Below are 144,179 nucleotides of genomic sequence, written 5' to 3'. Positions count from 1 at the left end.
TACGTTGGTGTATGCTGCATAGCCCGACCAGCCCTAAAAACAATAGCAAATGGATTTGGAAAAAGTAGGCTAGGCTATTTTGAGAATGTATTGCAGTATACGGATGTTGAGCCACTGGACACAGGGGCATCTTGAGCATGTTTGGGCATTGGTTGCCTGATAGCACATACTGCGTCACTCATAACGAATGAGAAATCGTATCTCAAATCGTAATAGCATACAATCAATCTTACTGTGCAGCCGAGCAATAATGTAAAACAATCGGCTAAACACAACAGGTATTCACCAATTCATGGAAATGCAGCAAAATATCAAGGCAACACAAATGGCAAATCTAAATCTCTTGACTAATATTTTCTAATTTTTGACATATGTGTGGTCCTGTATATCCTTTCTTTTTCATGTTCTGTGACTGCAGACCTGCAATTTGATTGATCCATTGAGGCAATTGCGTTATTGTCTTTGCCTTAAATGTTATCAGTTTTCAACGGACATTTCGTCAATTAAATATCTGTGGACTATTTCATCATGGTTTTCTTGTTGCTTTAAATATTAGGCTACTGATCCAGTACACACAAGTCAGTAATGGCACAGTGCCACAATTAGGGATATTTCACATTTCAACAGCCAGCCAGTTGCATCAGTATATTGACGTAAACAATCACAGAATAACTAGTAAAGTACTCTATTTTATAATACAAACCATTATCATAAAAGATAGTTAAATGACCGTCATCCAAAGTTAGGGTACACCATAGGCTAGTACCCTGAAAAATAACAAAATCCTAAGAGATAGTCATTAGAATAGATTGAGTGAAATCATTATGCTGCAGCAGTAGTAAGTGAACCTAGAATATTATGGGGCAGAGGGGGAAAGCATCCATGTTTCCATGACCTATTTTTCACACCACCTCTCTGTATGCCTTGGAGTGGCAGTTCTGGAAAAATGAAAGTACTGTAGTTGCTCATAGGGAGCAATGGAAACTCCCCAGTGAGCCCTTCTGACTCACAGCAGGATTACACGAAAGAACAGAAAGTGATGAAGCAAATACATGCATATATCAAGGACTAGGACTACTGAATATGAAAAGTTGTGGATGGTGTCAGATCATGCATTTCAATAGTTATTCAGTTTAATCTATTTTTCAAGTCATTGTTGAGAAGAATTGTGATTCTCTTGAGAATGTGAGGGTGAGACGCTTGTAGCTCATTATCACCTCATTCAATAGTTGCATGTCTTCACTAAAACCCTTGTCTGTGTTGCAAATGGCACTCTATTTCCTATATAGTGCACTACTTTTGACCAGAGGCCTATGGTCCCTGGTCAAAAGTAGCACACTACATAGAGAATAGGGTGCTATTTAGGACGCAGCCTTGGTTTCTTTTTTTTGTTGCCTCAATCCATCTGATTTGGAAGGCAACCCCAGATTTCTGACTTTCTCATTAACATTCGACTCAAAACATAGCTTTCTTACTTTCCTCTCTCATACCCCGTCTTCTTGCATGAATAATACATTCTCTAATCATATTAATGTATATGACTCTATCTGTAGTGGCTCTGCTCAATTTGCACAGGCATTGTACATCATACACTTTGAGCTGGTATACTTGCAACATATAGTCTTCAGTAAGTTTCCACAGACAGGCTTGCTTGAAGAGGACTCATATAATGAGTTTCTCTATTAGTGGCATGCAGGCAGTAACGTTACTCCACAACAACAGAGTGAATAGATGAATAGATTAATTCTTGCCCTGTGGTCGAAACAAAAAGTTCTCATCAATCAACTTCCAATTGAAAACAACTGTTATTATAGACTTAATTTGTAGCCTAGACTAAATCATGGCATCTGGAATAATTTTATTGGTCTCCCTGGAGATATTATGTACAAATTAAATTGCATGTATACTGGCAAACCAGGCTTAATTTATTTTTGGGTTTGCTGATGGCAAACAGGTTACCTGATTAAAACTGTAATATTGTGCACACTATGATCTATGATAAGTATGTTGACAGTTACATACTGTATCTGCTTTTACAGAAAAAGCCAGAGAATACCTGCACAAAACAGGGAAGTTCATTGTGATTGGGGGTATCATTTCACCTGTACATGACTCCTATGGCAAACCGGTAAGAACTTCTTTAACAGTATATTCCCAGACGGCTTTGTTTGGTATCTATGAAGTTCGAGTAACTAACAAAGAATCCCCTAATCTTATATGACTGACATGAGTATAATTACAGTAATGACGCACAGTAGTGATAGCTTGTGGTTATTTTTATGAATGTGACCTTTTTGTGTGACCTTTTTGTGTGGTCCTCCTGTGTAAGTGTTCATGTTGCATTCAGATTACATAAACCACCTCTAATACTATCGTCATCTATTCTCCCGAGCCGTTTCTGGAATGAATGAAAAGCTTTTCCCAGTTTCTCTCTCTATAAGAAACAGAAAACATGAATAATAAATGTAGGAGAAATGCCGTTTCAGTCAGATCATGAATTTTATGTGCATTTTATATTCCTCACAAATAAAACATGTCAAACCAGTGGATTACCATGCAGAGACATACAATAAATTGAATAAACACAATGTATGAGTTGTAAATGGCACCCTATTCCCAACATAGTGCACTACTTTTTACCAGATATAGTGTGCTATATAGGGAATAGGGTGCACACAATGTGACACACACAATGAACACAATGACTGGTTGAAAGCTTTATCAATCCCACCATGTGTTCACAGGGCCTCGTCCCCAGCAGACATCGTCTCACCATGTGTCAACTGGCAGTCCAGTCTTCCGACTGGATCAGGTGAGTCAGTGGCTATCTGCCCAGAACAACTTGGCTGAGTCCCAAATGGCACCCTATTCCCTACATTCTGCACTGCTTTTGTACAAATCAAATCAAACTTTATTTGTCACATGCGCCGAATACAACAAGTGTAGACTTTACCGTGAAATGCTTACTTACAAGCCCTTAAGCAACAGTGCAGTTCAAGAAGAGTTAAGAAAATATTTACCAAGTAGACTAAAATAAAAAGTAATAATAAAAAAGTAACACAATAAGAATAACAATAATGAGGTTATATACAGGGGCACTGGTACTGAGTCAGTGTGCAGGGGTACAGGTTAGTTGAGGTACTTTGAACATGTAGGTGGGGGTGAAGTGTCTATGCATAGATAATAGACAGCGAGTAGCAGAGTGTACACAAGGAACGGGGGGGGGGGGGGGTCAATGTAAATTGTCTGGTGGCGATTTTTATATTGTTTAGCAGTCTTATGGCTTGGGGGTATAAGCTGTTGAGGAGCCTCTTGGTCCTAGACTTGGCGCTCCGGTACCACTTGCCATGATAGTTCGTTGGTGATGTGGACACCAAGGAACTTGAAACTCTTGACCCCTCCACTACAGCCCATCAATGTTAATAGGGGCCTGTTCGGCCCGCCTTTTCCTGTAGTCCACAATCAGCTCCTTAGTCTTATCACATTGAGGGGGAGGTTTTTGTCCTGGCACCACACTGCCAGTTCTCTGACCTCTTCCCTATAGATCGTCTCATCGTTGTTGGTGATCAGGCCTACCACTGTTGTGTCGTCAGCAAACTTAATGATGGTGTTGGAGTCGTGTTTGGCCACGCAGTCGTGGGTGAACAGTGAATACAGGAGGGGACTAAGTACACACCCTGAGGGGCCCCAGTGTTAAGGATCAGCGTGGCAGACGTTGTTGCCTACTCTTACCACGTGGGGGCGGACAGTCAGAAAGTCTAGAATCCAGTTGCAAGAGGAGGTGTTTAGTCCCAGAGTCCTTAGCTTAGTGATGAGCTTTGTGGGCACTATGGTGTTGAACACCGAGCTGAAGTCAAAGAACAGCATTCTCACATAGGTGTTTCTTTTGTCCAGGTGGGAAAGGGCAGTGTGGAGTGCGATTGAGATTGCATCATCTTGTGGATCTGTTGGGGCGGTATGCGAATTGGAGTGGGTCTAGGATGTCCGGGAGGATGCTGTTGATGTGAGCCATGACCAGCCTTTGAAAGCACTTCCTGGCTACCGATGTGAGTGCCACGGGGCAGTAATCATTTAGACAGGTTACCTTCGCTTCCTTGGGCACAGGGACTATGGTGGTCTGCTTGAAACATGTAGGTATTACAGACTTTGTCAGGAATAGGTTGAAAATGTCAGTGAAGACACTTGACAGTTGGTCCGCGCATGCTTTGAGTACACGTCCTGGTAAACTGTCTGCCCAGCGGTTTTGTGAATGTTGACCTGTTCAAAAGTTTTGTTCACATCGGCTACCGAGAGCGTTATCACACAGTCATCCACAACAGCTGGTGCTCTCATGCATGCTTCAGTGTTGCTTGCCTCAAAGCGTGCATAAAAGGCATTTAGCTCATCTGGTAAGCTCATGTCACTGGGCAGCTCGCATCTGGATTTCCCTTTGTAGTCCGTAATAGTTTTCAAGCCCTGCCACATCCGACGAGCGTCAGAGTTGGTGTAGTAGGATTCAATATTAATCCTGTATTGACACTTTGCCTGGTTGATGGTTTGTAGCAGGACATAGCGGGATTTCTTATAAGTGCCCGGATTAGTCTCCCACTCCTTGAAAGCGGCAGCTCTAGCCTTTATCTCGATGCGGATGTTGCCTGTAATCCATGGCTTCTGGTTGGGATATGTACGTGTAGTCACTGTGGGGACGACGTCGTCAATGCACTTATTGATGAAGCCGATGACTGAGGTGGTGTACTCCTCAATGCCATTGGATGAATCCTGGAACACATTCCAGTCTGTGCTAGCAAAACAGTCCTGTAGTGTAGTATCCGTGTCATCTGACCACTTCCATTGTGCACTATATAGGGAATAGGGTGCCATTTGGGACATAGACCAGGTTAATATAGGTATCATTGTCAGTAGACAGGATGATATCACTTTCTCTATTTGTCCTTTGAGACAGGATGTTTTTCTGGCAATGTTTTTATCAAGACATGATGTGTGAGGTATTTAGCAGATGTGCATTTTCATCAGTTCTATTACCCTACTAATGAAAAGGATAGAGATCAGGGCACGTATTCATAAAGCGTGAGTAGGAGTGCTGTTCTAGGATCAGTTTTGCCGTTTAGGTTATGATGAATCTACAGGAGGGACCTGATCCTAGATCAGTACTCCTACTCAGAGATGCTTTATGAATAGGGGCCCAGAAATGCACAGCTGTTCATCTATCATGTGTTATTTTCCTGCAGAGTGGATCCCTGGGAGTGCTACCAGGACACATGGCAGACTACATGCAGCGTGCTGGAGCATCATCGTGACCTCATGAAGGTAAGCCGGGGTTGTGCGGCGTGGGGGGTTCAGGCTGGGGAGTATTTTTCTCCACTAATACAGGACTAATGAAGGCCTAGTTCACTCATTTTGTGACCGGGAAAAAGTATGTATATCATTTTTTAAATTTTATATACAGTACCAGTCAAAAGTTTGGACACACCTATTCATTCAAGGGTTTTTCTTTATTTGTACTATTTTCTACATTGTAGAATAATAGTGAAGACATCAAAACTATGAAATAACACATATGGAATCATGTATTAACCAAAAAAGTGTAAAACAAAATTGTATATTTGAGAAAGTAGCCACCCTTTGTTTTGATGACAGCTTTGCACACTCTTGGCATTCTCTCAACCAGTTTCATGAGGTTGTCACCTGGAGTGCATTTCAATTAACAGGTGTGCCTTGTTAAAAGTACATTTGTGGAATTTCTTTCCTTAATGTGTTTGAGCCAATCAGTTGTGTTGTGACTGTCACATGTGCTCCCTCTCCGGCCTCAAGGTCACCAGGCTGCTCGTGATGGCGCACACCTGTCACCATTGTTACACGCACCTGCGTGTCATCACTCACCTGGACTCCATCACTTCCTCGATTACCTGCCCTATATATGTCACTCCCTTTGGTTCCTTCCCCAGGCGTCATTGTTTCTGTTTCATGTCTGTGCGTTGTTTGTGTTCCTTGTTTTGTATTATGTTGCATTTATTTATTAAAACACTCACTCCCTGAACTTGCTTCCCGACTCTCAGCGCACATCGTTACAGTGACAAGGTATGGGTGGTATACAGAAGATAGCCCTATTTGGTAAAATACCAAATCCATATTATTGCAAGAACAGCTCAGATAAGCAAAGACAAACGACAGTCCATCATTACTTTTAGACATGAAGGTCAGTCAAACCGGAAAATTTCAAGAACTTTGAAAGTTTCTTTGAGTACAGCCGCAAAAACCATCAAGCACTATGATGAAACTGGCTCTCATGAGGACCGCCACAGGAAAGGAACACCCAGAGTTACCTCTGCTGCAGAGAATAAGTTCATTAGAGCTGCCAGCCTCAGAAATTGCAGCCCAAATGCTTCATAGAGTTCAAGTAACAGACACATCTCAACATCAAATGTTCAGAGGAGACTGCCTGAATCAGGCCGTCATTGTCGAATTGCTGCAAAGAAACCACTACTAAAGGACACCAATAAGAAGAAGAGACTTGCTTGGTCCAAGAAACACAAGCAATGGACATTAGACTGGTGGAAGTCTGTCCTTTGGTCTGATGAGTCCAAATTTGATGAGTCCAAATTTGTCTTTGTGAGACGCAGAGTAGGTGAACAGATTATCTCCGCATGTGTGTTTCCCACCGTGAAGCATGGAGGTGTGATGGTGTGGGGGTGCTTTGCTGGTGACGCTGTCAGTGATTTATTTAGAATTCAAGGCACACTTAACCAGCATGGATACCACAGCATTTTGCAGCGATATGCCATCCCATCTGGTTTGCGCTTAGTGGGACAATCATTTGTTTTTCAACAAGACAATGACCCAACACACCTCCAGGCTGTGTAAGGGCTATTTGACCAAAAAGGAGAGTGATGGAGTGCTGCATCAGCTGACCTGGCCTCCACAATCACCTGACTTCAACCCAATTGAGATGGTTTGAGATGAATTGGACCGCAGAGTGAAGGAAAAGCAGCCAACAAGAGCTACGCATATGTGGGAAATCCTTCAAGACTGTTGGCAAAGCATTCCAGGTGAAGCTGGTTGAGATAATACCAAGAGTGTGCAAAGCTGGCAAAGGGTGGCTACTTTGAAGAATATAAACTCTAAAATATATTTTGATTTGTTTAACACTTTTTTGGTTACTACATGATTCCATGTGTGTTATTTCGTAGTTTGATGTGTTCACTATTATCCACTATTATTAAAAAGTAAAAATAAAGAAAAGCCCTTGAATGAGTAGGTGGGTCCAAACTTTTGACTGGTACTGTATATTTTTTTGATTTATCAGGGGCACCCTCAGCACCTCTTCTCCTGCGGCTTTGTGTATTGCATGAGCTGTACATTTAGCAGTGAAGGATAATATCAAGATAAAATTGTGGTAGTTCAGAGAGGAGAGTTCAAGGTAGCCTACATTGGATGCAACAGAATTAGCTACTGTGTATGGAACTTATTCATAGATGATACATTCATGCACGGCCCACTAGCTAGTTGAAGTGTGTGGTGGAAATATGAATAAAGACTGAGGGCAATTTGAACTGTTTTTAGAAATAGCCTATAACATTACTGTATGCTGCAATCGTTTCCATGGCAACAAAACATTACCGTATTTAGAACACTACAGTATATCAAACCACTGCTGTAATATGTGACAAATCCTTCCATCAGAATGTGGGCAATCTATTTGTGGTGCTGACCTAAGCTGGATCAAATGCCATTTAACGGGACGGAAGGTGTCAATCATGGTATTTTGCCTAGTTAAATAAAGGTTATATGTATTTTTTAAATGTAATATTTTTTTTCCTGTCCACAGAGAGTCACAGGGTGCATTCTGTCCAATGTGAACACACCGTCCACAACTCCAGTGATCGGCCAACCACAGAATGAGACTCAGACTGCCATCTATCAGAACCACAACACAATGAACAACAAGCCCTCTGCCAGTGAGGGATCATGTACATATATACTACACAAATGTCTTTCAGATCTCATTCGTGCCATTTTCATTAGGTTAACAATAAAGAGCTCAGAAAGTGAAATATAAATTATGATTGATGAGAAGGAGGAAAGGTTGTTGTAATGTACTAAGAAATGGATTGTTTGCTTTCTATAACTTCTTCAATGGATGTAATTTGCTACTAGAAAATGTCTGATGTTTGCTTCCTCATACATAAACAGTTAAGCTTTGGGGGAAGATGAGCGAGAGCTTGGGCAAAATTTGCTGTGTTCGCCCCCACATTGATCGTTTTACCTTTGTGGGTAAGTAGTATGCTACACAAGCAACTTCCTGACAATCATACATTTGTAATTGTATGGTACAGTAAGTTCACAATGATTGATTAATAACCCTTTATTTTATCTTTATTTATTTTATATCAAAAGATGAAAATGCCAACCTTGGTACTGCAATGCGATATGAGGAAATTGGTGAGTTAACACTCTTTTGTATGTCTCCATAAGATTGATGTATTACCAATATTGCATACCGACTGTATATTGTCAGAATACAAAAGCTTTTAACTTGGGTCATTATATTTTCTCTTCACAAACCAAAATAACTTTCATTATTGAATAATTGAACAGGAAGTTATCTTATCCATGTACTTTTTGTTTATTGGGTGTCTAATTTCTGTCTTCATGTCTATTGTCCAGAGTTGCGCATCTTGCTTCTGTGTGGCAGTGATCTTCTGGAGTCATTCTGCATCCCTGGCTTATGGAAAGACAGTGATGTAAGTATGCCCTCTCGCTCTTTCACTTCCCTGTCTTCTTAAATCTGTTGTAAGACTGTCATTCTCACAGAAAATAATAACACTTTTAGTTTTTTTCCCTAGTTATTTTCATACTTTACATAGTATACTTGTCCTAGTGGCATGCCCTGAAGTTCTAAGCAGACATAGTAAGGCCTCTAAAGAGGCCGAAGGGGACACTGGAAGACTAATATTTTTGAATAATGTTGACATTTTAATCTATCCAGTCTCCACATAGGGACATGAATGATAATTATTTAATACCCTAATATGCATAATGTTGCATCCGAGACACTTTACCATAACTATTACAGTGACCCATTTAATCAGCATTATAAGGCAATACTGCAATGTGTCATACAAATGGTTTGCAGATGGAGGTGATTGTGGGAGACTTTGGGATTGTTGTTGTGCCTCGGGATGGAGTTGATACAGAGAGGATAATGAACCATTCCTCTGTGCTGCGCAAGAACAAGGTAGTATCTACATTATGAGCCTATATGAGTCATGAGCTTGGTCAAAAGTGGAAACCCAATAAGCTTGATAATGTAATCTGTTAAAGCTTATTATGTTCATGTCTTAACATGGTACCAACTCTGTACCATAGAAAATTATAAATATCCATTGATACATTTTATAACATGTAAAACTTTCTCTCTGTTTGTTTTTTTCCAGGATAACATCACAGTAGTAAAAGACGATGCCAACCACCCTATGTCCATTGTCAGCTCAACCAAGAGCAGGTAAATGTGAATTATAAGTTAGCAACCATCCTATTTTGGGCCTCCGTTAGGCCTATTTAATAAATAATAATACATAATTATAGAATCTACTGTCTTTTATTCACTGTGCACTCTGGTAAAGTTTGGTTCTTTTTCACAAATATGTATCTCTCAAAGGGAAAATCCACTCAAAAACCATCTTTAGCTATTTTTTTCAATAGTCCAATGTTGATACAATTCCAAAATGTTTTGCATGTCAAAGCTCAAGATTTCAAGATATTGGACTTTCAAGAAGCCAAGTGTCACTTGCCACATCATCATGATGATGCAAAATACCAAAAGATAGTTTTTGAGTGGATTTTCCCTTTAATGTACCACTTCAGTAGCTGTTTAGTGGCGCTTAGGTATAACCAAAACATTTGCTAAACATTAGGAGGCTGTTTCCCGGAAACAGATTAAGCATATGGTACTAGACTAAAAAGCTTTTTCAATGGATATTCTCCATTAAGCTTACTGTTTTGTCCAGGACTAGGCTTAGTCTACTCCTGGGAAACCGCCTCTAGTTGAACTAAGCTGTTCCCATATCACATTCGAATTCTATGACCCTTCTATCAGACTGGCCCTGCAGCACGGGGACGGCCATGTGGTGGACTACCTGAACCAGACAGTCATCGACTACATCCTGCAGAGTCAGCTCTACATCAATGCCTCTGGATAGGAACTACTGCTCCGGCCTACTGTCATATTGTCCCCGTCTGTCTCTCATGTAAAATGTATACTCCTCTTGAGCTACTGCTTTTCCATTCGAAGGAGCATTAGATATGCATTTCCCTTCTTACTGTATCATAGTGACTCATCGGACCTGTGGATGTACTGTACAGCGAGGTGCTTAAGAGCTGTGTGTACGGTGGACCACCTTCACAACTGACTTTGTGTAGGCTGCGCCGGCCGCATGGGATAGTGTTTTTATCTGTCCCAAATGGCACCCTATTCCCTATATAGTGCACTACTTTTGACCAGGTCCTATAGGCTTCTGGTAAAAAATGGTGCACTTTTTATTCAATACGGTGCCATTTGGGATGCAACCTTGGTGTCATGAAGAGAGGGTGCAGAGATTGTTACCGAATGAATGTTGGCCTTTGCTGTTTGATTTAAATCTGTCGGTTCTTAGACTGCATGCTTAGAACGTTGTTTTTGTTTTGCCATGAGTACTTACTCACTTCGTAGATATATGTTGTGAAAGTGTTTGCAAAAAGACAAACATATAGTGGGTACCCATCTCTCACTTCATTTTCTATTCACTATAATTCTACTGTATGTACAGAAGTATCTGTATTGATGTATTTGCGATTGCATATCAATGCCTAAATGTTTTGTCTTCAGTGGGCATTCGTGCAAAATGTAGATTTGTTTGCACATAAGACAATGATTTGTACATTGATTTATTTTTGTGTGCAAAGGATTTTGTGCAAAGGATTTTGCACATTTCTCCTGCTTGCCACTAAGCAAATTACCACGACTCCCAAAGCAAATGCAATGAACCTGTTTCTTACTATGTGCTATGTAGCTAGTTACTCGAGATTCTTAAAAAAATGTGTCTAGTGGAAAAAACAACAGCACAAACTACAGAAGTGCATTCCATGTGCCTGGGGATGAATTCACAGATATAACAGTCTCCCGCTCCCTTGCACTCAACACTCTGTCATAATATCATCTACCTGATATAAAATGTGCTCTAATGTTGTTCTGCAAAGGAAGTGGGGACATAGCCTTTGATCAATAGTTTCTTACTGAAGCTTCTCATGTTCAGTGCCAGGACACTTTAGACAGTTCAGTTTAATGGGCATTGAGTGTAACCATTGATTTGTGCAGTAATGATTTCACAGGGTAATAGGGTGTATACAGTATGTGCACATCACAGGACATTGGTGGCACCTTAGTTGGAGAGTACAGGCTCTTGGTAATGGCCGGAGCGGAATAAGTGGAATGGTATTAAATACATCAAACCCATGGTTTCCATGCTATTCCTTTCGCTCCGTTCCTGCAATTATAATGAGCTGTCGTCCCCTCAGCAGCCTCCTGTGGTGCACATTGTGCCCAATTGGTCAATGCAAAATAATGACGATTATTTGGTTTAATTAGTGTCTCTAATTGTTACCAAAGCATCTTGCATTCATATCTATCCATTTGGATAAGAATATTAGGTTATTCAATCTTAATATCAGATGAAGCAAAAGCAAAATACATTCCACTGCTTCCTGCAATCTCACGGTTCATCATTTATAAGAAATGGACACACAAGTGCTACTAGTTGTCAATATTGTAGCGTTGTATAAGCCTGGCATGATGCAAGACTATCAATAGTACACTGTGTGTAAGATGTTCTAGACAAACAATATTTCTTCTTTCTGTGTCATCCGAGTGTAATGAACAAACTGAACTGGGTCCAATATCCCTTCAAGCAGATGGTCTTTATACATGCATCCCTTGAGTCTTTCTATCAAACATCTCAGCAGGGTACTCCTTACATACACAACATCAGTTATTTGGTATTCTTCAAAGACTGGTTTAGATAAACAAGATGTGGAAAATCTGATATGAAAAATAAGCATCGTCGTGGTCCTAGTAATAGGGCAATGTTTAGTATAATAGTCTCAGCCCACTGGGCACAGACATTTCAACATCTAGTTTGGATTTAAATTTGGTTGAGTTGTCAACTAATGTGAATTCAACAAAAAATAAAAAATAAAATCTCCATGTCATTAAATTTAGGTGAAAAGTTGGGTGGAAAAAAATTACAAAATTCCAGTACGTTGATGACTTTCTGCAAATCCAATCAGTTTTCACGTTGATTCAACGTCATCACATTGATTTTGTGTTGTTGAACTGATGTGGAAACAACGTTGATTAAACCAGTGTTTGCCCAGTGGGAGCGAAGGTCTCATAGAACCTGAGGAAATTGTATGAGTAGAGGATTTATAGATATAATATGAAGAGATGTTTGATTTATATTTTATTCTGTTCATTGATTTATTTGGTGGAGTCCTGAAAACATAAATTTTTTGGAATCCTATGTAAAATGAGCTACAATTCCACTTTCAGATCTGGGTWTGTGTTGTTAAGGAATAAATATTGAAGTTTATTTGACAGAATACAACAGAAAAAACATTGTTTTTAACACTAGATCACTGAAAATATTGCATTACCATTGACAAAATATTGCTCCTCGTGTTTGAACATTTCACAGATTTCTTTGTTGTTGCAGGCAGTTATACATACATGTAGTTCCTTTTCTCGTACATGTTACATTCAGACACTAAATTTGTGTCCCAAATGGCACCTTATTCCCTATATATTTGAGTCCCAAATGGAACCCTATTCCCTTTATAGTGCACTATTTTTTGACTAGTCTTATGGGCCCTGGTCAAAAGTTGTGCATTATATAGGGAATAGGGTGCCATTTGGGACGTAAACTTTAGATCTCTCAATAGGTGGGGATTAAGGTCTCTCAATAGGTGGGGAGTTGAAGCAGCCCTTAGGGATTTTCGCGTGTATGTCCTCTAAGTTCCTGATGTCGTCCAGGATCATATCGATATCTAGGTTTAGGCCAGTCAACCTGGTCCTCTGGCTGGCCTCCTTCTCTTCCAGGTCCTGCAGTCGAGGCTGGAGCTGTAGGTTGACCTGGCCACGAGCGCTGGTGATGGACTGCTCCAACTCCCCTAGCCTCTCCTCGTCCACACTGCCAGGTTTACCTTTTAGGAGAGTACCAATTGTCAGCACCAACAAACATCATAATAATGTCATAAAACAGTGGTCATATGAAGATGGGATGGTGCGGCAATAAGACAAAAACACAAGTGATTTTGTTTGGTGCGAGTTAGCTGTTTGTAGTTGTTAGTGGAACATACCGATCATGCTCAGAAGGTTATTGATGACCAGGAGTGTTTCTCCCACAGCGTCTCTGGTGTGCTTGGCATTGTTGTAAGCGACAGTTGCTCCCATTGAAGCCTTAAGACGAAAGTACATTACAAAGCATTACAGACCTTTAATTGGGAAAAATATATTTATTTTAAGAACCATTTGTGTGTGCTGAAGTGGTGTACTGGAGTGTTTCACGTCAATCCTTTACATTGACCCAGGTTTGTTTAGGTTTAACATGTCATGTCTGAGAGCATCGCACTGAAACGGACCTCTGCAGCTCTGTCTTTCTGTATCTCAGCGTTAGCCCTCTCTGCTGCCACTTCGGCCACAGTGGCCACTGCCTGCTTCTGCAGACCCTGCACGTCCTCTTTCAGCTTGGTGGCGTCCTTCAACAGACCAGCAGGAGGAACTGGTAAAGAGCCGGACATTCTCTGTTGAGATCAACAAACAGTCAAATGAGCTCATCTCGAAGTTTCCATGCATGCTTGGTAAAATACATTTGGAATCACGCCTGGTAGCCTAAAATGTTAGTATTTTGGTTGTGAATAGGCCATGTCTGGAATCAAATCGACTCATAAGCATAAGTGACTCGAGACGTTAAACTCATTGTTTTGCCCAACTTACATTCTCCTTCTAGAGCTTCTAGCTAAAGGCACAAGCTGTGGATTAGCATATGAACCCCAGTTGGATATTTCTATTGAAAGGAAGGGGTCTGTTAAGGTACCTCCAGTCGAGAGACCACAGCTTCCAGGCTGCTGACAGTGCCCAGTGCATCATTGTAGTCTCCAGACACATTGCCTATGATGAATAGAGTCTCTGAGTTGTTGCCAACAGCTTGATGAATGGTGGCGTTGATGCCAGGGAGTTTCTTTATGGCCTCGTCGGCCAATGCCTTGTTCTTGTTGATCTGGCCATCAAACCCTGCAGAATACAAGAGACTCAGACATAAGCATCAGTGATTTCTGGCATGTGTGTCTATTCAAGGGTTGCATGTTTCGTCACAATATTGTTTTGAACGCTCGTTTTGGACTGATGCCTAACTGACAATTCTACTCAATGCATTGTCAATGAGTGCTGATGGAGACTTCAGCAAAAGTGTATTACAGTGCCTTGGAAATACAATGCCATTCAAAAGGAGGCAAATAATTAGAACGACAACCTTTTGATGTCACCAGATTGACTTTAGACACAGTATAGATGCAGCTAGTTAGCTAAGATTGAGGGGAGGATTTTAGCTAACTAACGTTAGCATTACTAGCTTTTTTTTTTTATACAAACTTTGCTAGTTAATAACAACATTGCCATCTGTCTAAAGTAAATTTGACAACATGATATTGCTGGCAATGTTGTTTCCTAATAAACATTTGACTACTTTAGCAATGTCATCGTATTTCCAGGCAATTGTAATAGTAATTTTGACTAAACAGTCGTTAGCTTACGTCCAGAATGACTGGGCTTATCACGACTTTAGGGCGCCACTATTGCATCGCCGGTAGAGCGCAGCTTGGAGAACATTCATAGCAATGAAATGATGTGACGGAGGTGCAACCTATGAATAGTGTATTATTATTTACAATGATTTTTTTGAGTAATACAGTTTTAAATATATTTACCCTGCTATGTCGCAGATATTATGTAATAAATATGTTAAACGCTTTCTAGACGAGAGAATCATTGTATTTGGTGAAAAGTAAAACAACATTTGAATGATTAATTTTCACCTACTGTAACTGCCGGTAGTGCTGTAGTAAAACATTATTAATTAAACTGAGAAATACAGTGAGTGCACAAAAAATAAAGGACACCTTCCTAATATTGAGGTGCACCCCCTTTTGCCCTCAGAACAGCCTCAATATGTCAGGGCATGGACTCTACAAGGTGTCAAAAGCGCTCCACAGGGATGCTGGCCCATGTTGACTCCAATGCTTCCCACAGTTGTGTCAAATTGGCTGGATGTCGTTTGGGTGGTGGACCATTCTTAATACACTTGGGAAAGTGTTGAGTGTGAAAAACCCCAGCAATGTTGTAGTTTTTGACACAAACTAGTGCACTTGACCTGGCACCTACTACAGTAACCAGTTCAAAGGCACTTAAATCTTTTGTCTTGCCCATTCACTCTTTGAATGGCACACATGCACAATCCATGTCTCAATCGTCTCAAGGCATAAAAATATTTTTTTAACCTGTCTACTCCCCTTCATCTACACTGGTTGAAGTGGATTTAACAAGTGACATCCATAATGGATCATAGCTTTCAAATGGATTCACCTGGTCAGTCTATATCATGGAAAGAGCAGGTGTCCTTAATGTTTTGTACACTCAAGAGTAAAAGCTCTGAGATATAATTACAGTTGCTGTGTGACTGTGCTTTTCTAATATGTGGGCCAGCCTTGTCAGATATAATGCTGATAGTTTATTCATATTTATACTGTGCTGTAGTGGGAATGAGCCCTATAGAAATATGAAAGGCTTTTCATACCTCTTAGCATCTCCAGTACATTATCCACCCCATCAATATTATCTGTGATATCCTTCAGGGCCAGTTCTGTGTCAGCCTTCGCATCATTTGCTCTGTCAAGAAGCTGGTCATATTTCTGTAGGAGAGAAACACCAACAATCAACATTGTGTCAGTTATTACCATTCATAAGGTTTAGTGAAGTCATTAGCGACACTTTTGAAATAGTTCAGTTGGATAATCTAACAGTGAATTTCAGAGGTTGCATGAAAACAGTTCTCAGAAACCTTTGAAGTTGGAATATAAGTAATACTATTTTATATACTACCAATCCTACACAGAAAGATGTCTAAATGATGACAAGTGAATAGTGAAAGGTCTCTAGTGTACCTGTTGAGCTGCCTTCCCCTGGGCCAGAAGATCCTCTACTGCGGCCTTGTCCTCCTGTGTGTCCTCTTGCAGTGCTTGGTACACTGTTAGGTTCTTCTCCACCCGTTCTCTCAGGCCATCCAATTTAGCCAACACACGGTCAATGTCCTTCTGCCAGAAAAAGAAGCTCAGTCAGACTCAGTGTGTTGTGCAAGTGTAATTACATATGCTCACAAATCTGTGGAGAACTGCCCTAGTTTCCTCACCAGCCAGGTTTTAATTAGGACGTCCCCCCATGCATTTTTTGCTGACTCATGTTCTTGATCATTAATTGCTTTGTTGTGTTTAAATGTAGCTTAGCAAGGAAACGATTTAGAGATCTAGCTTTACAGACATGCCTTGAGACAGGTTCAGCTGCCAATAGTTGTTCATAGTGAAAGGTGTTGAATGTCTTTATCTCCTTCATTTCCAGGACACATACTATCAATGTATGTTTGTTTATTATGATTAAGGTATCTCAGAAGACTTGACCTGAAAGTAGTCCCCAAATAGAGACCAGAGAGAAATGAGCCTGATGAGAGGCCTGTTCTGCTCAGTACCTTGAGAGGACGAGGGATTCCCGGCTCCAGGGAGGCTATCTGCTCCAGAGTATCAGTTGCCATCCTGCTCTCATCTCGGGCAGAGCTGCTCAGGCGAGTAGCCAGGCTCTCCATGGCCTTCACCTGGGCTGAGTTCTCATCATACCTGACCAGAGAAAAATGAAAGGGTTAATCTCATCAATCTAACAACAACGGTTCATCAACTATGTTATTATGCAGATCATTACATGGCTGTTAGTAGAGGATATATCGTCTACTGTATTTTCACAAGAGATCATGGGTATTGTATTGTATGAAGACATGAGTTTCTTACTTGGTTTTGAGATCACTGACAAGCTCCTTGATCTTGTTTTCCCCTGTCATGACCGATCTCATGAGTGCCAGGGACTTCTCTGACTTTGCAAGGGCACCGTTTGCCGTCTTCTCCACTGTCCCTGATTTGCTCTGATGTCTAATAAACAGTCACAACATAGAGTCATTCATAGCACCACAAGTCATTTTCTAACATGGGATTTTCCAGTCTGTATGAATGTGACATGGAGGGGTGCAGTACTAACTTTTCAGCCAGGTCTGTTGCTCTCTGAACCAGAGAAGAGAGGGTGTCCGTGCCCGCCTCTGCATCACCTAAGGGGAATTCCTAAAATGGGGGTGGAAGGTAAACACTAATGAAATGGATTATTAACAAGCATACATTTGGATATATTCATCTGTCCTTTACTCTCTCCTTATTTGATGACAATGACATCAGTGACAAAAGTAGAATACTACGGAGTGGAATACTACTGTACTACTGTATTACTCACAGCTTGTTTGATGTTGAATCTTGCCTCTTCAAGTTTGCGCCGCACATCGCTGATGAGTGTCTGGACATCAGATACCTGTCGTTGGTACTTCTGGTCCTGCAGCTTGATGTTGTCAACGGTGTTGGAGATCGCCTGGATGTCTCTGCCTTCACTCAGCTGGGTTGCACTGATGTCTGAGAGCCGAGCCTGTAAGTCTTTCTCTGATTCTATTCAATAGAGCAAAACAAACCACCAACATGAGATCTGCCTCGCACTTTCTAAACCAATTGCTTCACAAACTGAGTGTGATACATTGGGGTATGACAGAGATACAGTGCATGGACATTGCTTCACCATGTTTCAGATGCCTGATAACCATCCTGAATTGTTTTAATATATGTTGATTCATTAGCAAATGAGTGATCCTCTGACACTATCTAGTATCTACATTGTATAACCAGTTATGAATGACTTACCAGAGAGAGTGTGTGCATTTCTCTGCAGGTCTGTGACTATGTCCTCTGCTGTTCTGATGGCTTTCTCCATCTGGGCGTCATTAACTGGCAGACTGCCACTCTCCATGCCTGTAAACAGAGTTTCTATCTCCCGTAGTTTACGACTATACCCCTCCATCTGCAACACATGAACCAACGGGATAGGAAAGCTTTAAAAAGAGCTTATGAAAGGTTAATCTCTGGTGATAGACAAAAATATGATATTCCCTAATAACATGCCACTTTGATACAGCTACGACCGGAAGTGACTTTTTCGTTAGGATAACTTACGCAGCAGGTTAGGATAATTAACTTAGCAGGTTAGGATAATTAGGTTAAGGTTAGAAAAAGGGCTAGGGTTAGCAAAAATGCTTTCCTAACCTGCTACGAAAAGTCACTTCCGGTCATAGCTGTATTGAAGTGGCGTGTTTTTAGGGAGTCCTCAAAAAGTTAGCTGGCTGGAGGCCAGCATTCACAAAAGATTTGGGTCTGGGTTAGCGACATTAAAGGTTGACAATTTTTTTTAATAATAATAATAATTATATATATATATATATATATATACACACACACACACACACAGACACACCTCTGCATTACTAATACTGTAGGACAATATAGTACATTCAGAATGTGCAATTAGAAGCAAGAGTGAGATGGAGCAGTACATTCAAACCCTGCAAGGTATTCGTTTTGATAATGAAATAACTTCATAGGTTAACTGTTGTGTTTCAATGCTTCACATAGTGCTCCTTGTATTTCCTCCTCCCTCACAACATCCTGAAGATAGGGGGCATCCCAAATGTCACCCTATTCCCTATTTAGTAGGGTTCTGGTCGAAAGTAGTGTACTATATATGGAATAGGGTGCCATTTGGGACGCAGGGCCAGCAGCTCCAGATTACGTTGCATTTGCACACCAACACAACTCTTTCATTTATCTGGCAAGTACTTTCCCCTCCCAGGTGGTAGAGGCTACATTTACTGAGAGGAATTTTGTAAGAAATACTGATGCAAGACCACAACTCTGTAAACCTCCTCCTTTCGTAACAAAATTCCAACTATTCCTTCGTTAAGCCACTAAGCTACTGTATAAGGATGTTGAATCAGCGACAGGGTGAGCCAGTACAAATATTACAGCCTGTAGCCTAATTTCTGGTCCAGTTATTGTGTCTGCGTCTCAAATGGCATCCTATTCCCAAGGCCTGTATATAGGGAATAGGGTGCCATTAGGGATGAACTCTGTGCTGCCATTTAATCAATGGAGAGAACACTGTGACATGTTTGACCTCAATGGAAAGATGAGGCATTGATCAAATAATCCCAGTGGGTTTTACCTCAGTCTTGACAAGGTTGAAGCAGGAGGGACACTCGGAACGCTGGCACTTCAGACCCTCAAAGCCTTCTCTGCAAGAACACTGGCCCTGGTCACTGCATTTGTTGTACAGAGAGCCCTGAGAATTGCAGCCACAAGCTAGAACGCAAAATGAAAAATTGTTAAAATGTATATAAAATTGTAGACAATATTTAACTGTTGGAAGCTAAAGGAGGAGATATGTGTCACGTGTCTAAGTGTGAAAGAGCTGGATTTGGGGAGCAAACAAGGTGTTGTCCTTACGTTTGCATGCCTCTGATGGTATGCTGTGGTGATAGCCCTCCAGACAGCTCTCACAGAAGAAGCCAGTGGTATGCTTTAGGCATTTCAGGCACTCCCCTGTCTGTGGGTGACAGCTACGGACGGTGTTCGGATCCATGTGCCCGTTGCACTGGCAGCGCCGACAAGGCCTCTGGATGCCATCTTCACCCAAGGGATCGCCATAGAAACCATCCTGGCAGGTGTGGCAACGTGAGCCTGTTGAGAGTGAGGAGGGAGGAAGAGGTAGGTACAATATGAGAAAAAAAGAAGAAGATTTATATATATATATATATATACATACACACACAGTGCCAGTCAAAAGTTTGGACACACCCACTCATTCAAGGGTTTTTCTTTATTTTGACTATTTTCTACATTATTTTCTAGAATAATAGTGACGACATCAAAACTATGAAATAACACATATGGAATCATGTAGTATCCAAAAAAGTGTTAAACAAATGAAAATATATTTTATATTTGAGATTCTTCTAAGTAGCCACCCTTTGCCTTGATGACAGCTTTGCACACTCTTGAATTATCTCAAACAGGAATATGATGCCATTTGTGACTGTGACTCACCAGTGGTGCCAGGTAGACAGAGGTCACACTTGATCTCCAGGGAACCTGGGCTCACGGAGCAGGCACCTCCATTGGGACAGGGACACTTCAGACAAGACTGTGGCTGGGCAGGATCATTATAATACCCTGGCGGGCAGGTCTGGCGACCAGGGGTCTCATCTGCAGAGTAACAGTCTCCTGTGGAACAACAACACAAAATCACATTTCACTTTTGGGCATGTTCAAATTCATTTTCACAACAAATGAACATTATATTTCAATAATTGATTTGAACATGTCTATAACTATAATTTATCCAGGGATGTGCATATTGCAAAAGGAGGTTTGTCCCAAATCTCATCATTAACAACAAAATAACAAAATCTGTGAAGACAAACATACAGTAAGACTTGGACAAAGTTCAAATGTCACCGACCTGTTTCAGAGTCACAGATTCCTCCTCTACAGCTGCAGGGCTCACAGGAGCTATATGGACCTTTGCTTGGGGAACTTCTTTTATACCCTGCAGCACACTTCTCACAGAACTGGCCCTCATATCCCACTGGGCAGCTACATTTCTGTATCCATGCAGCCGGGGAACCGGCACCTCGACGGGCAGACTGCATGTGCACGTCGTCAAGGTAACCACGCCCTAGAGGACAGTAAGGCATTGCTTTTTATTGAGTGACTGACAAAAGATGAAGACAAGGCAATGTGATGAGGATGTGTACTACTGTCATTTTTGATAACTTATTTAGAAAGATTATATAAAAGAAAATACTTTAATAAACTAGATTTAAAACTGTTCCAAAGTACTTATTTACAACATATTCAGGAGAAGGTGTAACATCAAGGATCTGTTGATGTACACGGTAACCAATCTTATAGTCTGAGTGATACAAAAATAAGTACCTACCATTTTCTCCAAATGTCCCACGGATTTTAATGTCAGTCAGATTGTGGAGGAGTGTTTGAAACTGGAAAGATGAAAGGTGGGGCCTCCATTCACTGCCCTGTTGCTCATTCAGTCTGAGAATGAAAGACACAGCATGTTTACCTAAGATGTGCACAGATTTATAAAGCCTGAGGAAACATGAGTATTATAATTATGTATTTCACAGTCACATTTTACACCATCTTGTCCTTGTTACTGTGTAATTATTCCTGRAATTATTATGTAGATAATGAATATGAGAATAAATATGGAAACAAAACAAAAAAACAGTGTGTATTAGGTGTATGGCCAATGACTTCTCAATAAACTGAGGAGTATAAACTATTTATTTAAAACATTTTTCAATTTTTTGTTTAATTGAAATCACTTCCGGAAATGACTGCCTTCAACTCGAATTGACCCGAGTCATGGTATGGTACAGTTTGTTGTATTAGACAGGATTGGATTTGACCATTTAAAGATAAGCTGCTTGGCAACTAGCCATTTTCCAATTAATTGTAATTAATTTGAATCAGAGAAGCAGATGACCCTCTGGCTTACTAACTGTTAGTAAGCTTTTACATTCAGTTGTGTGAGAAACAGTGACCCCTTCACATCCATGATGTGAAATCGTCTCATGTTTCTCAATTATGTCTTTGGCATCCATCTCACTATCCCCCACACCTGCATACTTATTTCCCGCAGATGAAATTATGTTTGTACCTGCCCTGAGACTGTCAGTACACTTGGTACAACCCATAGCTACGGGGATACACAACTACGGGGATACACAACTACGGGGATACACAGCTACGGGGATACACAGCTACGGGGATACACAACTACGGGGATACACAACTACGGGGATACACAGCTACGGGGATACACAGCTACGGGGTTACACAACTACGGGGTTACACAGCTACGGGGATTACACAGCTTACTGGTTACACAACTACGGGTTACACAGCTACGGGGTTACACAACTTACGCGGGGTTACACAGCGACCGGGGATACACAGCTACGGGATACAACAACTACGGGGTTACACAGCTACGGGGATACACAGCTACGGGGATACACAATACGGGGTTACACAGCTACGGATACACACTACGGGTGTACACAGCTACGGGGTTACACAACTACGGGGATTACACAACTACGGGGATACACAAACTACGGGGTTACACAACTACGGGGTTACACAAACTACGGGTTACACAGCTACGGGGATACACAACTACGGGGGTTACACAACTACGGGGGTTACACAACACGGCGGATACACAGCTACCGGGGTTACACAACTACGGGGATACACAACTACGGGGGTTACACAACTACGGGGATACACAACTACGGGGATACACAACTACGGGGATACACAGCTACGGGGATACACAGCTACGGGGATACACAGCTACGGGGATACGCTATCGCTCTCGCGAGACCCCATAGCTGTGTGTTGTATCTTGTTTCCTTCCTTTAGGGAACAGTAGTTTAAAAAAAGTTTATAACTTTACATTTTGCCTAAAGCTAAAATCAAGCTTATCTGTCTAGCACAGTGCTCCGGCTGTTTCCAACCTGAATGTGTAGGTAATCTTCTGTCCACTGGGAACGATGGTCCTCAGGTCTCCCAGGGAAGCTGCCACGCTCAGCCCAGATCCCTCCAGCACCACATCAGCCATGGACGGATGGCGAACCCCTCGGTCCAGCCTCAGGGAGAAGGACAGGTTCTGACCGTAGCTCAGCTCCTGGTTGCCCAGGTAAGAGTCTAGCCATCACAAAAAAAGACAGAAAAACAGATAATGAATAGATGAATGGTGACTGTATGGCGAGGCGTGTGGTGTAACACATCCAGTACTCACTATAATATTGCATACTTTCATACCTGCACCCTTTGTTTTTTTTGTCGGGAAAAAGCATAGGATGCGTCCAAATGGCACCCTATTTTCAATATAGTGCACTACTTTTGACCAGAGCCCTATAGTAGTGCACTCTTTAGGGTTTCTCCTAAGTAAGGCAGTGAGGGATCAATATTAAGAGCAGGGAGCAGAGAGATCAGCTCTCACCAGGGGCATAGAGGTAAACAGGCAGGATTTCTTTGGAGATGACCTCAATGTCATGATGAGTGGGGGACCAGCGGAAGTGGACTTGAGACGGGGTCACCCCGTGAACTGTGGCAGCTCGCCACCCCTCTGGCCCTGAAAAACAGAAGATTGGCAGACATTTAACCTACTGATACTATACCAAATGAACTAGTGTATATATTACTGCTGTTTATGTTCTGATCAGCTGAATGGGTGTAAACTTACCATCGTCGAAGGTTGAGGTGATTGTGTGAACTGAGTATCCCTTGGCTGTGGAGCACTCAGTCGAGTGCCCATAGCAAAAGCAAGGTAGAGATTGAGCTGTCACTGAGTTGTCAGTGAGCTGGCCACTGCACAAGAAATACATGATCACATTTAATAGTCATCTATCTAATCCACAGCTCAACATTAAGGTTTAGCGAAGGGAATACAAAGTGTGGATAAAAAGTTTTACCCATTAGCAGCACAGCCATTTGAGCTGATAGGTGTTCCATTCTGACACTGGTCACATTTTTCACCCTGTGCTCCCGCTCTACAGCTGCAGCGTCCTCTACTGTCACAGTGTGRGCCTACAGAACCTGGAAGAAACACCATACATCACCTCACCACCTGGACATCTGGGAATCCATTATCAAATACACCAGGAGCTGTATTCATTGAGTCTCAGAGAAGGACTACTGATCTAGTATCAGGTCCCTCTACCCGTGTCATTTTACTCATTATGATCTAAAAGGCTAAACTGTCCCTAGATCAGAACTCATATTTGGAGACGCTTCTGAATACCGGCCCAGGTATGGTTATCATTTCTTGCTCCGTCCTGTTCTGTTCACTCACCTATAGGGCTGCAGTTACACGGCAGACAACTGTCTCCTGCCCTCTGGTGGTGGAATCCCTCCTTGCACCTCTCACAATGCCTTCCCTCAGTGTTGTCTTGGCAGTCCACACAATGGAGGCCCCCAGAGTCAGGCAAGCAATAACGTGACTTTCCATTGCATTCACAGATGTCTGCTACAGGGGTGAAATATACATTGTTGGGACATTTGTGAAGTGAAAACTGTGTTTTAGATGAGATCTAACCTTTTCTAAAATCATAAAAACATTAATTTGGGTGTATTTGTTCAGGCTATGGGATAAACAGTCTTCCCCCTCACAAATCTTCTTGACCATGAAGAGTTAAGTATAGTCCTTTGACAGTCAACACAGAAAAAATATATAATTATGTTGGCTACCATCTTTATACAATGTAAGGAGGGGTTGGGAGTTGCACAGCCTGTCCTTTCTCACAGTGGTGTGAAGTTTAAACCACTGTCAGCAGACCCAGATCTCATAATACCTCATTCCCAAGCGATGAGAGACGAAAGATACTCTCTGATATCAAGCACACCCACTGTGGGCAACACAATGTTTGCAGTCAAGCAAATGTACAATCATAGCCAACACATACTGTCCGTCATCAATTATTTGATGACCATTTTCCCAAGCATAAATTAGCCTTAGGATATCAAATTCTCCTTTCACACACTAAATGATAACTGAGGAGTTCCTGTGATAATGACAGGCTGCAGCTTGTAGCTGTTTTTTRCCGATGGGGTAATATAGAAAGGTACAGAGCTCAGAACATCAAGTCGTCATGCCCTAAGAGGAGACATGAGTTATTGTCTGTGTCCCAAATGGCACCCTGTTTCTATATAGTGCACTACTGTGTGGGACTCAGAGTAGTGCACTATCTAAGGAATAGGCTGCCATTTGGGGAAGACCCATCAATAATGCAGTGATTCAAGCTTTCCAGGTCAGTATGGCTGTTCAAAAGTTTWAAAAAAACATCTAAAATCAGCAACTTATCAAAGGTGGTCCTCTGTAGCTCCGTTGGTAGAGCGTAGGGCTTGCAACACCAGGATAGTGGGTTCGATTTCCGGGACCACCCATATGTAAATTGTATGCGCGCATGGCTAAGTCACTTTGGATATATTTACCACCGCACCACACAGTAAGGAAAGTGTTGAGGATTTATTATCTTTGCTAAGAGTACCACAAGTAAACATATCCAGTTTAATATCAAGATCTACTGAGACCTTCATAGACTATAGTATAGTAATATAGTCTATGTAACTCTGTAGTACAATCATGTTTCTTAAAATCATAAACCCCCTTTTCCCCTAAAAGCATACCTGTGGTAAATATCCTTAGATCAAAAGTGTCATTTTTATATCTACAGAGACAGAATACACAAATACAGATTTACAGGAATACAACTGCTGTAGGTAGCCCAATTAGCTAAAATTGTGTTATGTCGGCTACCTCCTATCCTCCGAGTGTGAAAGAGGTCAAATAATTCTAAATTCATGTACCCAACTCAGAAGCAACAACCAATTTTAAAATGCTGAAGGCTGATTATATATGCAGATATAACTACAATAATTTAGGATGTTGATATTATTAATCAGGTAAAAAGTTAGTAGACACTCACATCCTCCATATCTGTAGGTTCCTTGGATAGACGACCAGGTACAAAGAGAAAGTCCACACAGAAATATCCAACTGCTCTTCATGGTCACAGAAAATCGAATGGGAATTAAGTAGATCAAAATTCTCATATAAGTACAATCAAACAGGCTGATCAGGCCGGCTACACCTGATGTTTCTGCTCAACATCCCCAGGTGAGCTTCTTTTAACACCTCCCCGTGGCAGGCTGTGGCATGTCGAGGACAGTCTCACAGCTGGAAGGTTACTCACGTGTGATTCAGAGGCCATACACTGGCTGTGCCCACTCTCACAGGAAATGTCTGGCTCTGTATCACTACTATGGACATTGTCAAGACATGAATAAAGAGAAGTGTTGTTTGATGCAGCATGAAAGCCAGTCACTCACTCAGGATTTTTACAGAAATGTTTACATCCGCTTCACAATTCATGCTCATTGGAACATTTCAAAATGTGAATCTAGAAGATCTAATTCCCATATGTTACATGAATAAGTGAAGACTTTAAATAGAAAACAAAGTTAAACAGAAATATGTATCTAATGGTGTGTTACTAGAATAGTGAATACAACTGGATTATGCTTGTGTATTTTCACCTCATCAATAGCATATTTACAAATAATATGCAACATGTCTACAGTGCAAAATTAAGAGAACATCCCACAATAGAAAAAATATGAAAACCAAAACCTCAAACCAAAAGACCTGACATATGTAGTTGTTGCCATTTCCTTTAAAGGGTTTGTTATTGTTTTGCTGATGATTACAACGGAGAAGCCTAGAACACCGTAAAAATTGAAGATGAGGCACTTATCACAAGCAAACAGTTGTGTGCAATGGTTTTCAATATCAGGATCAACTTGATTGCTTAAATCAAGCTAAACCATGTGCAACACCACCCCCCCTTATTTATATAAACCTTTAATTTATTCCAGGAAGTCCCATTGAGGTCAGAAGACCTATTTTACACGCAGCCTGGAAATTGTTCAATCCAATATCTATCATCTGCCAACATCACTTAAGTCTGTTTATTTGGAAACGTAAATGTGTTTCTGAGCAACAGCACTTTGTATAGAACATTCACCGTAGTAATAATACTTTTTTTCCATCTCCTCAAGGGTTGGCAGTTATTTACCAATCCAGAACAAGAATGATTCACCCACTTCGTGTTTGAACATATGGACGGTATTGTTCGACTTTGGGTGGGGAACACCATGTGAAGCATAATAACACCATAAAAAAGGGACACAAGTCAGTTACAGGTGAAAGAACAAAAGCTTGAAAATCTGTATTTCACACCTCATACACATGACCATATTTGTTCAGTTCACAAGGCAACTTTTCTAGTCACCTGTTCAATAAATCAGATATTTTTCATATGCCTCATTTGAACAAGTTTCCATGATTTAAATACTGTACAAATTCATGGAATGTACCTTTTAACATTCTATAGCCACACCCTTGGAATCAGACATGTAGCCAGACAAACAGAAAGACACATCCTTCAGCGATGAGTACATTCCTGATAAGGGAAAAAAGGTGCCTAAGGGCTATGAGTTTTGTACTGTTTGAAAATGGCTGCCACACCCTTATAGTGTCATGCTCTGACACGGTGATCAGACCGACTGAGGTGTGCACCAGTCACACACACGCGCCCTAAAAGCCGCACCCTTCCCGCTAGCACAGGACCCTTTCAACACCACACCCTCGGCACATACACACACAGGAGCGGTGATTTGTTAGGGCCCCTCCTGCATGTACAGAAATAATTCTAAAGGAAAACATGAACCAAACACCCCCCACCCACCCCGCGCCACCACCCCCCCCCATTTCAATAGACATTTTTTAGCAGTTCAATAGACATTTCTGATTGTGTCAATTCAATGTGCAGTCAAGACTTGGTTGCTAAACTGTTTGGAGAGTGAACAAGGGGATTTTTTGGGATCATGAATGCAGCAGCGGGAAAAAAGTTGCATCTATTTATGCGAATACACTGGCATGTTTCACTGCACAGACAAGGAACATTGTGGCATCAATAGGCATTATTTCAAAGTACATATATTAATGCATACCAGTTTCTGAAATCTCTTCCATTTATTTTTAAGTAATTTCAAGTATCATCAAATAATGATTTATAAAACAGTGTTTCACAAATCACTACACGAGGCAGAAAAACCAACCATATACAGTGGGGCAAAAAAAATATTTAGTCAGCCACCAATTGTGCAAGTTCTCCCACTTAAAAAGATGAGGCCTGTAATTTCATCATAGGTACACTTCAACTATGACAGACAAATTAGATTTTTTCCCCCAGAAATCACATTGTAGGATTTTTAATGAATTTATTGCAATATGTGGAAAATAAGTATTTGGTCAATAACAAAATTTCTCAATACTTTGTTATATACCCTTTGTTGGCAATGACAGAGGTTCAAACGTTTTCTGTAAGTCTTCACAAGGTTTTCACACACACTGTTGCTGGTATTTTGGCCCATTCCTCCATGCAGATCTCCTCTAGAGCAGTGATGTTTTGGGGCTGTTGCTGGCAACACGACTTTCAACTCCCTCCAAAGATTTTCTATGGGGTTGGATCTGGAGACTGGCTAGGCCACTCCAGGACCTTGAATGCTTCTTACGAAGCCACTCCTTCGTTGCCTGGGCGGTGTGTTTGGGATCATTGTCATGCTGAAGAACCCAGCACGTTTCCTCTTCAATGCCCTTGCTGATGGAAGGAGGGTTTCACTCAAAATCTCACGATACATGCCCATTCATTCTTTCCTTTACACGGATCAGTCGTCCTGGTCCCTTTGCAGAAAACTGCCCAAAGCATGATGTTTCCACCCCATGCTTCACAGTAGGTATGGTTTCTTTGATGCAACTCAGCATTCTTTGTCCTCCAAACACGACGAGTTGAGTTTTTACCAAAAAGTTATATTTTGGTTTCACCTGACCATATGCATTCTCCCAATCTTTTCTGGATCATCCAAATGCTCTCTAGCAAACTTCAGACGGGCTGGACATGTACTGGCTTAAGACGGAGGGAACCGTCTGGCACTGCACGGATCTTGAGTCCCTGGCGGCGTAAGTGTGTTTACTGATGGTAGGCTTTGTTACTGATGGTCCAGCTCTCTGCAAGTCATTCACTAGGTCCCCCCGTGTGGTTCTGGGATTTTTGCTCACCGTCTTGTGATCATTTTGACCCACGGGGTGAGATCTTGCGTGGAGCCCAGATCGAGGAGATTATCAGTGGTCTTGTATGTCTTCCATCCTTAATAATTGCTCCACAGTTGATAATTCTTCAAAACAAAGCTGCGTTACCTATTCGCAGATTCAAATCTATCCCAGAGCTGGTGCAGGTCTACAAATTTTGTTTCTCGGTGATCCTTTACAGCTCTTTTGTCTTGGCCCATAGCTCGGAAGCTTTGAAAGATAAGGTGACGTTTAGGTTGTGGACAGGTGTCTTTTATCACTGAAACAAGTTCCAACCACCAGGTCCATTAATACAGGTAACGAGTGAACGCGAGGAAACAGAGGAGAGAGCTCATTATTTTCACCATAATGATCTTGCAAAATCAACTTCAAATTAAAAATCCTACCAATGTGATTTTCTAGGATTTTTTTTTTCTCTTTTGGTCTGTTCATTAAGTTCCGACCAGTTGTAAACCTATGATGAAAATTACAGACCTCTCTCATCTTTTTAAGTGGGAGAACTTGCACAATTGGTGGCTGACTAAATACTTTTTTGCCCCACTGTATCTAATACTGAAAAATATTTTCCTGAACGTCCTAAAGACTAAATAACCTCAAGATTAAACTAAGAGAAAATAAGAGATAAGAAATTTTATATATTTCAGCAAATGCAACGTACAGAACCCTGAGGCAGCATAACATTTAATATAATCACACGTCAACGGAAGCAATTCCTGTAATATTTTTTTTTATTATTTAAAATGTTACGATTGGATTTACAGGCAATTGGGTCACAAACAGGTTTTTCTCAGGTCCTCACAAATGAAATGTTGCAGTGAATTGGTGCCTTTGTATTATATTGTACAACAGAACATGCCCTCCATAGCCAAATGACCACAACAAGATTGTGCAACACATACATATCATCATCTACTGCAACAAAATAATACAAATACTTGACATTATAAATTAGAAATACTGTTTTATACATCAAACAGTATGTGCTGCACATTCTTCCACAGCAGTGTGGTAGCCTGGAGGGTTAAGAGACGGCAAAAGATGGTTCACTGCAGAGTACATCGTTTTAGCCGCAGCCACATCTATAAAATTGTGGGTAAAAGGTTAGCTAACAACTATCCAACAGATAACAAGATAGAAGGCAGGCTAAGGAAAGGAGTGAGTATTGGTGTATTGAGGATGAGAGATGTTGAATGGGAAGGATGAGTGGTTTCCAGGTTATAACCTATTCCTTTACTGTATCGCGGCTGGCTGATGTTCTGGACCCAACAACAAAATCCCTGCTGTTCTACTGAAATGCGAGGACACTGAGTAGCAAACGTGTGAGGAGACAATGTTATGTGTGAAAAGAGTTTGTCTGAAACGTAATGTGTGCGATAAACGTGACGCCCTTGTTAGGAACTAAGCGATGTGAATATTGACCACATATTAAGGCACAAAATACTAAATGGTTAACTACCAACTTGTGACCAAGCTTATTTTCTTGGAGTCAAGGATTTAAATTCAGTAAAATGAAACGATAGGCTTAATGTAGACCGATGGCTTCTTTAGGGCCATCCCTTACACAGTCCTGAATTTATCAGTCAAGGATAAAGGTGTTTTAAAAGCATTGTTTTGATCTTGTTTTAAAAGCATTCATCAATTAATTGGTGACCACCCACTGATAATTAAACACAAAATAATAATGGCAGAGCTATGAGGCAACAACACCGAGCCATGTACACAAGCAAGCATATTATACCACAGAAGTTATATATATTTATATATTATGTGGAGGTTTGATTTTTTTGCGATAGAACCTATACGAAGTGGCTGCTGGGTCTTGGGTTTAACAATCAGCTAGCCCTGAATCATTTAAGCATATATTTACACAAATAATATTTCCTCACTCTATATCATAATAAAAAACATTCACACAAAAATATAACATTTGAAATAATTATTAGCACCAGTGTATCAGATAAAGTCTTGCTACGCAAAATGTACAAAGTTGCATAGTGTAGAATTTTGTCTTAAAAAATATTAATGTGTGATTTGCAATACACCTGTTTTAAGCAGCAGCTTAGGGAGGAAAAAACATCAGACAAAAAACAAGATTTGTAGTGTTAATTATATATATATATATATTTTTTTTTTACATACAATTATATTTAACCATATTGTTTCACTGGGCGGTACAGGACTGTCTCAAATGTCAAAAATATCAGAGCCATTTTAAAGACGCACTTGCTGGTTTCATTTAACAGCTTTTCAGTTGTGCATGCCCACATGAAAAAATACTAAGGTATACTATTGTTAAATACTATAGTATTCCCTGTAGTGTTTTTGGAGACTTTACTGTAGTATTCAGTGGAGTGAAAAAATACTGTAGTGAAAAAAGTGAATGTAGTGTAAAAATACAGTGAATACTGTAGTATTTACTGTAGTTTTGCAGACATGACTGTAGTATACTGTAGTATTTACTGTTCATAGTAAACACTGTAGTAAGAAAAAACTGTAGTATATACTATAGTAATTACTGTAGTGTTTTTACAGACTGTAGTATACTGTAGTATTTACTGTAGGGTTTTTGCGGAAAWAACTGTAGTATTTACTATAATGTTTTATTATCTTTGACATGTTATCCTTGAGGAAACCTACTGGAAAAAATACACAAAATAAAATGTACTATACCTGTAGGCAGGTAGGACTGAGGTCTGAACGGACAGTTCAGAGCTTCTGTCCTTTTTATAACCGGCAGGGAACACAATATATAATCTATACTATACCAAACGTAGCCTTGTCACTTATTGGTGCCACAAATAAGGATATGGAAATTGGCAGGGTACACACAAATTAAATCCTGTAATATATATACACTACAGTAATTACTGCAGTGTTTTTGCAGACATTACTGTAGTATTTTTGTGGTCTATAGTATACTGTAGTATTTACTATAGTATACTACAACATTCTATAGTAAGTACTACCAATGATCGATATATACTACAGCAGCATTTCACAAACTCTGTCCTGGAGACTCCAAGGGGTGCATTTTTGTATTTTTGCCCTAGCACTACACAGCCGATTCAAATAATCCAAGCTTGATGAGTTGATTATTTGAATCAGCGGTGTAGTGCCAGGGCAAAAAACAAAATGTGCACACCTTGGGATTCAGAGGACAGAGTTTGGGAAATGCTGTAGTGCAATGTGTAGTATAGTATAGTACAGTTTACTACAGAATTCTATACTAAGTACTGTAGTATTCTATAGTACACTGTAGTATTATTTAATGTGGGTATGGAGCAGAATGTCCAGTAGAGTTGAATACTGTAAAAATGTGTAATAATAACAGGAATACTTTCTCCATGCAAGACATGTAGCTTTGGAAGCGAATGAAGGCAAACAAAATATATAAACTTGTGAGAATTCCTTCACTGCTTGTTTTTTAAACAAATGGTTGATAACACCAAGGATGGCACATATGTATTGGAAGTTGCACAATACCTATAGCTAAAAAATCTCTCAGACAAAACATTCCCAGCATGCCCTTGGGTCTAGAATGATGGTTAAGGATAACTTGTTAGATACCATATCAAATAAAACAAATGCTATATCATATGACAGACCCATCCGAAAAGGCTGAGGAGATTTTTCCTTGTTTTCTCTGTCGGGGTGGTTTAGGTTGTGATGAAACAAGATGGTGTAACGGTCCTCCACGTAGAAGTGTAGGAACAGTCTGGAGGTGGTGCAGTCATGTGGGTTTTCATTACTATGGAGCGAGGTATGCCACACCTCTCCTATCCTGCTGCACCAAAGGAGAATGGATGCACGTTTTTTGTTTTCTGCCCTTAGTTCATTTCACGTTTCTGCATGTCAAAGCTGCTTCTTCTCTTTCTTTAAAACCATGAAACTTAGCTTCTCTTGTATTAAAAAAAAAAAAAAAAAAAGTTTTGGTAAAAAGGTGGCATTCTGCCCGAGTGTTTGACGTGGGAAAGAGCGTAACAGACGGGATATGAGGAAGGAGCGGTACAGACGGGATATTGAGGGAAGACGGAGATAGAGTACAGACGGGATAGAGCGGGAGCGGTACAGGACGGGATATGAGGCGGTGAGCGTCACATGACGGGATAATGAGGACAGCGGACAGACGGGATATGAGGCGCGTAGACGGATAGGAGGGCGGAGGGTAACAGAACGGGATTATGACGGCGGGAGCGGTACAGACGGGATATGAGGGGAGCGGTAGGCGGACGGGATATGAAGGAAGGAGCGGTAAGACGGGATAAGAAGGAGCGGTACAGACCGGGATGTGAGGAAGGAGCGGTACCAGACGGGATGTGAGGAAAGAGCGGTACAGACGGGATGTGAGGAAAGAGCGGTAGAGACGGGATATGAGGAAGGAGCGGTACAGACGGGATATGAGGAAGGAGCGGTACAGACGGGATATGAGGAAGGAGCGGTACAGACGGGATATGAGGAAGGAGGGTACAGGTGGTGGAGAGAGAGAGGGTTAAGGTCGCTCTAGGGATGGGGTGTTGAAGCAGCCGTCAGGTAAAGTGTTCTTGATGTCGTTGAGGTTGGCGATGTCAGACCGGATCTCCCTGATCTGCCTGTCGTAGTCGGTGATCATCTCCTCTTGGCTCTTGGCCACATCATTCAGCTCCGCCAGCTTGTGGTCCAGGTCGCTGTTCGCCATTTTGTCCTTGGCCTGCTTCAGTGACCCTTCAATCAAGCCCAACTTGCTCAGGTCCACCTTGTCAATGTTGCCTGAACCGGGACAGAGGAGGTGTAAGCTTTAGCTCAATGATATAAGACAGTCAGTAGAGTGATTTTGACTTGTGCAAGTAAAACCCTGACTGATGGAATATTGTTTGGTTACACACAAGCCAGAAACAATGATTACATAAAATGACAATACTTAATTATAGCCCTGCTTGTATTCTTACCTCCACAAAAATAACCAGTTTGCTAAATCAAATACCATTCACTCACCCAGTGACTTGAGCAGGTCGTTGATGGTGTTGAGAACGGTCCTGACAGCACTCTTGGCTTTGCGGGCGTTGTCCTCTGCTTCCTTCGCATTGTCTGATGCCTGAAATACCAAAACAACATAGTTGACATGTCAGAGTCAGAATTACAGACCACAACGATCATAAACAGTTGTAAAACACTTGTGAGACTTCCTTAACCCTCAGCAGTGTTCATCCACTTCCTTTTCTTAATGTTAAGCCTCATTGTTTATTTTTTCTCTAAACAACATTGACAAGAACTACAAACATTGAGCAACTCAAGCTCTGTGTAGACGGCTTCTATGCACAAACATTCTCAGAGCTCTCTGATTTCCAACCCAAAGAGATCTTCTAGGAATTCCTAAGTATTGGGTTCCTAAGGTTATGAGAATCTAATGACATCATTGGATTTAAACAGCGCCCCAGACAGAGGATTGCATCCCAAATGGCACCCTATTCCCCTATTTGATGCACTACTTTTGACGAGAGCCCTATGGGCCCTGGTCAAATGTAGTGCACTACACAGGGAATAGGGGGCCATTTGGGATGCCGACCAGACAGACACGCACCATGCTAGCCATCATCATGTCCTGGTCGGCCTCAGCTTTCTTCTTGGCCAGCTCTGCCTCGGCTGCACTCAGCTGGTCCATCATGCCGTTCACCTCCCCATCCAGCATCATAGTGTCCTCAAAGGCCTTCTCTGCATCCGCCTTGGTCTTAGCAGAACCCTGTGGGGTGAACAGACAGAGGGGGATTAGTGCATGTTGACAATTTGAAAGCAGGTATATAATTTCTTATAGGTTGAATAGTTTATTATTTGATACATCAGATGAGAAGGGGACAGAGGGGGCTTAGTGCATGTTGTCAGTTTGAAAGTGGGTTGATTATTCTATGTGAAACATCACATTTGATGACCACAAAAATAGACTTTCAATACATTTAATCTACTGAGAAAGACTGTTAATATCAAGAGGCCACCACTGATTTTGGCCACGTCATTTCAGGACAGTAGCATAAATGGTCATAAATTACCTGGCTATAATATAACAATATACCAGTAATATTATGTACCTTCTGCACAGCGCTGGCTATCTTTTCTGCCTCCTCTGCCTTGCTCTTGGCCTCCTTGGCGTCTGCAGCTGCGTTGCCTAGTGCCCCCTCAGCCTGCTTGGTCTTCTCATTGGCCGCGATGATGGTAGCGTTGATCTCTGGGATTCTCTTCATGGCGTCCTCAGCTGCCGTCTTGTTGTCATTCACCCGCTTGTCAAAATCTGTGTTGGACGCACCAAAGACAATGAGAAGAAAGGTTGAGTAAACACCTAAATTAAATATACTATATCTCAATACTATAACCATATTTTATACAACAATGGTATTTTCTCTTTAACATCCATCTGAGAGGAAAAATGTAGTGTTTAAAGCATAGTTGTCTCGATATGGTTTTCACTCCAACCATTCTGAATAAATCCTCTACCATCAGGCAGAAAGGGGCCTTTCCCTGGCATCTCCACCAGTCCTGCTACTAAGTACCTCTCAGATTTCCCAGAATGTGTTGGGCCTCCTGGTAGGTGGTCCTCCCCTTCTTGGCGGCCTCCTCAGCCAGCGCCTTGGCAGCATCGACACGAGCCAGCAACTGATCGGCAGTCTACAGGGACAGATGGAGACAGTCATTAGTTCCATTGTGTAACAAATGGCACCCTATATGGCTCTGGGAAAAGTAGTGCAGTTTATAGGAAATATGATGCCATTTGGGACACAACCCATGGACAACAAAAACAGACAAAACAGCTAAATTAATTTGAATAATTCTGACTTCACGGCTTGCTCATTATCGCTATACTTAGTGGCTGAAGGAGTGAGGAGGCCAATCAATGCTGTGGTAATTCGTCACATATGCAAATGTGGTCATTTTCAATTGCATGCCTTGTTTAATGAGGCATGTTAAAGCTAAATCTTAAAACGGACACACACTAGCAATTTCAAAGGGGGTGAAACCATCACAAGCTCTACATGAGACAAAGATCTATTTAGAGCAAGGCTTATAGACACCAGAAAGACAAAATAAAAGTAGAGTTGTGAAATTCTGGCGACTTTCCCAAAATTCCCAGGTTTTCCAAAACTCCTGGTTGGAAGTTTCCTGGAATCAGGAGGGAATTAGCAGGAAATCTGGGAGTTCTCCAACTGGGATTTTTGGAAAACCTGGAAATTTTGGGCATTTTCTGGGAATTTTTGCAACCCCAAGTAAAAGGTCTCTTGTCCTACCTGCTGCTCCGTCTTGCCCTTCTCCAGCAGCTTGCGGACCTCAGTCTCCTTCCCTCTCAGGTCGTCCCTCAAGTCGTTGTACTCTTTCTCGGTCTTGTCAATCAGCTTGTCCAGGTCAGACGCTTCCTTCTTGATCTTGCTCGCTTCGTCCTATAATCAGATGTCAAGATAAGTTATCCTTACAGACTTTTAAACTACTTCAGTAATGTCCTCACGGCCCTTTACATTTACATGTATGTCTTGTGATACACAAACACTTTCAATGACTCTGAAGAGTAACCTGTCACTCACTCAGACTGGGAACATATTTCAAAGGTTTGTTTAATACATAAAATAAATGAAATGATTCCTGATGAGTGTCTATGTCCCAAATGGCTCCTTATTCCCTTTCTAGTGCACTACTTTTGACCAGTAGTGCACTAGAGAATAGGGTGCCGTTTGGGATGGAGWCAGTCTCCACCTAAAAGAGGGTTACGGTCACTTCATGTAACTGACCTCCAGTGATTTGGTGTTGAAAGGTGGCAGGCTTGTCAGGTTAGCGTAGATCTTCAGGGCTTTGTCGCCTGCCTCCTCTGCCTCAGCATGCACCTTGTTGGCCTGTTTCTCCAGGTTCTTGGCCAGGTCCTTTGCCTCATTGTACCTGAGTGGATGAATATGATAGCTCAATTATAAAACTCTTGAGGGGATTTGAACATGTACTAGCTTATAAGACATTTTCCTGACAGGATCAACGTTAGTATGATGTAATTGTAGTTTTTAGGAGAGAGAGAGAGGAATCATTGTTGCAGACAGTGACATACTTCCTGTTGAGCTCATCAATGTCTTGGTTGGTCTTGCCCTCGCCATCTAGAGTCTTTGTCAGCAGGTTGAGAGCCTTGGTGGACGTGTCGTTGGCATCCTTGGCGATCTTCTCAATTTGATCCGCGTCCATTTTATGTCTGCAGAGGAAACAGAGGGATTAGATTTGTTTTTCATAGACGAAGCTGTCTTTTGGTTTCTTGCAGCGCAAGAATATAATCAAATAATAAAATCAAAAGTGGTGATAAGGTGTTTATTATTTGGCATGTGCACTTTCCCCCCTCCCACTCAGAAGAATTGCATATCCAGCAAACCAGGGTGGATTGTATGAAGCAATACATTTCATAGAACATAATTATTTCATAATTGTAGCTACAGTCCTTACTTGTCGGCCAGATTGCGAGCCTCCTCTGCCAGAAGGGTCATGTTGTTAGGATCTCCACTGATTGAGGGTGCTTTGATGTCCTGGAGGAGAAAAATAATAAAGTAGGGAATCAATGAACATCCTGTTGTTTCTCTCATGCAGGACGAAGGCATTAATCAGTGTGCTATGGTTGGGAACAAACATGAACTAAGGGTTTATGCAACAAGAACAGTAAAAATAAACGACATCCAAATTAGATAATGCTGTGAGATCATGAGATCAGTCCTCCAAGTGTCTTAGGTTGCGTCCCAAATGGCATCCTTTCCCCGATATAATTCACTCCTCTTGACCAGGGCCCTATAAGCAAAAGTGGTGTACTATATAGGGAATAGGGTAACATTCGGGACGCATGCTTAGTTACTTTTTTTAAATTTACTTTTTTTTATTTAATTTTTATAAATTTTATCCCATTTTCTCGCCCCCTTTTTGTGGTATCCAATCGCTAGTAATTACTATCTTGTCTCATCGCTACAACTCCCGTACGGGCTCGGGAGAGACGAAGGTCGAAAGCCATGCGTCCTCCGAAGCACAACCCAACCAAGCCGCACTGCTTCTTAACACAGCGCGCCTCCAACCCGGAAGCCAGCCGCACCAATGTGTCGGAGGAAACACCGTGTACCTGGCCCCCTTGGTTAGCGCGCACTGCTCCCGGCCCGCCACAGGAGTCGCTGGAGCGCGATGAGACAAGGATATCCCTACCGGCCAAACCCTCCCTAACCCGGACGACGCTAGCCCAATTGTGCGTCGCCCCACGGACCTCCCGGTCGCGGCCGGCTGCGACAGAGCCTGGGCGCGAACCCAGAGACTCTGGTGGCGCAGTTAGCACTGCGATGCAGTGCCCTAGACCACTGCGCCACCCGGGAGGCCCTCATGCTTAGTTACTGACGTCACATTTAAAAMAATTAATTACGGGATGACCCACCAGTTTGCTGATGGCGTCCTTGGCCTTGTCCAGTTCCTCGCGGGCGCGGCCGATCAGGCTCTCAGCATCTCGTACCCGGTTGCGGGCCTTGTCGGCCTGGGTTCCGGTGTTGTCCACGGTGTTCCTGATGTTCTGCAGACGATTCCACTGAGTGGTCAGTGTGCTGTTCAGTTTCCCCAGGCGTTCCAGCAGGCCTTTGTCCACATCTGAAAAAACAAAAGCAGCATTCACAAGTCCCATTCTGAGTGGAATACTCCCATCTAAACTCAGCAAAAAAAGAAACGTACTCTCACTGTCAACTGCGTTTACTTTCAGCAAACTTAACATGTGTAAACATTTGTATGAACATAACAAGATTCAACAACTGAGACATGAACTGAACAAGTTCCACAAACACGTGACTAACAGAAATGGAATAATGTGTCCCTGAACAAAGGGGGGGGGGTCAAAATCAAAAGTAGCAGTCAGTATCTGGTGTGGCCACCAGCTGCATTAAGTACTGCAGTGCATCTCCTACTCATGGACTGCAACAGATTTGCCAGTTCTTGTGTGAGATGTTACCCCAAACTTTCACCAAGGCACCTGCAAGTTCCCAGACATTTCTGGGGGGAATGGCCCTAGCCCTCACCCTCCGATCCAACAGGTCCCAGACGTGCTCAATGGGATTGAGATCCTTGCTCTTCGCTGGCCATGGCAGAACACTGACATCCTGTCTTGCAGGAAATCACGCACAGAACGAGCAGTATGGCTGGTGGCATTGCTGGAGGGTCATGTCAGGATGAGCCTACAGGAAGGGTACCGCATGAAGGAGGAGGATGTCTTCCCTGTAACGCACAGCGTTGAGATTGCCTGCAATAACAAGCTCAGTCTGATGATTCTGTGACACACAGCCCKCTCCAAATCGATCCCGCTCCAGAGTACAGGCCTCGCTGTAACGCTGATTCCTTCGACGATAAACACATATCCGAACATCACCCCTGGGAGACAAAACCGCAACTCGTCAGTGAAGAGCACTTTTTGCCAGTCGTGTATGGTCCCGTGATGGTGGGTTTGTGTCCATCGTTGTTGCCGGTGATGTCTGGTGAGGACCTGCCTTACAACAGGCCTACAAGCCCTCAGTCCAGCTTCTCTCAGCCTATTGTGGACAGTCTAAGCACTGATGCAAGGATTGTGCGTTCCTGGTGTAACTCAGYCAGTTGTTGTTGCCATCTGTACCTGTCCCGCAGGTGTGATGTTTGGATGTACCGCTTCTGTGCAGGTGTTGTTACACGTGGTCTGCTCTGTAGCGCTGTCTTAGGCGTCTCACAGTACAGACATTGCAATTTATTGCCCTGGCCACATCTGCAGTCCTCATGCCTCCTTGCAGCATGCCTAAGGCACGTTCACGCAGATGAGCAGGGACCCTGGGCATCTTTCTTTTGGTGTTTTTCAGTCAGTAGAAAGGCATCTTTAGTGTCCTAAGTTTTCATAACTGTGACCATCATTGCCTACCGTCTGTAAGCTGTTAGTGTCTTAATGAACACGCACCTGTGGAACGGTCGTTAATTGTTTATGGTTCATTGAACAAGCATGGAAAACAGTGTTTAAACCCTTTACAATGAAGATCTGTGAAGTTATTTGGATTTTTACAAATTATCTTTGAAAGACAGGGTCATGAAAAAGGAATGTTTCGTTTTTTTTACGGAGTTTATATATGTACATGTACGGCCCCGGAGACCGGGGTTTAATCCCTGCCTAAATCTTTCAATATATATAAAAATAAAATAAACTCAAATTCATGATTCATTTGATCTAATTCTAGTTGACAAGAACAGCATTGTTTCAACCTAGTGACACCATCAAATTCCCCTCTCGGGACAATAACGTTTGTTTGATTAACCCATTATGTCCTAAAAAATTAATATGATKAATTTCATCTAATGGCTATTGAATAGAACAGCATCTCTTCAAGCAAGCGAGACATTACATGTCAATATTATAAAATCCCCGAAAGGTTCGAGGCTTGCACCTTTGCTGGTCTGAGCCTCGTCCAGTAGGTCCATGATGGATTTCTCTGCCTCCTTCAGTCGGTCCTCAAACGCCTTGTCACTCACAGTCTCTGATGTGGAGCCCAGGTTGTCAATCAAAGTCTGCAGGTCATGCAGCTTCTGTCTCTGCTGGTTCACCTACGTAAGAGTAAAACCACAAGGCTTAGAGTGGGTTCCTATACAGCTGTACAGACATGTTAAGCACACTCAACTTTATTAAATATATATTTTATAAGGATATTTGAAGTTTATTGGACAGAGACAGTGGAGAGACAGGAAAGGACAGAGAAGAGATGGTGTGATAGAACTCAACTTTGACAAAATAATCCACTGACGAAAACACCACCAAGATTCTTTACCTTGTCTCTGACGAGGGAGTAACAGGACGGACACTGCTGGCAGCCGGGAGTAGAGCGGTTGTAGAAGTAGTTCTCCTCACACATGTCACACCTGGCTCCCACAAAGCCTGGAAGGCACGCACAGCGGCCATCTTCTTTACACTGGGCCGTCGAGGAGCCCTCTGGGTCACAGTCGCACGCTAGAGCAGAAGAAAAATAAAGAGAGATGAAAAACTGGCCAAAATTAAAGAGGCTCTTGAAACATGAGTGTGATTTTAGAGCGGAGGTTGAAAATACATAATGACAATAAATACAGTTAGACTTCAGGTTATGATGATATTCTCTTCCCATTAGACCATGTCACAACCTACTCAAGTAATATAGTCACACAACTGCATGGCTCATTAAGACCAGTTCTCAGAGTTTCATCATGTTAAAGAGAGATTAAAGTGAATTTTAAGAAAGAGAAAGCGTACGTTTGCAGCCTGACAATCCGAATCCGAAGAAGTTGACCTCACATCGTTCACAGTGCTGACCGGTGACGCCGGGCTGGCATTCACACTGACCGGAACCGATGTCACACTGACCGTTGGTGGACCCAATAGAATTGCAGTTGCATCTGTCATGATATCAAAGAAGGTCAAGACACATTACAACTTAGAAACATACCAGAGATCCAAATCCGACAGATAGCGTATTACAGCCTCTATTTCCAATAAGAAAACAGCAACAGTTGAGGTACAGTGATCAAAATCAGACAGGGAAAAGCTTCATAGACCRCTATTCCTACTAAGAAACACTTTCACTAAATATCCATATTGAGGTGTTGGCAAAGTGGGTACTGTTACTGACTGTTCACAGCCTGTTCCGCTCCGCAGGTTGAAGAAGCCAGGCTGACATGCGCTGCAGTCCCTGTTGGTGACGTGGGGGAAACACTGGCACTGGCCTGTGACCTGTAGACAGCTGGTCTGTCTGTCCACTGTGCCATATGGAGAGCAGGAGCAGGCTGGGGACAGGGGAGACGAGAGAAACCCATGGCTAACACAGTAAGCATCAGTCACCTCTGTATAGTACATCTGAACTGTACACACGGTACAATGGAACAGAACACTGTCTATTTGGGAACAGGAGGAGGTCGAGACCCCCATTAACACAGGAGGGGGAAGAGACCCCCATTAACACAGGAGGGGGAAGAGACCCCCATTAACACAGGAGGGGGAAGAGACCCCCATTACTACCAATAAACACATCAGCCAACATCAGTCATATCTGTACAGTATGTGGAACTCGAGTATACACACACACGACCCAAAAGTCATGCTAGTCATTTTCTCGTCTTACCTTTGCACTTGTCATTGGCGTTGGTGGCCAGAGGGTTTCCATAGAAGCCCTCTTTGCAGCGGTCACAGAAGAAGCCGTCTGTGTTGTAGATACACTTGAGGCACTCCCCGGTCTCTCTGTCACAGTTGCCCACAGCGTTGGGGTCGATGTTGTCGCTACACTTACAGGCCCGACAGACCCTCACCTGCCCGTTCTCCCCCAGGGGGTCTCCGAAGAAACCGTCATCACACAGCTCGCAGCGCTTGCCTGCGGAAAGATGCAATTCATAGTTTGGATTACGTGAATATGAACATATGTGAATATCGAATAAAAGCTTCCATAGCAACAACTTCTAAACTAAATTAAGAAATAAGTACATACAATACACAATTTGGAAAAATTATTTATGTTTTTAACTGTGTATTTTAATATTTTGTGAATTAACAGTAAATAATTAAACAAGTATTTTTAAAGACTTTCAAAACAATCTACAGAGTACTCCAACCAGTTCTAATTACTTGTGGTTCTATGTATCGACAAAGTCGGTTGTCTAAAGTCTGTCTCAATCCCAGATTATTTATATATTTAATAAAAAAGTGTACAGCAAATGGTTTATTATTACCTGTGGTTCCAGTAGGACAGTTGGTGCAGACAACCTCCTTGGTCTTGGGCACAACAGCACAAGTGGATCCTCCGGGGCAGGGGCAGGGCTTGCAGTCGCTGGAACTGCCCACAGTGGAGTCTCCATAGTAACCGTCTTTACACCTCTCACAACTGAGCCCAGCTGTGTTGTGTTGGCAGTCACACATCCCTTCAAACAGACATGTCAAAAACACACACGTCATGCCTCTAGCCACCACCAGAGGGGAGTCTAAGATGAGAGTTTAAAGGGCCCCACTATTATTCCATCCAGACACCTCTTTAGAGTAGATGAGGAGAGAGTAGCCTGCCTATCAGTCATGTTTTAAACCATTGGGCACACAGATACATCTCTTTATAGCAGTGTGTTATTACTGGATGACAGTGTGATCTGTTACTCTCTGTTCTGTTCCATGGTCTATAAAGGGGACATTTAATGTGCAACCCCCCACGGTTCCAAACGCAGACACAATTCACCAAGCAGATACAAATACAGTCACAGGGGCCCAAGTCTACTGCATGACTCCTGTCTGGGACATTTACCCAACCAGTCATGTGGTGATTGAGGACTTGTCTCTAACCTCTAGTCCTCTGGGCTTTATCGTTTCCTTATGGGCCCGGCTCTAAAGTAGTGCACTACATAGGGAGCCATTTGGGACTCATGCCGGTCATTACCATCTCACTGACCTGTGTCGGGGTTGCACGTGTCACTGTGTCCGTTACAGTTGCAGGAGTCACAGGAACTGAAGGGCCCCAGGTCTGGTCTGCTCCTCCTGTATCCCAGGGCGCACCTCTCACAGTGCTGTCCCACGTAGCCTTGAGGGCAGGTACACTTCTCTACCCAGCGAGCCGGGCTCCCGGGACCTCTCCTCGCCGTGATCAGCTTCACATCGTCAAGGTAACCAGCACCTGGGGAACGATGAGCACTGATTAGATCATATCCGTTTCTTGTCTTAAGAAAGACCACTAGGCTGAAACGGTGACCAAAGTGCCTTGCCTACCGTCGTGAACATGGAATCAAAGATACAGACCACCAACATTCTTGTCTCCCAGCTTTTAATTTGTATTGCATTAATTAGGCCTCACTGGTCATGTCTAAYGTAGTGGGGTACCTGAATGTTACTATATGGCTTTGTTCTTAGAGTTATATGGATATTTGTTCTGAGAGGATCTGATGACTTCAATAACAGGGTAAATCACCACCACGTTGTGTCATTAGGGGAAATGAGAAATTCAGCCATAACCTGCGCACTAATATAATGACTAGACTGGAGTTTCAACATCCTCTCCGTGATGTCCTCAGAACTGATAAAAGGATATGAAATTCAAGTTTATCAGTTCGCTAGACCTAACTAACTTGCCGCTTGTCATGGTCCAATCCGACAGACACTACTTTAGTCCTACGCCCATATTCATAAAGCGTCTTTAAGTAGCAGTGCTGACCTAGGATCCGTTTTTTTGTGTTTTAGATCATAATACATAAGATTATATGAACAGGGGAAACATGCTCATAGATCAGTAGTCCTACTCTAAGATCCTTTATGAATACAGGCCCTGAACCAGGATGTATGGTTTACATAGTGAAATGAGGTGAGATGGAAGAGTGAGTGCATACTTCTCTCGCTGTAGGTGCCACGGATCTTGATGGACGTCAGATTGTGCAGAAGCTTCTGGAACTCTGAGTGAGTGAGGGTGGGCCTCCAGGGGTAGTCTGTGCTGTCGTGGAGCCTGACCGAAAGAAGAAAAAAAAACAGTTCATGGGGCATTCACAACATCAGATAACATACGACAACTTCATGCGTTTGCTTTCTATGTGACAATTTCTAAATGATGTTATTACAACAGAATATGCTGGAAAAAGCCAACTTCAAATTATGAACTTTTGTTGTGCTGGTATTCTATACACATCTCTGGGGTACGTCTGTATGATTTCCACACACCTGAACACAAACGTCTGCATGTTCTCTCCAGGATAGGCATTTCCCTGAGCAATGAGAGGCACAGCCACTCTGAGACCAGCCCCCTCCAGAACCACATCCTCGGCTGAGAGGCGCGTGTCTCTCCTGTCCACCCGGAAGTTCAGGGTGAGATTCTGGCCATAGCTCAGCAGCTGATTGCCCAGGAACATCTCTACAGTAATGACATAACAAAAAATACATGTTAGGATCACTTCAACAATGTTGCCACAATTTAGATAAGACACCATCTCCCATAGGTCTTTGGGGCAATCACACGGTTTCCCCATAGGCTCACTTAAATTAAGTCCTCAAATAGTAACAAAAATACAATTTAAATGCATCTTTCACAATAAAAGTTTTTGAGTTAGTGTCAGTCACACAGTACCTGGAGCCACAAAGTAGATTGGGAAGTAGTCATCGGAGATGAGGGAGATCTCTCCACCAGCAGACCACTGGACTGAAACACTGGAGCTGTCACGCTGCTGGCCTGTCCACTGCTCATCATCTAGGAACAGGTTTCAAATGTTACATTCAATTCTATCAAATAACTTTACATCACAAATACCTGTTCCAAAACTTATGTGATATTTGCATACTTTCGGAATATTTCTAGAAACTTCCTCCAGCTTAATAAAATATAAGCCTTGTCCGAGCCAGAACGGCCCATAATGAAAAGGTGTGTATGGGCTTACCTCGGTCGAAGGTGGAGGAGACTGTGTCAATGCTGTAGCCTTCAGCGCTGTCACAGACAGATGAATGCTGGAAGCAGAAGCACGGAGTGCAACCCTGAGGGTTCTGGGGGTCCATGTTGAAGTAGCCCAGCTTACACCTAAAATAAACCACAGCCTTTTAATTGCAAAGTCCATAAAAAATGATATGCGCAATGGGTAAGTCTAAATCTGCAAATAGATAGTCAACATAGTCAATCGATTTCATAAAAAGTTACCAGAATAAAACTGAGGTAAAATGAGGCTTTAGGATTGGATACAGKGCCTTCAGAAAGTATTCACACCCCTTGACCTTTTTCTACATTTTGTTGTGTTACTGCCTGAATTTAAAATGTATTAAATTGAGATTGTGTCACTGGCCTACACACAATACACCATAATGTCAAAGTGGATTTCTTTTCTTTTTTTTTAAACAAATGAACTACAAATGAAAAGCTGAAATGTCTTAAGTATTCAACCCCTTTAAGTTCAGGAGTAAAAATGTGCTTAACAAGTCACATAATAAGTTGCATGGACTCACTCTGTGTGCAATTATTTTTAACATTATTTCTGAATGACTACCTCATCTCTGTACCCCACACATACAGATAATTGTAAGGTCCCTCAGTCGAGCAGTGCATTTCAAACACAGATTCAACCACAAAGACCAGGGAGGTTTTGCAATACCTCACAAAGAAGAGCACCTATTGGTAGATGGCTAAAAATGTAAAAAGCAGACATTGAATATCTCTTTGAGCATGGTGCAGTTATTAATTACACTTTGGATGGTGTATTAATACACCCAGTCACTACAAAGATACAGACATCCTTCCTAACTCAGTCGCCGGAGAGAAAGGAAACAACTTAGGGATTTCACCATGAGGCCAACGGTAACTTTAACACAGTTAAGAGTTTAATGGCTGTGATAGGGGAAAAAATGATGGCGCAACAACAATATTGTAGTTACACGACAATACTAACCTAATTGACAGAGTGAAAAGAGGGAAGCCTGTACAGAATAAAATATTTCAAAACATTAATCCTGTTTGCAACAAGGCACCAAAGTAATACTTCAAAGAAATGTGGCAAAGCAATTAACTTTTTGTCCTGAATACAAAGTTATGTTTGGGGAAAATCCAATACATTACTGAGTACCACTCTCCATATTTTCAAGCATAGTGGTGGCTGCATCAAGTTATGGATATGCTTGTAATTGTTAAGGACTGGGGAGTTTTCAGGATAAAAAATAAACTGAATGGAGCTGAGAAAAGGCAGAATCCTAGAGGAAAACCTGGTTCAGTCTGCTTTCCACCAGACACTGGGAGATGAATTCACCTTTCAGCAGGACAATAACCTAAAACACAAGGTCAAATACACACTGGAGTTGCTCACCAAAACATTGAACGTTCCCGAGTGGCTGAGTTACAGTTTTGACTTAAATGTACTTGAAAATCTATGGCAAGACTTGAAAATGGCTGTCTAGCAACGATCAACACCCAACTTGACAGAGCTTGAAGAGTTTAAAAAAATACATTTGCAAATATTGTACAATCCAGGTGTGAAATGCTCACCGAAACTTACCCAGAAAGACTCACAGGTGTAATCGCTATCAAAGGTGATTATAACATGTATTGACTCAGGGGTATGAATACTTATGTAGCCAAGGGGTATGAATACTTTCTGAAGGCACTGTATGTGAAACTATTGACATTCAGTTTGAGACGTAGCTTATATTCTATAATGAGTCCTACATTGCCTTTCGAGTCCTCATATGATATGGATATACATTTCAACAGAGACTAAAATACATTGACAGTTTAAATCGAATGACAGCCAGGGAGAATGACAATTTATTAGACTGTGAAACTGCTGTCGCTAAAAGGCAGACAGACAAACACCGGTCTGTAATTTCAGTCTCTTGTTGTGAGTGACCATGCAGCATCTGACAAACTGTAGTGTGCCAAATGGCATCCTATTCCTTATATGGTACACTACTTTTGACCACATTATAGGGAATAGGGTGCTATTTGGGACATATCTACACTGAGGGGGGGGTCATTCATTCCATCTGTGGCCCAGCTGGGTGGCTGGGAGGAATGTTTCACCCACCAGCGTCTGTGGAGCTGGAGCTGTGGAGGGGAAAGGTGCTGTTTTTGGGGGTGAGAGGGGGCTAGGTGGTGGCCATTGCACAAAGGCAGAGAGAAAAGTGTTCCAGGCAGCAAACAAGCCAGCGGTGACTGGCTGGGTGACTGGGCTTGGGAGAAGCCATAGAAGGCCTGGCTGCCAGTCTGTCTCAGTGGGGAGGGTTGAGCTATCTATGGGCTATTTTCTCCTTCGCTGCTAGGGGAACCATGTGGCCGGTCTAATTCCATTTTGCACACATACAGAGCATTCTTTCACTGAGAGAGGGGTACTCTCCTGTGTTTCTGTGTGTCAGGGGCGGCTTTTAAACATCTGTAGTTCAACATAAGGATGTGATGACAGAAGAGGAGCTGAAATGCTGCAAAGCACCTTTAAAACAGTTTACCACCCCAATGAACAATACCGTTAACTGTGTTGCACGAGCCGAATGGAGCCAACTCGTATCTCACTGCCTAAGTGACAGTCTTTRGTAACCCTGTGTCACTCTAAACCCATAAATATTCCCAGACAAAATACATTCCTAACTGACAACACACCTTGTTAGAGTATATTTTTGTTATAAGGAAATCATGTTTGTGTGTGTGCTGTATCTGTGTGTGTGTGTGTCTGTGTAATGAATCCCTGTGACGGAGAGAGCGAGTAGGTCTGACGCTGACCTGTCACAGCTGAAGCCCTCCACGTTGTCCTTGCACTGGCAACGGCCTGTCTGGACATCACACTCCTGTGTGCTTCCGGAAGGGTTACAGGAGCAAGGTCTGGATAGCAGAGGGACGATGGAGGGGAGAGGGGAAGCACAGCCATTCACATTAACAGCATGGGTCAGACAGCCACAATCTAAAGCAGACCTGCTGCGAGCATGTTGATTTCCTTAAATAAAGTAAAAGGACAATAGCTTGCCCGGCGCAGAACTCTAAACTGCATTCAAAATGATATCCTATTCCCTCTATAGTGCACTACTTATGAACAGAGCCCTGGAGTAGGGTCCCAAGTGGCGCAGCGGTCTAAGGCACTGCATCTCAGTGCAAGAGGCGTCGCTACAGTCCCTGGTTCGAATCCAGGTTGATCACATCCGGCTGTGATAGGGCGGCACACAATTGGCCCAGCGTCGTCCAGGTTTGGCTGGGGTAGGCCATCATTGTAAACAAGAATTTGTTCTTAACTGACTTGCGAAGTTAAATAAAGGTTACATTACATTTTTTTATTTGGGATACACGCTAAAATTAAGGGCTCCATCTCACTCCCAAATAAACACATGAAGCGCAAACGATAAATACATTAGAAGGAACCATAATAAAACGTTAAGATTGTTTGATCTGGAGCAGTAAAAAGATAAATGACATGTTGAGTGGCTGGTAACAGTGATTGGCTTGTTAGTGCTGGTTTTTACCTGCAGCCTGCTTCGGTCAACGTGTGAAAGCCAGGTTGGCAGCGGTCACACTTGTCCCCCATCACACCTGGTTTACAGCTGCAGCGTCCTGTGTTATCACACTGAGTGGCCAGAGAGCCTGGCAGTAGAGAGGAAATAGAAGCACAGATCAACCTCAGTTCATCATTTCAGCACACTGCTACACACAGAGGTTGACCGATTAGGATTTTTCAACGCCGATACCGATTAAAATCGGCCGATTTTTTACATATATTTGTAATAATGACAATTACAACAATACTGAATGAACAATGAACCCTTTCATTTTAACTTAACATAATACATAAATAAAATCTATTTAGTCTCAAATAAATAATGAAACATGTTCAATTTGGTTTAAATAATGCAAAAACACAGTGTTGGAGAAGAAAGTAAAAGTGCAATATGTGCCATTTAAAAAAGTTTAAGTTCCTTGCTCAGAACATGAGAACATATAAAAGCTGGTGCTTCAATATTCCCACTCCTGGAATAATTCCCAGCTAAAGAAGTTTTAGGTTGTAGTTATAGGAATTATGACGCATCGACTATTCCAACCTATACCATTTGTATTTCACATACCTTTGACTATTGGATGTTCTTATAGGCKCTTTAGTATTYCCAGCCTAATKTCYGGAGTTGATAGGCTTGAAGTCATAAACAGCGCGGTGAATCAAGCATTGCTAAGAGCTGCTSGCAAACGCAGTAAAGTGCTGTTTGAATGCTCACCGCTCAGTCAGACTGCTCTATCAAATAATAGACTTAATTATAATAAACAGTTTTTTTATTTTTTATTTTACCTTTATTTAACTAGGCAAGTCAGTTAAGAACAAATTCTTATTTTCAATGACGGCCTAGGAACAGTGGGTTAACTTCCTTGTTCAGGGGCAGAACGACAGATTTGTACCTTGTCAGCTCGGGGATTTGAACTTGCAACCTTTCGGTAACTAGTCCAAAGCACAGTAATACGAGCCTTAGGTCATTATGGTCATATCCGGAAACTATCATTTCGAAAACAAAATGTTTATTCTTTCAACGAAATATTATTTCCCGTATTTTATCGAACAGGTGGCAACTAAGTCTAAATATTGCACAACCTTCAATGTTATGTGATAATTATGTAAAATTCTGTCAAATTAATTACGGTCTTTCTTAGGAAGAAAACACAGTTTGCAACGAGCCAGGCGGCCCAAACTGTTGCATATACCCCCTGACTCTGCTTGCACTGAACGCAAGAGAAGTGACACAATTTCCCTAGTTAATATTACCTGCTAACATGCATTTATTTTATCTAAATATGCAGGTTTAAATACTTCTGTGTACTGATTTTAAGAAAGGCATTGATGTTTATGGTTAGGTACATTTGTGCAATGAATGTGCTTTTTTTGCAAATGCGCTTTTGTTAAATCATCACCAGTTTGGCAAAGTTGAAGTAGGCTGTGATTCAATGATAAATTAACAGGTACGGCATTGATTATAAGCAACGCAGGACAAGCTAGTTAACATAGTAATATCATCAACCATGTGTCGTTAACTCGTGATTATGTGAAGATTGATCGTTTCTTTTATAAGATAATCGGCCATGCCGACTAATTGGATGACCTCTAACACACATGCAGACAATCATGTTTTAAGAGCACAGATAATTCACATCACATGCGGACAGTCTTGTTCTAATAACCCGTATTGGCAGCTAAAGCAGTATCGATGTCACATGCGTTTTGCAGTGGTTTTCATTAGGTTACACATTGCACAATAATGGTAGCATGAGGTAACAGAGCAGAGGATGTATGAAAATGCTGTAATTTTTAATCCTATAGATTCTTTTTAAATAGTGAGTCAACATGTTCTCCAGGTCTTTTATTTCCATTACTGATCAAAAGAAATTCCCACCCTCTCTTTTGTCTCTCTGCAGCAGACATACAGTAAATGGAGCAATATGTTTGGAACATCAAATTACAATAAAATGTCAGTATCAAATCGCAGCACATATTGTATCGGCACCCAAGTATCGTGATAGTATCGTATTGTGAGGTCCCTTACAATTCCGAGCCCTAATTATGACTTGTGGTTCGTCGCTGAATCCCATAAAACAGCACCAAGGGCAGTCCCTTCACAACAAAGCCTGGCTTCATACTGGACTTATCCTTTAACCCCAATAGAAACAGTACATCTGCATCCCAAATGGCACCCTATTCCCTATGTAGTGCACAACTTTTGACCAGGGCCTACACCACTCTGGTCAAAAGTAGTGCACTATGTAGGGAATAGAGTGCCATTTCGGATGCACATAAGGATTTATTGGTATAGACTCCAGACACTTACCTACTGGGTTGCAGCTGCAGGGCAGGCAGCGGGTGCCAGATGTGTGTCTGTAGTAGTTGTCCAGGCAGCGCTCACAGTTGGGCCCGTCTGTGTAGTCGGCACAGTTGCGGCAGTGTCCTCCGTGGCCAGTGGCACGGTAGAGCTCAGGGTCAAAGTAGCACTCTGCACTCTTGCCATTACAGTTGCACGCTGGGACCACCAGAAAAAGTAGCCATTCGTTTTTGTGTGCGTGAGATCAATGTATGTGTATATTAGGGAGGAAGCAGTAGAATTTTAACTGCCGGATTTCAGTGGGAAAAGCACATTTTACATACCAGGCTTTGGTAAACAAGCTATCAGTTAACCCCATAACGTTTTAGGGACAACGTATGATGGGTTCAATATATATGTGAGAGGGTGGTAGAAACACATACATATGGAACATCAACATCATACTGAATCTTCCCTGCATTAAAGGGTGGGGCATTTCATTTGGCACATTTCACATATCAGGCGTACTTTCCCCTAAATGGCAGATTATGTGGCCTGAAGCAGATTGAGGTGGGTGTGGAAGTGGGTGTGAAGTGTGGTGTGGACTGTTCTGAACCGGATTAGTTATGCATTTGCAGTATGATATGAATGTCTGCCTGGCCTGCACAGAAACAGGAAGAATTTCTTGCTATGGGATTTACGTAGACACTCATCTCCTGGGTTGTGTCCCAAATAGTATCCTATTCCCTATGTCGTGCACTACTTTTGACCGGGGCCCCTGACTAGGGTCCATAGAGCTCTGGTCAAAAGTGGTGCACTATATAGGGAATAGGGTACCATTTGGGATGGCAAGGGACTGACTTACGCAGACACTCGTTAGGGTTATTGGCTGTAGCTCTCCTCCAGGGACGGTCGTTGTAGAACGGCTTGCACACATTGCAGTCATCGCCCTCCGTGTTGTGCTTGCAGTTGCAAACCGGTTTGCCGAAACCGTTGTTTTTCGCACACTCACTCGCATGGCCGTTGCACTTGCACCTGGAACAGCAGAGACCAGTGGAGTCTGTTTGTCATCGTGAGAGTTACAATGCACAATTCAAACATCTGGGCCGTATTCACAAAGCCTCTCTGAGGAGGATCAAGTCCCCGCTGTCTATGTCATCTTATTCATTATGACGTAAACGGCAAAACTGATCCTAGATCAGCACTTCTACTCTGAGACGCTTTATGAATATGGTCTCTGACCAGTGGTCTTTTGCACTGGTCTTAGAGGACCTGACTGTAAAAATCAAATGGGACTCAGTTATTGATTAACCTAACAGACTTAATTACTTGGTTAAACAGTCTAACACCAACCATATGGTATATCAACTGCATTGATTTTCAGTGCAATCATATAAGTCCGTCACCTTTGTCCTTTGTATGCAAGCTTTTTAAGTGGGTGACCTGTTATCACATGATAGTAGCATGGTTATATTTACAGTCATCTACAAATAGGTGTTTATCTACATTTGACAGATAGCAGCATCTTGGACGTCAACGTGGACTCCATCTAACACACCACTATTTGTAGCCTACATCTTGTTCGTTTGAAAGTCATTACTCGAAGTATGCGTTGTTGGGAATCACAAAAATACTTCAAGATAATTTGACTTAATGATCCATCAACAAATATATTCCTATTACACCTTTAACCAAATCAATGTCAGCACTGGGAGAGTTCTATTTGGACTGATAACTCCATTGCGTTTGCCCAATGCAGAAGGGCTGAACATTCTCCACCTGAGACACCTCGAAAGAGCCCTTCTGAACAAGAGAAGACTTGCATGGCAGCAACCTTTAGGTATTGTTTCAAGTGTTCCTTGGCAGCGAAGTGTGGAAAAATTGACAACAGGAAGGAAGACACTATAGCATTAGAGGCCTATTAAACAGAATAGGCCGTTTGTTTATCTAAAAAACAAAAAAAAGCAAACCTCCCTCACTGTCTTTTCCATTTTGTAGTACCTGTACTATGAGTCAGATCCATTTCCCACTCAGTATAGGCTAGCTGGTAGATGTGCTGACATGGCTGACCAGTGGACTGTGAACTTGGTGCCCTGACAGGTAGAGTAGGACTACTACACCAGAGCTTGGACTGGCTTGGTCTTTGGACTCAACTCTGTCGTCATATCGGGGCTCGCCCCATTCCGGCGTCCGTGCACTATAATCCAGCACAACCAGGCAGGAATGCCAACAGCGTGGCTGTGTAATGGAAATCTGCTCTATATTTCAAAACAGATTAAGGTGAAAAGACACTGCAGCGGCAAGGGGTAAGTTTAATACGTGTCAGAATCCCCTCTTCTCTTCTGGCTTTTCAGTTCAAAACTTGGGAGGGATAGTTTTTTTGGATTCTTGGTTAAGCCGCTGAGAATGAACCCACACAAAGTAAAATGGGGCCAGATATGTGATATGAACTTGATCAAAAGTCAGACTACGCTACTTTAGATGATTGATTTACCTAACAACACCCAGACAAAACACGCTGTGTGGCTAACAGACAGGGCCTCATCCTTTAAAGGAATTTGATAGGAATAAATTATGTAGCCATTTTTCCTTTTTATGCTCTAATTCCAAATAAAATAAAAACTTGTACGATTAATTATTCATAGAAAATATATTTGTGTGTGTGAAATTGCTATATTCAATGGTATTGGTAAAATAAAATGTAAAAAACCTGTACACAAGGGAAAAGCCAGGCAGTGGCTTTTCTGCCAAAAGTTGTTGCATGATAGAGATAGCATAATGCCGAGGGAACCACTCTCACCTTCCTCCCACTGCAAAGTCTGAGATAGCGTAGTAGTAGGATTTCAGGACCTTGGGATCATTGAAAACTTCATCTCCGAATGTGTTGAGCCTGTTCAGGGTCACTTTGATATCTGTAGCTGTCACCCARTCCTGAAAAAAAGACAAAAAGGACAGTGTTAAAATGCAGCCAGGTCAGACTCTACAAACACATCTGCCCGGCCTTGCCTGCTAAATATGTATGTAGAGTTATTAACTTACAACTTCTCTTGACGGAGGAGAAAAGGGAGAGAGGATTGGAGATGTTAATGTGAACTGCACAATAGGTTTGTTTGACGTAAAATTAATTATTTTCGGGTTTAAAGTTTACATTTTAAATGAGAGACTAAGCACTATCCCAGGTCCTATTGCAGCCATTTAGAAGAAAAATAAATACAGCCAAACTAATGTAAACCTCAGACATTCTCATGGAATCAGACTGGTTCTGGAATGAGAAGACAGAAGCCTTTTGTTTGCTTGTTTAGAATTACAGCAGAGGACAAATCCGGCGTAAACAACGGAAGAGTAACATCTAAGATTCTGTTKTTTTCCACACATGCAGGTTTAAATAGCCTGTTTTACATTCAACATTTTAATACACTGTTTTAATTATTTTTTGAACAGGAGTTGTAAATGCAGCCAAGTCCCATGTGCTTCATATCGCTTGCTCAGGCAAAATTATTTGCCAACAAACATTCTGCAGAATTAGTTGTAGCCTAACTACTAACAGTAGACTAACTAACTCAAAACATACATCAGGCTTGAGTTTTTGCTGACAACAGCTCCAATGTTTTGCCACTTATAGCCTAACTCTACTAGAACAGTCTGACACATCCATAGGGCAGCCATGAGTCAGAGCAGGCTCCGTCTGTCTCAGGCACGGGGCCAAAGGCTCTGCTCGTTTACCCCTTTGACTTCTCTGGCACTATCACTCCATCCACTTATACACCATTGTTCAAATGTTTTGGGTCAATTCAAAAATGTCCTTGTTTTTGAAATAAAGGCAATTTTTTTGGTCCATTAAAATAACATCAAATGAACAGAGCAAAGTACAGAGAGATCCTTCTTGAAAACCTGCTCCAGAGTGCTCAGGACCTCAGGCTGGAGCGAAGGTTCACCTTTCAACAGGACACGACCCTATGCACACAGCCAAGATAACACATGCCCTTGAGTGGCCCAGCCAAAGCCCGGACTTGAAAATAGCTGTGCAGCGACACTCCCCATCCAACCTGACAGAGCATGAGAGGATCTGCAGAGAAGAATGGGAGAAACTCCCCAAAATACAGGCCAATCTTGTAGCGTCATACCCAAGAAGACTCAAGGCTGTAATCACTGTTTTTTATACATTTGCTTAAATGTATAAAAACCTGTGCTTGCTTTGTCATTATGGGGTATTGTGTGTAGACTGATGAGCGGAAAAAAACTACTTAATACATTTTATAATAAGGCTGTTAAAGTAACAAAATGTGGGAAAAGTCAAAATACTTTCCAAATGCACTCTACAGCTGGATGAAGTTTTTTTCTGTTCATTATCTTACCTGTAGGCTATATTTTCTGTATACAGAGTTAGCCCAATATTAAAATGTTTTGGTAGATTGTTGTTGTACGAAAAATATTCCATATCCTTAGGAATCTTAAACATTCAAATATTACAGAGTCCACTTAACAAATACAACTATCCCTGCAATGTAGCCCTATGACGCCTCAAAGGTATCCATTCCAAAAAGAGTCTTGGGCTTTGGTATATATAGCTATGTCACATGAGAAAGTCAAATATGGAAGTATATGGCGCCAGAGCTAAATTTGTTCATTTGCTAGAGATAGAGCATTACATTTGAAAGCCAGGGTATTCTACAAAGGCAGAAAATAGCATGAACAACCAATAGCAGATAAATACGTACTATGAGTCATGAGCTGACTAGTTTTTGTAAAAACAAGAATTATAACGTTAAAATATATCTGAAATTACCAGGCATCAGCGGACTACTTTTAATTAACAAAGCACTCAAGATAAACCCTTTATATATAAAGACAACTTTCTTACATGAACATAGTAAGTAGTAGGTTATAAACGGCTATAAAGGCTATAAACGGTTAGTCTATAAAATGTTAGTCATTTGGGTTAAAAATCTGATCTAGGTTAGTAGTGATGGGAGGAAAACAAATCGATACAGTTACATATAATAATATTATTTTTGACAATATTATATCAACACTGATCAAAAATAAAAATAAAAACGTTTAGCTTTTTTGTTGTTATTGCTAGGTAGCATTAGCTAGCGCTAGTCGGCTGTACCTGTGCAAAAACTCAGGTATTTTTTATCCAATAGATTGTTCTACATCTTTTTTTCTTTTAAGTGAGCCAACATGTTTTCAGCACTATGAGCAATATGTTTGAAACATGAAACTGCAATATTGAAATGCAATACATATTGTATCGTGAGGTCCCTGGCAATTTTCGCTACACTCGCATTAACATCTGCTAACCATGTGTATGTGACAAATAAAATTTGATTTGAATTCTCCGGCCCTATAGGCTAGTAGTATCGTTGTGCTTTGTCTGGAAGCACACACACAAATTCTCACTTGCTAAAAGCAATGTGCAACAAACATCTCCAGCTGTGCCTCTGTAGAGCCAAATTTAATCAGTACTGTAGTGGGAAATCTGGGGGCGTCACCTAGCAACATGTTGCAGCACTTGGCACTGGTCAGGCTCTCACACTTTCCCAACTGGACTAGTGTGCTACTCCCTTCCATTGGGCACGCCTGCCAACAGCAAATGTCCAGGCCAAAATATCTCAAGTATAGGGGCTAACTTATCATTACTCTGTCCACCTACTCTTCCACATCATTGATTGCCTCAACACTACCTATATATGATGCACTACATACTCTGTGCCTCAGACAACCTTGGAAAAATAAAGCAAAATAAAACAGCCACCCAGGGACACAAGTCTGGGATCATACATATGGAGCTGGAACAAAAGCATCACACAATGTTCCTATGTCAAGGTCTCTAGAACGCTATAAAACAGCAGATGTTTTCTTTACCTGAAGAACTGGGCTGTTGTCAAAGTTGTAAGCACTGGGCCGGCCTTCAAGGGTGGAGAAGGCGACGTTTCCTCCAGTCAGGGGTGAGATGTCGCTGAACTCGTCTGTGCACAGGGCCTGTTGTTCGTCCTGTCCGGTGCGGATGAAGCCCCTGTTGGTCTTCTGGTAGGTCTTCTCACAGGAGCCACTGTAGTACTGGTAAGGCGTCCATGGTCCATCCTCACTTGTGCGCTTGTAGATGGCGAAGCTCTCTGGGCGGCTGGTGTGGAACTTGAGTCGCACGTAAGTGATGTCGAAAGCCTTGCCTGAAGAACAGAAAAGAAACATGAGATTTTTGATACTTTAGCCAAAAGATGAGCGCATAGTTCACAGTGAACAATACAAGCTACCATAACTGTTCAACTACGCAGTTAATAAAGACGAAAAAAAATCTCTTKCACAACGCATGGATAAATATTAAGCTGTTGCTCAATGACCCAAAAAAGCTAATCAGTCACTAAAGACTGTTTACAACAAGCCTTTCCAGATGCATTGTCTGTTTAAACCAAGACAAAAAAMGATTTCCAAAGCTCTCCAGTAATACTAGAGGGTCTTTTCAAAACCTATTTGGCATGTCTGAGCAGGCTAGGACTTGAAGGGGGATGAACACCAGACTATATGCGCTAGGAGAAATGGTATGGGGAGACGTCATTTATTTTGTGTAAAGAAATGAAATGATCTTTCAACACGGCGACAGGGGGTACAATTGTTTGTTTAACAAAGAATTTGCTCTCTAAACAGATCTGCAAAGAAAATAAAAAATCTATACAGGAACCATTGTGGCGTGTGCAAATATAGGTGAAGCCATGTAACTTACTGAAACATATAGATGTCTCAACTACAGAAGGGTTTGGAAAGATAGAGGATTTAAATGAATCAGTTAATTTCCTCCCGAGTGAGTTTTTGTGTATGTTGTTGCAGTGACCATGACAATGAACTTTGCCTTTTGAGGGACCTCTGTTAAAGGACAATTCCACCCCCAAAATTATCTTTTGATATTTGTTTCATTAGCCCATTGTTGATATAGTCCGGAAATGTTTGACATGTCAGCAATCAAGTTTAAGATGTGCAACTTTCAAAATACAGCCGTTTGATGCATTTTGTTGGCTGCGTTTCTGTATTTTAAAAGTGATATTATATCTTAAAGGTCTGTCTGTCTGCCTGCCTGCCTGCGTGAACGTCTGTCTGCCTGCCTGCCTGCGTGAACGTCTGTCTGCCTGCGTGAACGTCTGTCTGCCTGCCTGCGCTGAACGTCTGTCTGCCTGCGTGAACGTCTGCCTGCCTGCGTGAACGTCTGTCTGCCTGCCTGCCTGCGTGAACGTCTGTCTCTGCCTGCTGCCTGCGTGAACGTCTGTCTGCCTGCCTGCCTGCGTGAACGTCTGTCTGCCTGCCTGCCTGCGTGAACGTCTGTCTGCCTGCCTGCCTGCGTGAACGTCTGTCTGCCTGCCTGCCTGCGTGAACGTCTGTCTGCCTGCCTGCCTGCGTGAACGTCTGTCTGCCTGCCTGCCTGCTGGAACGTCTGTCTGCTGCCTGCCTGCGTGAACGTCTGTCTGCCTGCCTGCCTGCCGTGAACGTCTGTCTGCCTGCCTGCCTGCGTGAACGTCTGCCCTGCCTGCCGTGAACGTCTGCCTGCCTGCGTGAACGTCTGCCTGCCTGCGTGAACGTCTGCCTGCCTGCGTGACGTCTGCTGCCTGCCGTGAACGTCTGCCTGCCTGCGTGAACGTCTGCCTGCCTGCGTGAACGTCTGTCTGCCTGCGTGAACGTCTGTCTGCCTGCGTGAACGTCTGCCTGCCTGCGTGAACGTCTGCCTGCCTCGCGTGACCGTCTGCCTGCCTGCCTGCGTGAACGTCTGTCTGCCTGCTGCCCTGCGTGAAGCTGTCTGCTGCCTGCCTGCCTGCGTGAACGTCTGTCCTGCCTGCCTGCCTGCCTGCGTGAACGTCTGTCTGCCTGCCTGCCTGCGTGAACGTCTGTTCCTGCCTGCCTGCTGCGTGAACGTCTGTCTGCCTGCCTGCCTGCGTGAACGTCTGTCTGCCTGCCTGCCTGCGTGAACGTCTGTCTGCCTGCCTGCGTGAAGTCTGTCTGCGCCTGCCTGCGTGAACGTCTGTCTGCCTGCCTGCACGTCTGCCTGCCTGCGTGAACGTCTGTCTGCCTGCCTGCACGTCTGCCTGCCTGCGTGAACGTCTGCTGCTGCCTGCGTGAACGTCTGCCTGCCTGCCTGCGTGAACGTCTGCCTGCCGCCTGCGTGAACGCCTGCCTGCGTGAACGTCTGCCTGCCTGCGTGAACGTCTGCCTGCGTGAACGTCTGCCTGCCTGCGTGAACGTCTGCCTGCCTGCCTGCCTGCCTGCCTGCGTGAACGTCTGCCTGCCTGCCTGCCTCTGCTCTGCCTGCCTGTCTTTGTCTGCCTGCCTGTCGGGTGTGAGCTGGTTTTGTCATGAATTCATGCGTTTACATTGAGATTAAAGTGAATAGTCGAGTATGCTATAAATGTTCTGGAGTGCCTGCTTTGGCCCAGTGAGTCTCCTATTCAAACATAAGACATGTACAAATTCTACCTCAACTGGCCTGTGAGTCACTAAACTAGGCGTGGATTTCAACAGGTCTGCTTTAACAAGATTTCTAGAGAAATCTTTTCAAAAGATTCAAAAAAAAAGCAGGAAGTAATAGAAAGTTGTTTACTTGCGCTTATACCCATTCGATTGTGTTAAATTTCTCCTCAAATCTATTTAAGTAGAAAAAGAGTTTAGCTTAACACTGAGAAAGTTGCTAATTAAAACATGGGGAAAAAACTAAAATCACACACAAGAGCAACGAGACACAGGCATACTTGACTGGTTGACATTTCCATAACATGTCATAGACATAAAGAACTTTAAGCTTAACCATTTGTCTGACCTTTTACAACCAATTTGCCCACTCTTTCCACTAGCCACTTCCATTATGATGCACAGGCATGACACCAAAGCATCTGAATGTGACATTCTGTGAACAAGCAAACTTAAGAGTGCTCGAGCATCGGGGAATCGCACTGGGAACAGACCGTCATTGACATCTAATTTCTAAAACCACCCCACATCCTCGTAAACAAGACAAACAGCATCTGTTGGCACAGCAATGAAGTGGCAAGCAGAGGCAAACAAAAGGGCCTCTCGTCAACCCAACATGGAAGAGCCACTCAGTGGAGACAAAGGAAGCCTCAACAGTGAATACAGGTGGTCAGGCAGTCACTAGACTAGTAGTCTAGTTCACAGGCAAGGCAAATCCTGAAGATAACGAGGAAAGGGCAATGGAAATTATGGTTTAGCCTTGAACAAGGACATGGTTACTCTTTGGCAGCTAAGGTTTAAATCATTAAGAGAATCTGACTGCCAATAGGTACTTATCACAGTAGGAGGCCATTTCTTCTCTTGCTAGAACAAAAGATGTACCAGCTGCATACTGAACTGGTACCGACGAATCTGCKATTGCTACTTGTAGAATTGCAATGCTCCTCAGTGGCCGACAACTTGACTTTGAGTCAATCAGAGAGCACAAACCTCCAAGTGGGGAAACCGACAGGAGTGACAACAAAAAGGAAAAAATMAGCGAATTACATTCTAAAGGTTTAGCTAAGGTTATCTAGCCAGCTGAATAATTGGCTATGGGCAGCCACTGGCAGTATGGGATTATGGAGAGTGAATTAAATATTTTCTTCGTTATCTTGCTAGCTAGTTATCTAGCTGTGGTCATCTGTCTAGTATAAACAACGGATTTTTACAACAAAAACAACATTAGCACAGGTAGCTAGTTAGCAAACATTGGATACCTACAAAGCAAAATACACAGGGACTCGCATCGCCAAACTAAGCGTAAGAATGCAATGCTACTGCCACCTTCTGGAATGGAGTATTTTAACAAAGTCTGGTGACATTGTTCACAGGCGCTAAGTACTCTCTGCAAGCAAACATTTTACAAATCTTACTGGTGTGTGGGACCGATTAAGAGTCTTGGGTGGCCAAGGTTTGTTCTTAGTACCTTCAACCAAAAAGAGTTTTACAGTACACTGTGGCTGTGATTGTCACTGTAGGCCTACTTTTAGCTTTCAAGCCCTAGGTGCATTCTTTCACTGATTAGCTAAAACTGTACAAAGTAATACCCACAAGGCCAGCTATGCCCTATAAATGCATCATTTCAGTGATGATGTAGGCCTGCAGTAACAAACATAAATAGTGAGCAGGAATAGCTAACATTTCAGTCTTTACTAAAATTGTAGTCTAATGCAATGATCGCTTTTATGATTGAGCTGATGCACTTAGATGCACTACGCAGAAATCGCTCCGCTATAACTATTGCTAAAATTCTAATAGTTTGCCTAATTTTAGTTTGTGACAAAAAAACAACTATAGCGTAGAGCAGGTATTCCCGAACTGGGGTACGATTCTTTGACATTTTTTCCCCTTCACATTTTCAAACAGCACATTTATATTTTCCAATGGGGCTATACATTTGGGAGAGTTTTTTTTCTTGCCTGAGTAGCCTCGTTTCACTGCCAAAAATAAAATTAAACCATCTAGTGTTCAGCGAAATAACACAATGTCAAATACAGGTAGCCTAGTCAAATAATTAACATCCAATCACATTAACCGTTACTCTTGGAGGAAACCTTCACTCTTTGCACAGACATTTAGAAGCCACGGGAGTTTTTTGAGCGGGCATAAAGACAACTTTCGAGTAGTAAGACATGTATAAAAGCAACAGATACCATTAATTAGAAGCGTCTCATATGGTGAGCTACCGAGTGGCTAGGACAGGCAAGCCCCATACTATTGCGGATGACTGAATTCTTCCTGATGCCGCGGATGTGGCAGGGACAATGCTGGGGGAAAAGGCCCCAAAAAACTATACAGACAATGCCTTCATCACTTCAACATCACTTCAGCAGTTTCGCAACGCATCAGTGACATGGCAGGAGATGTTCTGAAACAATTACTGCTTCGCATAAGCCAGTGAATTATATGCGTTACAGTTGGATGAGTCAGACGTGTCGGGCCTGGCAGACCTCCTGGTATATGTCCGTTACGTTTATGGGGGGGTCAATTAAGGAAGACATCCTCTTCTGCAAACCAGTGGAAATGAGGACAACAGGAGAGGATGCTTTTAAAGAACTGGACAGCTTTGTGACATCAAATGGACGTTGGTGGTCAAGATGTGTTGGTATCTGTACTGATAGAGCAAAAGCCTTGACAGGGACACATAGTGGAGTGGAACCGCTCGTGCAAGAAGTTGCTCCAGACGCCACTTGGGTACACTGCAGCATCCACCGAGAAGCTCGTGGCCTCTCGGTGGATGCAAGGCCCCTGAACTCTCATTTATTTTCTGCATTATGCAATGATATGGGCAGCAACCATGTAACGCTTTTACAACATACAGAAGTGCGCTGGTTATCAAGGGGCAAAGTATTGACAAGTTTCTTTTTTTTATTAATTGAGAGACGAGCTTAAAGTTCTTTACTGACCATCATTTTCACTTGTTTGACCGCTTGCATAATGACGAGATTCTCACACGACTGGCTTATCTGGGTGATGTTTTTTCTCYCCTGAATGATCTCAATCTAGGATTACAGGGTCTCTCCGCAACTATATTCAGTGTGCGGGACAAAATTGAGGCTATGATTAAGAAGTTGTCTGCATTAACAAGGACAACACACTGGTTTTTCCATCATTGTATGATTTTTTGTGTGCAAATAAACTCAAGCTTACAGACAATGTCAAATGTGATATAGCGAAGCACCTGAATGAGTTGGGAGCGCAATTACGCAGGTACTTTCCCGAAATGGACGACAAACAACTGGATTCGTTATCCCTTTCATGCCATGCCTCCAGTACACTTACAGATATCTGAACAAGAGAGCCTCATCGAAATTGCAACAAGCGGTTCTGTGAAAATTGAATTAAAAAAGAAGCCACTGCCAGATTTCTGGATTGGGCTGTGCTCAGAGTTTCTTGCCTTGGCAAATCGCGATACCCTTTGCAACAAAAAGTCACCGATACCCTTTGCAACCATGTATCTATGTGAGAGTGGCTTCTCGGCCCTCACTAGCATGAAAACTAAATACAGGCACAGACTGTGTGGAAAATGATTTAAGACAGACGCTCTCCAATACAACCCAACGTTGCAGAGTTATGTGCATTCTTTCAAGCACACCCTTCTCATTAACCTGTGGCGAGTTATTCACTATTTTTGATGAACAAATAAGGTTTTATATGTAAGATGGCTAAATAAAGAGCAAAATTATTGKTTATTTGTGCCCTGGTCCTATAAGAGCTCTTTGTTACTTCCCATGACCCGGGATGTGACAAAAACTCACACTCATGTTTAATAAATGTATCGTATAGTGCGTGTGTGGCAGGCTTATACTGATGGCAAAAAACAACATTTGAGAGTGTGCTGACCCTGGTGCTAGAGGGGGTACGCAGCTGGAGGTTGAATGTTTGAAGGGGTATGGGACTATAAAACGTTGGGGAACCACTGGTCTACAGCACGAAGCCATGAGGAATTCGGGCTTTCCTTACAAAACAATTGGTTTATTGATAAGCAACATTATTTACAGTTGAGAGCGCAAACAAAGGCTGGCTGAGAGAACCCCTTGTTTTCTTCTATAAGTATAAAAAAGTATTAAAAAGACATAAGATAAAGACTAAGTTGGTTTACAGTGGAAGGTATCTTGTCGTTTTACACATTAGTAACAGTGGGGGGTAGGCTAGGGAAGTTGTCAGATTTAAATTAAACAAAACTTCTTCCATAGAAACCATGACACGATCAGCATCAGAAGAATTAACTGCACACAATAATTAGCCTAAAGCAATCCCTAGAACTGTTACACTAAGAGCCCGACCAATATGGGATGTTTGGGTCAAATACCGATTCTCTAGGGAGGCAAAAGTCAACGATTATGATACATTTTATTTATTTCACCTTTATTTAACCAGGTAGGCTAGTTGAGAACAAGTTCTCATCTCATCTGCAGATATATTCTTTTAGAGGTAGTTAATTTCCCCCCCACAAATTGTGCTCCAAGGAGGTACTCTAAATTATGATTTCATAACTAAATATAAAAATCTACATTATTTAAAMAACTTTTTATTTTTGTTTACATAACCACCAAAAAGCAACTATATCCTCTATAAATACAAAAGCACACAGTTTACCTTCTTAGGTACATCTTAAAGATTTGCCCATCTATGGCAGTGGATAAGAATGCAAAGTGTTTGTGCTGAAGCACCACAAGCACACTAATAAACAAGGGCTGAATGAATTAACCTGTCTCAAAGTAAATCTGAAACGGCACATTTCACAAGATCAAACTGCAGTGAAATCCTGTAATATTCTGTTCATAATGTCACCACTTTGTATTGAGTAGATACATTACCTTGTAAAGCATTGTAGTGTAAAGAAACACTTTATGGCAACCTACAATGAGAGCTTGTTCAGAGATTCTTTGGAGGAGATGGGGAAACTCCATTTGAATCGTATTAACGCCCATTGTGTATGTTTCCCATGCATCGTCAATGGACCACGCGCTGCATTCTGGGAAATTCTGGGACAATGAAAGCTATCCTTCAATGAGTGTATGGGAGTCAATTGGGCGCTAGCTAAAAAAACAAACATTAGCATGAATTTGGTCAACAAGATGTACAACATTACAAACAACTTATTTTCTGTAATATCAGATAGCTTCGGAACCTTGACCTCAAGTACTTTTGAGGGAAAAAGGGCATGTTTCTTGACTGATACCCTGACTTCGAGAAGGGATTGCGTGACAATTAGCTTAGCAACCGCGTGACGCAGCATGACAATTGGTCGACAGTCTGCTGTTTGAGGCGTTATACATTCCTCCATTCATTGCRCAATGGGATTCCTTGTTATCACATAATGTTGTCTGTTATGACAAGCACACGCAAGCTGTTCATGAAGACAAAGTTTTTACTGATACCATAATGTAAATTACAGTTATTCAATACAAAATGTATTGGCTATACATTTCAACTGCAAATGGCATGCACTGATGACTGAAAACATTAATACAGGAAAATACTTGCCACACTGGTTTTAGTCACACGTTCTAATTTAGCTAGGTAACTAGCTAACAATCTTATCTCATGAATGAAGCACATGGCCTGAATGATAGATCTGCGTCAACTAAATAAATTAATCCATTAACATAATAGTCCCAGATAGTAACAATGCTATTTTTGTATTAAGGAGTCTTGACTTTGGCACCAGTCCAGTATTCACACATAAGTAACACAGATGATGCAATCTCTATTGCACTCCACAATGCCCTTTCCCACCTGGACAAAAGGAACACCTATGTGAGAATGCTATTCATTGACTACAGCTCAGCGTTCAACACCATAGTACCCTCAAAGCTCATCACTAAGCTAAGGATCCTGGGACTAAACACCTCCCTCTGCAACTGGATCCTGGACTTCCTGACGGGCCGCCCCCAGGTGGTGAGGGTAGGTAGCAACACATATGCCACGCTGACACTGGAGCTCCCCAGGGGTGCGTGCTCAGTCCCCTCCTGTACTCCCTGTTCACCCACAACTGCATGGCCAGGCATGACTCCAACACAATCATTAAGTTTGCAGACGACAAGAGTGGTAGGACTGATCACCGACAAGACAGCCTATAGGGAGGAAGTCAGAGACCTGGCCGGGTGGAGCCAGAATAACAACCTATCCCTCAATGTAACCAAGACTAAGGAGATTATTGTGGACTACAGGAAAAGGACGACCGAGCACGCCCCCATTCTCGTCGACGGGGCTGTAGTGGAGCAGGTTGAGAGCTTCAAGTACCTTGGTGTCCACATCACCAACAAACTAGAATGGTCCAAACACACCAAGACAGTCGTGAAGAGGGCAGAACAAAGCCTATTCCCCCTCAGGAAACTAAAAAGATTTGGCATGGGTCCTCAGATCCTCAAAAYGTTCTACAGCTGCAACATCGAGAGCATCCTGACTGGTTGCATCACTGCCTGGTACGGCAACTGCTCGGCCTCCGACCGCAAGGCACTACAGAGGGTAGTGCGAATGGTCCAGTACATCACTGGGCAAAGCTGCCTGCCATCCAGGACCTCTATACCAGACGGTGTCAAAGGAAGGCACTAAACATTGTCAAAGACTCCAGCCACCCTAGTCATAGACTGTTCTCTCTACTACCGCATGGCAAGCGGTACGGGAGTGCCAAGTCAAGGACAAAAAGGCTTCTCAACAGTTTTTACCCCTAAGCCATAAGACTCCTGAACAGGTAATCAAATGGCTACCCGGACTATTTGCATTGTGTGCCCCACCCCCCCAACCCCTCTTGACGCTGCTGCTACTCTCTGTTTATCATATATGCATAGTCACTTTAACTATACATTCATGTACATACTSCCGCAATTGGGCCGACCAACCAGTGCTCCCGCAAATTGGCTAACCGCATTGTGTCCCACCCACCACCCCCTCCAACCCCTCTTTCACGCTACTGCTACTCTCTGTTCATCATGTATGCAGTCACTTTAACCATATCTACAAACTTCCTCAAATCAGCCTGACTAACCGGTGTCTYTATGTAGCCCCGCTACTTTTATAGCTTCGCTACTGTATATAGCCTGTCTTTTTACTGTCGTTTTATTTCTTTACCTACCTATTGTTCACCTAATACCTTTTTTGCACTATTGGTTAAAGCCTGTTAGTAAGCATTTCACTGTAAGGTCTACACCTGTTCAGCGTATTCAGCGCACATGACAAATAAACTTTGATTTGATGATTTGAGATTGCTTGCTAGCTAGCCACTTACCTAAGCTAATTACTCTATTTATTTAGTACTTTATTTCCCCAATTTTGTGATACACAATTGGTAGTTAAAGTCTCGTCCCATCGCTGCAACTCCAGTATGGATTCAGGAGAGGCGAATGTCGCAAGCCATGCGCTCTCTGAAACACAACCCAGCCAAGCCACACTGCTTCTTGACACACTGCTCACTTAACCCGGAAGCCAGCCGCACCCATGTGTCGGAGGAAACACCGTACAACTGTCGACCGATGTCAGCGTGCATGTGACCGGCGCGCCAAAGGAGTCGCTAGAGCGCGATGGGACAAGGACATCCCGGCCGGCCAAACCCTCCCCTAACCCGGACGACGCTGGGCCAATTGTGCGCAGCCTCATGGGTCTCTTGGCCGCGGCCGGCTGCAACACAGCCTGCGATCAAACCCGGGTCGGTAGTGACGCCTCTAGCACTGCCTTAGACTGCTGCGCCCCCTCGGGAGGCCCTTAGGCTCTTTCTAGCCAGCAAGGTAGTTAGCCTAACTACATTGCTGGTTAGCTAGCCAGCTAACATTAACCAAGTGAGCATATGATGAGGATAGGACTGCTTGCTTGGTGAAGTGTAATTTTGATTATTTACTTATTCAAAAACAGCTGTGGCAAGCTACTCACCGTCAAACCACTATGAACACTGACTCTCACATCATGACTTACAGGCTGAATGATGTTCAATGAGCAGCTCGTAGAGCACCCTAATACCGCAAAGGAGCACAAGTATTTGTTCATTCTATGTATAGAATATGGGCGCTTTATCGGTGGAATAAAGACCGATACAAATATTTCTGTATAAGGCTAATACTGTCCGATAATATCTATCAACCGATATCTGTCAGGCTATAGTTATGCTACAGCCTAATACGCAATAAATCGGTATTGGTTAAAACCGACTTAACACTACCATTGAAATATATTTTAGAGCTCCAAACGCAGTAATGTTTTAAATGAAAAGAAACTCCTGTGAGTGACAGCCGATAACTAAGGGAGGGGACTTCAACCATGTGTTCACCTGCCCACTCCTCAAGCATGTTGTAGTAGAYTGAGGCTGTGACATGGTGGTTGGGGGAGGGGAGGTGGAGAGTGAACTGTCTGGAATCAATTATCTTTTATATTTGACAAGATAGTCAAGTGGCAGCTCTAACAATGTAAATACATGTCCTCAAAGATGAAAGGCAGGCGGGAGGAGGCGAGTTCAGATTGGACCATTCTAGCCAGTGAGAGGGCAGATACGTGTGTGTGAACAACAGGCCAGAGATAGAAGACTCATCTTTTTATCTTTGCCATTATAGCATCTGAGTGTCATTGAGGCCATCTCCATTTAAAATGAGTCAATTCTCTTATTTTTAATTGGCTGACCGCTCCCAACTCATAGGAAATCTCCATCCAGTTGACTACTTTAAAATGGTGGAAGCCCTCAATGGCAATATCCATGCTAAAACAGGTTATACKCATGATGAGTCCTCCATCTATCTCTGACAACAGGCACAACTCCGATAGTAGTCTTTTTCAAAGTTGTCGAAATGCCACGTGCGTCCGCTTAGATCAGTGCATCCGTAAAAACAAAACCTAACCATTATGGAACTTCTATTCGATCAAATGAGCCTCATGTAGCAATAGAAAAAAAATGTGTTGACAAAATCGACAATCATTGACCTCCATGCAAAAATTCCTCACTTCGCGGGCTCAATTTCGTGGACAGATTATGGGCCGAGTAAAACCTTTCGCTTCGTCTCTTCCTCTCTGCTGGAATGTGCTTCCGCTAGGGCAGTAAAGGGGAGGGCTGATAAGAGAACGACTCGAGAAGGAGAACAGAGACAAGTTAGGGGGAAAAGGGGCTGTGTATGGAGACATTTCTTGTTAAAATGTGAATGAAAGCTCATGACTGTTCTAAAAAGAGGATCGTCTTTGATCAGCAATTCAAAAGTTCTGGAGAAGAAGACATGCATGTTCAAAAAATCAAGCATTGATTGAATCTGAGAATTTGTGCCTGGCTTACAATTGTTGAACCATGAATGGCCAGAACTAAACAAGGACTTTTTATCACATACTGTAAAGAAAAAGTCAAATGTAATATTCCACGAATCATGTAATTATATGCACATTCCGCTCATATATTCCGACACTCAAAGATGCATTCGGCTGGTTTGAGGAAATGTGAAATCCGCATTCACATTGCCAAACATTCTGACAAGCCACACTGATGTTTCCTATGGTCTCTAACATGTCATTAGAACACAAGTTGTGTGTTATCACTGCAAGCTTGGACTTGTAAGCAGACAAACCTCACAAGACCAGAGTTTTTCAACAAACAGATCTGGGACCTTCATAATCTGAGTTTATAATCTGTTAATCGCATAGCCAATTTCTATACTCATAAGCCGTGAACATCGTATGAAAAACAGATGGTACCTTTTCCCGAAGACAATCTCATTCATTCTATTTTAACACAGAAGAGATCTTTCCTTAAGAACATTAGAGTCAAGAGGAAGAAGCCCACACACTGCCATTAAGTCAACATGCAGAACATTTTGTACTTGACGTTCTGTGGCTGTTGGAAGACTCCAACATGTTCAGTGCCAGGTGGTTTCTGCCAGTTCTCCTCACGACACTACCTAAAATGTTTGACAACAGTTTATTTTGGCAATGAAACCCTTTATCTACTTCCCCAGAGTCAGATGAACATGTTAGTGCAATGACTGGAAGTCTTTGGTAAAAACTAACAATAGTTAGCATTGGCTTGCGAAACTAATGTATGCATTAATGACAAATGTATTATAGAAAATGAGTAATGTATCACTGGTGCCGAGCTCCCTTCCATCCAGGACCACTATACCAGGCGGTGTCAGAGGAAGGCCCTAAAAATGGTCAAAGGCTCCAGCCACCCAAGTTTACTGTTCTCTCTGCTACCGCACAGCAAGCAGTACCGATGCACAAAGTCTGGAACCAACAGGACCCTGAACAGCTTCTACACCCAAGCCATAAGACTGCTAAATAATTTGTTAAATAGTTAAGCAATAGCTACCTGGAATGCATTGACCCTTTTTGCACTAACTCTTCAGATTCATCACATACGCCGCTGCTACTGTGTATTATCTATTCTGTTGCCTAGTCACTTTATCCCTACCTACAGTGCCTTCGGAAAGTATTCAGACCAATTGACTTTWTCCAAATTTTGTTACATTACAGCCTTATTCTAAATGGATAAAAAAAATAACAGGTTGTTAAAACAGGTCCCACAAAAACCAAGCCATGAGGTCGAAGGAATTGTCTGTAGAGCTCCGAGACAGGATTGTGTTGAGGCACAGATCTGGGGAAGGGTACCAAAAAATGTCTGTAGCATTGAAGATCCAAGAACACAGTGACCTCCATCATTCTTAAATGGAAGCTGTTTAGAACCACCAAGACTTTTCCTAGACCTGGCCGCCAGGCTAAACTGAGCAATCGGGGGAGAAGGGCCTTGGTGAGGGAGGTGACCAAGAACCTGATGGGCACTCACTCAGAACTTTAGAGCTCCTCTGTGGAGATGGGAGAACCTTCCAGAGGGACAAACATCGTTGCAGCACAACAGATCTGTGAGAGCCGGAATTCTTACTGGTTGGTAGGTGATCAAATACTTATGTCATGCAATAAAATGCAAATTAATTACTTAAAAATCATACAATGTGATTTTTCTGGATTTTTGTTTTAGATTCCGTCTCACAGTTGAAGTGTACCTATGATAAAAATTACAGACCTCTACATGCTTTGTAAGTAGGAAAACCTGCAAAATCGGCAGTGTATCAAATACTTGTTCTCCCCACTGTAAATTATCAAAAATGTACAAAAAAAAGTTGTGTCATCATGGGGTATTGTGTGTAGATTGATGAGGGAAAAAAACAATTGAACACATTTTTGAATTTGAGGCTGTAATGTAACAAAATGTGGAAAAAGTCAAGGGGTCTGAATACTTTCCGAAGGCACTGTATATGTACATATCTACCTCAATTACTTCATACCCCTGCACATCGACTTGGTACTGGTACCCTGTGTATATAGCGAAGATATCGTTACTCAATGTGTACTTATTCCTCTTATTAGTTTTCTATCATTTCTCTTTTTCTCTGCATTGTTGGGAACGGCCTGTAAGTAAGCATTTCATTGTTAGTCTACACCAGTTGTTTATGAATCATGTGACTAATAAAATTTAATTTGAAAACCTGGGTGATGATTGTAACCCTTCCTAATGGCTGAAAATTCAGATTTTTTCAAGCCCTCAGCTTATGAAAAGGCCTAATTATTTCCGAAAATCATTAGAAAAACATAATTAGTTCAGCCAAATGAGTAGAAATGTCAGAGCCCTAAAATCGTGTCCGTATATGTTGTTTCGCTCCATTTACATTCAAGGGGAAAACAGCTAAATCAGCCATTTAAAATACATATATTATCAAGTAATCTCTGGGTTGATATTATCGAGGTGTCATTTAGAAACTTCTCCCTCTACATGCTACTTTTAAGGTGTGTCCTTATTTTCACCTTTTACAGGGTTTGCTGGGATGATCTGCCTGTGGGATTTGGGCCTCCATCCCCTTACACCCAGTAGAGGCACAGCCTGGGGTGAGTAGCAGGGAATATCTGGTGGATGGGGGGGGATTACGGGTTGTTGTAGGGTGTGTGTTAATGTCCAGGGGAAGGCCCCAAGCCACACCATGGTCCAATTATATTTCCTCCCATGACCTCATCACATTCTTTACGTGGGAGATGAACAATGACCGCTTTGAGTTTTAACGTGTGGGCATGACAACTTTTTTTCCCCTTGTACACGATTTTCTCCATCTGCTCGGGAGATATGTAGAACATCTGATTAACTCAACACTCCCACGGGCTGAACCAATACACGGACAGACATGGGGATTGGATACAGCAACAACCATGGCATGAACTCATCACTGCAATCAATTTACTTCAGGGCACAATCCAATTCAGTTAACACCTTGCTAATATGATCACAGTAGGATCTAGTAACCTATAGGGCAAATTTATTCATATCAAATTAATATCAAATTCTAAAAAGGCAACTAAAGCACTTCTGAAGTAGATTTTTAATTGCTTGTGTGCTTACACACCATGTAGGCTAGTCCTCACTGTCAAGTGTATACCCAAACCCCATTAATGTAAGCAAAGAAAAAAGTGTGAGCTGCAGGGGAGAAGATGGCCGTGTGCTTCTGCATTAAACAGGAGAAAAGAAAAGGTCAACTCATTAGGGCTATTTTGCTTTTCTCTAACAGGTGTCATGACGGGTCAGAGTCTGACAAGTAAAACCTCCCGAGATAAAACCCTGAACAAATTGAATGTTATATTCAGAAAGGGTGGGGGAGGGCAACATTACAATTGAGGAATCTGAGGAATGTGCCCGAGTTCTTCATCTGAAGGGCAGATAGCCCGTTACTAACTGCCTCTATGAGAACTGTCAGACTGGTATAAAGATCCCCCTCACCCAGCTGATCTCTAAAATAAACTGTTTCCGGCAGGTCCAGCGATTCAAAGGGAGCCCCCTCTCTGTCAGAAAGAGGTGCTTTCCCAGCATTATGATACTTCTTTCACAGGATTCACAGCATGTTGCTTGTAAAAACATATGATCCCCTTTCAAACAGACCCATTTTTACCTCTCGTCGACATTCTCCTTTTATTTAGCGATTGCGTAGCGGCAAATGAGCAAGAAATATTCAAGAGGTTAATCGAACTCGACCAAAACAATGGAATTGCCATTGAAATGCGTCAGGAAAAGGGGCGTGAGGGAAGATCCTGAGGCTCCTCATTGCCTCCCAGCAAAATTAGCCTACATTCAGGCTATTGTTTAAGTGTATTTCACACTGTTGAGTTAAAAATCAGAGTAAAATGCTTGTTTGGATGTCAACCCCAACATGTTCATGTCATCATTACCAATCAAATGATTAGTTAAAAACAACTGACTACCACATCCGATTTCTGTATGCTAACCAAACTTATAAGTGAGTTAGCATTTAGCAGTCACTACTTCTAAAAACGAAAAGGTACAACTTCACCATGTTATGCAGTGAAAACAGCCAAATACATCCAAGTAACCACACTGTGGGCCTGTTACAAAAGATCAATCATGACGGATTTGATGAATATCCACTTTGTTAGATCAGATGTTCAATGTGCATCAATCTGGTCAATGGAACGTCTGCGTTCCTTTAAAACCTCTTGACGCTAGGGGTCAGATTTGTTTATTTTCTTAAAATATCGTTCCCAAGGTAAACGGACATTTTCTCTGGCCCAGATCGTAGAATATGCATATAATTTACAGATTAGGATAGAAAACACTCCAAAGTTTCCAAAACTGTCAAAATATTGTCTGTGAGTACAACAAAACGTATTCTGCAGACGAAAATCTGAGAAATTATAACCCGGACGTGATATATATATTTTTTTAAACAGTGTTTCCTGGACCGTCTTTCTTTCATTTAAAGGGGTATCAACCAGATTCCTTTTCCAATGGCTTCCTCAGGCTGTGACCAGGCTTTAGACATAGTTTAAGGCTTTTATTTTGTAAAATGAGCAAGATGTTTCATAAGTAGTCAGGTGTCCTCCGAATAGTTCCTGCGCGCGCGAGAGCTCCTCTCCATCTTCCGTTTGTCTCTTAAAGAATAGGTTATGGTCCGGTTGAAATATTATCGATTATGTTTGTTAAAAACAACCTGAGGATTGATTATAAAAAACATTTGACATGTTTCTACGACCATTACGGATACTTTTTGGAATTTGTCGAACGGAACACGGCTTTGGTTCTCAACATAATGCGCAACCCAAATAGCGTTTTTTTGTGATAAGTAATATTTATCAAACAAAAAGAACATTTGTTGTGTAACTAGGAGTCTCGTGAGTGGAAACATCTGAAGATTATCAAAGGTAAGCGATTAATTTMATTGCTTTTCTGACTTTCGTGGCCAAGCTAATTTGGGGCTAGCTGTTGTAGCATTGAAAGCTACACTCACAAAAGCTTGGATTTCTTTCTCTGTAAAATATATTTTCAAAATCTGACACGATAGGTMGATTAACAACAAGCTAAGCTGTGTTTTGGTATATTTCACTTGTGATTGCATGACTATAAATATTTTTTCATTTGGCGCCCTGCAATTCTAGCGGTTGTTTCGGAAAGTGATCCCGTAAAAGGGATCCGTAGCGCAGAGAAGTTAACGAATCTATTAATCAAGTTCTAAATTCCTCCGTTAGGACAGAATGCACTGCTTTCGTTTCTTCCCATTCACAACAGTAAATTAGCAGCTTGCCATACATGATTTTCCTTTTATGGGGAATAAAAAGTTGTTCTGGTAAGTATATGAGCTGGCTAGCCAGCTAGATAGCTAGCTAACAACAAACCAAAATGTTGATTTTAGTTTCCCCGACTTGCTAGCTTGACAAATCATAAATACATTTTTAAAAACGGATGTTATTTTTTGGTGCACATATTTTTTACTAGAGGTCGACCGATTATGATTTTTCAAAGCAGATACTGATACCGATCAATCGGACAATTTTTWAAATGTATTTGTAATAATGACAATTACAACAATACTGAATGAACTCTAATTTTAACTTAATATAATACATCAATAAAATCAATTTAGTCTCAAATAAATAATGAAACATGTTCAATTTGGTTTAAATAATGCAAAAACAAAGTGTTGGAGAAAAAKGTAAAAGTGCAATATGTGCCATGTAAGAAAGCTAACGTTTACGTTCCTTGCTCAGAACATATGAAAGCTGGTGGTTCCTTTTAACATGAGTCTTCAATATTCCCAGGTAAGAAGTTTTAGGTTGTAGTTATTATAGGAATTCTAGGACTATTTCTCTCTATACCATTTGTATTTCATATACCTTTGACTATTGGATGTTCTTATAGGCACTTTAGTATTGCCAGTGTAACAGTATAGCTTACGTCCCTCTCCTCGCCCCTACCTGGGCTCGAACGAGGAACACATCGACAACAGCCACCCTCGAAGCAGCGTTACCCATGCAGAGCAAGGGGAACAACTACTCAACGTCTCAGAGCGAGTGACGTTTGAAACGCTATTAGCGCGCACCCCGCTCTCTCCACTGGCTTCCAGTTGAAGCTCGCATCCGCTACAAGACCATGGTGCTTGCCTACGGAGCTGTGAGGGGAAAGGCACCTCCGTACCTTCAGGCTCTGATCAGGCCCTACACCCAAACAAGGGCACTGCGTTCATCCACCTCTGGCCTGCTCGCCTCCCTACCTCTGAGGAAGTACAGTTCCCGCTCAGCCCAGTCAAAACTGTTCGCTCCCTCACGACGCCAGGTCAGCGGAGTCAATCACCACCTTCCGGAGACACCTGAAACCCCACCTCTTTAAGGAATACCTAGGATAGGATAAAGTAATCCTTCTAACCCCCCCCCCTTAAAAGAGTTAGATGCACTATTGTAAAGGGGTTGTTCCACTGGATATCATAAGGTGAATGCACCAATTTGTAAGTCGCTCTGGATAAGAGCGTCTGCTAAATGACTTAAATGTAAATGTAGCTAGCCATTTCACATCGGTTACACCAGCCTAATCTCGGGAGTTGATAGGCTTGAAGTCAAACAGCAGAGCTGCTGGCAAAACGCACGAAAGTGCTGTTTGAATGAATGCTTACGAGCCTGCTGGTGCCCACCATCGCTCAGTCAGACTGCTCTATCAAATCATAGACTTAATTATAACATAATAACACACAGAAATACGAGCCTTAGGTCATTTATATGGTCGAATACGGAAACTATCATCTCGAAAACAAAACATTTATTATTTCAGTGAAATACGTAACCGTTCCGTATTTTATCTAACGGGTGGCATCCATAAGTCTAAATAMTCCTGTTACATTGCACAACCTTCAATGTTATGTTATAATTACGTAAAATTCTGGCAAATTAGTTCGCAACGAGCCAGGTGGCCCAAACTGTTGCATATACCCTGACTCTGCGTGCAATGAACGAAAGAGAAGTGACAATTTCACCTGGTTAATATTGCCTGCTAACCTGGATTTTTTTTTTAGCTAAATATGCAGGTTTAAAAATATATACTTCTGTGTATTGATTTTAAGAAAGCCATTGATGTTTATGGTTAGGTASAGTCATGCAACGATTGTGCTTTTTTCACAAATAKGCTTTAGTTAAATCATCCCCCGTTTGGCGAAGTTGGCTGTCTTTTTTAGGAAGAAATAGGTCTTCACACAGTTCGCAACGAGCCAGGTGGCCCAAACTGCTGCATATACCCTGACTCTGTTGCAAGAGAAGTGACAAAGAATTTCATGTTTGCAGGCAATATTAACTAAATATGCAGGTTTAAAAATATATACATGTGTATTGATTTTAAGAAAGGCATTGATGTTTATGGTTAGGTACCTTTTTCGCGAATGCGCACCGCATCGATTATATGCAACGCAGGACATGCTAGATAAACTAGTAATATCATCAACCATGTGTAGTTAACTAGTGATTATGATTGATTGTTTTTTATAAGATAAGTTTAATGCTAGCTAGCAACTTACCTTGGCTTCTTACTGCATTTGCGTAACAGGCAGGCTCCTCGTGGAGTGCAATGAGAGGCAGGTGGTTAGTGCATTGGACTAGTTAAGTGTAAGGTTGCAAGATTGAATCCCCGAGCTGACAAGGTAAAAATCTGTCGTTCTGCCCCTGAACAAGGCAGTTAACCCACCGTTCCTAGGCCGTCATTGAAATTAAGAATGTGTTCTTCTTTAACTGCTTAGTTAAATAAAGGTGTAAAAATCTGCGACCAAAAATACKAATTTCTGATTGTTATGAAAACTTGAAATCCYCCCTAATTAAAATCGGCCATTCCGATTAATCAGTCGACCTCTAATTTTTACAGGTAGAGTTGCTGTTTGAAACAGGTTGCTGCATGCAGACTGCTATTTTGTTTATGCTTTTTCATAATTATAAGGACAAGTTTGATGACGTCGGACCACAATAGAAGGTTCAGGATGCGTGCCAAAGCCGGTAAGATGAAAGGGGACATTTATACTGAGGGGTTGGCGGGACTTTTAAACACATTACTGCAATCATGACTAGGTCTGTTGGTGGAAATAAACTAGGCTTTATTACCGGCAATACCATTCATATTTAAAGAAAAGTTGGCAGCATGCTAAAGTTGGCAGGTTTTCTTCTTGGTTTGAAAGGGATATGAGAAACACCGTAATGATGCCAAAAAGCTGACAGCTCTATATTTCCACCAAACAGTGCCACTGGTGATACTGTTGTACTATAGGTGGTCAATCAAAATGTTCCGGACAGTTGAAATCCATGGCACAACAGGCTTAGCCATTTGGAAAATGACTGACAAACATGAAAAGGTTGCCATGCTATCATCTTTCAAACACTGCTGTACGTTGCAGAGGCTGGTATATTAGGGACATGTGAAAACCTGTAATACTGTTAACAGTTACACATTAATGTTCTTGTAAATATATAACCAAGTTTCAATTTGTTAGTCTCTCACATTTGGAAACTTTTAGGACAAACGCAGGCTTATTTGTACRTATAAAAAATTCTTCACATGATAGTGGAATGCTGTTCCTATCAACTCAATCTCCTCCCCTGCTTTAGCAGTAAACACAGAAGCAGCCTGCAGGCAGAGATTGGTGGTGAGGGGATTAAAATCAATGCACACCCTCGCAAGACGGAGGTAGACTAGTCGTAGTGAACCATTGTTGAGGTGAATATACTGAACAACAATGTAGTATCCTGGGGGGGTGGGCGGAGGAGGTTATCCGAGGACACGTCCAAAATGGCACCTTATTCCCTATATAGTGCACTACTTTTGACCAGAGCTCTAGGGGCCCTGGTCTAAAGTAGTGCACTATATTGGGAATAGGGTACCATTTGGGACAAAGCCAGTGTCCACCATGGGGTCTCCAATTAAGGCAGAGGAGGATGAGCAGGAAGGAACCAAGGGTGGGAGGGAGGTAATGATTGCTTTTAATGGTTAAAGACACTGCCCCGTCATTAATTCAAACTTTGGGCGGGATCTCATCTCAGTTCCCAGTGTGAAAAGAAAACGACTAGTTGTGTTGGCAAGCCTGTGATTGTCCCACTAGCTACTGTTCCTTGACTACTGAATTATTTTGGTAGGCTACATCATGGGAAGATCCATTGGGGGGGGGGGGGGTTATTAAAATATGTCTGTCTGCCTTGAGCAAACTACGTTAATAAAACCAGTGAGAAAGTGTCACAGGCAGTGCAGTAGGCCCTTCTGTTATGCATTACCGGAAACAAAACAAAGATTTATTTTGTTTCAAAATATGAATTACTTAGCAAACTAAAACCGTATTCTGTTTTGTCATTGGTGTAGGCTTAGATCCATGGGGTCACAAAACAGAGACGCTGTTTGGCTAAGCTTTATTTGCTCAGGCCACCTAAGATGAAGCCACCCAGCCAATAGGCATTACAACATGAGGATGACAGGAACAAACAAAACATGGCCTGCTTTGCCCACCCCGCCTAAATAAATCAAGACAAAAGATCAGTAGGACACAGAAGGAACAATTTGCTCAGTGTCACTCCACAGCCCTCTGAATACTGTAGTTGGGACAAGTGTAATCAATGTCTGTGGCTTTATGTAAACCTACCATGGAATAGGTCAACTTACAGAACAACAAATGTATCTATACTGAACAAAAATATAAACGCAACACGTAAAGTGTTGGTTCCATGTTTCATGATCAGAAATAAAAGATCGCATAAATGTTCCATACACACAGAAAGCTTATTTCTCTAAAATGTTGTGCACAAATGTGTTTACATCCCTGTGAGCATTTCTCCTTTGACAAGATAACCCATCCACCTGACAGATGTGGTATATCAAAAAGCTGATTAAAACAGCATGATCATTTCGCAGGTGCACCTTGTTCTGAAGACAATAAAAGGCCACTAAAATGTGCAGTTTTGTCACACAACACAGATGTCTCAAGTTGAGGGAGCATGCAATTTGCATGCTGACTGCAGGAATGTCCATCAGAGCTGTTCTCAGAAAATGTATTGTTAATTTCTCTACCATAAGCCATCTCCGTCATTTTAGAGAATTTGGTAGTTTGTCCAACTGGCCTCACAACCGCAGACCACGTGTAACCACGCCAGCCCAGAACTTCGACATCTGGCTTCTTCACCTACGAGATCGTCTGAGACCATCCACCCTGACAGCTGATCAAACTGTGGGTTTGCACAACTAAAGTATTTTTGCACAAACTGTCAGAAACCGTCTTAGGGAAGCTCATCTGGGTACTTGTGGTCCTCACCAGGGTCTTGCCCTGACTGCAGTTTGGCGTCGTAACTGACTTCAGTGGGCAAATGCTCACCTTCGATTGGCCACTGGCACACTGGATAAGTATTCCCTTCGAGGATGAATCCCGGGATTAAATTGTATTGGGCAGATAGCAGACAACGTTTATGACGTCATGTGGGTCAGCGCTTTGCTGATGTCAATGTTGTGAAGAGAGTGCTCCATAGTGGCGGTGGGGTTATGGTATGGGCAGGCATAAGCTACGGACAATAAACAAAGGCATTTTATCGATGGCAATTTGTATGCACAAACATACCGTGATGAGATCCTGAGGCCCATTGTCGTGCCATTCATGCGCCGCCATCACCTCATGTTTCAGTATGATAATGCACAGCCCCATGTCGCAAGGATCTGTACACAATTCCTGGAAGCTGAAAATGTCGCAGTTCGTCCACGGCCTGCATACCCACCATACATGTCATCCATTGAGCATTTTTGGGATGCTCTGGATCYGCGTGTACAACAGCGTATTCCAGTTCACCAATATCCAGCAACTTAACACAGCCATTGAAGAGAAGTGGGACAACATTCCACAGGCCACAATCAACAGTCTGATCAACTCAACTCATGTTAGCGTTTATATTTTTGTTCAGTGTAGATTGCACGGTTAGGCCTAACTAACTTATTTGGAAAAACTTGAATATAAAAAAATATATACTGAACAAAAATATAAAATGCAACAATTTAACGAGTTAGTTTGGAAATCAAATTGAAATAAATTCATTAGAACCTAATCTACAGATTTCACATGAATGAGCAAGCCCTCCCACTTAGAAGCCAGGCACACTCACTGGGGAGCCAGGTCCAGCCAATCAGAATGAGTATTCCCCCACAAAAGGACTTTATTATAGACAGAAATACTCCTCAGCACAAAACTTCACATATTCGAGTGGCCTTTTATTATCCCCATCACAAGATGCACCTGTGTAATGATCATGCTGTTTAATCAGCTTCCTGATAATCCATCCACCTGACATATGGCATATCTTGGCAAAGGAGAAATTCTCAGTAACATAAAAAAAAAGTGTGCACAACATTTGAGAGAAATAAAAACTCTTCGTGCGTCTGGAACATTTCTGGGATCTTTCATTTCAGCTCATGAAACCAGTACTTTACATGTTACATTWAATTTTTTATTGACAGAGTTTGACAAGCCTAATGCCTCGAATCTWATAGCGCTGCACTGAATAGGACACGTACAGTAGTCTGATGAATGCTCACTCACTGTCTAACAATCTCTTAACCACATCATCTCACCAGACATCTATTTCTAAAAAAGAATGCTAAACAAGTCATAACAATAGGCTTTTCTGCTCCGTATTACAATACACATGCTGGTGGTATGCAGTGAGACTGCCAGGGGATTTGTCAATTACTGTMTTTTTTTTCTTCTTTCATCTGAAACATTTGGATTGTCAAAAACTGTTAAATATTCCTAAATTAAATAACGTATTTATTGTGTAAGTAAAAGGTTATGCTAGTGTGCTTTGTTTCCTTGTTCAAATTAAAATCACAATCTGATCACACTTGATCTTAAAGACACAGTAAAGTAAAAAAAAAAAAAAAAGTTCTGTGTTTTGTATACATTCCCACCTGGAATTATACTGTGAAACATGACAATACCCTTTTCAATGTAGGAGCTGTTTGAAAAGACTGCATGATATTTTTGCCTGTTTTAGTGGGATGGAGCGTTTGCCTTTCCATGGTGACATCACCATAAAACGTAAAACCATAACCGTAAAACGTGTTAAATTAACAGACCAATAAGAAAGAGTTCCAAACCTAGTTTTCAGTTTCCCCGTCCCCACTAAGACCACTCCTAGCAAAATTCTTGCTTTAAGAATTGCTCTTTGCTATTAAGCTATTTTTGTGTCTTTTTGACCATTTTAATTTAAAACAAAATCACAGTAAGGTACTTCATTGCTACCCAGAAATGATTTGATATTGGGATATAAACAGCTGRATTGGACTTTTAAAATTGGGTACTTGTGAAGCTGAGCATAAGGGATGTTAAATAATTAAGAAGTATGCCACAAAGATTCAATGGAAAAATTCAAGTCTTTTTTTTTTTTTTTTTTTTTTTACAAGCTAACCTGATAAGGCACATCTGGCAGTATTGCTGCATACATCTGCAGTTTTCTTTAAGTTGCTCAAGCAAGGGCGGACTGAGGGCAAGCCAGTGATGGGTATGATATGCTTTCCGCTTCAACTGTACATGCAGAGAATTTACAGCAAACAATGTAGTAGTAGATTAATAGGCCCGTAAAATACCTCTGTTCTGCCACCTCTGGTCTCTTGGCCCTCCTTCCCCTATGGAAGTACAGCTCCAGCTCAGACCTGAGCCTCTATTAGCCATTGAAATGCTCAGTCAGATCATGTTGGTGTGTTGATACAAATAAAYAATATCTTTACATATACAGCCCTGATTGGCAGATAGGACCGCCTAGACTCTAGTCTAGAGCCTACTCCGCTTACCCCTTCAAAGTAAGAGGATACATAAGCAAATAAAAAAGGTGAGTGGTCATTGGTCAGAATATTCAGATCAGATTGTGAGATTTTTTCAAACAGCTCTTACACAAAATGGGCATTATCATAATTTTCACAATTTCAGAGTGTTATTTCAACCTCATAGTGTGGCAATATCATAAAAAACTGGCAAATTACATTGGACTACACTGCCCCTTTAAAGAGTATCTTAAATAATCCAACGGTGCTCTCCACCCCCAAAAATAGAAAAGGCACTTGTCTTTTCCTCCTACCACTGACTGTGCTGATAACTACTTTATTGAGGGAAAATAAACTTGCTATAATTGTGATGTTGTCTCACCTAGCTATCTTAAGATGAATGCGAAATGACTAAAATGTTAAATGTAAAATGAGGATCTGATTTAGAGGAAGACCAGAGTCGTAAGGGGTTTTGCCTCACTCCATTCCTAGACTTTATGTCTGTACATGCATAGCCAGCCTCATAGTTAAAGTTTAAAAGCACTTCAAAACAAAAATATATTCCAAACTGGTGRTAGGGTTGACTCTACAAAGTATTAGCATTCATTGACCTAGATATTTCAGATAACTGAGCAATCACCCAGACCTACAATCTATATAAGAAATGTTTAGACGCACAGGTTACCAGTGTTGAACTTCGGGAGAATTGAGGACAGACTTTAATACATCAAAGTCAAAAGATAATGAAACAAACATGGGTCTTTAGTCTTTACTCTATAAAAAAAGAGTTTTCCCAGACGCATGTTTTAACATGGATGTCAGACATGTAACAGCTGCATAAACAGTTACTGAAGTCGTGCCAAACCTCATGTCCGGCCCTCCTCCTCAAATAGCATACTAGGGGAGGGTGACAGTGAGACTCCAATAACTGCCTCTGGGTAAGAGTCGTAGAAGGAAATAATTCCTGCTTTACGCATGAAATCCCCCACTACTTCCGATTTGGCTTGCATTTATCAATAACACATTTACACCAATAAAGGTGTCACAGACTAACTACAAACACCTGGCCTAATGTTGTCAGTACAAAAATACAGATTCAATCATTAGCTGTATGGGTTTTGAACACTACTCAAAAGGGAAGAACCTTGTTAATCTAATAAAACAGGGCAGCATGAAAGTTCACAACATTTGCTGGATGGCCTGTTCAGACAGGAAACAACTGTCACACACCAAGCCACCACCACCAAAATCTCACTGAAGCGTCGATACGCAAGCGTTTTTCGTAATACATTTGGGATTCTCCGAAACTAACAAAACATTTGTGGGAAATGAATAATGTTTGGAGATCTTCTGTATTATCACCCAWCTCCAATTAATACAATTATCAAATGCAGCTGGAAAAGATGTATTCAGCAAAGGAACTACGTACAAAGGGTCCAAATATCACATTTCTACCTGGGTTATGTATAAATCTCTTCACGCCTGACACCTTAGCCATAATGATCTGTTTACTACTCTTTGCAGAGTGCCTTGAATGAAGAAGTCACTTAATTAAKCCCCCCCCCCCCAAACACAAGGGGATCCTTCCACTCAGCACAGGCTAAAAGTACCCTGCAAGCATCTGCATGCCTGTGTAATGCATCTCTTTCACATACGCACACTGTCTAAAATAATAGAAAATCCTTTCCCGAAGGGATTGAATCATGTCCTGGCACAGCAAAATCTCCATTTCTCAATGTAGACAACAACAACAACCTGGCCCCACCACACAGRTCGAGTGCACTTCCTATTTGTTTTTTGGGAGGTCAGTGTGTTGCCAAGTCTGTCAAGTCTATTTCCCACAGCCTTAGGTTCTGGCAGGGCGGAAGTGGATAACCATGTCAGTTCAGTCTGTCTGTGGAAAGGGTGACAAGCACACAGTCACATAGCATTAGTAGCTGGCGACCGAGCTGTGTCAATATGGTAAGTCWTATTGAAAACTGCTGGTCTGATTACACATTGGAGCGAAGATTACATGTCAATGCTTGGAAACACTGGCACACCCAGTAGGTATTTCTAGTTCACAACTGGTCTAAGGTATATAGATAAATATTGATTTTGTTTCAATATGCACTTTTTCCACAAATCTATTTAAGCCACAGTACATGTTTTGGATCCTGGGGTAAAGAATTTCAACTCTGCTTGTAGAAATTGGGATCTACCAGTTGACACCAATTGCCAAAAATCCACCCCTGGAGATAACACACCTTAGGGATAACAGCCAAGCAGCCAAGCAAAGGTTTAAAATATATTATGTTGGCACAAAAATGGCAATATTCATTCAGTAAGGCATTCTTATCAACAGATCTCCACCGAAAGAAAGAGGTACAGTATGCTTGTTTAAAAACCCTGTGATATACAAAAAGTTAATCCAGCCACTGAAGTAACAGAAAACCTAGAGAACAGATCAAACCATGATAAAAGTTAGACTAAAAGAGGAAACTTTATTTCAGATACAAGAGAATAGTACTATTCAAAAGGCTCCTCTCCAAGAGATAAGCAAGGAGACATTCTCCTTACTAGACAAAATCAAAAATGTTTAGTGCACCCCACTCCCCTTCACAGCAGATTCATTTGACTTCTGAGCTTTCATACTCCATCACCGCATCTTTTGAACAGAGCTTGTTTAGTCTAAACCAGCATGAGGAAAGCAAAAGAGGATTCACATTTTCAGTTGGAGGTCACGGGAAGCAAATACAAAAAATCTTGAGTTAACATCTAGAAACATATGCAGGTCTACTGGGTTATCAGGTGTATGATGACTGGTCATAAAACCATATTGCTTATAGAAGCTTTCACAACTTTCATAGTTAATGACTTAACATGCACCGTTTAAAAGGCTTTCTGTTATCAATGTTGTGTTACAGTGAGGAATGAATAAAGGAAGCAAGCGCACAGGAAAAAACCTGAGCTGTCACCATGATAGACTCGTTGAATTAGATGGCACAGCATTTTCAAACATTCACTGGCCTTTCCAAGCTACATATGGTCTATGAATAAATAAGTGGGCATTGGCCTTTGGACAGCTGCTGACACTAAAACAAGGCTAACCATATAAATGTGTTTGGGTGTGACGCACRGTTATCAAATAAGCATTTAGATCATCTGATACCAAATTAGAGTACGCAACATTTTTATTTAGTTAGTCATCCATTTTTATTTTTTTACATGGGACTTAACAGTTGACAATCAACCCATGCTAATTGGTAGCGGGAGGCTAAAACAGAGGTCAGAGAAGAGCTCCCTCATTAAGTATTCAGCTGTTTGCCAAACAATAATGACAGGCTTGAGGGTGTAGCGCTTTCAGATCCTGTCTTTCTTAGGCAGCCGTTACACCACTCAACCTGCACGAAATTCTAGTGGCTTGCAATTGAGTTGCTTCTTGATTGCTTCATGAAACACCACTCCTGCAACTAATCAGCAACTTGGTTGCATCCAGTTGAAACCTTTCAACTTCATGCTACTAGTTGCAAGCAAGAGCCAATCAAAACAAACACTTTAAAAATAAAAATAATAAGGAACAAGGATTTGAAGTGTCTATCTATATCTTAGAGCTATAAGAAAACACAGAGAAGGCGTTTTTTATATATTTAAAAAAAACATATTTAACCCCTTATTTTTGTTGCCACAAAACTACCTCCATTCGTTTGAATGGGCTACCTTCAAACGTAGAGCAAAACAATAATAGTTTGTAGGCCAAACCGTTCGGATGTTTACATGAGAATACCTGTTTTTGGGATGTCTCATGGTCTGACAAACACCGCTCTTGCTCTGCCACCTTTCACCTCAGATGCAGAAGGCYCATATGCAGATGCTGTGGATTGAAACGCAGCCCATGCAAAAAACTGATTTCTTTTGCTTAAACTGATGTGTTTTGATGTTTTTTTGTTGTTGTTTAATTATTTATTTTTTAAACTTAGATTGACGCACGGGTACGTTAAACTCTTAAGGATTAATCGCGCTTGAGTTGCTTCATGTAACAGCAAAGTTGCTGGAGATGTCACATGCAACTGCAACTAAAATTGCATGAAAGTTGCCTCGTGTAACTCCAGCCTTAGGGTGTTATTCTCACAGATTTCTCAGGAGATCATGCTAGTGCTAAATACTGGGTTAGGCCTAAACCTTTTTACCCTTTTAGCCCAGAATCAGATGATTTAGATTTAAAGGTACAATAGACAAGTCTGGATGGACTTTAGGCACAGCGTCGGCGCTGGAGGCAGCGAGAGTAATTGGATGCTGAACGCAAACGTGCTCATCTCGTCCCACCATGCTTTTTTCGAGCGCGTGCTAGACAGACAGGGCCATATGAAGGACTGCCTGCTTAGAATGCATGGACTTACTATTGAAAAATGTTTAGGCTCTAGTCGAGCAGAAGTTAGATAATGGAAATGTATGACTTAGCATCTCACGCACGTCAATCACCACATTCTTATCGGCAGACTCAATAGCCTTGGTTTCTCAAATGACTGCCTTGCCTGGTTCACCAACTACTTCCCAGACAGAGTTCAGTGGGTCAAATCGGAGGGCCTGTTGTCCAGGCCTCTGGCAGTCTATGGGGGTGCCACAGGGATCAATTCTCGGGCCGACTCTTTTCTCTGTATATATCAATGACGTCGCTCTTGCTGCTGGTGATTCTCTGATCCACCTCCATGCAGACGACACCATTCTGTATACATCTGGCCCTTCTTTGGACACTGTTAACAAACCTCCAAACGAGCTTCAACGCAATATAACACAACTTCCGTGGCCTCCAACTGCTTTTAAATGCTAGTAAAACTAAATGCATGCTCTTCAACTTATTCCTGCCCACACCCGCACGCCCAACTAGCATCCCTACTCTGGACAGTTCTGACTTAAAATATGTGGACAACTTCAAATACCTAGGTGTCTGTTTAGACTAAACTCCACTTCCAGACTCACATTAAGCATCTCCAATCCAAAATGAAATCTAGAATCGTCTTCCTATTTCGCAACAAAGCCTCCTTCACTCATGCTGCCAAACATACCCTCGTAAAACTGACTATTCTACCAATCCTTGACTTTGGCGATGTCATTTACAAAATAGCCTCCAATACTACTCAATAAATTGGATGCAGTCTATCACAGTGCCATCCGTTTTGTCACCAAGGCCCTATATATTACCCACCACTGCGACCTGTATCCTCTCGTTGGCTGGCTCTCACTACATATCTGTCGCCAAACCCACTGGCTCCAGGTCATCTATAAGTCTTTGCTCAGTAAAGCCCTGCCTTATCTCAGCTCACTGGTCACCATAGCAACACACACCCATAGCACGAGCTCCAGCAGGTATCTCTCACTGGTCATCCCCAAAGCCAACACTTKCTTTGGCCGCCGTTCCTTCCAGTTCTCTGCTGCCAATGACTGGAACGAATTGCAAAAATCTCTGAAGCCGGAGACTTATATCTCCCTCTAATTTTAAGCATCAGCTGTCAGAGCAGCTTACCGATCACTGTACCTGTACACAGACAATCTGTAAGTAGCACACCCAACTACCTCATACCCATATTGTTATTTATCCTCTTGCTCTTTTAAACCCCAGTATCTCTACTTGCACATCATCAACTGCACATCTATCACTCCAGTGTTAATGCTAAATTGTAATTATTTCACCTCTATGGTCTATTTTATTACCCCCCTACATTTGCACACACTGTACATAGATTTTTCTATTGTGTTATTGACTGTACGTTTGTTTATGTGTAACTGTGTTGTTTTTGTCGCACTGCTTTGCTTTATCTTGGCCAGGTCGCAGTTATGAGAACTTGATTTCAACTGGCCTACCTGGTTAAATAAAAGTGAAATAAAATAAAAATCCTATCTTCTGAGTCAGGGTTTCCCAAACTTGATCCTGTGGGGCCCATATTWTTTTGTTCACAAGCTTTTTCAAATGTTTGAGTTAACTGCCAYGGAAGAGAAGACAATGCTTCTACTAGTCAGACTCAATCTCACAGGCACAAACATGACGGGTCACGTTGCCATGGTAACCTCCCACCCTTAAAGGGGCAGATGAATAATGTTTGTCTCATTTGTGATATTTTGGTTAAAATTTAAAACAATACATCACTTCTTACTTTTAGACACATTAAAGCATAATCAGTCAGTTTTTTTCCTGTTTTGTTGGTTTAATTGTAACAAAAAAATGATAATTTGGCTGGTAAAAAAATCTGCATGGCTGCCACAGTGGCTGGTTGACCAAAATGTCAATTTTAGGCTTTGCTAGCTAGCTTTCTACATTAAGCCATTAAAATATGTAATGCTTTGCTGGAACATAGTATGATTAATGTTAGATGACTAGTATAATTTATAACAGAGAGGAATAGCTAGTAAATGCTGCTAAACTAACGTTAGTTTTGAGTTCTAGCTAGCCTACCAGCTTTGAGTGCACTATTGTTAAGGTCCGTCCAACAGTTCCCGAAGTACCTAAACACTCCTGGTCCACAATCTTCATCCAACTTCCTTTTGGCTGGTCAAACTTTTTTGTAGTCTGTTTGCGGTTAACAGCATAGTCTTTCATATAACTTATTTTAGTTCGCTCCTTAATGTTGTCCATGTTTGTTGTGGGGTCATTACAGGGGATTTCCACATAATGCGATAATTCGGATAGCCACGCTCATGTTGGTGCTAGCAAGCAGGCTAGGTATAAACAACCAATCCAGTAGGGGCTGGAAGCTTCGACTGGTCAATAGCACCGCGATGTCGCAGAGTATTTGCACGAAGTTCAGCTTTCCCCAACTTTGATCCTGCCCTGTTCACACACCCTTTCCCATTCTCGCATCTTGCCGTCACCTGTGAAAAACCACTATTAGGAGGAGAGGCAAGTGGCCACACCTCTTATGTGAAAGTGCGCAGGCCAAATTTCCCGCAAATCAGACCCAACCAACGTAATTATAGCTGCGGCCACAGACTTCAAAGCATTTRATTATCTGATCCTTGCCACTTGATTATGGCTATTTGAAATAATATTTTTGACATACAGTGCCTTCAGAAAGTATTCATGCCCCTTGACTTATTCCACCTTTTGTTACAGCCCACATTTTAATTTGATTAAATTGAGATTGTGCGTAACTGGCCTACATACTGGCCTACATACAACACCCCATAATGTCAAACAACCCCCTTGTTACGGCAAGCGTAAATAAATTCAGGAGTAAAAATGCGCACATAATTATTAAGTCACATAAGTTACATGGACACACAGTGTGTAATAATAGTGTTTAACATGATTTGAATGACTACCTTATCTCTGTACCCTACACATACAATTATCTGTAGGGTCACTCAGTCGAGCAGTGAATTTTAAACCCCAAAGACCAGGAAGGTTTCAAATGCCTCGCAAATAAAGGCACATTTTGTTAGATGGGTCATTTAAAAAAAATWAGACATAAAATATCCCTTTGAGCATGGTGAAGTTATTAATTACACTTTAGATGGTGTATTAATACACTCAGTCACTACAAAGATACAGGTATCCTTCCTAGCTCTTTTTCTCTCAAACTAGAAAAGTTTGACCTAACGGCWGTCAGCCTACCTTGGCAGGAACAACTCATTGTTTCCAACGGGTGGATGGGGTTTGTTGACAACACCCCAGTGATATCAAAGCACCTCTTGCTGCTCTTTGGTAGTGCAAAGGACTGCCCCTAAACTTACCACTGCCCTTATAATTAGCTCAGAGCAGCAAGAATGTTTCAACTTCAAAGTAAACACGGATGACTGGACATCAAACAGGCTGTAGTTAAGCTTTTTAGGGATCCCCAATCACAGAATGAATATTGAGTGTAAAGTCTCCAAAAAGATAAGGTTCTGTCTTGAGGGCTGTGCGTAAGAGACTTTCCCTATAAGATTTAAAGGCATGCAGGTAAATAAAGGAACAGAGAGAGCCAGGAGAGAAAGAGGAGGATTGGCGGGATAGAGGGGACGATGTGGTCAGACGGATAGGAATGACCAAACAAAAAGGCTAATCCAGCAACTGAATAACCCCTCCCCAGGTAAAGAAAAGAGACAAAGGAGTTTTGTGAGGTTGTATGACTTTAGGAGGGGAAGGTGGGGAGCGGTCACCCATGGCTCAGATCTAAAGATAGGACTCTTTCGTCGTCAGAGACTCTAGAGGCACCTTTGATAGAGAGAGGGTTTATTCAGTTACAAGTTTAAACTGCCACAGGTGGAAATCCTAAAATGCCTGCATTTTTGCTTTAATAATGTGTCCTTGGTAAAGTTATTCCTGGTTGACAATATTTAAAAAGAACTAAGTGACACTGACCAGTGATTTGCTCACCAAGGGTGGTCAAGTCAAATACAAATGCAAGCGCACCCAAAAACTTGAATCAAATAGGCCTAATATCTAAGCTATAAATGAATAATAAAATCAGGAGTACTTCAACTACTTGCACTAACAACATAATAGTACAGTTAAAGCAAAGGCTAGCCAGCTCACTGGATTTTTTGTTGTTGCAAGAAGCACAATATTTTGCCTAATGGACAGAAAATACTAGAAATTTCGATTTACGAAGACTGAAATCCATGTGAAATTAACTAGTAGGAACTAAGATCATATCAGTGATCAGCCACWGAAGTCCAGTGGTCCTCTTTGGTTCCCGAGTGGGGCTAAGGCACTGCATCTCAGTGCAAGAGGCATCACTACAGTCCCTGGTTCGAATCCAGGCTGTATCACATCCAGCCGTGATTTGGAGTTCCATAGGGCGGCGCACAATTGGCCCAGCGCCGGGCGGCGTAGGCCGTCATTGTAAATAAGAATTTGTTCTTAACTGACTTGCCTAGTTAAATAAAGGTTAAATAAAAATAAACAAAAAGGAGGGAATGTCACAACAAAGTGAAGTAATGGCCTTGTTCCACAGGAAGAGATTATATTTGGCCAGGCAGACAAGGGATGTCAGAGCTGTGAATCTGATTATACCTCTGGCTTAACTTTGTCTGTGAAAACCCAAGTGTTCTTTGCTGAGCTGGATAAATCCAGCACAACCATATCATAATAAAATTGTTCAAAAATAAAAAATACAATTTTCAAATAGGCTGCTCTACATCTAAGCAGCTTTGCGAGAGGCCCACAAAGCCTAAGCCCAGTCCTGTCTAACATGCACAAAATATAAACTCTACACCTGTTTTAAATACCTAACACCTATGATTAAATACAGACAGAATTTTCACCAAATTTCCATGACCAACAATTGGCGGCGTCTCTGCACGTACAGTTGAAGTCGGAAGCTTACATACACCTTAGCCAAATACATTTAAACTCAGTTTCACAATACCTGACATTTAATCCTAGTAAAAATTCACTGTCTTGGGGCAGTTAGGATTACCACTTTATTTTAAGAATGTGAAATGTCAGAATAATAGAAGAGTGAATGATTTAATTCAGCTTTTATCCTTTCATCTCATTCCCAGTGGGTCAGAAGTTTACACACTCAATTAGTATTTGGTAGCATTGCCTTTAAATTGTTTAACGTGGGTCAAACGTTTTGGGTAGCATTCCACAACCTTCCCTCAATAAGTTGGGTGAATTTTGGCCCATTCATCCTGACAGAGCTGGTGTAACTGAGTCAGGTTTGTAGGCCTCCTTGCTCACACACGCTTTTTCAGTTCTGCCCACAAATTTTCTAAAGGATTGAGGTCAGGGCTTTGTGATGGCCACTCCAATACCTCGACTTTGTTGTCCTTAAGCCATTTTCCCACAACGTTGGAAGTATGCTTGGGGTCATTGTTCATTTGGAAGACCCATTTGCGACCAAGCTTTAACTTCCTGACTGATGTCTTGAGATGTTGCTTAAATATATCTACATCATTTTCCTACCTCATGATGCCATCTATTTTGTGAAGTGCACCAGTCCCTCCTGCAGCAAAGCACTCCCACATGATGCTGCCACCCCCATGCTTCACGGTTGGGATGGTGTTCTTCGACTTGCAAGCCTCCCCCTTTTTCCTCCAAACATAACGATGGTCATTATGGCCAAACAGTTCTATTTTTGATTCATCAGACCAGAGGACATTTCTCCAAAAAGTATGATCTTTGTCCCCCTTGTGCAGTTGCAAACCGTAGTCTGGCTTTATGGCTGTTTTGGATCAGTGGCTTCTTCCTTGCTGTTCGGCCTTTCAGGTAATGTCGATATAGGACTCGTTTTACTGTGGATATAGATACTTTTGAACCCGTTTCATCCAGCATCTTCACAGGGTCCTTTGCTGTTGTTCTGGGATTGATTTGCATTTCTTGCACCAAAGTACGTTCATCTCTAGGAGACAGAACGCGTCTCCTTCCTGAGCGGTATGACGGCTGCGTGGTCCCATGGTGTTTATACTTGCGTACTATTGTTTGTACAGATGAACGTGGTACCGTCAGGCACTTGGAAAMTGCTCCCAAGGTTGAAGCAGACTTGTGGAGGTCTACAATTTTTTTCCCTGGGATCTTAGCTGACTTCTTTTGATTTTCCCATAATGTCAAGCAAAGAGGCACTGAGTTTGAAGGTATGCCTTGAAATACATCCACAGGTACACCTCCAATTGACTCAAATGATGTCAATTAGCCTAACAGACYCTTCTAAAGCCATGACATCATTTTCTGGAATTTTCAAAGCTGTTTAAAGGCACAGTCAACTTAYCGTATGTAAACTTCTGACCCACTGGAATTGTGATACAGTGAATTATAAGTGAAATAATCTGTCTGTAAACAATTACCTGTGTCATGCAAAGTAGATGTCCTAACCGACTTGCCAAAACTATAGTTTGTTAACAAGAAATTTGTGGAGTGGTTAAAAAACGAGTAATGACCCCAACCTAAGTGTATGTAGACTTCCGACTTCAACTGCATAAAAAAAAGTATATGTAATGCGTTAGACACTGGGAGGTGGCTCTTTGATCCCATGTACTCCTGTCGTTGTGCAAGGCACCTAATACAACACAAAGTAGTGTGCAACTGTATAAAACACACCGTTATCAAATCAAATTAGTCACATACACATGGTTAGCAGATATTAATGCGAGTAGCGAAATGCTTGTGCTTCTAGTTCCGACAGATTACTTGTTAGATATTACTGCACTAACAAATTCAAAATGACTACTTCATACACACACACACAATGTAAGAGAATGGAAAAATAATACGTACATATAAATATATGGATGCGCGATGGCCATAGGCAAGATGCAACAGATAGTATACAATACAGCATATACATGAGTAATGTAGGATATGTAAACATTATTTAAAGTGACATTACTTAAAGTGACTCGTGATAAATAAATGTATTTTATAATGTTAAGTGGCCAGTGATTTGAGTGAGTCTGTATGTTGGCAGCAGCCTCTCTATGTTAGTGATGGCAGTCTGATGGCCTTGAAATAAAAACCTGTTTTTCAGTCTCTCGGTCTCAGCTTTGACGCACCTGTACTGACCTCGCCATCTGGATGATAGCGGGGTGAACAGGCAGTGGCTCGGGTGGTTATTGTCCTTGATGACCTTTTTGGCCTTCCTGTGACATCGGGTGCTGTAGGTGTTCTGGAGGGTAGGTAGTCTGCCTCCAGTGATGAGTTACGCAGACCGCACTACCCTCTGGAGAGCCTTGCGGTGATACAGCCCGACAGGATGCTCTCGATTGCGCATCTGTAGAAGTTTGTGAGGGGTTTAAGGTGACAAACCAAATTTCCTGAGCTGTTGCGCCTTCACCACGCTGTCTGTGTGGGTGGACCATTTCAGTTTGTCCGTCATGTGTACGCCGAGGAACTTAAAACTTCTCTAGGGATAGGGATGCCGCATGGGCTTGCAGCCTTGCAAGGGTTAACATGTTTAAATGTTTTACTCATGTCGGCCACGTTGAAGGAGAGCACACAGTCTTTGGTAMTGGGCCATATCGGTGGCACTGTARTGTCCTCAAATCACACAAGTAAGTTGTTTAATTTGTCTGGGAGCGAGATGTTGATGTCCGCGACGGGGCTGGTTTTCTTTTTGTAATCTGTGTTTATCTGTAGACCCTGCCACATACGTCTCGTGTTTGAGCCATTGAATTAACAAATAACTTTGTTAAAATGCCCAGCTACAATAAATGCAGCCTCAGGATATATGGTTTCCAGTTTAAATAGAGTGCAGTGAAGTTCTTTCAGGGCTGTCGAGGTATCTGCTTGGGGGGGGGGGGGGGGGGAATATACACGGCTGTGACTATAATCTAAGAGAATTCTCTTGAAAAATGATATCGGAATTTGATTGTAAGGAATTCTAGGTCAGGTGAACAAAAGGACTTGAATTCCTGGATTTTGTTATGATCACACCACGACTCGGTAATCATAAGGCATACACCCCCGCCCTTCTTACCAGAGAGATGTTTGTTTCTGTCGGCACGACGGATATAGAAACCCGGTGGCTGTACCAACTGACAACATATCCCGAGTGAGCCATGTTTCCGTGAAACAGAGAATGTTACAATCTCCGATGTCTCTCTGGGAAGCAACTCATTCCCTAATTTCATCCACCTTGTTGTCTAGAGACTGGACATTGGTGAGTAATATGCTCGGAAGCAGTGAATGGTGTGCTCGCCTTCTAAGTCTGACCAGGAGGCCGCTCCATCTGTCTCTGCTGCGATGACGCTGTTTTGGGTCGGCCTCTGGGATTAGAACCAATGTCCAGGGTGGAGGTCTGCCTCGGGAAAGTCGTATTCCTGGTCATAATGTTGGTAAGTTGACGTCGCTCTTATATCCATATAGTTCTTCCCAGCTGTACGTAATAACACTTAAGATTTTCTGGGCTAACAATGTAAGAAATAATACGTAAAAAAAAAAAAATACTGCATAGTTTCCTAAGGACGTGAAGCGAGGCGATCATCTCTGTCGACGCCTTCTTGCTTGGGCAACTGTATAAAACACATGTGGTCAACCCTCAGTCTGGAGAACTACTGGGTGTGCAGGCTTTTGATCAAGCTCTCCTCAAAACACAATATAGGTCTGGATTACCAGCTAATTTCTAAAATGTGGTTTGTTAGAGGAATAAAAGKTGCACACCCATTAGCTCTCCTGGAGGATGTTGACCACCCTTTACGTACACTGAGTGTACAAAACATTAGGAACACCTGCTCTTTACATGACAGACTGACCAGGTGAATCCAGGTGAAAGCTATGATCCCTTATTGATGTCACTTGTTAAATCCACTTCAATCAGTGCAGATGAAGGGAAGGAGACAGGTTAAAGAATGATTTTTAAGCCTTGAGACATGGATTGTGAATGTGTGCCACTCAGCGGGTGAATGGGCAAGACAAAAGATAAGTGCCTTTGAACGGGGTATGGTAGCAGGTGCCAGGGCACCAGTTTGTTTCAAGAACGGCAACGCTACTGTGTTTTTCACGCTCAACAGTTTCCTGTGTGTATTAAGAATGGTCCACCCCCCAAAGGAGATCCAGCCAACTTGACACAACTGTGGGAAGCATTGGAGTCAACATGGGCTAGCATCCCTGTGAAACGCTTTCGACACCTTGTAGAATCCATGCCCAACGAACTGAGGCCGTTCAGAGGGCAAAAGGGGGAGTGCAAAGCAACATGAGGAAAGTGTTCTTAATGTTTTGTACACTCAGTGTAGGTCCCAAATGGAACACAAACAGATTGTCATCTGTAGCACTATAGACTCCACTGATCAGCCTAAACAAGATCAATAACTCAATGCAGGCACACTCCTATTGAATATGCATTCACGTGTATCGTGAGTAGGCCTATGCAGTCTTCATTTACCCAGTTAATCAAGAGATTTACCATTCAAATAAAATGTTATGTAGTAAGATTGGTAAATATTAAAATGTATTGTTTGATTTTAAAATTGATCCATTAATGCATACATGGCAGTCTGGAAAATGTCACAGAAATGTTAGCATTTAATMACATATTTTATTTTACCAAGTAAGTTGACTGAGAACACATTCTCATTTACAGCAATGACCTGGGGAATAGTTATAGGGGAGAGGTGAACAAGCCAATTGTAAGCTGGGGATGATTAGGTGACCGTGATGGTATGAGGGACAGCTTGGGAATTTAGCCAGGACACCGGGGTTGACACCCCCTACTTTTACGATAAGTGCCATGGGATCTTTAGTGACCACAGAGAGTCAGGACACCAGTTTCACGTACCATCCAAAAGACTGCACCCTACACAGGGCAATGTCCCGAATCACTGCCCTGGGGCATTGGGATATTTTTTTTGACCTGAGGAAAGTGCCTCCTACTGGCCCTCCAACACCACTTCCAGCAGCATCTGGTCTCCCATCTAGGGACCAACCAGGACCAACCCTGCTTAGCTTCAGAAGCAAGCCAGCAGTAGGATGCAGGGTGGTATGCTGCTGGCTATTGAATATCGGCCTAAAATAAAAATCCGCCATCGCCCTCCTTGACCCTGAAAAAGGTGCCCTAGAAAAGCCATATTTGTTGTTCTACTTAAAAATTATAAAGAGTAAATAACAACAGTAGGGATTAACATGGGTATCTGGGAACACTTCAAATTTCCCCAGAAAATGCAATGACAAGACCCGGGAAATTAAAAACGAATTCCCAATGTCGGCACTAATGCAATTCCACTACATACACAGCATCATCACAGCATCATATTAGCAAAAAAATAATATAGCACATTATGCAAACAAGTTGCCACATGGAAGCCTTTAGCCTAGCTTATTTACGTCACACAGTCACCATAAATTCAAAGCACACGCATAATTGACACTGCCGGACTACACATGCTACCCGAATGTAGTTAATACACCCTACAGGAAACCACTACAGCATAGCTTATAAACGAACGAGTGCCTCTTTGAGCTGTCATTGTGAGACTCTTCAGATAATTTGGTTTCGGAGTTTATTTGCACTTTGTTATTTCATCATTTGCATCCTTTGTTAAATGTATCTTTGCCTTTCCCCCCAAAAATGTTTTATTCACATATCTGTGACCATCAGAAAAACCTAGGATGTTAGAAATACAAGGTGTCCACGCTGAGCTAATTCATTCACCAGCAAAACAATAGGATGACGGCTCATCGCCCCATCCCCCACCACTTTCAGATTGGTATAATTTGCAACAGCTGGCCAGTCTTAAAAAAAAAAGACTGTCTTTTATTGTGTTTGGGAAAGCCTACAAGGAACATTATGACTTGGGAACCTCAGGGGACAGAGAAAGACTTTCCCACACTGCTGCGCACCATCTCATCTCTGGGATAGAGAAACCACTTCTGTGTGCTGGCCAAAGCTATTCTGGCCGTTAACCACCTCCCAGATCACAAAGGGATAAGTTATGGTGAAGTTTTTCACATCCTGATAGTGAATACAAAAGAGTTCAAGCACAACTTCAGTAGCAGAAGATTTGGCCAGTAGTACATTGAAAGCAATATTATAWGTGTGTAGCATTAATTTAACTCTTTGAAGTATATGTAGGAATTAAATGCTATTTTGAGTGGACATGCCTCAGTCATATCAAAGTCACTAACTTGGGTTAATAAGCTATTTTACGATTGTTATCTGGATAATAGGCGGAACTGTTCATATCCTGCAGGTGTTCACTGCACGTTCATTAGGAGTAAAAGATTGAACAATGTTTTAACAGTTTGCTTTGTTAGTTTTACTTCACTAAATCATGGTGCTGCCTCTTGGAATACAAATTGTAACCAACCTTGGCAAACATTTGTGCACTGTTAAATAGCCTAAGTAGGGAGAATCCATGCCATTTAGTAAAAAGCTTCCCTTCTCCTTTAAGGATCTCAACAAATGCCTTTAAAAGTACATTTGAAACAGAAACCTCTAGGGGATGTCTCCCTCATTGTTCACATTCTTCATAGAGACTGACATTTCAGGGAATAGGTGAAGAGAATTCCCCTCAGAGATGGGCACACCATGAATATTCATTTCTCTTCTGCACTGAGTGTGGGCTAAACTGGGGAACAGAATTTGCCTGGGGATGAACTTTCCTGAACTTACAATACAAACATTATTTGTAAGGCATCATCATGTATTTGAGGCCTAGGGATTCAAGAGTGGAGGATACTGTATTAGAAAGACAGGAAACATCTTCAACCTCTAGTTAAATGTCTGCTGTGTTGTCAAGTCGGGACATGCCTTCTTCCTGCCCAAACCAGCCCTTCAAGGGCATACTGAGATTAAAGTCATCCAAGCCTTGAATATATACAAACGAAAGCTTAAATCGTAACAAAATAAATATGGTAATTTAACCAATACTTTTATTTTAAGTGACTTACCATTAACACACAAGTCACTTGTCCCTCCCCAAAAAAGGTCTCACTATTTTTACATCATTGTACGATGCATGGAATCGCTTTACAAAATAAAATGCATTACTATCTTTTTTTTTATCCATAGAGAATCAAAACAAACATGTAGGCTACTCTGCCTATTGGCTTCTTTGCCTATTCAAGCCTGCCTCAAAATACAAATACAATTTAAGGCTCTCTTGGTGGATGATTGGCCACCTTTGGTAGCCTATAAAATATTGCAACATTACAATTACAACCAGGGCTCAAACTAAAGGGTGTCCTGTCATACCTGGGCCGATTAAAAATAGGTCTACGGTTCAAAACAGACTCTGGGACGACAGATCCAAAATTCATACAACCACTGCACATTAGAAAATGTAAAAAGCAATGAGGCTGATGCAACAGATCAGTCTGTTTAGTTTAAAATGTTGACAAAGTTTATTTTCTTCATATTATAAGCTCAACAATGCGCACATGGCTGTAGGSCCCAATATTCCAAAATGCAATTAGCAGGAAAACACCGTTCTCAAAAGCGCAAGCGGTTTCATGTGATWTGAAAATCTGTTAAAAATCGAGAGGGATCGAGATCTAAAGATGTATCAACTAGCATGGGTTACTAATACAAATAGGAGTATACATTTTGCTGCTGGACAATAAAATAAAGTTGATTTGAAAACCAATAAAACATGAGAAATATGCTGGTTTCAATGGCARATTAAGCGTTTAAATAATTCTCTCAACATTTCCATGGTCGTTCGTATTTTGGCAAGACTACTTTGAAACAAGGTAAGGCATGCTTAATAAAATGACATAAAACAGCCAGGTTAACAATTGAGTTTATTTTATTTTTTACAGGGACAGTGCACATTAATCAATGTTTCAGTAAAAGTGCCGGTTTTAGCCAGCCGGCTAATTTTCAACCGCAGTCCCTGGGCAGGTTGTTAAAAACAATTACAATATAGACAATCATAGAGCAGTGAGCACACGCAGAGCAACAGAACAAAAAGCAACAAGACAAAATCCATAAAAGCAATAAAGTGTTTCCATACCTCACAAGCTACAGACAACATGGAAAGCGGCAATACACAGCTAGGGATTATGTTCACAAATCTCATTGACCTTTAGCCATGTCTTCATGTTTTTTGTGAAAGTGTGATAGGTGGTGCAGTTGTGTGTGTCTGATGGCAGTGTATTCCAGACATGGGAAGCTCTCACAGAGAAAGCGGATTTACTAAAAGTGCTTTTCCTTAAGGGAACTATACAGTCACCTCTCATGGCAGACCTTGTGGATCTGCTGCCATATGTTTGGGTTTTCTGTTTAACAAAAATACTGAGTGGAGGGGGAGCCAGGCCATTTAGGATCTTGAATACAAGACATGCGTCGGTGTATTGCACAAGATTATCCCAACTCAGGAGCTCATGCTTTCTGAGCATGTAACAGTGATGATGGCTATTGGGCTTCCTATCAAGCACTATGAAAACCTGTTTGTAGATGGACTGAATAGGTTTTAAGGTTGTACAGCAAGCGGGGGAGTATCATAGATTTGAAGAACAGTTTTTCTACCTCTTTATACGAAATTGTTTGACTACATCGGAAATTAGGTTGAATTTGGTTATTTGAATTACATTTCACATACTTTTTAAAAAGAGAGGTTGGAATCAAGTATGATGCCAAGGTACTTAAAATCAGATACCACCTGGAGCTTCTCCCCTGACACATATCTGGCTCAGTAGCATCTGTTGCCCTCTGTGAAAAACATGCAGAGTTTTTTTCACATTGAGATGCAAACACGAGTCACTGAGCCACTTTGTAACCTGGACCATTACAGTAGTGAGTTCTTGTGCAGCTTGTTGTTAGCTCTTTGCATGCACATATATCACTGTATCATCTGCATACATTTGAACTTCAGACCCAGTACAGACAGAAGGCAGATCATTAATGTACAGGCTGAACAGGAGGGGCCCCAGTATTGACCCTTGGGGCACACCCACATCATAGCTAAGAGTGGGCGACAGCTCATTGCTCACTCTGACACACTGAGTTCTGCCTTCAAGGTATGATTTCATCCATCTCAAGGCTTCGGAGGAAAGTTGAACTTGGACAATTTTGTGATGAGAATCTTATGGTTAACAGTATCCAAAGCCTTCCTTAGGTCCAGAAACACAGCCCCAACAACGCCCCCTTTTTCCATCTTGGACTTCACATTTTCCAGAAGAAAGCTAAAGCTAAGTTAAATTGGTAAACAGTTTCAAAATGCTGACCACCTCCACTCAGATTCAAGGTGGGWGATGTGCGGTGCGCAACAGGCACTGTCCTTCACTCTCCGGTCTTGTAACCATTTGATCTGAACACACCGTGCCTCGAGTATGTTGGCATAATCAAGCCTATAAACGTTAATTATCCTTTATTATCGCTGTCAAACATGACTGTCGTTTAGCATATATTTATGTAATTAAAAGTTTGGTTACATTTTCTGGCGCCTCCCTCATGTCAGCATCGMTTTGGACACGAGGCTGTAGCCAATATGCATATCACCTACACTTTGACATGTAGGCTTTTATATTTAAGTAAAAAATGGATTTGAATATTACTCCAATGTTGGCCTCTCTTATCCAATTCTGATTGGAGTAATTGTTTGATATTGTGATGAGGTTTTTTACTTCTCCATTGTGACAACTTAAATCTATATTCTTCTTGTCTGACTTTATTTTATTGTCACGGACAAGAGCTAATGTCGAGCCCTGCATCTAGGCCAATCATTCTCTAAAGAATAAGATCAAATGCATAGCCGCACAAACAGCAAGATTTTGAATGAAAATATTTTATTTGACCTCAACAAGCCAACTAGCAACAAACATACTTCGAGGGAGGTCGATGTTTCCTTCAAACAAAGGTTGGCAAACAGAATGTAAAGAGGACGGCCTGCCTTGAAAAGAAGAACACCACCATTGTGGCTTTTAGCTTCCTTTCCCACTCCCTTAGTCACCTCCCCACAGTGATTCACATAATGTGAACAATCAGTGAACTTATGCATTTAGTGATAATGGGAAACTAACAGAGGCCAATTCATGCCAGCCTTGTGTGCACTTGTGAGACTTTAATCTATTAGTAGGCCTAAGTCAATAATAAAATGATATTKAAAGTTTAATGTTGCGAATGACAGGATGTAGGAAATAAGTTGAGAATATGACTGTACAGAAATTGTTCACTTTTCCCCCTTGAACATACTGTCAACATTTAATAATATTAACAACATGGAAAGTACCGGTGACTGGAAAAATAAAAGAAACAGTTTCTTAAATAGGGCGTTGGGCCACCCCGAGCCAGAACAGCTTTAATGCACCGTGGCATAGATTCTACAAGTYTCTGGATATATAGGGTTGGGCTGTATGCAGATTTTCATACTGTCATACCGTTTCTGTACCATACCAGGGTATACGGTATTACCGGAAGTGCACACAAAGTGGCTCTACTTAAACATAAAAACGCACAAAATTTATGCAACCAGAAAATTGGATTGAATATCTCTGCTGTAACCAAGAAGCGTGATCTTGAAATCAAGCCACTTAGCTAGCAAGTTAACTGGAGCCCTGAGTTTGATATCATTTTCTTATAGTTATACTTAACTTATAGTTAAAAGCAGTGGCGTAGCACACACACAAATTTTTTAGAAACGGTATTCAAATTCATATCATTGGTATTTTGCCCAAGCCTAGTCTGGAACTCTTCCATCATTTGGTGTTTTGTTGATGGTGGTGGAAAACACCGTCTCAGGCACAGCTCCAGAATCTCCCATAAGTGTTCAATTGGGTTGAGATCTAGTGACTGAGGAGGCCATAGCATATGGTTTATGTCATTTTCATGCTCATCAAACCATTCAGTGACCACTCGTGCCCTGTGGATGGGGGGGATTGTTATCCTATGGGGGCATAGCCATGGTAGCCAAAATAATGGCCCCATCTAGCATTTTTATACATGACCCTAAGCATGATGGGATGTTAATAGCTTAATTGACTCAGGAACAACACCTGTGTGGAAGCACCTGCTTTTAAACAACGTTGTATCCCTCATTTACTCAAGTGTTTCCATTATTTTGGGACCATTATTTTGGGACCTTTATGTCAGATAACACGGTAGTGTTCATGCCATTTATAGTAATCACTCTAATATCAATAAGACAGCATCAGCAATCCTGAATGTTAGGGCTCATTGCACCAGGAGCTTAGGTAATGAGAAGAGTCAATTGGAATTGCAAACTTGAGTGCTACTTCACAAAAGGAAATGATATTTTCCTACCCCTGGCTATGGTGTGCTTATCTTGAAGTGTATTGTGCTTTGAGGGTGTTATGGCGGAATGTGTAGACCGAACATGTAGTGTTGGTCCCATGTTTCATGAGCGGAAATAAAATAACCCAGAAATTTTCCTTACACACACAAAAAAAATGCTTAATTTCTCTCAAATGTTGTGCACAAATTTGTTTACATCCCTGTTAGTGAGCATTTCTCCTTTGCCAAGAGACAATCAATCCACTTTACAGGTGTGGCATATCAAGAAGCTGATTAAATAGCATGATCATTACACTGCTGCACTTAGGGCTGTTGCGGTGACCGTATTACCGGCACACTGTCGGTCATGAGTCATGAAGGCAGTCAATTTCCTCATGACCGTTTATTCATGGTAATTAGGCTTTTCCCAGCTCTGATGCTGCTCTGGTCATTAGTAGCCTACCAAACTTTCAAACTGCCTGGTACTTAGTACTCTATTGTCCCTCTAACCACTCTGACATCAAGGCAAATGTAATCAAAAATCTAATCAAACACTTGAGAGCCCATGTTGCACAACATTTCTATTGGCTATGCAACTGCGGGGAAAAAAACTGATTTCCATTAATAAAAAGAGGATCCCATGAGCTTTCTATAGGCCAGGCCTACTATATTTACTATAGTAAGCACATTGGTTACATTTACAACAGGAGTATAGGCTACCTGGGAGGCATGAAAACAAGCCACGGGGGAAAAGCGTCCTCCATTTGCTATTGTAGGCTGTGTGTGGAAGCCAAATATGTTTATGTTAATTGACGGTCAATTACCGTGAGACTGACAGTTATTTGCTTGACAATCACCGCTGACGAAATTGCGTGACCGCCACAGCCCTAGGTGCAATAAAAGGCCACTAAATGTCTCAAGTTATGAGGGAGGCAGCAATTGACATGCTGACTGCAGGAATGTCTACCAGAGCTGTTGCCAGAGAATTGGACGTTAATTTCTCTACTATAAGCTGCCTACAACATCGTTTTAGAAAATTTGGCAGTACGTCTAACCGGCCTCACAACCGCAGACCACGCGTATGGCGTTGTGTGGACGAGTGGTTTGCTAATGTCAATGTTATGAACAGATTTCCCCATGGGGGCAGTGGGGTTATTGAATAGGCAGGTATAAGCTACAGACAAAAAACACAATTGTATTTTATCGAGGGCAATTTGAATGCAAAGACACACCTTGATGAGATCCTGAGGCCCATTGTCGTGCCATTCATCCTCCGCCATCACCTCATGTTTCAGCATGATAATACACGGCCCCATGTCGCAAAGATCTGTACACAATTCCCGGAAGCTGAAAATGTACAATTTCTTCCATGGCCTGCATACTCACCCGACATGTRACCCATTGAGCATGTTAGGGATACTTTGGATCAACGTGTACGACAGTGTGTTCCAGTTCCTGCAAATATCCAGCAACTTCACAGAGCCATTGAAAAGGGACAAGATTCCACAGGCCACAATCAACAGCCTGATCAACTCTATGCGAAGGAGATGTCATACTGCATGAGGCAAATGGTGGACACACACCAGATACCGACTAGCTATCTAATCCAAACTCCTACTTAAAAAAAAAAAGTATGTGACCAACAGATGTATATCTGTATTCCCAGTCATGTGATATCTGCAGATTAGGGCCCAATGTATTTATTTCAATTGACTGATAGTTCATATATGAACTCAGTAAAATCTTTGAAATTGTTGCGTTTATATAATTTTTCATTATAGAATAGGTGACTACAGTCCTCCACCAGCTTATCAAAGTGTGTTACCTTAGGCTACAAAGAAGCTACAAGGAGACCTGACTAAACCACTCAGGAATGTCGAGCACTAAAACAGTAGTGCTGGGTCAATACTGAAACTCGTCTCAAATACGTCATGGAACGTTTTTCATTTGAAATTAACTCTAGAAAAAGCACTCTTCCAATCATTATTGGAAGGACAGTTATATTTCACAACATGTGACCCCCCTACAGTTGAACTTAAAATGTCTCGCATCATCGTCCATTTAATCTGGCCTACTCTATAAAGTACTCATTAGTCAAAGCTAACAAGACCCAGATGGAGCATTTGATATTCATAGCTCGAGTCTAGAACTTTCAGCTGTGCGGCAGTTTGCGCAAATTTCAGTATGTAAAAGTATAACTAACTGAGAAATCTATTCCTCTGGTTAAATGTAATGCATGAAGAGCATGATAACCGTTTTCATGACTCTGAATACACAAAGAAAACGCAAATATATATTTTAGGCATATTTTACACAGATTGAATTCAATGAGCTGACAAGGTTAAAAAACTGTCGCTCTGCGCCTGAACAATGCAGTTATCCCACTGTTCCTAGACAGTCATTGAAAATAAGAATTTGTTCTTAACTGACTTGCCTAGTTAAATAAAGGTAAAATAAAAATTAATAATAAAGCGTATCTACTGATGGCGTCAGGAGCTGTCTTGTCCGCCGCAAAGAATTGAGCAGTCAGTGTGTGATTGCCATACAAACATTGTTGCACATCTCGGCTTGTCAACTAGGATTTGTTTTCAAATTGAAACTTTGTAATCAAACCTATTCTATTCGTGGTCCATTTTAACAGTTGTTTCGAGGTCAATGTTTGCTCCGAGTTAAAAAGCCACCCCCTAATCCGTCTGCAGATGAGATGAATAGTGCTCTTACGGTAACGGTAGCTAAACATATTGGACTGTTTTATGCGCTTGAAACATAATAAAACCAACACTTACCAAGATGAAGAGTTAGATTGATTGAGTGTGGATACTGGATGCCCGCTAACATAGTTTGACTTTGCCACCAGGTGGTGTCCTGTTGATTGTTGTAATCGGTGAGGTACACAGCACTGTGGTGTTGTCTGCGATCCCTGGCATCGCAGATGTGGCACGACTTGGTGACCCCCGTAACCCCGGTTTGTACGCAGTATTCTTCTGGTGGAGAGCCACAAGTATTGGTAGCTACCACAGTGACATTGAAAGCAGCGTTGACAAACTCTGGCATGCATCGCTGAGGACGACTCGAATCGTCAGTGCATTCATCCATAGCACTGTGGCTGAAGACAGCCAAACAAGTAAATGAAAACAAAACTTGAATAACCCAACGCATTCTCAGCTATTCTAAAAGCCGTTTCAAACTTAAGCTACAACTACACGAATCCCTCTATTACACCTTTGAACTTTCAACTTATTGGTAACTACCCAGTTACCGCAATCTTGATAAAACAAGTAAAACCATGCGGAAAACTTTCAATCGCTTCTCTTTAAAAATGCGTTTGTTCCTTCCAGAATTATTGTCCTTGCTCTAACGCAGACTTCCACGGTCTCAGTGCTTTGTGTCCACCGCCATGGAGAAACTTCAGAAGGAAAATAACTATATCCGACTACACCCTAGGATCTACTGCGCAAGTCAAAACTTGGGAAAAAATCTCGACGTCGACTTCCGCGTGAAGGATGCTTTGATGACGCGCCGAATCTTTTACGAGTTTAACATAACATTCTTCAAACTATCACCACTGTTTTAGTTTTCCACTCTTTTGACAGTGCGTATTGCCTGCCAGAAACGCAAAACCGCATAGGAAGAGTGGGCATTTCAATACAACACGACAAACAAAACTTCGACACAGTATCAACCATGCATTATTTATTTATAAACTAGTGAAAAAAAGCGAGGCGGTTGTCAAATTAAAAACGCCTATCTGCAGGTAATATTAAGACACGTTAATGAATAAACATATAGGAGTTGAAAAATAGTATCTATTAGTATAGCTAACAAGATCATACATTTCAGGCATTTAGAGCTTACATTTTTAAATGCATTTTTTCTTATTTAACTGTTAAATTAACCTTGCATTGTTATGCACAGACACCATTTTTGTCAATTTGACATTTATCTCAGGTGGGCTTAAAGGTATAGTAGCACAAAAAGCACTCCCTCTATACAGAGTGTAAATGGTAATAAATATATATATTTCAATATGATCAATACTAACGTTGCATAATATTGTAGTCTAATGTGTCTATTTATACCACAAACCATTGGTTTCCAAATATTTTCGAAATAGACTTTGCTATTCTGTCTTATTCATCTTAAATCACTGTTCCAACTAAGCCCAGTATGTTCCTATTAAGCCCGATTTGTATTGAAACATATGGATAGTGTTGATATCCCTAATATTCAGTGAACGTGAGCATAAATATTTTTTGTTCAGATTTAAGTTGATTAAAACAAACAAAATAGTTACGCATAAGTTGCATCTATCCATGGTGCCTTTACCAAGATTAGAAACGATTAGGAACAATTAAAAACCTCTGTACTCTCGCCAAGACATTTGGAATGGACAGTTGGTCGTTGATGCGGACAGAAAATAATAAGATCAGGGTTGAGGGATAGTTTTGGACAAAAATGCAAACAAATGAGGGACAAGAAGATGACTACTCGTGCACTTTTGGGTGGGGGCAATGTCATATTGTTGTCCTTCATTCATCCTGGTGATTCTGTTTTTAGCTCCACCCCCTGTACTTTTGTAATACAACAGTAGAGGGGGAGATTTGAAACTGTCTTCAGATAGTTCAATTTGTCTTCCTAAAACCTAATTAAGAAGAATAGCAATACAGCAGATGTGAATCAGCTTTCAGATAATTAATTTGAAGTTGTGTGTTAGTTGAAAAAAAAGACACTAATCATGTCTTGACTGAAGTCTATGATTAGTTGAATTAGGTTGACAAGAACAAAAGCCTAAGTCCGCATTGATCTCTGTGGATATGATTGGACACCCCTCTGTTGAGTGCCACTTTCATGCTGAATAGTAATGATCAGTTTATATTTTAAGGGATATTAATATAATACAATTTTATATAAGAAATGTCAGTTTGTAAGTTAACATTTGGAAATTTATTCAAATGTATGAATTAAGAGGTGGGCTTATTTGGAACACCCATGAGCTTAATAAAATGGGTACATTCGTTACCCTTTAAGCCCAGTCCAAACTCATCAAATATTTGTATGTCTTATTAAAAAAAAATTGTAAGTACAGTCCTAAAACTTCACATGAGAGATTCATCTTTTAATTTATACTCACTTTTCAGATTATTATTATTWTTTTTTAACTAGGCGTGTCAGTTAAGAACAAATTCTTATTTACAATGACGGCCTACCCCGGCCAAACCCTAACGACACTGGGCCAATTGTGCGGCGCCCTATTGGACTCCCAATCACYGCCGGTTGTGATACAGCCTCTCATCGAACCAGGGTTTGTAGTGATGCCTCGAGCACTGAGATGCTGCGCCACTCGGAAGCCTAATATTAGGGCAATATGTTAGAAATGTCTAAACTTAGATTTTGGTGTGGTTAAAAGGTACACTTACCCTAATCAAAAAAACATAATTTGTAGGCATAAACTTTTCTCATTGGTTGTCAAAAATGGGTCACCAAATGGCATCTCAATAGCAATGAATCTCAACAATTATTTTGTAGCATTCTGTGTCATAAACCCAAACTTTTTCTTAGGCAGTGTGCAGCAGAGGCATCCCAAAACAAAATACAGAACTGCCCTTAAGAACCTAGATTTTCTATTGAAACCAAGTTAAGTCTATTAAAAAGTAAGCGAGAGATAAGCAGGAGGGTTATTGTCCTGCCTAAGTAGGCTTGGGCGATATACCGTTTATACTGTATACCAGGGTATTTCAAAATACCAACAGTATGATTTTCCATGGGGGCACGTGCAACGCCATTGCTTATAACTAACTATAAGAAATCTATGATGTGTCATTTGATTTGCTAACTTGCTAGCTAAGTGGCTAGATGTCAGGATTAAACTTCTTGGTTACAGCAGAGACATTCAATGCCCTCCTGGATCCCACAACCCTGCTTGTGGGAAATGACGAAGAGCTCTTATAGGACCAGGGCACAAATAATAATATTCTAATATTCAATAATTTTGCTCTTTATTTAGCCATCTTACATATAAAACTTTATTTCTTAATCGAAAATTGTGAAAAACTCACCACAGGTTAATGAGAAGGGTGTGCTTGAAAGGATGCACATAACTCTGCAAAGTTAGGTTGTATTGGAGAGAGTCTCAGTCTTTTCATTTTCCACACAGTCTGTGCCTGGATTTAGTTTTCATGCTAGTGAGGGCCGAGAATCCACTCTCACATAGGTATGTGGTTGCAAAGGGTATCAGTGTCTTAAAAGCTCAATTTGCCAAGGCAGGATACCCTTGAGGGTAAAAGGTGCGCGCTAACCAAGGTTGCCAGGTGCACGGTGCTTCTTCCGACACATTGGTGCGGCTGGCTTCCGGGTTGGATGCGCGCTGTGTTAAGAAGCAGTGCGGCTTGGTTGGGTTGTGTTTCGGAGGACGCATGGCTCTCGACCTTCGTCTCTCCCGAGCCCGTACGGGAGTTGTAGCGATGAGACAAGATAGTAATTACTAACAATTGGATACCACGAAATTGGGGAGAAWTTTTTTTTCAACAAGCTGTTCTGTGAAAATTTTATTTAAGCACGAAATCTGGCAGTGGCTTCTGATTAAATAAAATGTGTCAGAGGAAACACCGTGCACCTGGCAACCTTGGTTAGTGCGCACTGCGCCCGGCCCGCCACAGGAGTCGCTGGTGCGCGATGGGACAAGGATATCCCTACCGGCCAAACCCTCCCTAACCCGGACGACGCTAGGCCAATTGTGCGTCGCCCCACGGACCTCCCGGTCGCGGCCAGCTGCGACAGAATCTGGGCGCGAACCCAGAATCTCTGGTGGCACAGCTAGCGCTGCGATACAGTGCCCTAGACCACTGCGCCACCCGGGAGGCCCCAGCTTGTTGAAATTTTGATGAGGCTTTCTTGTTCAGATATCTGTAAGTGGACTGGAGGCATGGCATGAAAGGGATAGCGAATCCAGTTTGTGTCATCTGTTTCGGGAAAGTACCTGRGTAATTGCACACCCAACTGACTCAGGTGCTTCGCAATATCACATTTGACATTGTCCGTAAACTTAAGTTCATTTGCACACCAAATAAATTATACAATMATGGAACGACCAGTGTGTTGTCCATGTTAATGCAGACAACTTCTTAATCATAGCCTCAATTTTGTCCCGCACACTGAATATAGTTGCAGAGTCCCTGTAAATCATAGATCGAGATGATTCAGGCGAGAAAAAACATCACCCAGATAAGCCAGTCGTGAGAAACTCGTCATCATGCAAGTGGTCAGACAAGTGAAAATTATGATCAGCAAAGAAAACTTTAAGGTCATCTCTCAATAAAAAAAAACATGTCAATACTTTGCCCCTTGATAACCAGCGTCTGTATATTGGAAATTTCTATCAGCACGTTAAATGTGCGCAACCAGAGGGGAAAAGATTCTAGACCACCTTTACTCCAAAAAGACGCATAAAAAGCTCTCCCATGCCTTCCATTTGGCAAATCTGACCATAATTCTATCCTCCCGATTCCCGCTTACAAGCAAAAATTAAAGCAGGAAGCGCCAGTGACTAGATCAATAAAAAAGTGGTCAGATGAAGCAGATGCTAAGCTACAGGACTGTTTTGCTAGCACAGACTGGAATATTTCCGGGATTCCTCCGATGGCATTGAGGAGTATACTGTTGATAAATCGTTATTGGAGACAGGAGATCAAGTTGAGACATAGGACGAGGAGTATATTGTATAATAAGGCAGTTTATTCAAAGGTAAAGATATCTGGCAAATCGTGCTGCACGGCCCCGTTCTGTCTGACTCGTATGGAATCGTCGGAAAAGAGGCCCTAAACATATTGTGCAGATTATATATGCAGTAAATGACTTAGGTTGAATCTGGTAGTCTGGCCTTCTGATTGGTCGATCTGGGTCGTGGGTAGTCCTGTTCGGGCCTGGTGTCGACGTTCCATTGGCTCTTAACATAGTTCTTTGTCTTGAGTCACAACCTTGGAAAGAATGTGTATGCCTAATGTTGTTTCAGGGGCCTGTTCTGAGTGGGGMGTGTGTGTGTCTGTGGTTAGTATCTAATGAGACCAGCATGTGTCTAAAGAGAAAGAAAGGGTGGGTGCATTTTGTACAAAGGATAGCTTATGTTGAGAAGTTGTTATAACAAGTTTCCAGTATCTATTACAATTTCTTACAATACCACATCAGTCATTGGCTTCATCAATAGGTGCATCGATGACGTCGTCCCCACAGCGACCGTATGTACATACCCCAACCAGAAGCCATGGATTACGGGCAACATCCACACTGAGCTAAAGGCTAGAGCRTCCGCTTTCAAGGAGCGGGACTCTAACCCGGAAGCTTATAAGAAATCCCGCTATGCCCTCTGACGAACCATCAAACAAGCAAAGCGTCAATACAGGACTAAGATCGAGTGGTACTACACCGGCGCTGATGCTCGCCGGATGTGGCAGGGCTTGCAAACCATTACAGACTACAAAGGGAAGCACAGCCCGAGAGTTGCCCAGTGACACGAGCCTACCAGACGAGCTAAACTACTTCTATGCTCGCTTCGAGGCAAAAAACACTGAAACATGCATGAGAGCATCAGCTGTTCGGACGACTGTGTGATCACGCTCTCCGCAGCCGTTGTGAGTAAGACCTTGAAACAGGTCAACATTTACAAGGTCGCAGGGTCAGACGGATTACCAGGACGTGTACTGCGAGCATGCGCTGACTAACTAGCAAGTGTCTTCACTGACATTTTCAACCTCACCCTGTCCGAGTCTGTAATATCAACATGTTTCAAGCAGACCACCATAGTACCTGTGCCCAAGAACACTAAGATAACCTGTCTAAATGACTACCYACCTGTAGCACTCACGTCTGTAGTCATGAAGTGCTTTGAAAGGCTGGTCATGGCTCACAAACCATTATCCTAGAAACCCAAGACCCACTCCAATTTGCATACCGCCCCAACAGATCCACAGATGATGCAATCTCTATTGCACTCCACACTGCCCTTTCCCACCTGGACAAAAGGAACACCTATGTGAGAATGCTATTCATTGACTACAGCTCAGCGTTCAACACCATAGTGCCCTCAAAGCTCATCAATAAGCTAAGGACCCTGGACTAAACACCTTCCTCTGCAACTGGATCCTGGACTTCCTGACAGGCCGCCCCTAGGTGGTAAAGGTAGGTAACAACACATTTGCCACGCTGATCCTCAACACAGGGGCCTCTCAGGGGTGCGTGCTCAGTCCCCTCCTGTACTCCCTGTTCACTCATGACTGCACGGCCAGGCACGACTCCAACATCATCATTAAGTTTGCCGATGACAAAACAGTGGTAGGCCTGATCACAGACAACGACGAGAGGGAGGAGGTCAGAGACCTGGCCGTGTGGTGCCAGGACAACAACCTCTCCCCCAACGTGATCAAGAGAAAGGAGATGATTGTAGACTACAGGAAAAGAGGACCGAGCACACCCCCATTCTCATCAACGGGGCTGCAGGTTGTGAGCTTCAAGTTCCTTGGTGTCCACATCACCAACAAACAAACATGGTCTCAAGCACACCAAGACAGTTGTGAAGAGGGCCCTACAAAACCAATTCCCCCTCAGGAGACTCAAAAGATTTGGCATGGGTCCTCAGATCCTCAAAAGGTTCTACGGCTGCACCATCGAGAGCATCCTGTCCGGTTGCATCACTGCCTGGTATGGCAACTGCTCGGCCTCCGACAGCAAGGCACTACAGAGGGTAGTGCGAATGGTCCAGTACATCACTGGGCAAAGCTTCCTGCCATCCAGGACCTCTATACCAGACGGTGTCAGAGGAAGGCACTAAACATTGTCAAAGACTCCAGCCACCCAAATCATAGACTGTTCTCTCTGCTACCGCACGGCAAGCGGTACCAGAGCACCAAGTCTAGGTCCAAGAGGCTCCTAAACAGCTTCTACCCCCAAGCCGTAAGACTCCTGAACACCTACCTCTTTTACACCACTGATACTTTGTTGTTATCATACATGCAGTCACTTTAATAACTCTACCTACATGTACATATTACCTCAACCAACCGGTACCCCCCTGTATATAGTCTCGCTATTGTTATTTTACTGCTGCTCTTTAATTACTTGTCACTTTGATTTCTTATTCGTATTTTTGAAACTGCATTATTGGCTAGGGGCTCGTAAGTAAGCATGTCACTGTAAGGTTGTATTCGGCACATGTGACTAATGACTTTTAAAGAAATTGTATTTTCTCTAAAAGTTAACCATTTTCACTGTAGTGTCCAAAACAGCTTTCAAGCCATCAGGCATTCCTTTGGCAGCAAGAGCCTCTCGGTGGATGCTGCAGTGTACCAACAATACAGATACCAACATGAGCAGCAGCTACGTTTGGCTACATATGGCTCGTTAGTGGAATTCCCGTGAGAGAGAAACGGTGAATGTGATTGGATGTTAATTATTTGACTAGGCTACCTGTATTTGACATTGTGTTGTTATTTTGTTGAACACTAGATGGGTAAATTTTATTTTTGGCGGTGAAACGAGGCTACTCAGGCGAGAAAAAAACCTAACCCAAATGTATAGCCCCGTTTGAAAATATAAATGGACTGTTTGAAAATGTGAAAAAAATAAGATATATACACTACCGTTCAAAAGTTTGGGGTCACTTAGAAATGAACTTGTTTTTGAAAGACAAGCAAATTTTTTGCCCATTAAAATAACATCAAATTTATCAGAAATACAGTATTCACATTGTTAATGTTGTAAATGACGTGTAGCTGGAAATGACAGATTTTTTTTATTGGATATCCACATAGTCGTACAGAGACCCATTATCAGCAACCATCACTCCTGTGTTCCAATGGCACGTTGTGTTAGCTATTCCATGTTTATAAATTTAAAAAGGCTAATTCATCATTGGAAAACCCTTTTGCAATTATGTTAGCACAGCTGAAAACTGTTGTTCTGATTAAGGAAGCAATAAAACTGGCCTTCTTTAGACTAGTTGAGTATCTGGAGCATCAGCATTTGTGGGTTCGATTACAGGCTCAAAATAGCCAGAAACAAAGCACTTTCTTCTGAAACTCAATCTATTCTTGTTCTGAGAAATGAAGGCTAATCCATGCGAGTAATTGCCAAGAAACTGAAGATCTCATACAATGCTGTGTCCTATTCCCTTCACAGAACAGCACAAACTGGCTCTAATCAGAATAGAAAGAGGAGTCGGAGGCCCCGGTGGACAACTGAGCAAGCAGGACAAGTACACTAGAATGCCTAGTTTGAGAAATAGACGCCTCTCAAGTCCTCAACTGGCAGCGTCATTAAATAGTACCCGCAAAACACCAGTCTCAACGTCAACAGTGAAGATGCGACTCGGATGCTGGCCTTCTAAGCAGAGTTGCAAAAAAAAAAGCCATATCTCAGACTGGCCAATAAAAAGAAAAGATTAAGATGGGCAAAAGAACAGACACTGGACAGAGGAACTCAGCCTAGAAGGCTAGCATCCCGGAGTGACACAAAACATGTCAGTTTGTCAATTTCACAAGGTTGTAGTAATGACAGTTTCAGTTATTTAAGACATTGGCTCAAATCTAGGTTTTGCATTTGGATTTCAAGAAAATTAACAAGGACACATTTTTTTACATTGACTTGCCAACCCCAATCTGATCTGCCGAGTCTGCTTCACAAGCGTTCCCGAAATTCTCAAAACTTTGCGTCTCTGGTTTTATAAACTCTGTGGTATAGTTTGCCAGCTTGTAGTCCTAAAAACCGGAAATGAGTTAGCATTTTCTACCTCTGGTTCGTTCAGCCATTCCTATGGGGGAAATGAATGGGTAAAAAAATGGGGTCTTGGGATAAATGGTGTAAAATAAGGTCTGATGTTAAAAAAGGCTTAGGCTATCTTATACGTTTTTTTCCCTATGAGATAATCAGTTAGTTAACATTATGAATTATGTTTTGATTACATAAATGTTTCACATTTTACAATAACATCAGCTGATGAAGACTATCTCATAGGACAAAATGTACAAGATCTCCTTAACCMGTGTTTACCACAGACCTCATTTTCAACATTTATCCAAAACCCCTCAAACTCACATTACATTTCCCCATAGGCTTTAGAGGCCATTACTATTGCTCTCTATGGAGTCCTTGGTTGAAAGACCTTGCCATCCCAATCTAGCTAACTAAACTATCTTAGCAAACCATTACAGATTCGATTTAAAATATCTCTCAATCATGAAAACAGACGAAGAAAAATTGCAATTGAGTCACTCGGATACTTGGCTTTATCAAATAGTTAGCTTGTGAACACAACTTATTCTGTTCACTTCTGAGCGTTTTGTGATGACGCATGCTACTTCCGGCTGCCGCTAGTACCTCGTGACCGTTTCGCGCTCAATTTTCAAATATTCAATCTGAACCAACTCAGGCTCGCGGTGCTGGGGCAAAAGTCGTTGGCTTTAGCTAACGGTAAGCAAGCGAACTAGGTAAATTTTTCGAAAAGAATCACTTTTATTTGCAAATCTTATACAATGGCAACTTGTGCCCCTGATCCTTTGTTTCCTCTGGAAGATTTTCATGATGAAACAGCACAGAAAGCAAGCAAGGAACATTTTAAAATACCTGTCTCAAGTGAGATGGCCCATGAAAAGGCCCAGTCTCATACCAGTACTATTCCGAACAGTGAGGTGCCAAGCTATGATGATGGTTTAACATCATTCTCTGCTGCTGACTCTCCTCAAATCGTAAGGAATAAAGTCCCTATGAGAAGGAAACGTCTGGCGCCAAATCCTGACAGCGAAGAGCCATTTGATGCTAAAGAGGCCCAAGTCTTGCCACAAATCTTCATCTCCAACAAGACATACACCTACGATGAACGTGTTGCTCTGTTTTGCGATCATATTATTGGCCAGTGTTCTGTAAGTGGCTAGATCTAGCTAACTAGTAATAACGTTCACTTACTTTAGCTACCCAGTTACCTAATTCATTTATCAACTGGCCGACAACCCAACAATGTTCACAGTCAAGTATGCTAACACATGTTTTATTTGCATGTTTAACAGGCAGAAGACGCAGATGAAGCTATAAGTTTCTACATAATAGAAAAACTTGCCAGCAAACGCTCTTGGACTGCAGTGTGGAAAACTTCCCCAGAAGTCCTGTTGGTAAACTGCGATATTGGCGACCTGCCATTCGTGGGTGTGCTTGTCGACGTAAGTTAGATAATTTAATTACGGTCCTTACTATACGGGATCACTGGGACGTTCCACTCCCTACCCCATTTAACTTGAACATTAAAATGGTTACGGTAATTTAAGGGTTAAGTCAAAGATTTTTTATAACTAACCCAAGATAGAACACAGCTGGTCGTTTCCAAAGGGAACAATGAGTCTTAATGGTCAGAACCAACCACGAGCTAGCGAGATCCTATTGGCGCGTTGTAGCATGTATTTGCATATTTCCGTTAGGGAACGCCTACTCTGAAGTGCGCGTGCGGAGTAACTCAATTCGCCCCTACCCTCCTAAACGAACTTTTTTTATTTATTTTTTACTTTGGCAAAGGGTAGAATCTGCTAAACGTAGTCCATTCGGTTCATAACAAATTCAAGTTTTGGGTAAAGAAACCCGTATTGAGATCAAATGTTTTATCGATGAGAAATGTTGCATAATATCGGCTAAAATCCATTACGCTCCCTCTTCTCCCACTGGGCTACCTCTCGTCACCATATTTGGTAGTGAGTGGAAACGACAACCGGATGCTTCACATAAGGGTTAGGGTTTAGGCTGTCCCAGATATCACTAACCTTTCATTACTAGCTAGTAGTTTTGTTACATCCWGATACAATTTCAAATATTTAGATACAGGTGGCTCAGCATAGAAATAGAATGAATATAACGGCAAATGGCTGCCTGGTATTGTGATGAAATCATTTCCATGGTAATGTAGAATGTTAATTCAAATGATAACTGATGTGGCTCATGCAAAGGAATGTATTTTKTGTAATGTCAGTTGAGTTGAATCAAATCACAGCACATATTGATGGCTAAACTTCCTGGTTTTACTTCTTGCTTTTCTCCTGTTGGTACACTCTCAACTGCTGCCAGTCCACCCATTATGCTATCATTGACTTGAATGGGGACGCCTGTTCTATTCATTCCATTTCTATGTGGCTCTCACATTCGCTAACACTAATGAACTTGCTTAGCAATCATTAGCTTGTTAACGCCACACTGCCACAGGCACAGTTAACATTATTTAGTTGACAGGGGCTCCCTCTAACATTAGCGTTTCAAACAAATACCGGTAGCTAGCTACATCTGTTAACAATGGCTCAAGAAGTTACCACTAAGCACCCAGGTCTAGATCACAGTACCATATCCACAATTCTGCCATAATTGGGATGCAAAGTGTCTGACCATTTTCCTAAACCTGAACTTTGGCTGTCTAGGTCAACTGTACACCATGCGAAGGAAAAAGCCTCCCTCTTCGAGTGTCTGTTTCCGTGGCAGAGCCATATTCCTCAAACATTGCCAATTTACCAAGAGAGTTGGTTGAAGATGTGTTGAGGGAACATGACTACTCTGTGCCAATCTTGGATGTCTACCCCATACAAGGAATGGGAGCTGATGTAGACAACATTGCAGAGTATCTGGAACATGCAAGGTGAATAACATTAGGGAACTCCTCTAATACAGTGTAAATCCAAATTCCAGATTTTGTCTTCATGCTTCCCTGCAGGTTTTTCTACGATTTTCTCTGGAGGGACTGGGATGATGATGAGGAATGTGACGAGTACGCAGGAGTCATTGAGAAACGCATACAGCTGTAAGCATACCCTCCGCATTTCAGCAGAGCCAACCAAAAACAAGCCACAAAGATTAGATATGGTGTCACTGCTGTGTTGAATGATGTTCACCTGGACTATGCGGTGTATTTGTCTGCAGGTATTATGACATTCAGGATGGAACCATCCCTGGTCCAATCAGCGAGCGATACCGCAAGACCCTTGAGGAGTACCGAAGCAAACGACTGGACTTGACAAAGTTCCAGACCAAAATCCGTGGGGAGGCCTTACCAGGGGAGGCTGTGGAGTGCTGGAAAAAGTACTATGAAATGTCAATGCTCTGTGGGCTCCTGAAGTTCTGGGAAGACCTGCGACTCAGGTAAGATATGATCATTGGTCCTAGCTTTTCTCAACATCCAACTACCAATGCTGACATAGTGTAAAACAGCTAGTATTGCTGCTCAACTAATCTTGTTCTTTAGTCAGCAGTTCTTGTAATGAGCCGTAGTGTTGATTTAATACCAAGATATTGCTTTAAATGTCTTTAGGAGCCATGGACCCTTCTATCCAAGGATCTACAAACGCAGAAAGGGACAGAGAACATCTGGAAGGATTGTGACACACATTGTTGCCCAGATAATGACAACAGACATGGTTGGTYTGCTGAATCTGGTGTTATTCACTGCAGTCATGTCATTTTTTTGTTGCAAAAATGATTGTTTTTAACTTGATTTATTGCAGCTTATCTCAGTTATTTCAAAACGTTATCTTTATTTCATTGTGACCCCAGATCAAGAACTTCTCGGCGGACACTCTGATCCAGCAGCATGACAGTCTGTCAGCCGCTCTGGACTCATGCTTCTCTGGGGACACGGTGGTGGTCTTCCCAGGAGAGTACCACGCAGTTGCACTGGCATCCCTCACAGACGACATCACAATAAAGGGTAAATACGATATTACTTTTTATATTCATGGCCATAATAAAATCTGTATATCCGTTAAAGTACAGCTGACAAGTGATACTTAAGCGTTAGTTGACCTTCATGCCTCAATGGTTCTATACTCTGCAGGAGAAGGAGATAGGAAAGAGGTGCTGTTCTACTCTGACCCATCCCATGACAACTTTGTGGCGTCCAAAGCCTCCAAGGTGATGCTCATGAACCTGACATTGGTGCAGCATGGAACCTGTGATGGCATTGTTGTGGTGGAGTCGGGACAGTTGACCCTGGACAACTGCGTGTTGAAGTGTCAAGGCACAGGAGTGTGTGTCCTGACTGGAGCCTCTCTGGTCATGAAGAACTGTGAGATCTCTGGTGCAAAGGTAGAGTTGTCATTTTGAAATATTGCTTTTGAGTTACATGGCTTATCTGATTGTTGATGTGTGGATGTAATCGAGACATACTAGAAAATGAGCACAGATTTACTTGACATTGACTTTCTCAGGGTGCAGGAGTGGAGTTGTACCCTGGCAGCGTTGCAGAGCTGCATCGGAATGAAATCCATCACTGCAGCAACCAGCTGGCGAAAGACTCTAAAGGTTCACAGGGTGGAATCAATCTCAAGGTATAGTATACAGTACTAGCATTATGGCTGTTCCATGTGAGGGGAAAATATATATTACACAAATGTACAGGTGGAAATGCCACTAAATTCCAGTGAGGTGACAGTGTGGAAGGAATCAACTTAAACCTTTAAATCAAGGAGGAACCCTAGATTGTCAGCAGCAGCATGATATCAGTGGTATTTTAGTACGTGTAATAAATGTGGCACAGTGAAGCAGAGCCTGAGACCTAATTAAATAGGTGACTTATGTTGGTGTCAACTCAAGTAGAAAACCAAGGATAGATCAGTGACAAAATTGTTTTCTATTCACAGGTTCTCCCTCAGCCCCAGCTGAAGCTGACAGACAATCATATTCATGATAACCACGGGTATGGCGTGACCATTCTTGTTCCTGACAATCTGTACAAAGCGAGTGAGGACCTGGAGCAGACAGCCAGTGGGGACAAGAACGAGACAGATTATCTTTCCAAGGCCCTGCAGAAACTCAGTTTGGAGATCATCACAAACAAACTGGAGTCAAACACCAAGGGTGATATAGGCTTGCTGCGCAAAATGTGGGTGAATTCCTGAGTCTAGGATTGCAGCATAAATGTGTTCTACACAATAGTTTAAACAATTTGAAGTAACCAGACTCACAATTTTACTGGATGTAGCTGTTGCTCAGTATCTTGCCATGTAACATTCGTTACTACTTTAGGTAGATTGATTTGTTTCAAGTGTTAGATTATATTTGTGTTCGTATCCATTTCAGAGAAAGATCCCAGCTTTTGTATGCACTGGCCCTATAAACAAACGTGCACTTTATGAATATTTCAATAAAATGTGTTATTCAAAATGAGTTGTGCTCCTTATTGTATCTTTACAGAGGAACTGCTAAGGAAATCTGGCAGTGTTGGAAAAAATGTATTTTATTGAATTTTTTTACTTAGTAATGACAGGAAACATACTTGAGTTGTATATCACTGACAAAATTAGGCTCATGACATGAAATACTTTTGGAAATTTCCATTAACCAAACTCCAACAAATTACTATTTGTTTTTTGATGCTTAATACCAGGAGATAACCTTGATTTCAGGGAGGGTCACAAAAGGCAAAACTAAAATATCCTTACATAGACCCACTTCTAACATAACACTCTAACGTCATATTATGAATTGTAATGAACAACATCTAAAAAGCTAACCTTCAAATGCCCTAATATCCCTGCCCCCCTCTGTATTCACCACCCCTGTTCCCGCCTCCATAACCACCACCACCCCTGTTCCCGCCTCCATAACCARCCCCACCCCTGTTCCCACCTCCATAACCACCACCACCTCTGTAACCTCCGCCCCTGTATCCGCCGCCGCCCTGGTATCCTCCACCGCCTCTGTAACCTCTTCCCCTGTATCCTCCACCGCCTCCTCCCTGGTACCCTCCACCGCCTCCTCCGTCAAACCTGCCCATCTTGGGAGGACGTGGACCATCTCCAAAACTGATAAGCACAAGACATGTAAACCAGCTGTATTTGGTATTCAAAACACAATGCTGTCCTATTACCCAGTGGTGTGGATTACTGTGCACAAATGTTGATAATCTACACAGAATAAACTAATCCATTATTACCACTACATGGCTTCACTACTACAAGTATGTAAGGTATGTCATGTTTGTTGATGTTCAGCAAACTATGGCTTCCAGGGCCCTGGTCAAAAGCAGCGCACTATGTAGGGAATAGGGTGCCATTTGGGATTTATCCTAAATGTTCCTACCCCCCCCCCCCCAGAGCGGAGATGTCTAATCACATGTTTATCTTACCGTTTATTGTTGACCATGAGGTTAAGCCCAGCTGCGGAGGGCTTGGAGATTTGACGGATGATGTTGAGCATGCGCTCGTTTGTGGGATCCAGCTGTTTGATGTACTCAGGGTCTTTGGTGACTTCCACAACAAGTGCCTCCATTCCAGCCCTCAAAGCAGCTATGCAGCCAGCCACATTATGCGGTATCTTCAGTTTGATCCTGTGAATACAAACAGTGGCTTGATCTCATGATTTTCATGCTCAATCTAACCCCCTTTTTAGTAGCGTAGGTATATAGGCAGAAAAAAAAAACATACATTTCTACTATTGCACCACTTTAAAAGATAGTAGCTACACTCACCAATCATCCAGTTCAACGATTTCCCCGTTTGATGTGATTTTCTTGGAGGCAAACAAGATCAGCTGGAGTGGGCTGACTAGTGTCATTCCTTTGGCTGAGATGGCTCGAGTCCGGATCTGGTGGAAATAAAAAAATAATACATTTGGTTGCTTGCAGCTTGTACACCAATTTGATAATGATTTTTATATCTGAACATTGACCCTTTTAGCTCACAACAAGAAAAAAAGGGTATACAACCTACGATACACCAGTACATTCATATTATGTAGTTATTGACCTCTAAATTTGAGATCCTACCTTTTCGCTAAAGACGAAGAACGGTGATGGGTAGGTCATGTCCTGGCTGCTGAAGGGGCAGTTGACAGAGCATTTGTGGATGAGGGCATTGCGCCCCTCKGTGGTGAGAATCTTCCTCTTCTCCTTGTGGTAGCACACGTTGGGATAGGAGCCGTATGTCAGGAGAGAGATGACCACGTCAAGGTTGTTGTCGGGTCCAACGTTATTGAACATCTGTGTCATCAAGCACTCTAATGAAAACACCAAAAACATTTTTAAACAATTTCAGGCGTGATTGTATATTATGCCAACACTGCAATACTATTGGGTTGTTCACATGGAGCGCGTCTCAAATGGCACCCTATTCCAGTGGTGGAAAAAGTACCCAATTGTCATAGAAAACAACTCAAGTAAAAGTCACACAGTAAAATACTACTTGAGTAAAAGTATTTGGTTTTAAATATACTTAAGTATCAAAAGTAAAATGCAATTGCTAAAATATACACTTAAGTATCAAAAGCATTGTATAAATAATTTAAAATTCCGTATATTAAGCAAACAAGTCGGCACAACTTGGATAGCCAGGGGCACACTCCAACACTCAGACATAATTTACAAACAAAGCATGTGTTTTTATTGAGTCCCCCCGATCAGAGGCAGTAGAGATGTTCTCTTAAGTGCGTGAATTGGGCCAGTTTCCTGTCTTACTAAGCATTCAAACTATAACAAGTATTTTTGGGTGTCAGGGTAACAGATTGGAGTAAAAAGCACTATATTTTCTTAAGGAAGTAGTGGAGGAAAATTATTCAAAAATATAAATGGTAAAGTACAGATACCCCAAAAAACTACTTAAGTAGCACTTTAAAATATTTTTACTTCAGTACTTTACACCACTGCCCTATTCCCAATAATGTGCACTACTTTTGATATAGGGATATAGGGGAAATGGTGTCATTTGAGATGCAGCAAAAAAAATTACCCTCAGGGAAGCCAGAGTTGATGAGGATCTCCTTCAGCTGCACTTTGGCCTCCCAGGTCATCCTCAGTGTGGACATGTTGAGCCTCTTGTGTTCACAGAATCTGGACTCTGCATCCTCACCTCCCATTCTACAATAAAAAAAGACAAGTTAACAAGCCGTCACAACCTTCATTTGCCAGGTAGTGAGAAGGAACAGGATTGTATTCCCCCCCAAAAATGGGTCATTCAGCTGACACGTCTTCCTACTGCAATGAATGGCATTACAGTGTTCTGTCTGCAATCGTATCAGACACAATTATCAGTGGCATCTGTTTAATTGTAATCCATGAGAGGATTGTTTGTTTTTAATTATTATATATATTTTTGTAACCTTCATTTAACTAGGCAAGTCAGTTATGTTTTTTTTTATTAAAAATGTTCAATTATGGCCTAGGAACAGTGGGTTCACTGCCTTGTTCAGGGGCAGAATGACAGATTTTTACCTTGTCAGCTCAGGGATTCGATCTTGCAACCGTTCGGTTACTGGCCCAACGCTCTAACCACTTGGCTACCTGCTGCCCATAGATGTACATGTTGCATGTTTCTATGAAGCCTGGACTCACCTCACATCGTCCCAAGCCTGGAAGACTGACAGAAGGGCCACGTGGTCTGAGAAGCGGGTGCCAGCAAAGTTGCGGTGCACATAGCCCAAGCGCTTGCCATCATTGATGAAGGGCTCTGGGAAGCAGGAGGCTGCTGAGATCGTGCACACCGCATCTCCAACACTAGAAAGCAGAGCAAAGAAAGCACCATTTCTAGTTGGAAATATGAAACTGTGTATAGAGATGAGTCAATATGGAAKAGTATCTTAAGGATAGTAATTTAGGGAAGGACTTTACAAAATGCATGCATGATTTCTGATGCAGCACTCACTTGAATATGCAGCCCATAATCATCATCTTCCCCAGACGCGGCTCGATTGGAAGCTTTGCAAGGATCCGACCAAGCGGAGTCAACTCGTCGTTTGTGTCCAATGCATCCAGTTCTAGTGAAATATATCAAGGAATTGTAAATGCCAACCCTATTTAAGGTGGTTGGTAATGTTTACTAGAACACTAGAGGACAAAACAAATCTGTTAAGGTCAAAGCTAAAAACGTCTAACCTCTCAGTGTGTGTTCTGCCTCTATAACCGCGTCCAGGGGAGGGGGCTCGATGGCCTTGGAAAGGAAATGGCCAATGGCTCCTAGTCTCAGCAGCTTGATGCTCAGGGCTACCTCGTGGAGAGGAGTACGGAATATCTCAGGGGTCATATGGGTCTCCAGTCTGGGATGAAGAAAAGGGTAGAAACAGAAGCACACATTCATCACTTGTGGAATTCAAATCAAACTCAGTTTTGACATAAAAGGGTAAGAGTGAAAAAACAGAGTTTATATTCATATAGCATCTCAGAATAGTAGTGTTGATCTAAGACCAGTTTTMCCTTTTGTATCATAATTCATAAAATTACACGGACACAGGGACCTGATCCGAGATCAGCACTCAGCTTTTTGAATATGGGTTCAGAAGTTTGGCATCTCTTCAACGCTAATGAGGGCTGAGTTCAGGGCCCAGTTGCATTAAACATCTTTAGTTAATTTCCCCCTTAAATTAAGTGACAAAGTTCAATCTAGAATACTAATTGAAACAAACCACCACACCACCTGTGTTTTGGTAAAAAGCTGAGGGATGGGCCTGGAGAAATGTAAGCACACTCAAATTCATGGACATTATAGTTTTAACCATGTTTTGAGGCTATACAGTTTGGGTGACCACATGTCCCGAATTGTGCGGTAGAGTCCCACATTTGGCTGATTGTACCGCAACGAAACAATTATGTTCTGCATTTTCAAAAAAATTCAAAACACAAGTAATTTAAAAACAAAAGGTACATATGTGCCGTACTTCAGTCAGACATTCCGAGCTGTTTCTTGCAGTCCTGTTGTGCTTATGTAAAGACACAGTGCCTTCGGAAAGTATTCAGACCCCTTGACTTTTTCCACATTTTGTTACGTTTCAGCRTTATTCTAAAATTGATTAAATAAAAACATTTCCTCATCAATCTACTCACAATACAGCATAATGACAAAGCGAAAACAGGTTCATAGATATTGTTGCTAATATATATATATTTTTTTTAGGAAATACCTAAAGTACCTAAGTATTCAGACCCTTTGCTATGAGACTCAAAATTGAGCTCTGGTGCATCCTGTTTCCATTGATCATCCTTGAGGTGTTTCTGTGGTAAATTCAATTGATTGGACATGATTTGGAAAGGCACACACCTGTCTAAGGTCCCACAGTTGACAATGCATGTCAGATAAAAACCAAGCCATGGGGTCGAAGGAATTGACCATAGATCTCAGAGACATGATTGTGTTGAGGCATAGATCTGAAGGGTACAAAAAAATGACTGCAGTTTTGAAGGTCCAAGAACACAGTGGCCTCCATCATTCTTAAATGAAAAAAGTTTAGAACCACCAAGACACCTCCTACAGCTGGCCGCCGAGCCAAACTGAGCAATCGGGGAAGAAGGGCCTTTGTCAGGGAGGTGACCAAGAATGGTCACTATGACAGAGCTCTAAAGTTCCTCTGTGGAGATGGGAGAACCTTCCAGAAGGACAACCATCTCTGCAGCTCTCCACCAATCAGGCCTTTATGGTAGAGTGCCCAGACGGAAGCCACTCCTCAGTAAAAGGCACATGACAGSCTGCTTGGAGCTTGCCAAAAGGCACCTAAAGACTCTCAGACCATGAGAAACAAGATTCTCTGGTCTGAAGAAACCAAGATTGAACTCTTTGGCCAGAATGCCAAGCGTCATGTCTGGTGGAAACCTGGCACCATCCCTACGGTGAAGCATGGTGGTGGCAGCATCATGCTGTGATGTTTTTCAGCGGCAGGGCCTGGGAGACTAGTCAGGAACGAGGGAAAGATGAACAGAGCAAAGTACAGAGAGATCCTTGATGAAAACCTGCACCAGAGCGCTCAGGACCTCTGGGACGAAGGTTCACCTTTCAACAGGACAATGACCCTAAGCACAAAGCCAAGACAATGCAGGAGTGGCTTCGGGACAAGTGTCTGAATGTCCTTGACCAGACTTGAACCCGATCAAACATCTCTGGAGAGACCTGAAAATAGCTGTGCGGCGTCACTCCCTATCCAACCTGACAGAGCTTGAGAGGATCTGCTGAGAAGAATGAGAGAAACTACTCAAATACAAAAATCAAATACAGGTGTGCCAAGCTTGTAGCTTTATAACCAAGAAGACTCAAGCAAACACACATAGAAAAGTGAGTTATAGATTTGTCATTCTCATTGAAAGCAAGTTTAAGAAGCGGTAGATATGTTCTATGTGAAATATTTCTATGTTTCCCGTTTTGAAGGCTTGTTCTTGCGTCTTTTACTTTTGGCTTTGTACACCAGCTTCAAACAGCTGAAAATACAATATCTTTGGTTATAGAGACACCTGAAACCCCACCTCTTTAAGGAATACCTAGGATAGGATAAAGTAATCCTTCTAACCCCCCCCCCCCCTTAAAAGAGTTAGATGCACTATTGTAAAGTGGTTGTTCCACTGGATATCATAAGGTGAATGCACCAATTTGTAAGTCGCTCTGGATAAGAGCGTCTGCTAAATGACTTAAATGTTAAATAGAAAATATATTTCACAGAGGTTTAAGACAATGATTCTCTACACTGGTTTTGTCACTGACTGAAATTAGGCTAAATATTAGAATTTTAACAACCAGGAAATGGCAGAGCGATTTCTTTATATTGCACCTTTAAGATTTTTATGCAACGGGGCCCAAAGACTTACTTGTCGAAGCGTGCTCTGCTACACAGATGAAAGCAGAAGCCAGCCCGGACGCGGCCGGCGCGACCCTTCCTCTGCTCCAGGTTGGTCTTGGAGCCCCAGACCGTGGCGTAGTTGGTCATGTTGTTGTGAGACGTGAACAGTTTCACTTTCTGCCTTAGAGAAAACACAAAACAATTGGTGGACATTAGTAGTTACATTAATTATCATTGCATGGGAGTGTAACTAAAACAGATAATTTAAAGTACAGTATATCAAGTGAGAAACTTACTTGCAAGAGTCGATGACATATACTACATCATTGATGGTAATACTGGTCTCTGCAATGTTTGTTGACAAGATCACCTGAAAAGGATAAAATATAAATAACAAAAATAACGATAACAGATAAATCATTAAAACTTTACAGGAAAAACCTTAAGACCCTGCCTGACTGACCTTGGTGATGTTTTCAGGCACAGGCTCAAATACCCTCCTCTGCTCCTCTCTGGGGATCTGAGAGTGGAGAGGCAGAATCAGGTACCGTTGACGCCCTGGGTGAAACAAAATTAACAACAAGTCAATTTACTGGTGTCATTACAATCAACAGCATTTCTATGGCAGAAACTTGGGTGATTTGGGACTAAAATGAAAACAATGCATTTGTTGACATCAATCCAAATACTTTGACCAGCAGTTTTTCTACGGGAGAACCAGTGATTAGTATTGAGACCACACACCAAAGTGTGGGTTCATCTCCAGGTGTTTCTGCATGGAGTAGATGAGGTTCCAGCCGGGCAGGAAGATAAGCACGGCCCCGGCCACCTGGAGGGTCTCGATGTACTTCAGCAGGGCCTCCACCAGCTCAAAGGGAGTCTCCTTCTCATTCATCTGGGCCATGGAGCGCTTAGTCTCTGGGGTGTACTCTGGCCCACATATCACATTACAGTTGGCCTGTGACAAACAAGAGGAAGAAACATACACATAGAACACACTTCCGTAGAACAAACAGTGGTTAAATTAAATGGTTCTCTGTGCTTATGACCGACAAAGTACTATCCCATACCTCTTCATCTCCTCCTTCCTCATCTTTGTCCTTCCTCTTTCTATCACTCGGAGGTGGAATGAAATGTGTCATCTGAATGCAATCTTCCAAAAAGTACTCTGGAAAAGATACAACCCATGGCTATCCATTACAAACCCATAAACTGAACGATATGAAGGTTAGATGATTTAAGAAAGTTTGCGAGCTCCATTTGACTGAGCTCTTACCTTGTACTGGGAATGTGCGACCAAACACCTCGATGACAGGGCAGTTGAAGAAGTACTCTCTGAACATGGTGGTGTCGATGGTGGCAGACATGAGGATGATGCGGACCTCTGGGTAGGTCTGGACCACGTCCCTCAGCACCACCATGAGGAAGTCAGTCTGGGAAGAGCAAAAAGTAAACATTACTTACTTTAGTACCGAGGGCTGATTTCCCAGACACAGATTAAGCCTAGTCCTGGACTACAAACCATTCTCAATTGAGACTCTCCATTGAGAGTACTTTTTAGTCCAGAACTAGGCTCAATCTGTACCCCTAAGGATTACAATTTGTTGGGGGGGGGTCGTCAGATATACGTACATTGATGTCTCTCTCGTGGATTTCATCCACAATCACATGGCTGATCCCGCGAATACCTGCTTCCAGCTTCCGCAGTAACACACCTGGAAATAGAGAAATACACCAAATTATGCTATATAGTATTCATATAATTGCATGTGTCTTCTGCTATTCTTAACCCGAGCTATTCTCAACACCAGTTGTATTAGCTACATAAAACACCTAAAGTATGAATAACAAATGAAAATAAGAGACCCTTACCAACAGTGCAGAACATGATGCTGGCATGGGGTCGTGGGAGGATGGATTCAAAGCGGACGCTGTACCCACAGCTCTTACCGACATCCTCTCCTCTCTCGTAGGAAACACGCTCTGCCACAGACACTGCACTGATACGCCGGGGCTGACAAAGAAGGGAAGGGGTTACTGTGAAATAGCAGTCATTCAGATATCTGCACTTTAATATTCTATTTATCTTGTATGTAACAGTCCATGTCCTAGACCTGTGTTTGTCTGTAATGTCTTAATGTTTACACAATGCCACAAACAACATTTCCCAATTGGACAACAAAGGCATTATCCCATCACAAGCAAGGAACATATTCAAATACATGAATGTTTAATTTCAAGTCTTACCTGGGTTACAATAATGTTACACTCGGACGCCCTCCCACTCTTGATGAACTGATCCAGGATGTACTGAGGAACCTGGGTGGTTTTGCCACAGCCGGTCGCCCCTCGAATGATCACCACTGAGCTGCCCTGAACGGCAGTCATTATCTCCTCCTCAAATTTCTTCACTGGAAGCCCGTCTCGCTCCCCAATGACCTAGGAGACGTTTTTTGCATGTCAGTCAGACATAACACAGTCCCATGCAAAATTCTGATATTTTGCATAGCAATATACAATGATTGTCCAATTTGTCACAAAAATGTGCCGATGTGGGTAAAGGTTTGTTGATATGTGGCTTGATTGAACCATATGGGGAAAATGTTGAAATTGTGAGCCCTCTTTTTGTACTGCGGTGGTGGGTCAGTTTTATGTGATAATATTGCGATGATATGACTGTTTTGTGGAAAAAGTGTGGTGAATGGTCAAATTTGCAAGCTCTCGCATAATATGCGGGGAACAGTTGATTTGGCACAAAAACATGTGATCACAGAAACCAGGAATCCGGGAGGGACTGATAAKAGGACATAATTTAACACTAACTCAAGATAATTGAGTGATTCCTCACAAAACCAGACCCAAAAATTCCAAAATGTTTCTGATTTGATCCATAGAATGGTCATTTGAAGGAAGGATTGTTTACATATATTTTAGAATTTATCTAAAAGCATATTAATACATTATTAATTGAAGTTGGAATATTTGTGACATTTTGGCCTTGCACAGGCCGCCTCCATTAAGACTATTGGCATATCAAAGTACCAGAGCAGGATCTCTGATAGTTTTAATGTTATGGCCAATTGTATACAGAGAAACTGGCATAGTAGGCAATGCAACCAATCACACCCCTCATATTACTTGTATCAGTCTACATCATGCATATCACCAGCAAAGGGTGAACATTTTGAATCCATTTTCACATTCACTTTGTTGCCAATGTTTACTAATTGGATCATAACTCTAAAAGTATCAGAGATCCCACTCTGGAACTGTGATATGCCAGTCGAATATAGTATGCTCAAGAATATATTGAACAATTAGCCCAATCAGAAATGGTATATTTTCAATATTCATGTTTTACTTTTCAATATTCATAAATTAAAGCTGCAATAGGTACAGTGCATTCGGAAAGTATTCAGACCCCTTACTTGTTCCACATTTTGCTAGGTTACAGCCTTATTCTAAAAATGATTACATTGCTTTTTCCTGTCATCATACCCCATAATGACAAAGCAAAATTAGGTTTAGACATTTTTGCTAATTTATATATTTAAAAAAWATTATAAAAGAAATCACATTTACATAAGTATTTAGACCATTTACTCAGCACTTTGTTGAAGCACCTTTGGCAACGATAACAGCCTCAAATCTTCTTGGGTATGACGTTACAAGCTTGGCACATCTGTATTTGGGGAGTTTCTCCCCTTCTCTGCAGATCCTCTCAAGCTCTGTCAGGTTGGATGGGGAGCGTTGCTGCGCAGCTATTTTCAGGTCTCTCCAGAGATGTTAGATTGGGTTCAAGTCCGGGCTCTGGCCGGGCCACTCAAGGACATTCAGACTCTTGTCCCGAAGCCACTCCTGCATTGTCTTGGCTGTGTGCTTAGGGTCGTTGCCCTTTTGGAAGGTGAGCCTTCGTCCCAGTCGGAGGTCCTGAGCGCTCTGGTGCAGGTTTTCATCAAGGATCTCTCTGTACTTTGCTCCGTTCATCTTTCCCTCGTTCCTGACTAGTCTCCCAGTCCCAGGCCGCTAAAATAAATCCCCACAACATGATGCTGCCACCACCATGCTTCACCATAGGGAAGGTGCCATGTTCCCTCCAGACGTGACGCTTGGCATTCAAGCCAAAGAGTTCAATCAGACCAGAGAATCTTGTTTCTCATGGTCTGAGAATCTTCAGGTGCCTTTAGGCAAACTCCAAGTGGGTTTTCATTTGCCTTTTACTGAGGAGTGGCTTCCGTCTGGCCACTCTACAATAAAGGTCTGATTGGTGTAGTGCTGCAGGAATGGTTGTCCTTCTGGAAGGTTCTCCCATCTCCACAGAGGAACTCTGTCAGAGTGACCATCAGGTTCTTGGTCACCTCCCTTACCAAGGCCCTTCTCCCCTGACTACTCAGTTTGGCCGGGTGACCAGCTCTAGGAAGAGTCTTGGTGGTTACAAACTTCTTCCATTTAAGAATGGAGGCTACTGTGTTCCTGGGGACATTCAATGCTAGCCAATGTTTTTGTACCCTTCCCCAGATCTGTGCCTTGACACAATCGTGTCTCGGAGCTCTACGGACAATTCCTTCGACCTCATGGCTTGGTTTTTGCTCTGACATGCACTGTCAACTGTGGGACCTTCTATTGATAGGTGTGTGCCTTTTCAAATCATGTCCAATCAATTGAATTTACCACAGGTGACACCAATCAAGTTGTAGAAACATTGAGGATGATCAATGACAACAGGATGCACCTGAGCTCAATTTTGAGTCTCATAGCAAAGGGTCCGAATACTTATGTAAATAAGGTATAGTTTTTCATTATTATTWTTTTTTTTTACAAATTTGTAAACATTTCTAAAAACCTGTTTTCGCTTTGTCATTACGGGGTATTGTGTGTAGATTGCTAAGGATTTTTATTGATTTAATTCATTTTAGAATAAGGCTGTAACGTAACAAAATGTGGGAAGAGTAAAGGGGTCTGAATACTTACCTTTTTGGGCGACCCGACCAAATTCATATAGATATGTGCGTTGTGGATCTGTAATTCTGGTTGAAAGCCAATCTAAGAAGCGGGTGATCTGTTCTATGTTRGCTCTCTCCCATTCATAAGTTCAGTTTTTGCAGCTTTTTCTTTTGATTTTGTACACCAGCTTCAAACAAGCCAAAAATACAATATTTTTGGTTATTGAAAAGACATTTCTCCGGTTTAGATGGTACAATGATTCTCTACAATATATTGCTTGTTTTGTCACAAACTGAAATTGCGCAAACTATTAGCATTTTAGCAACCAGGAAATGGCAGAGCGATTTCGACATATTGCACATTTAAATGCAAATTGTTTTTTGTAAATCTAAATACTAATATTACAGGGCAAGCGGTAAAGCTTCATATGACACCAATTTTTGCTTTGTAGCACCTACATATATGAAACATTATGGAGTCTTAAAGGAGGCCTGGGTACAGACAAAATGTACAAATATTCCAAATTCAATTCATTATTTCTCAATTATGCTTTAAGATACAAATATCAAATACGTGTCAACAACTCTACTTCCAAAGAGCCATTCTAAGGATAAAATGTGAAAATCCTCCAAAACAGGGTGTGTCAATGTCCCGTTTTCATTAGGAATAACTCAATCGCAGTTAAGTGAGGGCAACAACATACCTTCTGTAGGCTTTGATCTTGTTCCAATTGATAAGTCAGCTCATGGTGCAGGTCAGTGCTGATTTGCTCTGGGGTGCACTACGGGGATACGTAAATTATACTTTTAGATAGGATGGACGGCCTACCATGACAAAATAGACTGCTTTAGTTTTGAGAAAGGTCAGATTATGAAGAGAATAACAGTAGAAAACACAGATATGTTGTTGCATTTCTTTTAGTAAATGTACAGCTAGAAACAAGTCTTTGACTCACAAATGCTAGTGGTCCATCGTCAATATTGCTGCTGGTCCAGGGGTTCCAGTTGACTTGCGGAGGGGACCAGGGCACCACCCCGGCCATGCTCTGTTTCTGGGAGGGCTCAAACACAGCCATCTTCCCTTGGACCAAAGACACTGGAGTACTTGGATCAGGTGGCTGGGGACAGGAAAAAGGTTTTACTCATAATCCTCATATTAAATCACATAAAGTACTTTTCTTTGCAACAGGACAGATACTAATTGAAACTGTATAAAGGTTAATAAATGTCATCATATAAATTAGACTTACTGGAGGTGGAATTGCAACACCCAGTTCTTGGGCCATACTCTGCAGCTGATGTTGCAGATCATCCACCACATTCACCTCAAAAGCTTCCAACTGTGAAGACACCAAGGTTCAACTGTAAGTTAAAAAGGCTTGCTGCATACTTAGTTCTAACCTTGAGACATATAAAATAAGGTGAACAAACAAAACATACAACATTAAGACCATGTCATTAATAAAGCAATGTAATAACTCCAAATATTTTATCAGCAGTAAAACACGTTACTTACAATTTCCCCCTCTTTCTTCTTAGTGACACCAGAATAAGGCTCAATGACACCCAGATGGTAAAGTTGACGGACAATAGACAGCGCAGAGGACTGGGCCGCAAGCTTCTTGTTAGAGCCATGCTCACGGGCAATTATCTCTACAAAACAAATGAAAATGTATTTCTTATTCTGAAGTCACATATTTGTTGTATCCAGAAAGCTACTAAACTAGGTTGTCAGTGTTCACATTATCTCCTGAATTTGGAAAAATCTAATATTTCTGACTCAGGTTAAAAAACGTAAACAAAGCATTTTACATCTGATAGACAATTCAGTTTGCATTCAATGAAAAGTTTGTACTTACTTCTACCAAGCTGTCTTACAAATAACTGCATCTCAGCAATAAAGCTCCTGAAGTAGAAGCAAAAAAACACTATCATCCATAATGTTACTAAGCCTAATTCACTTTATGAAAAATCTGAATAATGTGTAACTCGTGTTTTTACAGTAGATAAAACATGTATCAATCATTGGACCAACTGACCTCTGAGCTTGAGAAGCCTATTGTCCAGTCTGATGATAACCCTTGCCCTTGGGGGAGCCAGTATGTTTTTCTGCCAGACTTCAATCAACAATCAACTTTATCACCCCAGCCACTGCCCCATCCCTAGTGGAACAAGTGACACCAGAAATCAAAACCACACAATAATCTGCCCATTCCATCCCCCATTGTGGATGCAACCATATAACAACTTTAGTGCAGCCTAAAGGATGTCACATGTCTTGACAAGGTAGGTTGTGAATTCTGGCATCACATCTCCACTACTATTCACATTCAGAATTACTGACCGAGTCCAGGTAAATTAAAATAGGATCAATATTGTACTAGTAAGGTATTGGTTGAGGTCAGAGATCATATAATTAATTATGGGATTATAGGATCTCTATGGTTGAGGTATAAATAGCTCCAAAATGACTTGAGAAAAGTTAACCGAGATCTCTCAGGTGTTAACCGCACACCCAGGAGGGCTCTGTCTCCATATAAGTCCAGCAGAAAAACATACAGTCCCCATAACTAATGTACAGGTAACTGCCAAAATAAAGGAAACACCAACAAAGTGTCTTAATAGGGCATGGGACCACGAGTCGACAGAACAGCTTCAATGTGCCTTGGCATAAATTCTACAAGCGTAAGGAACTCTATCGGAGGGATGCGATGGTGGAAAATGCCATCTCAGGCAGCGCCCCAGAATCTCAAATAAGTGTTCAATTGGGTTGAGATCCGGTGACCAAGACATACACAAACACCCTTTAAACCTCCTATGCTCCTTTGAGACCCTTCTTCCAAAGTCACTGAGATTGCTTCTTCTTGCCATGGTAGCCAAAATAATGGGCAACTGGGCATTTTTAAAACATGACACTAAGCATGATGGGATGTTAATTGCTTAAGTAATTCAGGAACCACACCTGTGTGGAATTACCTGCTTTCAATATACTTTGTATCCCTCATTTACTCGTGTTCACTTTATTTTGGCAGTTACCTGTATGTCTACAGGCAAGGCAAGGAAGGCTCTTTGGTTTGTCATGGATGCTTTGGAGCAATATTCCTGATAAACGAGTATATAAATGAATCTATGGAAAATCTCCTATTGGAACCAGRCTGGTCGCTGCGTTACCAGAGTTCAGGCTGGTTCCACCAGGCTAACTGATCAACTTCCAGGCCAAAATATTTCCCCATCCTCCTGACCTGTTGTGGTCAGGCCCAACTTGGCTGTATTTGTAATCGGTTTGATTCTTCTCCTTCTGGAAAAACTGGTTCAGACGGGCCTTGGCGTTCTCTAAAGTCCAGTTGCCATGGAGTCCTGCATTCAGATCTACCTCCTCAGACTCCAGAGTCTTGATGGGGAAAATAAACACTTCAAAGGTTCAAATCAGGCATGCGTGAAGACTGAATTACTACAAATGCATTTCTTAGATTAAATATAATTCAGCATAAAGATAGCTAATAGATATGAAACAATGCCTTGTAAAAATAGTGAATTGACAGGTCCTACCGCCTGTGCCTCCTGCTCATCTCTCTTTGAGTAGTAGTCCTTTAGATTGGCCCCACGATCCCACGGAGCATTGCTGTTTGCGCCACCTCCGGAATAATTGCCGCTACCGCCCGAATATCCCAAACCAGTGACACCTGGGACTGGCGCAGAAGGTGCATTCACTGATGCAAAAGTTAAACGAGATGAGTTATGACACCATGGGAATGTAGTTAACAGAACATAGACAGTGTACAGACCTACAAGCATTTGGTGAAGTCAGCCAAGTACCTTGCTCAGCTTTCACAACCAGGTGAGGAGGGATAGGTCCACTTGGAGGAAGACTTCCAAAGCCAACGTTCCCTCCATCACCCCCTCCTCCACAGTCAGGCACACTGAAGTCAGGTCCACTTGCCTATTAACAGGAAAATAATGTTTAATACCGTAATAACATGACCATCACCAAATGTTTAATCTTGGATGATAAAAAGTATGGTTTGTTATCAATAAAATGTAAAAAATGGTGCAGTGTTCAATTTGGTTGCTGGGTGGCAAGGAGATCCCTTGCTCTGGTAAAAACATTGACAACTATGTGCTGTTCAAGGGATTGTTAAATAAATGTTAGAATCATTTGTTAATATCAGCACCTCTTGAGGAGCAGTCAGAATTAGCTAGCTACACATTTCAGACTAATCCTTTTAGCTCGATTAGAGTTATACAGCAAATAACTCCATGCTTTTCATAATCAGTAAACATCAATTGATCATGTTATTTCAGATAAGTGAGAGRCACTTAAATCAAATTTTATTGGTCACATATTTAGCAGATGCTATTGTGGGTGTAGCGAAATGCTTGTGTTCCAAGCTCAAACGGTGCAGTAATATCTAACAATTAACAAAACACACAAATCTAAAGAAAAATAATGGAGTTAAAAATATAAATATTAGAACGAGCAATGTCGGAGTGGCATTGACTAAAATACAGTAGAATAGAATACAGTATATACATACTGGAAATTAGTAAAGCAATATGTAAACATTATTAAAGTGACTTGTGTTCCATTATTAAAGTGACCAGTGATTCCATGTCTATGTATATAGGGCAGCTGCCTCTAAGGTGCAGGGTTGAGTAACCGGATAGTAGCTGGCTAGTGATAGCTATTTAACAGTCTGATGGCCTTGAGATAGCTGTTTTTCAGTCTTTCAGTCCCAGCTTTGATGCACTTAAACTGACCTTGCCTTATGGATGTTTGTGAGGGTTTTAGGGGCCAAGCTGAATTTCTTCAGCCTCCTGAGGTTGAAGACATGCTGTTGCGCCTTCTTCACCACACTGTCTGTGTGGGTGGACCATTTCAGATCGTCGGTGTTGTGTACACCGAGGAACTTGAAGCTTTTCACCTTCTCCACTGCGGCACCGTCAATGTGGATAGGGGCGTGCTCGCTCTGCTGTTTCCTGAAGTCTACGATCAGCTCCTTCATTTTGTTGACGTTGAGGAAGAGGTTATTTTCCTGGCACCACACCGCCAGGGCGCTCACCCCCTCCCTGTAGGCTGTCTCGTCATTGTTGGTAATCAGGACTACAACTGTTGTGTCGTCAGCAAACGTGGTTGAGTTGGAGGCATACGTGGCCACGTAGTCATGGGTGAACAGGGAGTACAGGAGGGGCTGAGCACACACTCTTGTGTTGAGGATCAGCAAAGTGGAGGTGTTGTTTCCTACCTTCCCACCTGGGGGCAGCCCATCAGGAAGTCCAGGACCCAGTTGCACAGGGCAGGGTTCAGACTCAGGGCCCTGAGCTTAATCATGAGCTTGGAGGGTACTATGGCATTGAAGGCTGAGCTATAGTCAATTAACAGCATTCTTACACAGGTATTCCTCTTGTCCAGATGGGATAGGGCAGTGCGATTGCATCGTCTGTGGATCTATTGGGGCGGTATGCAAACTGAAGTGGGTCTAGGGTGTCAGGTAAGGTGGAGGTGATATGATCCTTAAGTAGCCTGTCAAAGCACTTCATGATGACAGAAGTGAGTGATACAGGGTGATTGTCATTTAGTTCAGTTACCTTTGCTTTCTTGGATACAGGAACAATGGTGGACATCTTGAAGCAAGTGGGGACAGCAGACTGGGATAGGGAGAGATTGCTGCGCATGCTCTGAGGACGCGGCTAGGGATGCCGTCTAGGCCGGCAGCCTTACGAGGGTTAACACATTTAAATGTCTTACTAACGTAGGTCACGGAGAACGAGAGCCCATAGACCTCGGGAGCTGCGTTAGCGGCCCTGTGTAATCCTAAAAGCGGGCAAAGGTGTTTAGCTTGTCCGGGAGCAAGACGCCGGTGTCTGCGAAGTGGCTGGTTTTCCCTTTGTAATCAGTGATTGTCTGTAGACCCTCTCACATACGTCTTGGGTCTGAGCTGTTGAATTGCACTTTGAATCTGTACTGACATTTTGCCTGTTTGATTGCCTTACGGATGTAATAACTACACTGTTTCTATTCTGCCATATTTCCAGTCACCTTGCCATGGTTAAATGCGGTGGTTCGTGCTTTCAGTTTTGCGCGAATGCTGCCACCTATCCACCGTTTCTGATTTGGGTAGGTTTTAATAGTCACAACATCCGCTATACACTTCCTGATGAACTCAGTCACCGTGTCCGTGTATACGTCAATGTTATTCTCAGAAGCTACCAGGAACATATGCCAGTCCACATGATCATAATCTTGAAGCATGGATCCCGATTGGTCAGACCAGCGTTGAATAGTCTGTAGCACGGGTACTTCCAGTTTTGAGTTTCTGCCTATATATAGGAAGGGATGAGCAAAATGGAGTCATGATCAGATTTGCAGAAGGGAGGGGCATGTAGGCATTCCGGAAGTTGGAGTAGGAGTGGTCGAGAGTTTTAGCTGCGCGAGTAATACAGTCAATGTGTTGGTAGAACTTCCGTAGCGTTTTGTTCCGTAGCGTTAGCTTTGTTAAAATCACCAGCTACAATAAATGCGGCCTTAGGATATGTGGTTTCCAATTTGCACAAAGTCCAGTGTAGTTCCTTGAGGGACGTCGTGGGATCGGCTTTGGGGGGAATATACACGGCTGTGACTATAACCGAAGAGAATTCTCTTGGGAGGTAATACGGTCGGGATTTGATTGAGTTATTCCAGGTCGGGTGAACAAAAGGACTTGAGTTTCTGTATGATTCCAGAGTTTCTGTACCACCGGCCGTGATTGGGAGTCCCATAGGGCGGCGCACAATTGGCCCAGCGTTGTCCAGGTTTGGCAGGGGTAGGCCGTCATTGTAAATAACAATTTGTTCTTAACTGARTTGACTAATTAAATAAAGGTTAAATAAATACATTTCTGTCTGCGCGATGTATTGAGAACCCAGCTGGCTGTAAGGACGGGGACAGTATATCAGGAGAGCCATGATTCCATGAAACAGAGTATATTACAGTCCCCGATGTGTCTATGGAATGAGATCCTCGCCCTGAACTTGTCTACTTTATTGTCCAGAGACTGAACATTAGTGAGTAATATACTTGGAAGCGGTGGATGCTGCCTTCGGAGCTGGACTAGAAATAAACTCAGAATATCTCTTCTCCACCGGTGGCGTCTTGGAGCAGCCTCTGGGATAAGTTAAATTGCCTTGGGGGGTACGATCAAAGGATCCAATTTGGGAAGGTTGTATTCCTGGTCGTAATGCTGGTGAGTTACCGCCGCTCTGATATCCAAAAGTTATTTCCGGCTGTATGTAATAACACACCCAAAAACTTTCTGGGCTAATATGTAAATAACAAAAAACAAAATGCTGCAAAGTTGCGTAGGAGCTAGAAGCAGAGCGCGCCTATCCATTTGGCATGTCGCCAGCTAAGCAAACAACGAGTCAAAGACTAGGCTTTTTTGGAAAGAGCTTGACATTGGCAAGTCATCTTCCTGGCAAAGTTGTCAGTCAGACCTCTGTCATCACCACTATAGATGGCAAGCAAATCAAACAATATTTGGATATAACGTTAGCCATTGAGTCCTCTGAAAGTTAGCTGGTTAACTAGCCATATTGACGTGATGTTATTAGCTAGTCAATTTGACGGGGTCCATCAATCATTATAAAACAGGTGGGTCTAATCCTGAATGCTGATTGGTTAAAACCGCATTCCAGCCGGCGTCTATTGAATAAGTTACCACCGGCTAAATCTATGATGTTAAAAAAGCTACTGTTGTTATTCTGGCTGCACTGTTTGACATGACCCTAAGTTAGCCGCAGTTGGCTAGCTAGCAAGCAAGGGATAAGAACGTTGCCAGCCAGTATGGTAATGGAACATTTAGAACMAATGACTAGGTCGCATCCATAGATACAGCTCAAAAAGACTGAATAACTGGGTTGCATCTCTGGCAACCGAACCGATAGAACGACCAGTCGGGTTCGGTAACAACCCTAGATTTGTGTCGGGACTAAATATTGTGGAAGGATGAAAGAGTATGAATAAATTCATCAAAACAATGTTTTAAATGAAAATATGGCAATCATTATTTGAATATGTAGGTAACCCGTTGTATAAAAGTGAAGCCGGTGCTTGGAGGATATATCGGCATGGTTTTCTAACAACACCCGTGCCAATACATCCTCCAAACACTAGCTTCCCAGGCATTATCACTTAAATGTAGCCTATCATGTCTGTCACTAGCAATCGTGAGTAAACAAATGTTGAAAAGGGGGTAATGTTAGCTAACTTCGCTAAATAGGCTTACGTTGGTTGGAGGAAAAAGTACATTAGTTATACTTACCACTATGTTTAGCCAACCGTACAAAGTTTCTACCGGTAGRTTGCAACGGACACATTATTAGCCAACAGTACAAGAGCAAATGTGCCCTTCTGGTGCTTGACAGGCTGCGCCCACAAAGGACGGGAAATTAACCTAAACCACTCACACTAACTTGTCAGGTATAGTTCACTGCAATTTTATGACTGAAATATCCAATTAATGGTTGCCAATATTGAGAGATATCGTGAGGCTATGCTCACGTTTCTGAATTATACATGATCAATTGATGTTTACTGATAATGAAAAGTATGTAGTTACTTGCAGTATAACTGATGATATTTAGCACTATGCGCAACTGTTTTGCATGGAATAATCAGAAATGTGTAGTTCTTACTATGCTCTTCAAGAGGCGATGATAATATAACCAAATAGTTCACATTTATTTAATTAACAATCCATAGAAAACGGCAAGTAGTTGTCAATGAATTCAGCGGAGGTGTGGGTCTCCTTGTTCCCCAGCAGCCAAATTAATCGCTCTGCACTGTGACGTTAAATTGATAACCTATTGGGCGAGATTTTTATAACTGACCCCAAGGGCTGGGACTTCTGCTGCATTCATTTCTCCAACTCGGACAAGATAATTGACAAAGTCTCTAGCAGCATTTGCCTGGGCATCCTTCTTATTGGTTGAGTTTCCCATTCCAGTGTAGTTGAATCCCTCAATACGAACCTTGGAAGAGGAATAACAAATATTGTATATATATATAAAGCTACTTCTGTTATTTACCAGATGCTTGCAAATAGACATATTTGAAAGAATTTTAACTGACCTCACACAGAAACTTCTGTCGGTTTTTGTTTCCAGCGGCTCGAATGTCATAGCTGGGTGTTAGTTTCTTTTTCCCACACCAAGCATACAGGAAGTTCTTGATGTCCGCCATGGCGGATTTGTATATCTCTGTTGGGATCAGAGATTAATCGACTTTATTCAGAGCAACTGACTTGTATCAATGATTCAATAACTTTGAAAACACCAGAAAAACCAAGCTCAGGATGCTAGCTTAGATAACTAACTAAGAAGGGGAATAATGACCTAGCTGACGAACGTTAACGCAGTGATCTGCTATTGTATTGGCAAGCTAAAGCTACACGAGCGTGGACGCTGGCTAAATGCAATATTTTAGAGGCTTTTACAAGTCCTAACTGGCCGTAATGTTATCTAAAAAGTAATGCACAGTTAGCTAGGTCAGACAAAACAAATAATCTAGATATTCGGCTTGGTTTACGTTAGCTGAAAGATATACAAGCTAACGTTACTAGCTAATTCAGGTAGCTACGTTAGCTAACGTTAGAAGGCAAACGTTAGCTCGTTTAGAAGCTCAATCTTCAGTTCTGTACTAGCCAATGTTGCAATGAAATTATGGCCAGCTAGCTAAATACACTTCACACAACTTTCACTTTGCTTATCTTACCCACTCGACCTCCACCAGATAATTTTTCAAACGAGCCGGCGAGCAAATACAAACCATTCAGACGGCAGACATGATAGCACTGGGGCACGAGTCGGTCAGGCCTGGACTCTGGGCGCATGCGTGGCTAGGACGCACTGGAGCCAAACAGCAAGCGCCCCATAGCGGTAGGCCGCTATCTAGATCTCCCCAGACACCTGACTCTAGGCCAGTGGTTCCCAACCAGGGGTACTAGGATCCCTGGGTGTACTTAGCCTCTCCACAGCGTGTACTTGAGAAGTTTAATCTGACCATAGACTGACGTTCCATCACACCGACAGCGTCATTGCATTTTGGTAAACCAGAATTACAATAATTTCCAATGAAAAACAGCATTTGCCATGCAGCATTGCGTTGCAGAGCATTCGGTGTGGTGCATACCTTGGATTTATCGAATGTATGCGTCAAACTGTATGCGTAGCCGGCTTGACAGAAATGGTAGCAGAAGGTGAATGTTGAACATTTGTTGCATACATATCTAGATGCTGCTGCGTACTATTTTGAAAAAGGTTGGGAGCCACTGCTCTGGTCTATGGAAATCCCAGACCTAGAGCAACAGCACACAGTTTATGCTGTAACATTGTTCATGTGGGAGGCAACCCATCTGCCTAGGGAGACTAGGCATAGATCTGCCACTTTCCATCTTTTTATTTATTTATTTTTATTTAACCTTTATTTAACCAGGTAGGCAAATTGAGAACACGTTCTCATTTACAATTGCGACCTGGCCAAGATAAAGATAAAGATCTGTCATTGAGACCCTCTCATCAAGCTTACAAGTATGTTCCGCATGCCCCGTTCTAACTGTGGTTCACTAATTAAGTCACATCTTCCAAAGTAACAACCAAATAATCTTTATAAAAGGGGATAATTATGTAACAACTCCACAAAAATGTGCTTTAGCACTGTAGTTGAATTACAACCCATATACAATTCATATAATTGCAAAATATCCACAAAATTATAGGCAGCTTTTATTCTACACAACATTCAACAAGGACAGATATGCAAACATTTACATAAACCAGTTCATATGAGGGGAAGGGGGGACAACACTCTTTTAAACAGTAGTTATTGACATGAAATTGTACAAAGTCATGAGTCTTCTTTTGGGATCTTGAAGGCTTGACAGTAGGCGGTACAGAAATAAATACAATTTGCTATTCTGTMGCAAGGTGGTGGAGCGAGACAACTCATTTTTGAAGATCCAGTTGGCCTTAAGAACCTGAACTCAAAGACCTATGGTTTCAGCTAATAATGGGCAAGCAGCAGTCAATATACTCAAAATCAGCTAATCAAAACCAATTCAACCCCTAGTTTAAGACAACATAAACAGAAGTTAAAAAATATAAAAAAGTAGGGTTTGAATAACAGTGTGCATAAAACTGTTTTTGGTTTATTTTGCCCTTCCACTCCTATTATGACAATATGTTTTTAGAGCTATAATTGCTCACTATGTGCTTTTAGCTATTTATTTAAAACAAACCCACTTTATGATATGTACATCTCAATATATATCTTAGAGAAACTGCATTTGTCTGCATATGGGAATAATAATGTAATTTATAAAACACCAATTAACTATTTTATGACAACAGTTGATCCCCCTGTTTCAGTCTTCAAATGACCCGTCTTTCCAGTATCATCTCTGTACACAACCAGTACAAGATATAAGTTATATACATTAATATCTAGACATTCCTTGTAGATGTATAGTACGTACAGTCAAGAGAGAGACAGGTCCTTGGCCTGTGTGCATGGAGAGAGAGTGTGACCACCATCATGGTGTCTGACTAACAATCAGCAGCTGCTGTTTTTAAACTCTCCGTTCTCAGTGATCGACAGTTTTGTGGGGTTGGTTGGCGAGAGGCCGTTGCGCAGATTCTGCATGCTATAGCGCTCCTTCACCTGTGTCAGGGCACTCATCAGCCGAGAGTTGGCTGCATCCAGAGAGCTTATCCTCTTCTCCTGAAGAGAGAAAGAGAGGAGGGGAAGAGGGAGGGACTGAGTGAGGAAAGCATTCACTTAACAGTGGAGAATAGATGAGCAGGGTAAGCTGAAGGATGACTACTACTCTGTAGATGGTGAAATTCAAATATCACAAGCAAAGTCTGAAATATACCTATTTTTTGTTTAGCAGACAAAATTATAGATACAACTAAAAACTCATATCCAAGCATTGCGTCATGTTTGTTTGAAAAAAAGAAACAATTTTAGATATCTATTCGTATACCATTCACTGAGCCTACATGTCAAGTGGCATCACTTTTAACTGAAAACTACTGTCAATTTATATTGTGTAAACACATGAGGATTATTTTGTATTCAACTATCTTTAAAAAATAAATWAATAAATAAATAACTGAAATCCCAATTATATGCATAACCCTTGGGACTGAACTGTCCTGTATGATATACTTGATTGTTCCCCCTCCTAGAAGTAGGAAAACGGACTCGGTATGCCATCCTTGTAATCAGCAACATAATAATGTTTTGTCTCTAGCCATGACCAACCTCATCTAGCCAGGTCAAGGCACTGTTACTGCAGAACTGGGGGAGAGGAGGGAAGGGGAGAAGGGTTTTGGGAGTGACGGTAGCTAAATTAGGAGGGCAGGGTGAAAAGCATCCAAAGCTGGCTGGGGATAACAGATACATCATCTGCTAAGAGCGCAACTTACAACACACAGTCCTGTAGAGACAGAAATAGTGAACACATCTGAATGTAACTGCTTCATATTTCCAGCCCTGATTCAAAACATACTTTCTTATACTATAACATTGTTTATTTTTAACTATGAGAGCCACTGTGTCTGAAATTAGATTGACATCAGATATGGAGAAACATGAATTGTAGGGGCGTAGTATACCTACAAAAGTAATGAACATGTATTAGATTATGTTCTACATTTGTATTCTGACTGATGGGGAAATCTGAAAATCTAATTTCAAAAGCAATACGAAACAACAACGACCTCTAGTCTGCACAGGAATAAGGACTTTTTTGGCAGGGAGGCAGGAATGAGTGTCAAGTGTGGTTGCGCTCATTCAAGGCTTGACAGCATTTCCCAAAACTAGAGGACTGACTGTATTACTTGCCTGCTTGGATTACCTCCGTTGCTTTATTGACCTGGAACTCAGTGGAACATAGTGATAAAGTCAACAGGTTCTCTGCTCCAATGCAGAGCAAAAGAACTTCATCCCCCTCCAAATTCCACGTGAATAGTACCTGAAATATAGGCCTTGAAATATATCCACAGGTACATCCTCCAATTGACTCAAATTATGTCAATTAGCCTATCAGCAGCTTCTAAAGCCATGACATCATTTTCTGGAATTTTCCAAGCTGTTTAAAGGCACAGTCAACTTTGTGTATGTAAACTTCTGACCCACTGGAATTGTGATACAGTGAATTATAAGTGAAATAATCTGTCTGTAAACAATTGTTGGAAAAATTAATTGTGTCATGCACAAAGTAGATGTCCTAACTGACTTGCCAAAACGATATTTTGTTAAAAAGAAATTTGTGGAGTGGTTGAAAAATTAGTTTTAATGACTGTATGTAAACTTCCG

General features: G+C 41.9%; 6 protein-coding genes across 14 annotated transcripts in view; 2 read left to right on the top strand and 4 right to left on the bottom strand.

The window, feature by feature from the left end:
- LOC111979478 (nicotinamide/nicotinic acid mononucleotide adenylyltransferase 2-like) overlaps nt 1-11,491 on the top strand; it is a 12,132-nt gene extending 641 nt beyond the window's left edge. Inside the window, exons 2-11 of one of the 2 annotated variants that reach the window (XM_024010056.2) lie at nt 2,040-2,128; nt 2,745-2,812; nt 5,229-5,307; nt 7,826-7,955; nt 8,191-8,271; nt 8,395-8,439; nt 8,665-8,741; nt 9,134-9,235; nt 9,435-9,502; nt 10,097-11,491. In XM_024010056.2, coding sequence (XP_023865824.1) covers nt 2,040-2,128; nt 2,745-2,812; nt 5,229-5,307; nt 7,826-7,955; nt 8,191-8,271; nt 8,395-8,439; nt 8,665-8,741; nt 9,134-9,235; nt 9,435-9,502; nt 10,097-10,199 — 842 coding nt within the window. In that variant the 3' untranslated portion in view covers nt 10,200-11,491. Of the gene's footprint in view, nt 1-2,039; nt 2,129-2,744; nt 2,813-5,228; nt 5,308-7,825; nt 7,968-8,190; nt 8,272-8,394; nt 8,440-8,664; nt 8,742-9,133; nt 9,236-9,434; nt 9,503-10,096 lie in introns of both variants that reach the window. The other variant, XM_024010055.2, reaches the window with a different exon arrangement.
- On the bottom strand, nt 10,944-26,004 carry LOC111979477 (laminin subunit gamma-2). The gene is made up of 22 exons (XM_024010054.2): nt 25,794-26,004; nt 24,161-24,334; nt 23,781-23,904; nt 23,552-23,676; nt 23,309-23,440; nt 22,821-23,010; nt 21,215-21,327; nt 20,735-20,950; nt 20,320-20,496; nt 19,720-19,953; nt 19,439-19,575; nt 18,085-18,241; nt 17,630-17,835; nt 17,384-17,463; nt 17,140-17,277; nt 16,827-16,971; nt 16,249-16,398; nt 15,882-15,996; nt 14,127-14,323; nt 13,672-13,833; nt 13,390-13,489; nt 10,944-13,233 (listed from the first exon to the last, which is right to left on the bottom strand). Exons 1-22 carry the CDS (start codon nt 25,918-25,920, stop codon nt 12,980-12,982), a joined length of 3,453 nt encoding a protein of 1,150 aa, XP_023865822.1. The 5' UTR covers nt 25,921-26,004; the 3' UTR covers nt 10,944-12,979.
- A 7,386-nt stretch (nt 26,005-33,390) lies between these two features.
- Nucleotides 33,391-105,781, bottom strand: LOC111979206 (laminin subunit gamma-1). The gene is made up of 28 exons (XM_024009586.2): nt 105,134-105,781; nt 57,108-57,412; nt 54,040-54,170; nt 52,105-52,274; nt 51,270-51,458; nt 48,930-49,047; nt 48,199-48,297; nt 45,386-45,522; nt 45,079-45,198; nt 44,676-44,865; nt 44,351-44,463; nt 43,423-43,644; nt 42,719-42,907; nt 42,118-42,363; nt 41,629-41,782; nt 41,253-41,395; nt 40,798-40,976; nt 40,420-40,576; nt 38,412-38,617; nt 37,451-37,530; nt 37,068-37,205; nt 36,763-36,907; nt 36,268-36,417; nt 35,536-35,650; nt 35,077-35,276; nt 34,575-34,733; nt 33,989-34,088; nt 33,391-33,763 (listed from the first exon to the last, which is right to left on the bottom strand). The coding sequence occupies exons 1-28, from the start codon at nt 105,504-105,506 to the stop codon at nt 33,507-33,509; spliced, it is 4,785 nt and encodes a 1,594-aa protein (XP_023865354.1). The 5' UTR covers nt 105,507-105,781; the 3' UTR covers nt 33,391-33,506.
- Nucleotides 105,782-114,215: 8,434 nt separating this feature from the next.
- On the top strand, nt 114,216-119,517 carry LOC111979154 (testicular spindle-associated protein SHCBP1L). The gene is made up of 10 exons (XM_024009490.2): nt 114,216-115,252; nt 115,397-115,546; nt 116,783-116,997; nt 117,073-117,159; nt 117,279-117,497; nt 117,667-117,772; nt 117,909-118,062; nt 118,189-118,439; nt 118,562-118,681; nt 118,994-119,517. The coding sequence occupies exons 1-10, from the start codon at nt 114,866-114,868 to the stop codon at nt 119,249-119,251; spliced, it is 1,947 nt and encodes a 648-aa protein (XP_023865258.1). The 5' UTR covers nt 114,216-114,865; the 3' UTR covers nt 119,252-119,517.
- A 51-nt stretch (nt 119,518-119,568) lies between these two features.
- On the bottom strand, nt 119,569-140,719 carry LOC111979152 (ATP-dependent RNA helicase A). Of its 3 annotated transcripts, XM_070448893.1 has the most exons (29): nt 140,574-140,689; nt 139,932-140,059; nt 139,691-139,831; nt 134,642-134,765; nt 134,375-134,535; nt 134,068-134,216; nt 132,685-132,731; nt 132,342-132,478; nt 132,076-132,165; nt 131,782-131,943; nt 131,530-131,607; nt 128,130-128,321; nt 127,755-127,896; nt 127,515-127,597; nt 127,159-127,315; nt 126,953-127,050; nt 126,627-126,840; nt 126,346-126,440; nt 126,179-126,252; nt 125,911-126,063; nt 123,220-123,380; nt 122,990-123,101; nt 122,680-122,841; nt 122,078-122,205; nt 121,120-121,349; nt 120,823-120,938; nt 120,481-120,681; nt 119,970-120,157; nt 119,569-119,921 (listed from the first exon to the last, which is right to left on the bottom strand). In XM_070448893.1, the coding sequence occupies exons 2-29, from the start codon at nt 140,040-140,042 to the stop codon at nt 119,878-119,880; spliced, it is 3,750 nt and encodes a 1,249-aa protein (XP_070304994.1). In that variant the 5' UTR covers nt 140,043-140,059; nt 140,574-140,689; the 3' UTR covers nt 119,569-119,877. The 3 variants fall into 3 exon arrangements, with proteins under 3 accessions (XP_070304994.1, XP_023865257.1, XP_023865256.1); XM_024009489.2 differs by having other exon boundaries at nt 119,569-120,157; nt 140,628-140,719; XM_024009488.2 differs by having other exon boundaries at nt 119,569-120,157.
- A 1,101-nt stretch (nt 140,720-141,820) lies between these two features.
- Nucleotides 141,821-144,179, bottom strand: part of LOC111979131 (ras GTPase-activating protein nGAP) — a 108,014-nt gene continuing 105,655 nt past the window's right edge. For all 6 annotated transcript variants that reach the window (XM_024009449.2, XM_024009445.2, XM_024009448.2 and 3 more), the window contains one exon: nt 141,821-142,577. In XM_024009449.2, coding sequence (XP_023865217.1) covers nt 142,410-142,577 — 168 coding nt within the window. In that variant the 3' untranslated portion in view covers nt 141,821-142,409. The remainder of the gene's footprint in view (nt 142,578-144,179) is intronic.

The sequence above is a fragment of the Salvelinus sp. IW2-2015 genome, linkage group LG19, assembly GCF_002910315.2.
Source record: "Salvelinus sp. IW2-2015 linkage group LG19, ASM291031v2, whole genome shotgun sequence".
Taxonomy (NCBI): Eukaryota; Metazoa; Chordata; class Actinopteri; order Salmoniformes; family Salmonidae; genus Salvelinus; species Salvelinus sp. IW2-2015.
This window is presented reverse-complemented; position numbering and strand designations above follow the sequence as displayed.

What these genes read in the sequence shown, in the direction of transcription:
- LOC111979154 (XM_024009490.2), top strand. Translation starts at nt 114,866, where the DNA reads ATGGCAACTTGTGCCCCTGATCCTTTGTTTCCTCTGGAAGATTTTCAT. An exon ending in GAGTATCTGGAACATGCAAG is followed by an intron (nt 116,998 to 117,072) that starts GTGAATAACATT and finishes GCTTCCCTGCAG; the next exon opens with GTTTTTCTACGATTTTCTCT. An exon ending in AGACGACATCACAATAAAGG is followed by an intron (nt 118,063 to 118,188) that starts GTAAATACGATA and finishes TATACTCTGCAG; the next exon opens with GAGAAGGAGATAGGAAAGAG.